Here is a 140,563-nt window from a genome sequence, read left to right as displayed (position 1 = left end):
GAAGATTCTTAACTCAATGTAGGATAGAGTCACAAAAAGATAAAATAAATAATTTTGATGATAGAAAATTGAAGAATTTTTCCACAAATAAAGTATTAGTCAAGTGATAGACTCTATGACTGTTATTGGAAGATCAGTACCATTAAGGTCAGAAATGGTCATCACCTAGTTTGTTGCAAGGTGAAAAGAGTACTCATATAAAAGAAGAATAAGAATATAACTAAAATCTAAATTACTTTAATACTTCAACAGTAACACTTCTACAAAGGAAACCACAAAACATACAAAAACAAATATGTCTAAACACCCTTTAACATTACTATACTAAAACAACTTCAATTGAAAGGAAATGGAATGTTGGGTAAAAACGGCTAAAGATGTTTCTGCCATCATATTGCCATAGGTTAAAATGATGAGCAGGTATGAAAGGAATAATTGATGATATCTTGTAAACTGAGATGTTGCCTGTAAGACTTCAGGATGATGGAGGTGCCAGGCTAGTGAACTGTGTTAAAAGGGACACAGAATTATATTGTTTGACTTGGTCTCTCAACTACTTTCTATCAGTAACAGTCCTAAAAACCAACATGGTATAGTGTATAGAAGGCAGAACTTAAAAGTCAGGAAAACCTGGGTTTGAATCTCACCTATAATATTTGTTAGTTCCCTGACCATTGTTATGTTTGTAATAACAGGGATGTTTGGGAAGCTGATGGACTGGCCTGAACTAGGAGCCTGCAAGACTCACTTCTCCCCCACAAACAAGCTTGAGTGAGTAGGGAGGGGGTAAGGTACTCCTTGCTCTCAAACCATATTACACCATGGATATGTCACAAGTCACAGACCTTCCAAGCTTTGGCTTCTTCATCTGTATAAAATAGAAGTGGTGATCATACCTGTAAAACATATCTCCCAAAATTATTGTTAAGGACCAGATAAGATAATATATATAAAGTGTCTAGTGTATTTTGAAGCAATATATTGATGCCAGTTATTATGATTTTTTTTTAATCTGGCACCCATTTAGGTCTAACTTGTTTTGTCCTAAACTACCTATAGTTCTATTTTTCTCTTGCGTTATTCTACTTAATTACTTACATTCTATATTATCAATTTATTATTTTATCCATTATTATTTATTATTCTAAATTCTATACAACCTAGCTCAGATTTTTTTCATTTATCTATGGTTGTGTCTTCCCCTTGTGTTTGATATCTTTGTTCTACTCTCTTCCTCAAACTTGCTTCCTGGTAACACTGCCAGCTAATATCTTTGGTTCCAGTTCAGGTTCTATACTTCAGCAGCCCATCTTATTTTCTCAGCTGATTCATATTATGAATTAAAGTAGACTCCAGACCAAACTCTGCAGTCTTTTCAATAGCTGCCTACTAATTTAATCCCTTGCCTGCCTTTTAACTCCAACAAACTTGGATAAAAATCATGGCAATGTCTTTTCAATCTCTCTTCTTTCAGATGCAATAAATGGAGTGTCTTTGTGAAAATTTGTCTGTGGGACATATCAATAGGCCAAGGGGAAAAAACTTTTAGGGGAAAAGCAATGGTTTAGAGGAGTTGGATCCATTTAATTCCTGTAAACATTGCATTCATTGGTCTACTTCTGTCAGTCCAAAGTGACAACCTGAAGATTGGACAAGGAATTTCAGGTATAAGTACTCAATTCTTTATAAAGAATTATAATTCTTTTTAAAACTATATACCTAAAAGCATCACAGTATAATGGCTAGAAAGCCAGCCTCAAATCCAGAAAGATCTGCATTGACTTGCTTGTTACTTGAATGTTGTAGAGAAGGTGCAATCTGTATTGGTAGAATGAATTTCCTCACCCAGGAATTCCCAATAATAATAAAATCAAAACCCCAAACCTATCTCCATCCTACAATATGCGATACATTATGCCAAGACATTTGGGGAAATAAACACATGATTAAATAAACAAAAGTATTTAGTAATAGAACATTAAAACAATACATGGGGAGGAAAGCAATTCAGAAGAAGACATAGGATAAATTATTATTTATCTTCATTTAATTAATAAATTAATAAAATAAAATATTATTAGAGCCTTGCTGATTTAGGATATACAATTAAAGAATAAACTTGCATATAATTGAAGTACTCACTTTAAATATATAAACCTTTTTATTCTTTTTAAATGGAAGTATACATAGTGATTATTGTTAAATTCATAATTTTAAAATATTTTTCTTTTGTTTTTTATTTATTAACTTAGTGAGTAGCAGAGCCAGGTCTAGAATCCTGGTCCTCAGATCAGCTGTCTCTAGCTGACTTTGTCCTCCATTAAGAATTTCATTAAGAAATTTCATTTCTCCTATTTTGGAACTTACAAAACATATCTAACCTGTCATTCAATTCATCACATAATTCTGTACAGCTATATATTATTTTATACTGATCTCATTGAGTGTATATTATTATGAATGACTTGTAATATCATAAGAACTAATTGACATAGGACATTTTAAAGTTTCTAAAGGGTTTTTCCAATAGTATCTCATTTTATCTTCATAATAACTTCATGAAGTAGGTGCTATTATTATCCCCATTTTACATCTAGAAGAACTGAAATTCAGGAAACTTGCTTAGGATAACATTACTAATAAGTGTTTAAGATTTTACTTGTAAACAGATATTCCTGAATCCAAGTCTATATATCTTATCCGCTATAATATTTTCTTGGCTATTAATTTAGAATTAACTTTAATTTGTACAAAGTACTTTACAGAGACCATTTCATTTTATCTTTATAACAGCCCTGTGAAATAAATGCTATTATTATTTCCATTTTACAGATGAGAAAACAGGGGGAAAACATACCCTACCTCTTAATTAATTTCCTTTTATAACATGACTCCACAAAGTTCCAAGTCCAAAATACTCCTGAGCTTGTGTTCCAATACCTTAGCTTCTCGGGACTTCCCTTTTGGGCTGGCAGCAATATTCAACCTGAAATTCTGCCTCCATGATTGCCCATGCCTCAAATTCCTGGGTCTGGAGACTGTGTTGCCCACATCTAGAACTGAGGATGAAAAAAAAAAAAAAAAAAAAAACAAAGCCCCAAGCCCATTTTATAGATCACAGGTCCTAAAAGAGAGAGGTAAGGTAGTCCTTCCCACCTACACATAGCTCAAGTCATAGTGTTTATGTTTAAAGTAAACAAGAACATCATCCCCTGGATACTGCCAGAAAGAAAGTGTGAAACTATCTCAGTTTGCTAATTTTAAAGACTCAGCCTGTTCCAGTTTTGCAGCCAATGGAAATAACCCACACCCACTTATGTGGCAAGAAAATTCAACATGCCTTCACCTAGAAGCAAACCCCCGCTTTCTTCCACACGGGTGCCTTTACCTTAAGTGGTCTAGGCATGACCAAAGTCAGGTTACACTAGTAAAAGTTTATGCCTAGATATTGCAGAGATACAGTCTGGAAGAACAAGGAAAAATACTTGTTCAACAGCCCAAATGCAAGAAAAACTTGAGATATAGAGGAAAAAAAGATGATTTATCAGTGTTAACTGATGTTGGTCCAGGAGCTATAAATCGACTTGTATTTTTGCTGAGAGAAAAGCTTCCAAGGAGAGGTCAAATCTATAACTAATTCTTTTCTCTCCAAATGAGTTTGTTTACTTATTCATTAAATGTCTCCTCTAACTCACAGCAGTAGACAAATGGCCTAGACAGAGAAAAGCTGTTGTCCATTCTTCAAGTTTATTTTCCAACCTAAGGTTAGGAATTCATTCTAATTCAAGAAAATTTTGAAATAGTCAGACTTTTAACATCCATTAAAAGGAAACTACTGCCCTTAGAGGATATGCAGGAGCCAATGCAGGCTCTAAATGATTCAGGAATGGGCTACTAAATTCATGCCCCTTCCTGTTTCCATCCCTCAAAATCTCTCAGATATCATATAAGGCAAGTTTATTGCCTACCACAGAGAAGATACTCAACAAATGAATGCTAAAGAAAGGTAAAACCAGGCCATGTCAAAGGCAAACTTGAAGGAGAAAAGGAAGAAGTCACCAAAAGGCAGCCTATATGAAGAGAATAAATGGGATTGGGGGAAGACAATTCCTTTCCTTTTGACTTGACCAAAGGAAAGGGCTGGTGAAAAGTTGGGGGAGGAGGCAGAGTGTGGTTACTGTTCTATGTCAATTCAAGGTTTTTGTTTGTTTTTTAGCACCAGCTTGTAGAACTATTTCCTCCAAAGAAAATCTCTCCAAATCATTGCCCAGGTATCATCAGTGCAGAATTCCCCCAAAGTTCTAGACCACAATATTCTTAAACTGTATCTTGCTCAGAAGGCAATACCTTCTTAGTTCAGGTTCAAGATGAGGAAGAAATAAAGCTCTCATGGGTCTATTGAATATTTGACAAAAGGAGGCTTAACACTACCATAGCAAGAATATTCAACAAGGTACAGTGGTACTAAACTTCAAGGGTTAAAGTCTATGACTTCACCATAGTGAATCATAGTGGTGATTCATCTCCCTATCAAAACACACCTGATCAACTGGGCAGGGTATGATTATTCTCTCAGTCTTCAGACACCTACCTAGTCAAAAAGTCATTGACCACACATGTGTGGGAATTTTTATGCCCATAGGTAACCAGGAAATCATTTCAACAGAGTCAGATGACACTGCCCTAGTCCAGGGTCAATCAAAGTCTAGGCTTTGTTTCCATTTATGGAAAATTTAGCGTAATCTATCTGTGAGAGGTGGTGATATCAATTCACTATTTAGACTTCACCTAAATGGAGGTGACACTTTCCTTTGACAGGATTTGGACTGCCCTACGTCCTATGAATCATCTGGAAACATGTAACCATGGAAAAATATTCTAAATTAAAAGAATAAAATAAAGAATACTACTTGAATGATCTGGAATCCTAAATTGTAGTTCTCCTTCACCCAATTATCAAAATAAAAAAATATTTTTCACACATCTAGTTTTACTAATCTACCCAACTTCCTTTCCCCCTCCCCATCCTTACCTCTGTCAAGAATATAAATCCTCAAGGGCAGGAACTGTTTTTGGATCTCCAACATCTAGTACCAGTTGTTAACTCTACATTATGGAAAAAGCATTTATAAGCTCAAGGACATCCAAAGTATGGAAAGCATCACATGAAAAAACAGTAATGCCTTCTTCTGATCAGCTCCAAAGGGAAAAATAGGAGTAATAAGTAGAAGTTGCAATGAGATAAAATTAGGTGACTTGCCTATAGTCACACAGCTAGCCTAGTAAATGTCAGAAGCAAGGTTTAAAGGCAATTAGGAGATGTAGGGGATAGTCACAAAGAAATGAGTTCAAATCCTGTCTCAGTCACTCACTGTGTGACCCTGGGTAGGTCATTTAACTTCTGTCCACCTCAGTATACTCACCTGTAAAATAAAGATCATTTTAGCAGCTATTTCCCAGGGTTGTTGTAAGGATAAAATGAAATAATATTTGAAAAGTGCTTAAAATCCTTTGTAAATGCTATTGTTGCTATTGAATTGAAATTTTATTGACACTAGGTCCAGCACTCAATCTTTTTTAATCATGATTTTTCTCAAATGGGAGGAGAAGGAAAAAGAAATCATTTCCATTCTTAATGTAAAATAGACCCTATCTTTACCTAGCTGATATACGACTCAGTTAAGAAAAGCACTCTGAGACTTTAAAACAAGACAGGAGTTTCTCTCCGGTATTTCATGCTGTTCACTAAGAACTCACAATGCCACTTTCTACTTCCACACAAATACCACAAAGTAGCTATTAGCTTAGACAAAGAATTTCCAGGGAACAAAAGTATTGTAAACACTTATGTGTCAATCACCATGCCAAGTCCTAGATAGAGACACAAAAGTAAATACAGTCCTTCTTTACATTTAGTCTCTTCGCTACCTTCTAGTTGATCTAATGTAACTCAGGTTCTTCAGTTACTTTAGAGTATTGACTAGCAGACATACATATAACTATAAAATATTAAGTGGTCAAAAATATAGGCCTCTGTTTCAAATAGAATCTTGGGATTATATTTTATAGTTGAGGTCAAGTTTTTCAATTTCTCCCTCTAATGTTCAATCCTATGCCAAACTCAATCTCCATTTACTATGTCTGTCCAAGATAAATATATTGATGGTCTAGCTCTATAGGTTTCCCATTTGATGATATATCTAAAGTTGAACAAGTACCATTCTTCATTAACTTAGTTTTCATCTGTGATCAGATTTGAATTGACCTTTTAATTTAACTCACCTCAATTATGAACATAGCAGCAACTGTAGCTATAGAACTAATAAAGAAACTTCTTATAATGAATGGCAAATTTTATGGGGGGGGGGAGAGTGCTGTTGCTTTTTTTCCCATTGAAATGGTTGATTCACCAAATTAACTAATTGTTCTCACAGAATATAAGTATAACTAAAATACATAAAGATTTTTCCACTGTTGCCACTGGTTTGGGCAAACTCTGTACGCAACAGTTTCCCCATCTGCCAAATGAGGATTGCTACTCATCTTTCTTATTTATGAGAAGAAAAACTCATAAATTCCCAAATTTTGGAATAACCCTACAGACTTCAAAGCAGCAAACAATCTATTTAAATAAACCCTTTGGATCTCTTTGTCATTTAAAAAACTTATCTGGAATGTTTCTCATTCATTTTGGAAACTCTTCAGGAACATTTCACTTTTTCTGCCACAACCAACTTATTTTTTTCTCCAAAAATTGGATAGGAGTGCCACAAAAGTAAATCTTTTTCCCTTTTCCTTTTTTTGCAGGAGGAAAAATGTTAGGCATAGAGACTTCACAAGTTTGTAGAAATGCTCTACTTCTGTGACTCACTGTGTGGCCAAAAAGCAGAGAGGAAGGCATAAATCAATGAGTACAATAATGGTCATTACTGGAATACCAAGGATTTACATTTGCTGAACATTTTTTTTAAGTAGTAAGGGGAAGTTAATAAATCCTTGGTACTCCTGTAATGGCCATTATTGTACTCATTTCCTAATGAAACACAGTCACTAAACTTTCCTAAACACTGTCACTTAGTCTCCACGAAATCTAAATTTTAATGAATTATTTTCATATGCCCATCTAAAATTTAAATTTGAAATTCAGATTCAGCAAACATTTAATAATCACCTAAAATAAAGAAAACATTGTATGTACTAAACCCTTAGTAGATACAAGATTTTATAATTCACTTCCCTTTCCTTCATGGAGCTTATAGTCTAGTAAGAAAGATAAAATTCAAAGATAACTAACAGAAAACAGTACTCCATAAATGCAGGAGAGGCAATGAAACGCTTTTTTGCAGTTTGAAAAAAAAATGTATTACATACAACATTGTCTTTCATTATATTTTCAATAAGAGCTATGGCAAAATTATTCTCATTTTACAGACATAGAAAACAAGAATCAAAAAGTAATTTGTCTAATGTGAGAGCTATTAATATATTTGAAATAGAATTTGAGCCTAGATAGTCTCATTTGCAAATCTGATAGATAACATTACCAACCTAAAATTTTGCTACATGAAGTTCATTGAGAGATACGTGTGGGAGAAATCATTATCAGTTGGGAGAGATTAGAAACAGTTTCATGGGAAAAGTACTATGTAAGTTTGGTTTGTTATTCATGAAAAGTGCCAAGAATAAGAGATAATATGATGAGCAGTTTAAGTGCTGCATAGCTACTCTTCAAATACTGAAAAATGGGTAGTTTGTTATTTTTGTGGGTTTTTTTTTTAGCTCAATTAGATTAGTTCCTTTTACCACTCATCCCAGCAGAACACTTATTGCCTGATTGGTCCAGTCTTTCGATCAGCTCAAAGCTGTCCCTCTCCTCAACCCCCAACCCACTATTGCCTCTCAGGGCCCAGTGGTCCACAACCCTTCTCAAGACTCACCTTTCTATCAAGGATAAATTGGCCTCAAATCCTAAATAAGATGTTGAAGATTAGTGAGGTAAAAAAGCAGGACTATCATCAGCAATGACTGTGTTGAAGCCTGAACAAATAGAAGACTCAGCTCCAGCCTTCTCATAGTATCTAGCTTACTCTACTCTTTATTTCCCACAGTACCCTCTGGAATTCCACTCTTTTATTAACCAACTCTCCTCTAGCCTGGTTCTCTTCCTTTCACATTCCTTCTGTCTCTAGGAGTTCATTGAAAATTAGTTTTCCCTTGAAGACACCAACCATCCTTTTCATGGCTAGCTTCTTCTCTCATATATACCTGACACTATATCAGGAGGAGGAACTAGCCTATTCTTTGCTCCTTATGATCATTTTCATGCTTTCCCTATGTCACCATTATTGATGAACAACTTCCCCTTCTTAGCTCCCTTCATTCTGAGCAGATTTTTGTTGATATTTTACAGACCTCAATGTCACTTGCCATCCTCTACAATAACTTCAGTATTTGGTTCAGTCTTCTTCAATCAAACTCCTGCACTGGATTCTGAATGCCCTAGCTTCCAAATCTTTTATCCTCAACTTCCATGATCTTTGTTCCCAGTCTATCTTTTAACCATGCATAGGAGTGGTCAAACCACCAGGGTCTTATCCCTCTCATCCATCAAATTAATTTTCCACAACTATTAGATTTCCTAGGCATATCTCTGGCAAGTAAAACAGAAACGATTTCCTCTATCATCTGTTATCTTTTCTATTCTAAATATAAAGACAATCCCTTCTTTCATTATAAGGATAGAAATTAGACCTACAGTTTCATTTGTAAAGAGAAATCACTCTGCCGTATTCAGTTTGGCAATTTCTACTGAAACTTATAGTTTTTTGGAGTTGCCCAGAACACTGAGGGGATAAGTGACCTACTGAGGGTCACATGGTTAATATGTCAGTGGATTGATTTTCATGGAAAGTAACAAGAATAAGAGATGTGATGTTTAAATTTAAATGCTATACTGCTACTATATGTTAGTCGATTGAGACAAGTCACTTACTCTCTCTGGTTCTTAATTTACTCATGAATAAATTGAGAGGTCTAGACAATATGATTTTGAAGATCTTTTCCAGTTCTAAATCTACGATCTCATAACTCTTTTGATCTTCTCTAGACTAGACAACTAGGTGATCCACTGGGGAGATCACTGGACTTGGAACTAGGAATATATGAATTTAGATCCCGTCTCACTCAAACACTAGCTAAATGAACCTAAGCAAGTAATTAACCTCTGTTTTCCTTTACTCGTATGTAAAATGAGCATATTAGAGGAACTACCTCCCAGGGTTATAGTAAGGATCAGTTGACATATTTGTAAAGCACTTTGCAATTATTAAATTTGCATATAAATGATAGATATTATTAAAATTCTTTGGGTCAGCTAACCCTTCCTTATATGTGGCATTGTTTCAAGTTCTCTCAGCATCCTGGCTGTCCTCTTCAGTATATGCCTAGAATATCAACAAATCTCTTGGTCTCAGAATTTAATACTATGTGTTAAGCACTATGATGGGCTCTATGGAGAACTGAAAAATGAATAAAAATAATCTCGCCTCAAGAAGTTTAAAATCAAGTAGGAAAGTTGGGACATGTAATTTATTATGCAAAACAGACCTTTGTTGTTGTTCAATTGTGTCTGACCTTCCATGACCACATTTGTAGTTTTCTTGGCAAAGATCCTGGAGTAGTGTGTCATTTACTTCTCCAGCTCATTTTACAAATGAGGAAACTGAGGCAAATAGGGTTGTGACTTTCCCAGAATCACATATCTTGTGAGTGTCTGATGCTAGATTTGAACTCAGGAAGTTGAGTTTCCTGACTCCAGGCCTGGCACTCTATCCATTGCACCACCTAACTGCCCAAAACAAATAACTACTGAAGAGAAGTACACAGTGTTGATTGTTTGGCAATAAGGTGACTACCTAGTATTAAAGAAAAAACAGGGTTTAAAGCTTGTTGGAAAGATGTAAAAGATATACTTCTTATTCACTACTGTACAGCTCTGTCAATAGCATTTATGCAGAGGACATTGATTGCTGCTGAGAAGAATTTGGCCAGTGTCATTTTGTGCTGACATTGAGGTCATGGTGATGGCTCTACCCCACCCAGCTGAGGTGCTCAGATAAAATTCAGGGAGGAGAAGGACTGAGATAATGGCAAAAAAAAAAATGCAAGTATAAAACTAGAATCTACTGTTATCTTTGGAGAGCAGCTGGCCTTGACTGGTTAAAATAGTTTCCAACTCATTAATATTACAAACTTTCAAAGGGTGCAAAGGTTTAGAGTATTTGGGGATCTTTCTGGAATAACACTGAACTGCTCATGTTGTTAGAAGGACCTTGCTTTATTGTTGCTGTTGATGTCCTGAGAGGCCACTTTTGCAGGCTTCAAGTGCTTTTTAGCTCTTCTACTGAAATTTTCGGTATGTCCAAAGAGCAGCAGGAAGTTTTCCTGCTAACTCTTATGAACAAATGAGCTATTGCTCCTCCCAATGGCTTTAGAGACAAATTATGCTAGAAGTGATAAAACTTCTGATATACTATCTAGATCTCTTCCACTTTAAGAAAAGGCAAGTATAATGGAACCTAAAACGGGCTTAAATTGATGTATATAATAGGAGGGACCCAATACATTTAAAGGGACACTTTTTTAAAGTAGAGTAGTTATGATTACATTTTTAAACTATCAAAGTGATGCCCTAGATCACAGATTGAACTGATTACAGAATAAAATCTAGTGGCACTGGTCCCCTTGCTATTCCTCAAAAATAACACTCCATCTTCTAATTCTGAGAATTCTCACTAGCTGTCCCTCATGGCTCCTGAAATTTTTTGCCTCCACAAACAATGCTTTTTTAAAAATCTTATTGCACCTGTTTACTCAACCTACTTTTCATATGTTGCATGAATTTTAGATATATATTATCATCTAAGAATAATGCTTAAGTGACAAAAAGGAAAAGATTTTGCCTTAGACTCACACATTAAACCTGGATATTGAAATGAAAAGCAGAATGCCAAAAGAAAGGAAAGAAAGAAGAGAGATGAGGGGAAAGGAGAGAGGGAAAAAGGAAGGAAGGAAGGAAGGAAGGAAGGAAGGAAGGAAGGAAGGAAGAAAAGAAGGAAAGAGGAAAATAAATCACATTCAATCAAGATGGAAAGCCTCATTGCCACCACCTATTATTGCCTTTATTCCTACATGTGTACTACTGGATAAAGGTGGAGCATCCAGTGCTGACTGAATTCACTATCAATTTTTGTTACATAGCATCAACTGGGTGCTCATTGCTACAAGGGAATTCTTTTATGGCTTCTTAATTAACTCATTATTTCACCACAGTGGCACTTCTAAACTCTTTTATTCCTCCTCAAATCTGCCATTTCTCACCTTCATCCCACCCTCTCAGCTGAGAACCTTGCCTCATATTTTGTTGAAAAGATTGATTCCATTAGCTGAGAGATTCCTGTTCTCCCCTTCTCATTTTACATCACCAAGATGATTTTTTTAACTTTCCTCCTTCTCCCCTGTCCCACATTATTAGGTGACCTATCTCCTTACCCTTTACATGCACAAGTGATCTCATTTATGTCTATCTTCACCAGCAGATTTTTCCTTCTTATATTCTCATACACTTGCTTTAATCTCCCCTTATCTGCTGACTGCTTCTCTTTTGCCTTCAACCCATATCTCCCCCTTTCTGAGAAAATCCTCACATGATCCATTCATTACTGCTAATGATCTCATATTTCTCTTCCCTTTTGTGGCTAAACTCCTTAAAAAGGCTATCTGCAATATATACTTCCATTTGCTTTCCTCTCTTTGTCTCTCTGTCTGCCTGTCTGTCTCTCTCTCTCTTTCTCTTCTCTACAGAAAATGGAAAAATTATTTTGAATCTTGTGGAAAAGTTAACTTAACTTGCCAATATACTTTCTAAGGAAGTCTTTATAGATAATGAGACTAATAAACTCATTGCCATAGCTTAGTATTTGAGAAGCTCTGAAGGAAAGTGTGGGAGAAAAGATGGCTGCCTACCAAACTGAAGGTCTACAAAGCCATTGTGTTGACCTCATCATTATATGTCTGTGAAATTTGGACAGTATGCCAGCACCATGCCAGGAAACTGACCATTTGAATTGTCTTAGGAAAATTCTCAATATCACCTGGCAAGATAATGTACCAGATACTGAAGTTCTTTCTTGAGCTGAACTGCACAGTTCACTGCAGAGAGGATGGCCATGTTTGTCAAGTGCCTAAAATATTATTTTAGAGAGAACTCACAGAAGGCAATCACTCCCACGAAGGTCAGAAGAAGTGATACAAGGACACTCTCAAGGTCTCTCTGAAGAACCTGGTATCACTTGTGAAACATGGGAGACACTAGTATAGAACTGTACTACATGGCATGCCAACATCAGAGAAGGAGCTGTGCTCTAAGAGCAAAACAGAATTGTAATAGCTCATAAGAGAGATATCTCCATCCCCAAAGTTCATATGAGCTATTTGTACTTAACCTAGGGAAGAATCTTCTGAACTCATTCTGGACACACTGTACATTAATCCCAACATCGTAATATCATTTTGGTCCTCTTCTAGTATGAATGACAATAACCAGTTCTCTATTTGGTTTTTTTACCTTATAATTCAATTGAAATTGCTAATGATATCTTAATTTTCAATCTCATGGACTTTTCTCAATCCTCATCCTTCTTGACCTTCCTGCAGCCTTTTACACTTGTTGTTCTCTTCTCTATAGGCTTTCCTGGCACAACTCTCTCTCCCTTGATTTTTCTCTTACCTATCTAACCACTTCTTTTCTGTTTCCCTTGCTGGTTTATCATCAAGGTCATATGCATTAACTGCGGGTTTCCTACAGGGCTCTAGCCTGGGCCATCTTCTCCTTCTTAAACTATCTCACTTCAGCTCCCTAAATTTCATTATAATCTCTATGCTGATGATTCTTGAATTTACCTATCCAGCTCTAGCCTCTCTTCTGACCTCTATCCTACATCTTCAACTGTAGGTAGGATATCCAAAACTAGATTTCCCAATGGCATCTTAAACTCAACATGTCCAAATTGGAAATCACTATCTTTTCCCCATAATCCTCCCCACTTACTTCCCTTTCGCTGTGGAGGATATTATAATCATTCCAGTCACCTAGGCTCACAACCTAAGTGTCACTCTCAACTCCTCCTTCTTTCTCACCTTCCACATTCTGCCAAAGCCTATTTATTTCCAAAGGTAAATTTTCTCTTAATAGCATCTCTCAAAGATACCTTCTTCTTTCCTTGGACACTGCCACATCTTGGTAGAGGTCCTCATTTCCTCATTCCAGAATACTGCAATAATATCCTGGGTGGTCTGCTTGCCACAAATTTCTCCTCACTCAAATCCATACCTTCATAGATGATGAGACTGAGGCATCCATTGCCAGAGATAACTCAAGTACTTGGGAGGCTCTGAAAGAAGTGTGGGTGAAAAGAGGTACTAGACTGCCTGCCAAACTGAAAACCTACAGAACCATTGTATTGATTCATTCCACACACTTGTGATCTAGTAACACTGGGGTTCTTGGTGTTCTTTAAAGAAAATATTACAACTGTAAACTCTGAAAATTTTAATTGATTGTACTCATACCTATAATTCTCTCCATGATTTGGCTTCTTTAAGTTCCAGCTAAAATTCCACCTTCTACAGGAAGCCTTTTCTGATCTCAATTTTATATCTTTCCTCTATTGATTATTTAAAATTTATCCACTATATAATAGCAATGAAAATGGCAGAGGTGAAGCAGATGGTGTTGAACATGCAGTTTTAGATTATTTTAACCCCTAAACTATCAATATTCTGAATAAGAGTGCTTAAGGATGATTATAAAGAATTTAAAAGTCTTTTTTATATGTTAGGTGAATGTGATAGTCTGTGGGGAAAATTGGGGTTTGGGGCCTAATCTTCCTTGTGACAGAATTTAGATAGAACACACACACACCCTTTCCTATCTGTCATTTTTGCCCTCTTCTGGAATCTGCCAGGAATCTTCGGTGCAAGAAATTTCCATCTCCCATTCAACATTCCTCCATATGACACCAGGGTTAAGAAATCTATCCAATGTGCATGGGGCCAAATCCCAAGCTCTCTCTAAAAAACACCTGGTCTTTTTTAGGACCCTTGATCTGACAAGTACATTCTAAATATAGGAAAAAGAAAGTTCAAAGGTGAGTAGCATATGAAGAACAGTAGGAACAGTAAGACAGTTTGACTTGACAAAGACTACATGAAGATGAATAGTATAAGAAGCACATATAGACTATGGAACTACTATCCACAGCCACACTAATATTAGCAGGTCATGTCCTCCCCACTTTAAAATTCTAAGATGTACCTTAACCCAATCTGTACTTCCAAAATCATTTGATCAACTAACAACCTTTACAATTTTGACCAGTTGATATCTCCTCAATTTCCCTGATAAACAATATAATTTAATTTTTGCAGGGGAATTATGGCAATAACCAAAATACAAAAACATCTTTGGAACCAGGAGAACACAATTCTCTTCTATCTGACATTGGCATTAAGTAAATATTTAATAAAGATTTCTTGAATTGAAGAAAATTAAATCTTTCATTTCCATTTCATACCACCTGGCTATATGAAAAGTCTTAGTGAATGAATAGGGTGCTTATGACTATAGAGTTGTGAGTCTGTTTCAATCCAAAGCAAGTAATTCAGTTAAAAGCTTTCCTGGGCAATCCTATATACAGCAAAACCAAAAGAACATTTTCAAGGACAAAAGAAGCATTATGGTGTTTTGTTTTGTTTTGTTTTAAATCAACATCAGAGTCAAACTTCTTATTGTGTGGGAGGATTTTTTTTGGCTCATATGATCAAGGAGGATGCAGTGACAAGAAGCCTGACCTTGATAAAGAAGGGAAGGGGGGAGTATTTGAAAGTAGAATAAGAGTGAAGTATCTGTAAGTCTTAAATGTGAAAGTGCAAATGATAGTGATGAACGAAAAATAAAGAATGTTCAAGATTAGTTTCTGATCATTTATATTGTTGTATATAAATATTTATATAAACTTTTCTCTTTGATTATGATACTCTACTTTGGAATTTTTGCAAGAAAGTGACTAAAAAAAATCAATACTGTGACCCAAGGGTCCTACTGCTAGTTGCATAATCCAAGGAAATCAAAGATAGAAAGAAATGTCTTCTATATACCAAAATGTTTATATCAATACTTTTTATAGTAGTAATAAAAAACTAAATGCAAATTAGATGCCTATTGATTTGAAAATGGCAAAAAAATAAATTTTACTATTTGAATATAATGGAATATTATGGTACTATAAGAAATGCTGAATATTAAAATATAGAGAAGCATGGGAAAATATTTACAATTACACTAAGCAGAAAAAGTGAAATGGTATAAATAATGACTTCCAAAGTGTAATTGAAAAGAGGAAAAAATACTAAATAATAATAATTACCAAGCTTGACCACAGAGATGTAGGAATATACTTTCTCTTTTTTAAAAATGTGAAAACAATGGGTGTACTCCTGCCATGTATAGCGTCAGATTCAGATGCTGTGTAAAATTTACTGAATGACTTTTTCCCTTTTGAAATTCTTAGTTCTTTGGATAGAAAATGGAAGGAGGGAAGGGTAGGAGATATAAAAAGAAAATAAGTCAACAAAATTATTAATATATGCATACATATGTACATATGCATACATGCATGTATGGACATGTGTATATATGTATACGCATTTATAGACAGATTTTCCATTTCATTCCATATTTATAACTGATTCTATTCTGTAATTTTATTTTCTGTTGTCTAAATACCTAAAACTTTTTTCTTTCTCTTAGTAAAGAAGTTCATGAGCTCAAAAACTGTCTTCTTTATATGTATATATGTGTGTGTGTGTGTGTGTGTGTGTGTGTGTGTGTGTGTGTGTGGCAACTGAGTGGCACAGTAGAGAAAGCAAGTTATTTAACCCTCTTTGTCTCAGTTTCCTCATTTGGAAAATGAGCTGAAAAAAGAAATGGCAAACCACTCCAGTGTCTTTGCCAAGAAAATCCCAATTGTCATCATGAAGAGTCATACATGACTGAAATGATTGACCAATATACATGCATGTATACGTGACTATTTATATTTGTATCTGTGTGTGAGAGAGAAAGAGAGAGAGAGATCTCATCCTAGAATGTACTCATGTGTGCTTTCAGCTCCTGAGTATACTCTAATGAGATCTTTGCTGGTTCCTATGAGAAAGGAGTATCATGGTAGAATATAGAGTTCCTGAGGTGTCTAGAGATGCAGAATGCAGTCACCTAGACCTGAGGAATGTCCTGCCTTCATGTTTTTGCAACTTCTGAATAATCACTGTTATGTATATGTGACATAAAGAAAATGTTATCAGGTGCTTCTATGTAGTGAGAAGATTGTGTTGTTTGGTCAATTTAGACTCCTTCATGACTCCATTTGGACTTTTTTTTGGCAAAAATACTGGAGCAATTTGCCATTTCTTTCTCCAGCTCATTTTACAGATGAGGCAAGCAAAGCTAAGTGACTTGCCCAGGATCACAAAGCTAATAAATGTCTGAGGCCAGATTTGAACTCAAGAACATGAGTTTTCCTGATTCTGGGCTAGTGCTCTACATACTGAGCCTAGCTTCCCTAGTGAGAAAAATTGTAATGAACTTAAATTCAGAAAAATGGTTCAAATCCTGGCTCTCATATTTACCAGCAGTAACTATGGATGTGTCCTGAATCCAGGGTCTTCATCTATAAAATAGGGTTAGTGACTTAAATGAGTTTTTGTTTGTTTGTTTTTTGTACAGAAAGTGTTATATTAATGTGAGCTTTCATTATTGAGTACCTAAAACTACAATGCTCAATTATAGGGGGTTGTTTAAAAGCTCCTGATATCTTTGAGATTTGATTTGTAGAATCTTGTGTTACATTAGTGACCTGCTATAGGAAAATCTTTCAACTACACATAGATCATGGCCCATGGATTTAAAATTTGGAGAATCTTAGAGGGCAGAGCTGACTGAGGTTCAGAGACATTAATTGGATTGCCCGTGGTCATACAGCTAGTCAGTGTTAGAGGAGGGGATTAAACCCCAATCATCAGAACTTCATCCCCTAGCACAGTGATGGGCAAACTATGGCCTGCAGGCCAGATGCAGCCCCCTGAAGTGTTCTATTTGGCCCAGGACATTATTCCTAATCTGACGAATACAATGAGTAGAATACAATACAATGAAACTTTGAAAGAATTGCCTTAGAAACAGACTGAAAGATGAGCATTTCCTTTCCTTTGGCTCCCTCTTTAAAAAGGTTGCCCATCACTGCCCTAGACCATGCTGCCTTTGACTCTCCTGTGACACACATTTAGGTTAATAACATAGATGTTTTGTATGAATGGATTTCTTCATTTTATTTATATTCTTGTTTTTGCTTTGTTTTTGTCACTGAGAAACCTAAAAATCATCGTGTGTATATGTGTGTGTGTGTGTGTGTACTTGCTTGTACATATAAATGTCTGATTCTGTCTCTAGTACTCAACTTTGTGCAAGGTAGGCACTAAATACATACATATATATGTATACATATATATATTAATTGAATTGAATTGAAACTTTCCATGAATAATAATAGACAACATTTATATAGTATTTATCACATGCCAGGCACTGTGCTAAGTACTTTACAAATATTATCTCATTTGACCTTCACAACAATATTGGGAGAAAGTAACTTGCCCAGAATTACACATATAGTAAGCATCTGAGGTTAGAGTTGAACTCAGGTCTTCCTGCCTCCCAGACTGAGAGTTCTCTCTTTTCACTGAGTCACCTGATAACCTCTGTTTTTTGTCATAAATAGTAGAAGTTGTCTGTCATAAGAAAACATCAATATCTGTTACAATATATGCTATATGTTTCTTATATTCTCACTGAATCCTTGGACTATTTTTTTCTAAATTTTATTTTTTTTCCAGATTACATGTCAATACAATTTCTTAATATTTGTTTTCTGACATTTTGAAATCCATGTTCTCTCTCTACTTCCTGCCCCTCCCCAAGAAGGTAGGTAATGTGATATATGTTATACACATACGTATTATCCTATAATACATATTTCATATTGTGAGAGAAGTCACATTTTGCTTATATAAGACAAAAATTCATGGAAGAAATAAAAGTAAACAATGATATATAGTTGTTCTTAATATCTCCTCATTTCCTTTCTCAATGGAATCCTTGGCAAATACAGCTATTTAGGATCCCTTCATGCCAGAACTTGTTTTGAAATGCCAATGTTGACTTTCTCACAAAACTCAGACCTCCTCCACACCATGAGAACAATTCCAGGATAGATCCAGGAATTGTAACGGTGGTATTGAATAGTTTGGCACCTTGTCCTACTTTTTGTATACTATCCATATTTGTCTAGACACTGTTAAGCTCTATAACCCCCCCTCTAAGCTGACGCTATAATTTTCAGATCATGAGTAATGGCTTGTGTAATCAAGGTTATTTTCTTTTCCACAAATCATAAAAATCATTAAGGAAAATCATTAGCATTTTATTTACGAAAGAATTCAGCCATACATTATACAGCAGAGCAGTTCCCCCCCATAAACCATCCTATGAACATGTGCTAGCATCTTTCATACACCCATGAAAAAGAATAATCTTTTTATCATCATTTGTCTTCTTTTGGGACATATTGCATAGACTGAACATCAGTGTTAGGAACAAGAATCAGATTACGAAGATGTGCTCCACCCTAGTGGGTGGGACACTTAAACTAGTCTTACTTATAATTTTTTTTCTTGCCATGTCATTGGGATGTCCTGAGCATGCAGACTAGTTCAACCCAAAGAGCTTTATCAAGCTCCTGCAGTCCTTGAGGCTCTTAGTATGCCACTGTCCTTTGAGACCAACATGAGATTCAAATTCCCATTCGTGGCCATAAGCTTGCAGCTTTCCATGATCATTTTATTTGGATTTTTTGTTGGCTATGAAAATGATTGGAAATATGTCCAGCAGATCAATGCCACCAGTCAGCCTGACAGATTCCTTGAACTATACCCTTGTGAGTATGCCATTCCTTATGAGCCATTGATTGCTTCATTTCTCTCTTATGGGACATTAGTGTTCTTCAATTCTCTCCTTTTGGTTGCTCTAGACTCTTAAGATTCTCTTCTGGGCTCTTTAAAGAATTTAAAGATAAAATTGGTTTTCCACATTTTCTTATGGTTTTTGCTCTCATCTATATGATCATGACATAGATAGACAGACTATCTATAAACTAATTACGTAGTTCCAAATCTCATCTTTGTTACTTTCTACCTATGTGACCTTGAGCAAGTTACTAAGCCTCTCTAGGCTTCACTTTCTTCGCCTATAGATTGAGGAGATTGAATTAAATGAACTCTAACTATCCTCCACTTATATATACTATGATCGCCACCACAATATACTATGCCAGTCATCATAAGATCACATATTCAGCACAAAAAGGCATCTAAAAAACTGTCTAGTCTATCTTTCCATTTTATAGATGAGGAAACTAAGGTCCAGAAAGGTCAAATGACTTGCCCAAGATCCCACAGGTAGAAAGTGGCAATGCTGGTATTTGAAGGCAGGTCCTCTGATTCCAGAGTTGGTACTTTTTCCAGGGATGAAATGTGGAAAAATAATCTCTTTTCTTGGTTTGGTTTGGTTTGGTTTATAATGAATTAAATAAATTGACTAGAGAGTTCAGAACTGTATAAACAAGTACAAAAACTTGGGGCCAGTCAGTCATTAAGCATTCATTAAGTATCGACTATGTGCTAGACATTGTACTAAGTGTTAAGGATTTAAAAAAAGCAGAAGGAAGACTTTTTCTCAAAGTGCTCATGATCTAATGGGGGTAGATGACTAGAGGGAAATAACAAGCAAACAAATCTACAAATATATCTAAAAATTATGAGAGAGGAAGAACATACTCAATAGTCTCAGGAGTGGAGAGTAAATGGTACTAAAGATCAGGAACTAAGGATTTCTATGAAATTGACGAAACTCTGAGAGAAAGGGTTATAAGAATGTTCTTTTGCCTTACTTAGAAAAGAAAAAAAAAGACACATAAACAATGCTCACTCTCTTGTTTTCTAACACTTTTCCTATGGCTCACTTGTAAAAAGAGTGAGAAAGAGTGAGGAAAAATTCACTGTGTACTAGAGAAACTTTCAAAGGGGCTTGGGAGGATACAGCCTTATATATCTTTATGTCCTTCACATGGTCTAACATAAAGCCTTGAGTACAATAGTTATTCAATAAGTATGAACTGGATGAATGAATACAAGTAATAGCTACATTTCAAAATGTAGGTCTGAATAAATCCAGGAGAAATTTAAGAGGGAGCAAAAATGAAGAGGCTTTGTAAAAGTAAACTTACTGTAATTATTAATGGAAATTTCTTTTTATATTCAAAAGATTATTGGGGTGGGAGTACACTACACTACTCAGTAACAACTCTATCTCTTGAATGTTAGTCAGTCAGATCTTTATTTTTCTGGCCAGAAGTCTCATGGAATGTCTTAAGGAAGTATCTTGTATTATTCCATAGTAAACCATCATGGTGATTTAAGAATGTTGTTGATAGACTTAAAAAGACATCTTAGATACTCAGCTAGATGAGCAACAGCTTCAATTCAGACCCATAAATTTAAAGTATAGAACTCTCATGGCTATCCATGGTGCTTCAGTTTCAGATCTGATCAGCCAATTTGTAAAATTATTAGCATGACTTCATACTTGTTTAGCATTGACCTTTAATATTCATCAAAGTATTTTCACATGTGTTATCTCACTTTCACAACAATTTCATGAGGTTGTATAATTATCCCCATTTTACAGATCAGAAAACCGATCCAATAAAGTGAAGTGACTAGCCCAAAGTCACATATGTCAAGTGAATAGTAGATTCAGTATTCTCCTAATTTCTTCCCAGTCTAAACTCTTTCCATTATATAGTGCCAAAAATATGTCCTTACTCAAACAAAACTGAGCGGCTCCAAGCCAGAGATCACTGTGTTACATGCTTCCAGCCTCAATCTATTTTCTAGTACATCCTCCATCTGCCAAGATATGGGAAGGAAATGATGTCTGGAATTCAAAACCTGTTTGCATTGTCAGTGATGAAATGTCCATATTCCCTTGCCAAACAACTTCAGTGTTGCAGAGCTGGGCAAACTTTATGTCCAGAGAATAACATTAAAACAGAAGGGTGATAGAGGGGAGGGATACCAAATGTGAATATTTATTTAATAGAATGACAATTATACCATTCTCAGATTCCCAATTCCAAGGAACTCAAATCATTACATTTTTAATGCTTTATTTTAAGGGTCTTTTCATAGCAGCTACTAAATATAGCTAAACAAGTTAACAATGAGGCTAATACTGAACATGAATCAACTTTAAAGCTATAGAAAACCCCCATTTTACTATCAATTTATATAGATAAGCAGCTCTTAACAACACCATTCCCAACAAAGGAAAGGAGGAACAGAGAAGGATATCAGTGATTGTGGGTTGAAGGAGAAGAAGTTAGGAGGAAGAGAGTATCATGAGATGAGAGTATCACCAGAGTATCATGAAAGCACAAAATAAAAAGAAAATGTCATAAAACAGGAACAGGTAGAAAGATTCCCCCATTTTGAAATTTCACATTATTTCGACTTTAACTTTAGGTTATTCTTGTGCCCAGAGAAATGGAAGTACACTTTTTTCCTCCTACTTATTTCTCCCTCCTCTGCATGACACCCTATTCCAGGTCCCAAAACCCATGTAAAATTAGTTCTGTTATTTTATGAGCCAAATAATGTTTTTTTGGTCTAGTCTAGGAACCTAAACATTTACCATATTTTTTCCATCAGAAAATGTCTTCCAAGGTGCAAACAATTGGTTTACAAATGTGTTTTTGTAATATATTATATTCTGAACAGATGAATGAATGAGTGAAATGAATGAATTGTTCAATAAAGTATATATTAAGAACTTACGATGTGTGAAACAGTAAGGGGTAACGACACAAACAGAAAAGCAAGGTAGCCCCTGTTCTCAAGAAACTAGCATTTTAATGGGAGAGACAACACACATAAATTTCTTCTACAAGTTAGAGGAAAAAGATCTGAGAAGAGATAGTTTGTCAAGACATTGGTAGTAGTGTGACTTGCCTAGAATATGCTGCCTCCCGTCTCTCTCTCAGAATGCCTTGTTCCTTCTGTTAGCCTGGCTTGCCTGTGTGTGTGGCAATTGGTTGGCATTTGGTAGGGATGGCTGGCCCCCTCTCTACTATGTCTGGAAGGGCTGGGAAGAAAGTAGGACAAGTGATCTGGGGGGACATTGCAGCCCCCAGGGCTCCTGTATCACTCTGCCTAGAGGTGGTAGTTGGTGAGGAGGTGTTGCTTGTAATGATGAGGCTCCTTCTCCACAATAATTTCTCCCCCCATTGATAAGTGTTAGGGCAGTGATGGAGGTAGGTATGGTGGTTGGAGTCTACCAGAATTCACTTTACAGAGACAGTGTTTTCTATATCCTCTGAAGCATAGTCAAACACAAATTAGGTGACATAAATATTTGATAAATAATTGTTCAGTTATGAATACATAGTTAGAAATTGATACCCCTAATTTATGGTAATTCATTCAGATTCAGCTTTGTCATCTTAATCTCAGTACTTTCAAAATATGAATTATATTTAAACATATATATATATATGTATATATATATATATATGCCTTTAATAAAATCCTATGCATGGAGGTGAACTGATATTCTCCAAGGCTGGGCTGGCTATGTATGAGCTCAGACAGATCCTACCAAGCTAGAAAACTTTCAAATAGAACCCAAAGAACATAATGTTAAGGGCCATCCAACCTACTGAGAGAGACCTAAGACCAGAACGTTGATCGAGTGATGATTTTTTAGCCAAAGAAATTCACAAAGAATATCTGTTTAGGCAAAGAGGGGTTATGATATACATTCTAAAGTGATGCAGCAAAAAGGGGTTTGGGGATACAATAACAAAATCAGGAATGTTTTGAGTATAAAATTGAGACAAATGTACATATAAATGCATATTTACCTATATAAAACGTTAATCTCTCTGAGAAAAGTTCATAAAATATATGTGGGGAAGGAAGAAGGGAATAAGTGTCTGTATAGCACCTACTATATATCAGGGGCTATGTTAATTGATTTCTATAAATAGTATCTCATTTGGGGCAACACGGTAGATTAATTAATAGGTTTTGAGTCAGAAGATCCTGAATTGAAACCCAGCCTCTGACATGTATCAGTTGTATGACCCTGGATAAGTCATTTAGCCTGTTTGCCTCCATTTTCTCATCTGTAAAAGGGGTAAAATAATAGCACCTACCTCCCAGAGTTGTTGTGAGGATGAAATGAGATATTTGTAAAGTACTTGGTGCCTGGTACATAGTAAGAGCTATAAATATTCATCATTATTAGATACTCACAACAACCCCTCTGTAAAAGGTATAAAGGAGTTTTGATTGGGTGAATATTAAAAGGTTTTGTCACCAAGGAATTGAATAATTATCAATCCCCAATTAAAGAATAACCTCAAGTCAAAATGACTTTTATAGAAGTTTATTTACAGATGTGGAGAGGAAGAGGAAATAAGGAAATGAGAGAGAGGATAAGATAAGTAATACAACACACTAGGTAATTTGCTCCAATCCCCTAGTTTGACCCAGGCAGATCTAATTAACTCTTGGCTGAGAGAGGTTCATCTTGAGCCCAAGGCTGGAAAGTCAGAGGGTCTGAGGCCTGGAGGGCCCGAAGGCGAATGAAGCAAAAGCTTCAGTCACAGAGTCTCTATTGAAAGGGAAGTTCCTAAAGAGAAGTTCAGGAAGATTCAGTCTTTACACTCATCATGGGGAATTCCAAAGGAAAGATTTGAGAACAGTCTCACCAAGGTCTCAGGGTCCCTGATCTAGTGCTCCTCCAGGTCCAAGTCAGGAACAAAAAAAAAAACACCTTCAGATCCAAGACACAAAACAGAAGAGATCCTTCTGAACTCATTGAACTCTCTTTTAAAGGGGCTTCTTTTGTGTCACTTCCTGTGCCTTCTTCTTATTTTACATGTCCAATCACAATAGACACTTTTCTTAGGACTGCCCGGGAGGCAGTCAATAAATTTTGATTCATCTTTCACTTTAGCACACTTGGGACACAGACTTCCCAACTTGTGAGTTAAGTGGAATTGTTTATACTTTTTGTAATTAGATTTGAGAATGGTCGAGGTAGATTTAATCTCATTATTGCAACACTAAGGAGGCATTATTATTATTATCTCCATTTTATGGTACAGGAAATTAAGGCAAACAGAAGCTAAACAGGGTCACATCATTTGTAAGTGTCTGAGGCTACATTTGAATTTGAGTCTCCCTGATTCTAAGTCCTGTGCTCTCTAGGAGCCCACTGAACTCCCGTTTTCTTTCTACCTGGGTCTCCAAATCTTGGGATTCCCTTTGGCTTGACTGAAACAGGAAGGAAAAAAAGGTTAGGGAAAGGAATATCTTTCTTTGATTATCTGGCCATGAGAATAGGAAGTATAAAGTCTAGAAATCTCAGAAGGAAATGGATATCTACCCAGACAGAAGCTATATTAATCATAAGAATGTTGGAATTTACATTTAGACCTGGAGGGAGTCTCAAAGGTCATCTAGTCCAACAATGTCAAACACAAAACTCACAACCCAAACAAGTGTTTTAATCCTAACTGGATTAAAATGAAATTGGGAAATATTTAACAAAATAAATAAAAATACAATAAAGCATCAATTATATCACCATATAGTTTTCTAAGTCCAGAGGTTCTTATATAAATCTTAGTAGTCCCCTTTTCTATTTCAGTTTGACACCACTGATCTAGTATAACCCCCTTATTTTATAAATGAGGAAATTAAGGCCCCGAAGTGTTGTGACTTGATCTCATCATATATTGTAATATAGAGGATGGTAGAATGGAATCCCTGCAAAATACAGGGTCAGCCTCACCCAGAATTCCAAGGGACCCCCCTGTATTTTGCAGGGATTCCATTCTGCCATCCTCTACATTACAATATCTAATATGTTTCAGACATGAAACACTCCTAAGAAGAGGGAGATGAAACTATAGGCTTTAAGCATAAAAGAAAGAAACTCAGAATGTTAGATCTGGAAGTGAATTTCATTTTCAACTGAAGGAATTGAAACCAAAAGGGGACAATTGACTCATCCAAGGTCATGTAGCTAAAAAGGGATGGACATGAGTTTTTAACTGAAGCGCTCTTACTCCAAGTCCAGTGCTATTTTCTACCAACCATACTCTCTCAATTTAAGTTGACAGTGACACTGCTGCTGGAGGATACAAAAAAGAAACTGGGAGATATTTAAGAGAGGGAGTGATGAATTGTCTTGGAGCAATATGGTGCAGGTGAAAAGCCACAATTGAAAGCAATGGATATGACTCTTCTTTCCACCAGTTCCTAACTCTGTGAACTCTGAAAGGTCATTTAACCATTCTGTGCCTCAGATATCACAATGGAAAAGCTGAGATAATTATAAATTACTTCTGTATGTGCTCCAGGGAGCTGGACCCTATGATCTCTTGCATGCCATTCCAGCTCTAAGATCTATTATCCATTAAAGTGGATTTATACTGCCATTTGCCTATGGTTGCATAAGTAAAATAATGAAAATGAGACCACTCATGATCATTCCTTCCCAGTGCCTGGGAGGGGCCATCAGGGATGCAGAGATAAAAAGGAACATTTGGCAAATAAAAAAGGGGGAGGGGGAGAAAGAGAGAAAGAATGTTATTACAATTTCTCTCAAAAGGTTAGCCCAATCAAATAAAATAATAAATATGATTCACATTATTCCGTACCTTAAAGTTTACAATGGGCTTTCCTAAAAGCAACCAAGGGAAATGGAGAGTATATTGCTATCTCCATTTTTCAGATAACAAAACTGAGTCTTGAAAAAAGATGAAGTAGTTCTCCTGAGGACAAATCCCAATTTATCTATACCTTTTTCTTCTGGATGATCCCTGTCTATGCAATTCCACACTTTCTCCATAAAGGATGAAACTGGTGTTCTGAAGGACTACATCTAGGAAAAGTGACTTAACCTCTATCTGCTTCAGTTTCTGTATCTGTAAAATGAGGACAATAAAAAATAAAGCGCATGCTTCCTAGGTAGTTATAAGAATCAAATGAGATAATATTTATAAAGCACTTTATAAACCTTAAAGCATTATGTAAATAATTTATTATGAGACTAAAACTTTTGAAATATTTTTATATCTATATTTCAGTGCCATCAATTTCCTTAAAAATTCTATTTGTTTTATTGTATTCATTTAAAAACATTATTCTGTCCATAGAAAGAACTATTGGAGTCATCTCTCACATCAGTATATTTTTTATTTTATTTGAGGCTTTTGATTATGTATGACTTTGCTCTTACAACAATGACCAATATGGAAGTATGCTTTGCCTGACAATAAAAAAATGAAAAAGATAAAATAAAAACATGATTCTGAGAAGTCCATAGACTTTAGCAGACTTCCAAAGGTTCCCAGGACACATAAGCAGTTAAGTACCCCTCCTTTAGGCTCTTTATATATTTCTAGAATACCTATGAAGCTCTCCTGCTATCTCTCACACATACCATGATTGGCCTGCTTCCTTTTCTAACCATACATTTCCTTAATTATATGCCTTACTTTACTTTTTAAGTATAGGTCAGCATCAGAAATATGCTGCAAAGGAAGCAGAGTGCAAGACCTGTAGATAGGAGATCCTGGGTTCATATATAGACCCAGATACTTCCTACACGTGTGACTTTAGTCAAGTCACTTAATCCCCAGTGCCTATCATTTCCTGCTATTCTATCTTAGATTCAGTACCCAGTATCAGTATCTAATGATTGCATGTCAGATTGTCAGATTGGAAGATAGTCAATACCTAGTACCAGTTCTAAGACAGAAGGTAAGGACTTTTTTTTAAGTGAAGGAATATACATCAGCCTACTTCAACTCCAAATATTACTCTACTTTCTTTTTGGTCATCTGTAACTTTAATTCCTCAGAGATTATTATATTTCACAATTCACAACCTTACAGTTTCATTGGGAGAATACTTATACTGAAAAGGGGTTTCACTGGGGAATATGTTAAGACAGTTAAAAGCATTGGAAAATTTCCCATATGAATTCCATCCCCCTACTCCTTTCCTCCTATTCAGTTTTAAGGCCAATTCATTGGCCATCTACAGTGCGTATCCCAAATCTAAATAGTAACATAATAACTTAATAAACTCGCAATGCAACTATATGCCATACAACAATAAACATTTCGTATACATTTCGGTTTCCCTCATATTAATTATAAGACTGATCTCTTTAGAATAATCATAGACCTGATAAAGGAAGTTTTGTAATATTCTGATGTTTGATGCAAGTAATGCAGTATTTGTGAACAGAAACATCTGGAAGATGTCACCATCTATAGAAGATCATTTTTACATTTGATATGAAAGATAACCTCCACGCTTATGACAAAGAATGTTATCTACCTCTAGATAAAGAATTGTTGGAGTCAGGATGAAGGTCAAAGCATACAATTTTTCACTTTATTTTATTGTGTTTTTATTTTGAGGTTTGGGTTTTATATGATTATTCTCATACAAAAATGAACAATATGGAAATATGTTTTGCATAATACATGTGTAACCCAGATCCAATTGCTTGCCAGCTCTTGGAAGGAGGAAGGAAGTTAAGTAGGGAGACAATTTGGATCACATCATTTTGTAAAATTTAAGTGGAAATTTGTTATTATGTGTAGTTGGTAAAACAAAATATCTTTATAATTTTAAGAATATTCTCTTGCGATAAAGATATTTGGTAAGCATGTGTTTCTGTTTCATGTCTCATATAACAACAACAATCAGCACATCATCAATAAAACTGCAAAGCTCATGTCAGAACTAGGTTCAAAGTTAGGTCTTCTGATTCAATATCTAATGATTATATATCACATTGTCAGGCTGGAATGTGATCATCAGTGGAGTACTCCATGGATTTAAACTTTAGTTTGGGGGATTTTCTTTTGGTCAGTTATCCAGTTAAGACCTGAATGACATGCATATTCAATCCCATTTAACTATGTGCAACAAACTAGCCTAAGCACTAGAGACAAATTTTTTAAATGTTAGTCTTTTCATTAAAAGAATTCATATTTTTCTAGTGAGAGAGGTGCAACATTGACACACATACATACATGATAATCTGCCCATAGAGCGGTCACTAATAGTTGCAGTTATTGTTGTTCAGTTGTTTCGGTAGTATTCAATTCTTCATGATCGCATTGGAAAGAGGGGTCAAAGATGCTGGAGTGGTTTACCATTTCCTTCTCCAGCTCATTTTACAGCTAAGGAAACTGAGGCAAAGAGAGTTAAGTGACTTTACAAGGGTTGGAGATAGTAAGTGTTTGAGGCCAGATTTGAGCTCACAAAGATGAGTCTCTGACTCTAGACCAGGCATTGTATCCACTGCACCCACTGGCTGCCCAATAGTTGGAGAGGATAAGGGAAAACTTCAAAGTGAAGATGACATCTGAGCTGTATCCCAAAAGAAGATAAGGATTATAAAATCAAAATGAGCAACAACCTATATAAAAGATGGGATTATGGAATATCAAGTTGGGGGAACAGCTAATACAGTTAGGTTGAAATGTGGAAAATGCAAAGAGAAATAATGTGAGATGAGACTGGAAAAGTAAATTAAATCCATATTTTTGAAAGCAATGAACACCAGGCCAAAGGGTTTCATTTTATCCAGGAACTAAGAGGGAGCTCTTGAAAAGTTGTGAATGGTGGAACAATATGGACAAACATCTGCTTCAAGAAAATTATTTTGGCAGCTGTGTAAAGAATGGACCAGATCAAACCTGGCCTCAGTCTCTTCCTATCTTTGTGATGCTAGACAAATCACTTAATCCAAATTGCCTAGTCCTTAGGACATTTCTGTCTTGGATCAGATACTTAGTATCAATTCTAAGAGAGAAGGTAAGGGTTTAAAACATTTAAAAAGGATGGACTAGAGAGGGTAAATATTGAAAGCAGGGGAATCACAAATCATAAATACAATGAAGAGATCACAGATGTATAGATAGAAGGGAATTTAGAGATCATCTAAAACTGCCCCTAAGGAAACTGATAACTAGAGAGATTAAGTGACTTTTTCCAAGCTTACAAAGTAAGAGGGAAAGTCAAAATTCAAACTCAGGTTGTACAACTACAAGGTTAATATCTATTGCAATAGTCCAGAAAACAAGTATTAAGGACCTAAATTAAGATAGCTCCACTGTGAATGTAAGATAGTACTAATGTAATTGGAAAAATGGTTGCAAGAAGAGATGTTGATAAGATGAAAGACTTGGCAACTGACCAGGTACTAGGGGTAGAGAGTATGGTGGCATTTGCCACAGCAATAGAAAGTTTGGAATAAGGAGAAACTAAGGGAAAAGATGGTGAGTTCTATTTTAGATGTGAGGAGAGAAGCAGAGAGGGAGGGAGGAAAAGAGAGAGGAAAAAAGAGACAGAGACAGAGAGATTTCGGTAGAATAGTACAAGCCTAATTAGTAGGGATTAAGTACAATAAGCAGGGAAGATAAAGAAGTAGAAAGCCTTGGCAGTGAAAGGGATAAGAAATGTAGGGTGTAACTTGAGGATTTCTCAGGGTCAAGTACGAGGTAGGTTTTGTTTGTTTTATAAGGACAAAATATCCCTGAAAATGTTTGTAGGCAGTAGGGAAGGATCTAATTGAAAAGGGAGGTATTGAAAATAATTAAAAGGAAAATAATAATTCCTGGGCCAAGTTATGGGAGGAGACCAGAGTGTTTGGGATCAGGGGCAAAAGTAAAGGAATTAGGGGGCAGCTGGGTAGCTCAGTGGATTGAGAGCCAGGCCTGGAGACAGGAGGTCCTAGGTTCAAATCCGGCCTCAGACACTTCCCAGCTGTGTGACCCTGGGCAAGTCACTTGACCCCCATTGCCCACCCTTACCAATCTTCCACCTATAAGTCAATACACAGAAGTTAAAGGGTTTAAAATTAAAAAAAAGTAAAAAAAAAAAAAGTAAAGGAATTAACCATGATAAGAAGGGCCAGATCATCCTGGAGTCTGGACTCAAGGAGAAGAAGATGGAATTTTAAGTTGTGGGGGAGGAAATGAGGAAGCTCAGAATAAATGTACTTGATTTTCTCAAGAAAGTAGGAGATGAGGTTTTCTGCTAAAATATAGGGGATAGTAAGAATGGTACAGGCTTGAAGCTGGAGGTAAAGGTTTGTAGCACCTCTTACTGGAAGTGAAAAAGATAATTATTCTAAGAAGAATAAAAACTTTGCCTGTGATTCCTGAGCACAGCAGCAATGTCAGTTCCCCTGCTTAGCATTCCAAATACTGAGAAGCTAGGGGTGGAAAAGACAGAATGTCTGGACAAGCACTTGAGTGGGTAAAATACCTGCTAATCAGGTCCCTGAAGATGATCTGAGCTCACACTCAGCTCCATTTTGTGAGCGTCATCCCAAGATGACATGAATCATTTGCATACTAATGATTCCATAACCAGTGGAAGTATAAATCTTAAGCCCAGGAATATGGCTTGGGAGAAGAATTATTGGCTTGGACCCTAGGCTTATTTTTACACTTGGACCTTTTCCCCTCACAGTTCCTGCATTTCTTTCAAAGTACTTGTGGTTTCCCACTGAGCATATCCGTCTTCCCCTTTAGGACTTAAATTTTGTGGGTTTGGGCTTCTTTCCATGTCCAGGTCAGTCTACAAATCTTTTTTCTTCTATTCTATTGAGGTCTTATTCTATTTCTGGCTTTCTCTTTTGGTATTTGTCTCTATCTTTCCTTCTTTCTGTGTGTCTTTCTCTATATATCTTGATTCAACTGTCTGTCTCTATCTCTGTCTGCCTTTCTGACTTTCTATGAGTCTCTCCTTCTCTCTGTTTCCCTTTCTGTCTGTGTCTCTCCTTCCCTCACACAATTCTTTCCTTTTCCCCTTTCCCTTCTGAAAAGTCTTTATCTCTCTGAATGGTATCTCCATCTGGCCTTAGCATATATATATGTTTCCCTTCAAAGACCATTATATATAGAAATAGGTATTGAGTCGAAATACATATATAACCCAGTGGAATTGCTTGTTGGCTCCAGGAATGGGGAGGGAAAAGGGGAGGGAAAGAGCATGAATCATGTAACCATGGGAAAATATTTAAAAATAAATAAATAAACAATAATTTTTTTAAAGAACATTATAAGCTAGTCTCAGATACTTCTTAGCTGTGTGACCCTGGACAAGTCACTTAACCCCCATTACCTAACCCTTACCACACTTCTGCCTTGGAACCAAAACATAGTAATAATTTTTAGACAGAAGGTAAGGAACTTTTTTTAAAGACCATTACCAGTGTCCCAAGATTCTTTCAAAGTCTACAAGAAGCTCCAATCCTGGCAAGGTATCTGCTTCTGTGTCTTGTCTTCTTATCATATTTGTAAATGAAACAAAGCTGGAAGGGATAAGCTAACACACTGAATGGCATTAAGGATAGAAAAAAAGATTCTGAAAGGCTCTAACAGTGAGATGAGTCTAATGGTATTGAATTTAGCCCAGAAAAACACATAATCTTATTATACAAAAAAAAATTCAAAAGTTTTCACTTGAGGTCTTTATGAAGGAAATTTGGCCATGTAGCAGTGTAACTTGAAGACAGAAAAAAGACCTAGGGATTTGATGAACTGGAAAATCAATGAGGCAGACAAAAATGCTAAGGTTATCTTTGAGTTCATTAAGATACTCATAGAAGTAGAAAAATGTTAGCTGTGCTCTCCTTTATTCTGATCAAAATTCATATAGAATGCTATATTTAGTTCTGGAAGTCTTATTTTAGTAAGAACATTGCTAAGCTTGAGAACATTCAGAGGAGAACAATCAAATGGTGAAGGTTTCAAAGTGATGTCATATATGAAATTACTGAAGGAACTGGGGAGATTTGAATAAAGAAGAGTGAACAGTAACATGAAGACAGGTTTCAAGTAAATCTTTCCCCTAGAAGAAAAATCAGACTTGTTCTACTTGGCCCTAATGAATAACACTACTGATAGAATTTACAAAAAAAGGAGATTTTGCCTTAACAGAAGAAAAATACTTTAAAAATTAAAGCCATTTAAAAATGAAATGGACTATGGGAAGGTAATGAGTCCTTCGTTTCTATTCAATTCAACTAGCATCTATTAAATTTCTAGGAAACAAAACAAAACAGAAGGCAACACAGCATAGTGGAAGGAATGCTGAACCTAAAAGACTTGGGTTCAAATTCTTTCTCTGCCACATAATATTAGAGGCAACGAGGCATTAGGCACCGAGTCTGAAGTTAAAGGGGCAGTTAGGTGGAGAAAGAGGAAAAAGAGAGAGAGAGAGAGAGAGAGAGAGAGAGAGAGAGAGAGAGAGAGAGAGAGAGAGAGAGAGAGAGAAACTTGTCCTGGAGTCAGGAAGACTCCCCTACCTGAGTTCAAATTGAGCTTCAGGCACTTACAAGCTGTGACCCTAGGCAAGGCACTTAACCCTATTTGTCTCCATTTTCTCATCCACAAAATGGACTGGAGAAGCAAATGATAAACTATCCTAGTATCTTTTCACCAAGAAAATCCTAAATGGGGTAAAAGGGTCAAACATGACTGGAAAATGACTGAACAATGACAAAGGGACATTTTTAGGAAGCCTATTTGATAGGAAACTACCTATTATTTCTCTTTATGAGAAATATGATGCCAAGATTGTTCCTTTAGGTGATAGTACTCATATAGAAAGCTTTATTTTTAAGTGATAGTATTCATATTGCAAATTTGATAGCAAGTTTTTCAATCTACCCCCCCCCCCGCCTTGTTCTAAGCATATGACCCTCTGGATCAGTGATTTAAACCTTTCAATAAGGCATTCAGAAATGGTAGAAGGTGAGGCTGTTGAGCCTCAAAGGAGACTAGTGTCCTGGGTTACTCTGAATAACTTGTTTGATGCACTCAGTTATTGTGGACCCTTGGGCTGTTCAGGAGACAAGCACAGTTCTAAATATCTCAACAATAAATAATAACTGTGCCAGCTTGATAGATTTTGGGGACTCTGTCCCCAGTGCAACTTTTAATGAACTGAGTCTTTATTCTTGCCTAGGAGCAACCTGCTGTCAACCACCCTTTGGGAAACTACTAGTGAAATCAAGAAGTATTCAACTCCAGGGAAAGGAAAAGTTCTTTATGAGATCAAAGAAAATGTTCTGCTCTTTAGAAATAGGAGCCATTAGTTAATACTGTTTTTGCTGGATACATTACCAAATTGCCCTGTGGGTAAAGATCGTGGACATACATATATTGACATGAATGGCCCGTCAGTGGCAAAATTGTTAACTTTTATGTTAACTTATGTGGCTGCCCTAGGCCTTGGAGGCATATTTATTTATTGGGTTTTAAACATTGTGCCCACTGCAAAAATGGCCTAGAGGCATAAGGTCAGTAAAAATAGAGCTGACCAAAACAAGAAAAATACATTTAAAAATGTTCAATTGTTAACATGTATTTGAATCATAAAGTGAAAGAAACTTTAGATATAACACCCAAAACTTACAGGGGAGGAAATTAAAGGCAAAAAAGAAAAAAAAGCACTCAAAGTCACAGAATGACTGGAGGCACAAGAAGGATTCAAACCCAGGTTTCTTGGCTCAATTCAGTGTTTTTGTTTTGTTTTCCATTGTATTACACCTTAGATCTCACATTCCAACTACCTATTGAACATATCAAAAGGGAAGCCCAGCAGATATCTTCAATTCACCCTATCCAAAAAAAAAAAAAAAGAATCATTATTTTTCCTTGAACCTTCCCCTACTGCTATCTTCCCTGTTACTATTACTGTTGAATCATCAGCATCATTCTTCCAGTCCAGGCTCAAAACCTAGATGTCATCCTCAACTCCTCACTATTTCTGATCCCCCATATTCAATCCTTTGCCAAGGACTGTCCATTTCACTTCTACAGCAATCCCCCAAAATACCCGCTTCTCCTTTCTGACAATGCCACTGCTCTGGTTCAGGACTCTTGCCTGGAGTATTGCAATAACCTTCTTGGGAACCTGCCTGCTTCAGGTCTCTACACGTGGATCAATTCTCCCTTCAGCCACCTAAGGCTGGTTTTCCTAAAGCACAGGTCCAACCATGTCACACCCCCTACTCAATAAACTCCAGTGACTTCCTATAGCCTTTAGGATTAAATACAAAATGCTCTGTTTGGAACTCAAAATCTTTTATAATCTAGTCCTACCTTTCTAGATCTTTCATACCTTATTCCCAAACATAGTTTTTAATTCAGTGATACTGGCATCTTGGCTGTTCCATGCACATGACATTCTATCTCCTGACCCTGGGAATTTCTCTGATGGTCTCCTCATTTAAAGAACTTCCTTAAAGTTCCAGTTAAAATCCCATCTTCTATAAGAAGCTTTTCCCAACTCCTCTTAATTCTAATGCCTTTCCTCTTTTCATTATTTTTCCCCTATATGTAGCTTATTTGAACATATTTGTTTTCTCATTGTCTTCCTATTTAGACTGTGAGCTCCTAGAGAGTAGGAATTGTCTATTACGTCCTTTTGTATCCCCAGTGTTTAGTACCATGTCTGATGGTGGGTGCTTAATAAATGTTTATTGATTGACTGACTGCACCTAACAAAAGAGATGTAGCAGAATATATTTAAGTAGAACTCTTCCCTGCAGGCAGAAATAGGATGAATTGACCTCAAGTAATGTTTATTACTTCAGAATACTGTCTTCAAAAAGAAATTTTAAAGCAAAGGGCATGGTGCTCTTTTGATATTGTTTGGACTAGTCAACTCCTGAGGTTCTTTCCAATTCTAAATTTCAGTAACTCTAAGATCTCTACTGCATATAAAATAAGAGGAATTGGAAAGGATTGTTTAAGAACTTCATAATGAAATGCAACATTTTAATAGCTCATAAAAAGAGTTGTAGAATCTCTCCAAGGTAGTTTGAGAGCAGCTCTGCTTGAAAGTGAGGGACCAACCTAACTAATCTTCCACCAAAGGAATAACTAGAATGAGTACAATTGGAGCATTGCCTTAGGACATTGAAATTTAAAATGTAATGATAAATAGCACTTCTACAGCTTCTGCAGAACTGGCCCAGCTGAATTTACCATCTACTTAGCAAGAAAAATCAGTTAAAATTGGAAACCTGGCACCCCAGGGGAGTTCTCCCTTGACCCCTTATTCAGTGGCCTCTTTTGATGTGTCTGGGTCTTCACCCAAGAGGCCAATGTCCTAGGTCTTTATGCTCCTAAAAGGCAATATTGATATGATTGCTCCCCTTGTACTCTCCCACCACTAAATAGAACTTCATTGCCTTGGGGCAACTAGGTGTCTCAGTGGATTGAGAGCCAGGCCTAGAGATTAGAGGTCCTTGGTTCAAATCTAGCCTTAACTTCTATTGCCTATAGGTGATGGCAAACCTATGACACACATGTCAGCACTTCACGTTTAGCCATTTTCGATGACACATGGCCGCATGCAGCCACACACAGAGAAGTATGGGGCCACGTGCTAAGGATGAAACATTTACTATAGGGTAGTGTAGACACTCTGTGCACTATAGATGACAATTCTACCTATATTAATTTACCTATTTTGTTTTATTAAATATAGTCATATATTACAATTATACATTTTTGTTATTTAAACTACAAATATCACTAAATTATGGTGTTTTTCTCAAAGTGACACACCACCCAAGTTATGCTCAGTTTTTTGGTGAATTTTGACACACCAACCTCAAAAGGTTGCCCAACACTGGCCTAGCCCTTACTGTTCTTCTCTCTTGGAACCAATACAGAATATTGATTCTAAGACAGAAGGTAAGGGTTTAGGGGGAAAAAAAAAGAATTTCATTGCATGCCAAAATTGCTAATTATGACTCCCTTCTAGATGTTCCATCAAGATTTAATTTTTCAGAATGAATAATGATTAACTTTTCATCAGAGTACAGAAGAGAAGATATCTAGTGGCAGGAGGAAGGAAGGAAATAAATAGTTATTAAGTGCCTATTAAATGCCAGGTGCTTTACAAAGAATATCCTACATACGTCTCATAACATCCTGGGAGGTGGGTGCTACTATCCCCATTTTACAGTTGAGGAAAGAGGCAGACAGAGATGAAGCAACTTGATGAAGCTCACACAGTTATTATCAGAAGATTGATCTGAACTCAGCTCTTCCTGATTCCAGGATCAGCACCCACTGTGCCAACTAGCTGCCTCTAACAGCTTGTTTTAGCTATGCCTGTATGTGTATATATTGGCATGCATATTATATGTAGTTTTATTGGGGGGTGTATGCACAAATATATTTACTCTGTGCACATATATGTATATGTATAAACATATATCTATATTTCACTCTGTACAAGTTTGGGTGTGTTTACACTGAGAAAATAGAAAGTAATCTAAGAGATAAAGGCACTAAACCCAAAGAAGGATGTGGGGAAGGAAGGTGGAAACCAGGAAAGGCCCCCTACAAAATGGAACATTGATGTAAGTTTTGAAGGAAGCTTGAGCAACTAAAAGGGAAAGATGGAAAGGGAGATAATTTGAGGGACAGGGGACCATTAATGCAAAGGCAGGAGACAAACAATGGTGTATTTTATTAGAGGAATCATAAATAAACCAATATTACTGGATTGAAGTACATGGAGAGAAGTAAAGAATAAAAAGACTAGAAAGGTATAAAGAGGTCAGTTATGAAGAATTATAAATGTTAAATAAAGGAGTCAATTTTAGTTTTGGAGATAATTAGGAGCTACTGGAGCTCACTGAGTAAGAGGCTAGAATGGCCAGTCTTACTCTTTAAAAAAAAAATCACACTGACTGCTGAGCAGACAATGCTTTGGAGTGAGGAAAGAGTTGAGGAAGGAACAACTGTTATAAGGCTATTACAACAGTCCAGGGGAGAGGGGAAAAGGGCCTGATCTAGGCTAAGATTATGGGAATGGAAAGAAGGGGATATATATGAAAGTTATAGCAAAAGTAGAAATAACACGATTTGACAATGGATTCAATATGTGGATTGAATGAGAATGGAAGGTCAAGAAGGATTCTAAGTTTTCCAGCCTAAATAGCTGGAAGATTGTAAACTTCAATGGCAACATAGAAGTTGGGGAAAAGGGGAGGATTTAGAGTCAAAAGAGAGTAAGTTCTTTTTTTGGAGATATTGAATTTGAGATGTTAGTCAAGTCCAAGATGCCCAAAAGACAGTTTGGTAACATGGTACCATATCTCAAAAGAGAGACTTTGTTGTTGGTGGTGGTGAGCCACATCCATCTCTTTGTGACCTTTTGGACTATAGAACATTATTACTGTCCATGGGGTTTTCTTGGCAAAGATTCTAGAGTGGTTTTCCATTTCCTTCTCCAATAGATTAAGGCAAAAAAAGATTAAGTGACTCTCCCAGGATCACACAGCTACTAAGTGCCTAAATTCAGATTTGAACTCCAGTCTTCCTGATTCTAGACCCAGCATATATCTATACACTGAATCACCTAGTTGCTAGGAAGAGATACTAGGATTTAATATATTGATCCGTGAATCATCTGAAATAATATCAGAACTGGTGGGAATTAATTAAATAACCAATTGTCATAAAATAGAACAAAAAGAGAAAAGAGCCTAGGATAGAGCCTTGCTGGATATCTATAGTTAATGAAGCAAAGCACTTGGAGCAAAAATAAAAACCTGATCAGAATGTCTTGTTTGTTTCCAAGCATCTGAAATATAGCGGAGCTAAAATAGTCTGATGAGGTCAAGCTTGTATAATATATTTTGTACTATCCTGAACTCCCAAATCACTAATTTCATTTTCTTTGTTTCTTTGTTTCCCAAACAACTTGGAGGTGGTTATGGCAACTTATTTTGTTAAATCTACCAGTCTGCTATTCTTTGGAAACAATCCTATTTCTTCAGGGTCAATCAGATGAAGACAAAGCAAGTGCAGTAGATGGAAAATAAACACCTGGTTTCTAATACTACTTTGGCTATTGTTTAGCTGTGTGACTTTAGGCAAGTCACAATTTCCCTGGGCTTCAGTTTGCTAATTCTCCCTTTCAGGATCTTATTGCTTCAACGAAACAGACCAAGCAAATACTCAATCTATTAAAAAAATTATTGGACCTGAAATTTCACTGTATAGGGAACTCCTAGTCAGAAATTTCTTCTACCAATACAGATTATCATCTTTTCTGCAATTTATAGTCTCAATCATTTGCCTAGGGTAAAAGAAGTTCAGAGACTTCTATAATTACACTGCTATTAGTATCAGAAGTAGAACTAAACTCAGCCTTTCCCTGACTCTGATATCAACTCACAGGATGTCATATTACTGCTTGATTTTATTTATTTATTTATTTTAACCCTTAACTTCTGTGTATTGGCTCCTAGGTGGAAGAGTGGTAAGGGTGGGCAATGGGGGTCAAGTGACTTGCCCAGGGTCACACAGCTGGGAAGTGTCTGAGGCCGGACTTGAACCTAGGACCTCCCGTCTCTAGGCCTGACTCTCAATCCACTAAGCTACCCAGCTGCCCCTACTGCTTGATTTTTAATATAATACACATACACACACACCATTTAAGACTATAAGCCTCTCTATAAATAGACTCTCTGACTCTGTCTGCATGTCTCTCTGTCTCTGCCTCTCCCTATCTCTCTGTCTCTTTCTGTTTCTCCATCTCTGTCTCTGTCTCTATCTCTCTGTGTTTCTATGTGTGTGTGTATATATAGATGGATAGACAGATTGACAGACAGACAGACAGATAGAGAGAGAGACAGACAGACAGACAGACAGACAGATAGATAGATAGATAGACTGATAGATAGATAGATAGATAGATAGATAGATAGATAGATAGATAGATAGACAGACAGATAGACAGATAGACAGACAGACAGACAGATAGATAGATAGAGATAGAGAGACAGACAGACAGATAGATAGATAGATAGATAGATAGATAGATAGATAGATAGACAGATAGACAGACAGATAGACAGACAGATAGACAGACAGATAGACAGACAGACAGACAGACAGACAGACAGACAGACAGATAGATAGATAGATAGATAGATAGATAGATAGATAGATAGATAGATAGACAGATACCCAGAGATAGAAAGATAGAAATACAGAGAGATGAGTGGATAGATAGATAGATAGATAGATAGATAGATAGATAGATAGATAGATAGCAAGCAAAGTGGCACCAATAGGTACAGTCGGCCTGGAGTTAGGAAAACCTGAGCTCAAATTCAGCCTCAGACACTTGTTAGCTACATGACCCTGGACAAATAACTTAATCCTGTTTGTCTCAGTTTCCTTATCTGTAAAATGTTCTGGAGAAGGAAATGATAAGCCACTTCAGTATTTCTGCCAAGGAAACCCCAAATAGGATCATGAAGAGTCATATAACATGGAAAAGACTGAACATATCTCTCTCTCTGAATATATGTATATACACATATATGTATATATGTCTATATTTATACATATGCATAATACTATTTGTATTATAAACATTATATACATTTTATGTTATAGACAACATAAACATTGTAAATATTATATACATGTATGATTACTTTATATTATCTATAGCATGTGTGTATATTTTAGATATATATAATATATGTGTGGATGAATATATGTATATGTATTTCTATATGTATATTTGCATCATAGGGTACATGGATATTGACCCCCTACTCTTTTCTCTCTCTGGCCTGACTTTCTCTCCCAAGTGGCACTTCTGCTGGCAATTTGGAAGCTCCTAGAAGGATTGGGCATGAAGCCTACAGCTTTATCTCTTAGGGTTTTAAGGGCAACCTGGTAGGGGGAATACCCTCCAACTATTTACACTACAGCTCCTGACCACTCCCTAAATGTGCTTCCCATTGAACAAACTGGCCAAAGTGAAACCATTTACTCTCAATCTTTAAACACTTACTTTACAGGTACACAGTAACAACAATATTGTATTGGTGACCAGCTGTGAATGCCTTAACTATTCTGACCAATACAATGATCTAGAATGTTTCTAAGGAACTTAGAATGAAAAATGCTATCCACCTCCAGAGAAAGACTTAAACATACTTTTAAAAACTTTTACTTTTAAAAATTTCTGTATTATCTTTTGTTTTAGCAGGGATGTTTTCTTTTGAAAAATGGCTAATATGTAACGGTTTTGCATGATTGTGCATTTATAATCTCTATCAAATTGTTTACCTTCTTAAGGCCCGGGCAGAGGTAAAAAGGGGAAAATTTAGAATTCAAAATTTAAAGAAAAACAAATATTAATTTTTGATATTTACATGTAAGTGAGAAAAAATAAATTAAAATTAAATGTAAAAATAGAAAAATATCCTTTAAACATTTCTATAATAGAAGACAAAATAAGAATAATTATAACCAAATAATCTACTCATAACCTGCCATTACTCTCCTAATACACATTGTGTTTATTTGGAAAAGTGGGCATAAATTTACAAGATCATAGCAAGGAGTTACACAAATAGGGAACACATGTGTCTGCAGCAACTTACAATTCTAGACTGATGGTCCTAAAGTTCTTGTCTCTTTAGGGAATCATATAGAAACTTTCTGGGCCTCTTTTTCTCTCATTTGGTGTTTTTTTTCTGATGGCTTCTGCTCTCGGGCCAATCATCTTCTAGGCCTCTCCTCTTTACTCCTGGTTAGAGCTACTTCTCTCCTGGATGTCTTTCTTTGGGGCTCCAGAAATTGTATTAAATTCAAGAAAATTAAAATCTTAAGCCTGAGACATGCAGATTTTTTCCAGGTCTGCTTCCTTGGTTTGTCTCTGAAGCAGCGTAAGAGTCTTTCAGCAAAAGCCAGAAACTCTAACCCTAGAATCTTCAGAATTTCTCCAAGTTGGCTCTCTGTTGTATTTTAAGGGATTTCTACTTCTTACACAATACAGAGGTGGCAATACAAAAGAAAAACCAAAGCTGTCTTCCTCCAGTCCGTTTTTCTAAGCAGCAACTAAGTGGCTGTACAAAGCTTTTATTCCATCAATTCGGTTTTCCAAATAGCACATGGAAGTGCAAACTATAAAGTCTGTTCCCAGACAAGACCAGATTAGAACAGAAGACTGTTTTGTCAGACCCTACATAGCACTCTCAGTCCTGGTTTTAACGTCTTCTCTGACCCATTCAGAGGACTGTTCTTGATCATTTAACACTGCTATAAAGCAGGGGCTCTTGTGCAAAATGGCTCTTCCATGAAGAGAATGAAAATTTCACATTTGGGCCACTAAGTCACACAGGAAATATATATTTCCTAGTCACGAAACAGTTATAGGAATTAAGATTTCTCAGCTATGACTCCAAAGACCTTATATCAGTCATATGCAAGCTAAATGCTGGCAAATAGGCCACTTTGGTCATCTTTTCTCAATTAGTTTCTTTCTCTGAGGTCTTCTTTTTCCATGCTTCTCACGCAACCATCAAAGGTTTTGAAGATTCATATTAGTAAAATCGATGGTGTTCTGGTAAATATTTTTAAACCCTTATCTTCTTGTCCAAAGTCACACAGCTTGGATGTGTCTACAGCCATACCACTACATATTCTCCATACAACTACAATGATTAAACTATCTGGAAATTCTTCTCAATTCATACACCTTCTCCCCTTTTCATTGAGTCAGAAAAAAAAAAGTAATAATTTTGCGGGATCTCCTGTCTCCAGGCCTGGTTTTCTATCCAATGAGCTATCTAGCTGCCCCTACTTTTAAACATTTAATGACTGGCTGTTTCACATACTTTTAAATTAAATTTGCATTATTTTAATTTTCTCCAGAACAGGATGAAGACCAAGTTTCCAAATTTTAACAATTTTGTCCAGGGTTAATCCATCTGTGTGGGGATGGTCTGCCCTTATCCTGCTTAACTCATAAATCAGCTTTCTAACTGAACTAATTCTTCCTCTCTTGGAACCCACTTTCCTCTTCTCAACCCACACATGAGTAGAGACTAACAGAGGACCATGAAGGTAGAAGTAACAAAGGGTAGTCTCAAGACCACCACAGAGGGGAATTTCCACCCTCTCTCCAGTCCCCTTATCTGGCCACTGCCCTGGGCAGCATGTCCTCTCTCAGATTGTGACTAGACTCTCTCGAATGCTTCCCTAACAGAAGGATTTCTCTGTGCTCTTCCCCAGTGTTCCAGGATGTCCATGTGATGATCTTCACTGGATTTGGCTTCCTCATGACCTTTCTGAAAAAATATGGCTTCAGCAGTGTGGGCATCAACCTGATGATTGCTGCTCTGGGTCTGCAGTGGGGCACCTTCATGCAGGGGATATTGCACCACCACAAGAAATTTGAAATTGGAATCAAAAGGTAAACATAACTCTTTATCATCTTCTGGTATTAGATGAGAGTGTATTTTGCATGGTTCACTGGAAAGAATACCAGAGCAGGAAGGAACTGAGTTGGGTTATAAACCTGGTTCTGACATTGGGGGTTCTTAGAAAAGGCATTTTTTTCTCTCTGGGTCTCAGTTTCTACACTGGTAAAATGTGAGGATATTATACGATTGTTCCAATTGTTAGTGCCTCCCTTCGAAGTTATTTTCAATTCCTTTTGCAATTATCTTATATATTTATCTGTGTGCTTATTGTATCACCTCAATAAACCATAAATTGTCTAGGATAGGGACCACTTTGTTTTGGTTTGGTTTTTAGCCTTAGTTGCCCTAGATCCTAGAACAATGCCTAGAGAGTAAAAGTGCTTAATTAATGCCTAATGAATTAAATTGAATTTTTTCTAAGGTCTCTTCCAGTTCTCAAATTTTATGTCTGTGATTCTAGATTCTGATTGGTTTGTATGTTGCTGGATATCTAGTTTGTATATTGTTTAGTGTTCTTCATCAAGCTGGAAAGGTCCCTGGAAATCACATCACCCAACTCCCACATTTTACAGCATGAATCTAGGGAGTTGAAAGGACTGGTCTGGTCACAGGACTAAGCCAAGACTGCAATCTCCTAATTCAACATTCTTTATGATGAAGGTCATTGCTGTCCAAGGATACAGAACATTGTTTTGTTATGATAGGCAGATATATATATATATATGTATACATATATATATAAAGAGAGACTTGTATGTTGTAAACAAATGCTTTCAGGGGTACAATTTGAGGGGTAACAAAAATATCCCAAAGGTTCTTCCACAGTATAAGAAATTCTCATATTAGATACTCCTTTGGGTTTAAACCCCAGTCTCCTGTCAAATGCAAATATGTTAACTTACTAGGTTTCTATATTAGATCATCATATACCATTAACATCTCAGTGGAAAATTCATTTATCAGATTAATAGTGACTAGAAAGAGACTCTGAGGGATGAGAACACAGAACAGAAACAGTGGGAGGTAGCAAAGTATACTAGATTGAGAATAAATTGGATTCTAGTCCTAGTTGTTGTTTTTATTTCTGCCACTATAATATTATATGACTTTTAAAAAGTAACTTTATTTCTCTTAGCTTCATAGGATCAAAGGTTTAGAACTGAAAGGAACCTTAGGGATCATTTACTCTAACACCTTCATTTTATAGATAAGGTAACTGAAGCCCAGAATGGTGAAATGATTTGCTAAAGCTTATATAGGAAATCAGTGACAGAGCCAAAAGATTCCTCTAACTACAAACCTAGTATTCTTTTTATTGTACTTTGCTGCAACTTCCTCTGCTATAAAATGAGATATTAGATTAGATATTCTCTTAGGTACCTTCTAATTCAAATATTTAATGGAATTAGACAGGGTGTTTTTGTTTTTTTGTTTTATTGCAGTATCAGGAAGTCCAAAACTTTGGAGAAGGGTTACTTTGAGTTCCTCATGAGAGATTAACAGAAGGAGAAGAATTCCATTATGTCCCTTCCCTTTTCCAATTTTCTTTCTCTCTTTCTTCTCTCTTTCTCTCCTTTTTTCTTTCTTTTTCTATTTGTTTACCTGCTTATTATTTCATTGTTCTCTCCAGCATGATAAACGCAGACTTCAGTACAGCCACAGTTTTGATTTCCTTTGGAGCTGTCCTAGGCAAAACAAGCCCAGTGCAGATGCTAATCATGGCGATTTTAGAAATCGCTGTCTTTGCAGCCAATGAATATCTTGTTGGTGAGATACTAGAGGTAAGTCTTGGGAGGTCTCAGATATAAAAATTCATACAATCTCTGTTGGGAGGACCCTCAGAGGCAATCTAGTACAACCCATGAATTGAAGAAAAATCCCCTCTACACCATTGCCGTTAAAGAGGTTATGTAGCCTCTCCTTAAAGACCTCACAGTGAGCAAGAGATTATTATTTCCCAAAGCAGTTATTTCCATTTTTAGATTGCTCTAATTATGAAGTTTTTCTTTACATTGCATGTTTATCACTTTCATCCATTGTTCCCAGCTCTGGCCTCTGAGGCTAATTGAACAAATGTTTCCAAATAGAGAAACTTGACTTTTTGCCAGTAGGTCATTAGAGGTTAGCATGTTTTTGTTTGTTTGTTTGTTTTATTTTGTTTTCATAAAGATTGTTTCCCCTCTTATAGGCCACTGATATTGGAGCATCAATGATCATTCATGCCTTTGGAGCTTATTTTGGCTTGGCAGTAGCAGGTGTCTTATATCGGCCAGGTCCCAGGAGAAGGCATGACAATGAAACGTCTGTATACTACTCTGACTTGTTTGCTATGATTGGTAAGGAGACATCAAATTTTCCCAGTTTTACCTTGCCTCAGGGAGAGAAGTCTATGATATCTAGAGTGATTAATGTGATAATATTATTCAAATAATTTCAGTTCATATTGTTTAAGTTCAGTAGCTCTTAACCTGAAAGTTGTGAATGTTTCAAATATTCAAATGTATCCATATACATGGATACCCTAAATATATATCCATACATATGGATAGATATTTTATTTCAATATAATTGATTTTCTTTGTAACACTTTGTATTTTATGAATTTAAAATATGATTCTTAAAATGGGTCCATAGGTTTCTCTAGACTGCCATAGGGATCTATGACATATAAAAAGACTAAGAAGAGGCAACACAGTGCAACAAAAAGCATATTTGCCTCAGAATCTCAAGATATGAGTTTAAATGTTAGCTCTGAAAGTAACCAGCTATATGACTATGAGGACTCCCAACCTCTGTGACCTTCAGCTCCACCATGTATAAAATTAAGAGTTTGATATAGATCATCCCCAAAACCTCTTTCAGCTCTAGTACCTGTAATGCTCAGATCCAACTTAAGAACAATGTGTTGAATTAGATATTAAGAAAGATACATTGATAGTTTTGTTTTATTTTGTTTTTTTTAATCTCAGATCCCAAGGATCTTTCAATAAGAGAGATATGACTTCATAAATAAACATTACACCATTTGGGATATGAGAATGCATAAAAAGAGGACAAGTGTCCCTCATATGGTAATGGCTCAAAAAATTGCCATTTAAAACAGAATCCTTATGACATTAAGCAATACAGTGTTATGGAAAAGAGCCTGCCACCAAGCTACTTTACCTTGCAGTGCCCCCAAGTAGGTAAGTCTCTGAGACTAAATTTCGAAGAAATTACTCATCTGCATTGGTTGACGGAGTTTCCTTAATGAAGTTTCCTACACTAGTGAAATCACAGGTCTAAGACCCACAACCCATACCCCCACCAAAAAAGAAGCCCACAGGAATCTAAGAATGTTAGATAATTGCTCAAGGCCAAGCCATCCTGCTCAGCTGTTTCACTTCCAGGATTTCACTCACCAAGTGGAAGTTTCTCCTCTCCACCTAGCAATCTTCATCCCCCTTCCCCCAAGCCAAGAATGCACTGGAGCCTACTTGAGTCCACTGGGCTTCCTCTATACCTTGGCCCCTGATAAGAATCTCTACTCCTGTCTACTCCTGACCACATTATTCTAGAACCACCTGCATAAAATATTGTTACTTCATATTAAGGTTGTTTTTTTCCAGTTGATAATATTTGTTGTGGTAAGCCTATACAAAATGTTATGAGGTAAGGTATGAGGTAATTTCCAGCTGGAAAGATTACAAGATCCTTTGCTTAAAACAGTAAGGATGTTTGGAGGCTAACTTCAAAGAAACAATCTCCACTTTTTACCTGAAGAGGCTATAACCTAAGAGAGTTAAAATGACTTACTTATAATGAGAGTCAGGACATGAACAGACAACCCCTAGTTTCATATTCAGTTCTCTGTCCCCAGAATCAGCGTGCCTCCCATTAAAGGAGGTTTTCTGGAGGACAGTCTCAGTGAAAGATGCACAGCAATCTGAAAGTAGCCTGGGGCAAGGCTGTTCAACCTTTTTTTTATCATTGATTCCTTTGGTAATTTGTTGAAGCCTATGGATTTCATCTCAGAATGTTTTTAAATAAAATAAAATATTTAGAATTATAAGGGAAAGCAATTATATTGAAATATGGTTGTAAAATATATTTTATATCTTACAAATAACATATAAACATATATTTAAATATAATGTATTTATATTTGAATGTCTACAGACTGCATGTGAAGAATCCATGGCCAAGAGGGACAGGAAGACTTGGATTCAATTCCCTTTTCTAAAAGAGTTTCATGCCATCACAGATTAGAGCTAAAAGGAATTTTATATGTCATCGAGTCCAAACTCTTAATTTTATAGATCAATAAACTCAGAATGATTGATGTTAAGTGACTTGCCTAGGCTCACACAACTTATAAATGTCTGAGGCAGAATATGAATTCAAACATGTTGACTATGTGCCCTTTGTCTAGTTAGTTAACTTCTCAGGTCACCCATACATCATTATAAAGTCATACATTGCAAAAGAGGTAATTATGTACATTGGTAGAGAGAGCCTTCCCCTGGAAATTCCCTAAAGCAATAAAATCACAATTCCAGGCTCTAAAAGGTGGGGGAGCAGGTAGAGGAGACATTGTTGTGCTCTAGGAAATGGGGAGATGCATAAAGAATTCTCTCATACTTGGATCTAAGATTTGAAATATCCTCTAAAAGGCAACATATTACATTGGAAAGAGGCAACCTATTATACTCTCTCTAAAGTCAGAGGACCTGGTTGAAGTTCTGGCTCTGATGTTTTTGACCTGTGTGCACTTGGATAAGTCATTTCTTCTCTCTTAGTTGGAGTGTACTTATCTATAAAATAAGGGGTTTGGACCAGAGGGCTTCTATGGTCCATCCTAACCCTAAATCCAATGATCTTTTCCATCAGAGCATGAAATTGACTGCAAGTTCTCAAAGGTCATACCAGCAAACTCCATAAGGACCCACAATGTTGAAAGGTTTCAAGTATATGTCTAGCAATGGATTGTCTTTGAGGATAGATCTAACTAAATTTGGTGAGGGTGGTGAGTTTGGAGCCATAGCTTTTTCAAAGGTGATATCCCAAGTTACAAAGGAATGGAGATCTTCTTTGGTAGAAAGAGCAACCATGGATCCCTGAAGTACTAAAATATTTTTAGATAATAATATTTACTTTCTTGGCTTGCAAACAGGCACACTTTTCCTTTGGATGTTCTGGCCCAGTTTTAACTCTGCAATTGCTGATGCCGGAGACCACCAGTACAGGGCAATTGTGAACACATATTTCTCCCTAGCTGCTTGTGTTCTCTTTGCCTTTGCATTCTCCAGCCTTGTTGAGCATCGTGGCAAACTTGATATGGTAAGCATGAGAATGGTCAAAAGGAGAGTGCAAACTGATACAAAACAGATTGTACTTGCCCCAGTGGGTAAATTCTCCTCTAGGAGACCCTGGAAAATGGTCTTTCGGCTTCTTTCTTCTCATGCCAGCCGGGTTGGAAGAAAGAAGGGAAGGTTTAGAGAGAGAGAATATATCTTGGGCAGTGGTACAGTACTTGGTGCTTCAGTGATATACAGCCTTTTCAAAAACAGCCTGCAATTCTTCAAGGCCTTAATTTCTCTAGCAGAATATTATAATATCCTAGACTATAGAATTTACAATACTCAGCTAGCTTTTTTGATCAACCAAGGTTGAAAAGGTGTTTCCACGCTGTGGGACGATCAAATATAATTGACTTTACTAGTGAAAGCAATGTAATGATCTAGGATAATCCCGAGGGACTTATGAGAAAGAATGCTATCCACATCTAAAGAAAGAACAGTTGGAGAAGAAATGCAGAAGAAAAAGTATGATTTACCACTTGTTTATATGGGTATATAATTTGGGGTTTTGAATTTAAAAGATTATTACAAAAATGAATAATATGGAAATGGGTTTTGAGTGATAATGCATGTATAACCCAGTGGAATTGCTTGTCAGCTCTGGCAGTGGGGGAGGAGAGATGGAAGGGAGAGAACATGAATCATTTAACCATGGGAAAATATTTTTAAAAAATAAAATAAGAATTATATTTTTTAAAAAGGGGGGAAAGAAAAGGTGTTTCTAGAGTAAAACAACTGAGAAAATTTGAGTCTTTTAGGACTTCTGTTCACCCTCCCCTACCCCATTCCACTGGATCTACTCAAGGTTTCCTTACTATCACTTCCTAGTCTAAGCCCTAGTGATTGATTGCCTTAGTCAGCCACCAACAAGAAGCATCATGGAAATCAGATGTCAATACAAGTGATGGATCCTTTGTAAGGAAATTACTTTATGAATAAATACAAAATCATAAAAACATATTGGAAATGGAGCACAACTAGATGATTCAGTGGATTGAGAATCAGGCCTACAGAAGGGAGGTCCTGGGTTCAAATATGACCTCAGATGTTTCCAACTGTGTGACCCCAGGCAAGTCACTTAATCCCCATTGCCTAATCCTTACTGCTCTTCTATCTTGGAACCAATACACAGGATTGATTCTAAGACAGAAGGTATGGGTTAAAAAAAACAACAACAACAACATATAGAGCAAAGCTCGCTCTACTGAACATAAAAATATATTGGGCAGATAGGTGACCTAGAGGCAGAGCACTGGACTTGGAGTCAAGAAAACCTGAGTTTAATGGCTGTGTGCCCCTGGAAAAGTCATTTAACCTCTCTCTGCCTCAGTTTTCTCATCAGCAAAATGAGAAGTTGGACTCCACATCCTCTATGGTCTCTTCCAGCTCTAAATCTATGATACTATGACCTTTGAGAGTAGGAACTATTTCATCCTTTTTTCTTATAACCCTCAGCACCTACTCTTATGTCTGGTACATAATAGGTGGTCATTAATGTAACAAGTGTGTCAGAAGAAAAAGTAATCTATTACATAACATACATTCCCAAAAGCACACTCTTTTTTCTTCAGAAGATTATCATCTCACTGCTCTTATACTTTCTTTATTCTACACAGGTTCACATTCAAAATGCAACCCTTGCAGGAGGAGTAGCTGTAGGTACATGTGCAGATATGGAAATCCAACCCTTTGGTGCTATGCTAATTGGTAGCATTGCTGGAATTGTCTCTGTCCTTGGGTTCAAATTTCTGACAGTAAGTATGAAATAAAGTGGGACTCAAGCTTTGATTCTTTCGTCAGCATTGGGGTTAGGAGATCATTGGCAACGTTAAAAAGCTTATTTTTTTTAATGGATCTGTAGCCTCCTCCTTATAGATTCCTTTCCCACTGGGTCATCCACCCCATTTCAGGTGCTTCATGGTTTCTAGTTCTCTCTTATTCTTCTTGATGTCAGTAAAGGATATTAGACATTTACACCTTAGGGCAAATACATTTTATTTAATTTGTTACTTGTCCTAAATGATTAACATTTTTAAAATTTTAAAGGCATTTTCTATGACGCAAGAAGTAGGAGAAATCAAAGTGGGAATCATGGACCAGAGAACCTTTATTAATATCTCTGAAGTTACCCCCGCCTTACCCACTACTAGTAATGCTAGATTTATATATCATTACACTCTGGTCCTCTGGATTCACTGAGTTTCATGCATGCATGGGAGAAATAAGTTGTATCCAAGGCTTTATTACTACAATTATTTATTGCTACAGAAGAGCTCACACCAGAATCATAACTGCTATAGGATAAATAGGACTTTACAGGGCATCAAAATTTAGAAGGCATATAAAGCATATAATCTCGCCAATTCAATTGAAACTATACTAATTATTTCTATTTTTTCACATGAATAATAAATCGAATTGAGGGCAATTTGAGGCTGCTTGCACCAGATGTTCTCCTCATCCTAGGTGCCCAAATTGCTAGTTATGACTGATTTGGACACTTTCCTTCTAGAGACATTCATTTTTCATACCTATAAAACTTCTGAACTATGTATTTTTTAACTTTAGCCAATTTTTGCTACCAAACTGCGGATTCATGATACCTGTGGTGTTCATAACTTACATGGCTTACCTGGAGTGATTGGGGGTATTGCAAGCATTGTAGCAGTAGCCTTGGGAGTCACTAATAAGTGAGTAAAAGAAATGATTGTTCTTTGTTTTCATGAAACCAACTTTTAATTGCCCTCAGGGTAGTGGTAAAGAAGCCTTGAAATAGCTCGTGATAGTGGGACCTTGCTGCTTAGTAATGGTGGGCATTGTTAGTACATATCATATCAAGTGAAGGCTTAAAAATCTACAACAATGTCTGAAGTTGTATTGTTTGGAATTTCAATCTCTGCACCTCTCAGCAGAGTCATAATTAGAATTCTTTGTAGCTTGGACATGCAGCACAAAATGTACCTGAGGCAGAAGTCAAACACTCTCAAGCCAACTTGTTTAAACAAATTTAATTGTGTTAATAGTGAGGTAGAATTTATGGTACCCTCAATACAATGACCCCTATATGGAAGAGAAAAACCTTAGGGTACCCTAAAAATGCTGCTTAGAAGAATACCACCAATGGGGGCTGAGGGAGAGGGCAGAGCAGGGCCAGGGAGTTCACCTGGGAAATGACCAATCAGAAGAAAAAATGAGTATAAACTGGTAGTTTCCTAACTTAAATAATTATTCTTGCTGACTAAGTGCTGAGCTCAATTTTGATTGTTTTTCTGTATTGCTGAAGGAGTAGAAGTATGGTCAATGACTTCTAACTTTTAGATCTTTGGGACAGAACATGGTCTCTCCACCCTAGTTGTGGCTCTGTCTTTTAAGTTTTTGTTTCCTCATTTGTAAAATGAGTAGGTTGTCCTTTTTGGTTCTAAATCTTATAACTCAATGATTCCATGCAGTTGCTACCATCTTAGTATTTTGATTTTATTCATATGTAACTTAGATAATCACTACCCAATACTGTCAAAGATTGACCTATTTTTGAAGTTACTATTGTAGTCATATCAAAAGAGAATTGACACTAGGACATTAAAAGGCTGTTGAAATATATTTTCATATTCCCTATCAGCAAAATGGAGGATTTATGACATGAATAAACTTGAAAACTATCTCCAAAATAATCCTGAATTAAAAATGGCTTGGCATAGAAATTTATAGGAAGAAAATGCACCAGAAAAAGGCGATTAAAAGCCAATAGATTCTATAAAATAAATGTATATAGATAATCTATTTTCTCCTCTGATAGTCTAAACAGTTTATATATATTTGGTATGTTTTTCCATTTTATTTACATTGTTAAATTTATGGGCATATAATTAAGTAAAATAGCTCCTAATAATTGTTTTGATTTCATCTTCATGGGTCATATATATTCACCCTCTTCATTTTCAATACTAGAGATTTGGTTTTCTTCTCTCTTCTTTTAATGATATTATCCAATATTTTATCTATTTTGTTGATTTGTTTCATAAAATCAATTCCTAGTTTTATTTATTAAATAGGTTGATAGTCTCTTAATACTTCCAAGTGTAGAAATTGGGTGTTTTCTTCCAGCCTGGTCATAAATTTCTCCGAAAAGAGAATATAAAATTAAAGAGAATTGGACAAAATTTTGCACTGAAATTTTAATATCAATATGCAATGTTGAACTCTGGACTGTAGATGGCAGCAATTCCCATGCTATAAAGAAAAGGGTTTTGGAGGGGCATGTAACTCAAGAAAACAAATGTTTTTTTGTCTTTGGCTTTCTAGGACCACTATGGCCAAGCAGGCAGCTGCTCTGGGTACTTCCCTAGGAACGGCAATTGTTGGAGGACTATTAACTGGTTAGTAATATACAAATAATTTCCTGAGTCCAAATGGCTTTAAAATATGCAATCAGCAGTCTCCTGTTGAACACTTTTGACTATATATTTAATTTAGAAATAAATTTTGAACCAATATTATATCCTAAGTAGTGAAGTATGCTGGTATTATGATATGAATACTAGTTTATTCATGGTTAAGAATAAGAGAATTGAAGATCAAGTCATTTATAAAATGTGTGTGAAAAAAAATTAAATAGAGCATCTCTTAAGTACTTACCATGTTCCAAGGCTATTCTAAATTCTTGAGATACTAATAAAATGAGACACAACAACTCCCGTCCTCAAAGAACTTATATTCTAATGGGGAAAAAACAAATGAAGGAGAGCTGAATCTGGAAAGGACAAGAGAATGGAACATTTGGAGGTATATCTGGAGATCTCAAGTACCATGGAAGCCTAGAACAGTATAAAATATGGCCAAAGTGGCTTCAAAACTAGGGAAATAGACTCAATAACAAGATTCTCCGTTCTCCACTAGGGTCAATCTAATTCAAACCTGTGAAATCGTCAAGGTTAGTCCATATAGGAGGAAGTATGGTCTTCATATAAGCTTTCCATATGTTTCTCTCTAGTACTCCAAATGGGACATTGGTCCAAAAGTTCCACTGGTGCAAATAGGCAGTCACAAATAGGATCACACAGAAGAAGCTACTGTTAACAAATGCTTTAAAAAATATTTCTACCTTCTGTTTTTATATTACATTCATTTCTGAATAAATCCCTCCCTTCAATATATACATCTATCTTGTAAAAAAAAAAAATTAGCACTCAGCAAAATGAACTAACATATCAACCATCTCGCAGCATCTATAGAAGTCCATATCCATATTTCCCCACCTCTTCAATGAAGAGAGGGAGGTGAATTCTCTCATCTCTTCTTCAGGGACCATTTTGAACATTATATTTCATAGCATTTCTTTTCATCATTCTATTCATTTGCATTGTTGTAGTTGTGTATATTATTTTCCTAGTTCTTACTTTACTCTGTATAAGTTCAGATAAATTTCCCTATGTTTCTCTGAATTCTTCATATTTGTCATGTTTCACTGCCCAACTTAATAGCCTTTTTTTTTCAGAAAGACCTCTTTAGAAATCAAAGTTTTGACATGAGGACAATCACAAAGTATAATTAGGTTTTTCATTCAAGAGAACTCACCATCAAGAAACAAACAAATTTGAGCAAAATTCAACTCAGTAAATTTTTATTAAGTACTTGATATGTGCAAGGCAGTAGAGGGTCACATAATTCTAAAGTAGCATAGAACTTCAAAGAACATTTAGTATATCCATTCATTTTAAAGATGAGGAATTGAAGTTCTGGGAAGTTAAATGATTTGGCCAAGAAGATCAAAGTAGTATGTGTGTCACAGCCAAGATTGGAACCTCTAGAGGTCCATTGATTCCAAGGGCAACTAGGTGGTGCAATGGAGAGAGTACTGGGTCTGCAGTCAAAAAGACTCATCTTCCTGAGTATAAATCTATCCTCAGACAGTTCTGTGACTCTGGACAAGCCACTTAATCCTATTTGTCTCAGTTTCCACAACCTTAAAATGAGCTGGAGAAGAAAATGCCAAAGAATTCCAGTATCCTTGACAAAAAAAAATGGGGTCACAAAGAGTCGGGCAAGACTGAAACAGTTAAACAAACCCCTGATTCCAAAGGCAATGAATGAATGCCCTCTTCACCATCCTTTTATGCTTCCTATTTAGCTGACTATAGGGAAAAATTATAATCTACACTTGCTTTAGACCAAACTCAAATACGTCCAAAATGAAATTGAACCTCCCTTCTTCCATAGCTCTCTCACCTGCTACCCAGTTTTAGTGATTTCTTCTCCTTTTAAGAATTTACAGTGACAAGAAGAGATACTTAAGTCAGTACTCAATACAACATATAAATCAAGTAATATTTTGCTATGCGTGCTGTCTTGAGTTTTAGTGTGTAATGTTTTATGTGTATACCTTATCTCGATTTTAAATTCTGTGAAGCCAGTGATCCTGTGTTTTGGATAGGTCACCGTGCAAAAATATTGACTGATAAATAAACTTAATAACCATAGAGTAAGATTATTAATAAGAAAATCAACCAGACTCTGAGTCTGACTTGGCATTCCAGGACTATGTAAATAATGGAGATGATTGTTATTATAGTATCTTAATTACTATAGTCAAGTATGCCTTTGTTTTCACCACTGGGTCACCTTTTTTCTGACAGGTTTAATTCTAAAGATACCCATATGGGGAGAACCACCTGACCAGAATTGCTATGATGACTCTGTTTATTGGGAGGTACAGTATGCTGTTTTATGATAATGTTAAATGACATATCTAAAGAGTGTTTTGTTCATCTCAAGTCTAGAATTATTTGAAGCCAGATAATTTCTCTCCATAGCCATAGGAAGATAGGTTGATTCTTGTCTTTATGAAAAGAGAAACTAAGACATGGAGACCAAGATTTAGACAGAATTCTAAATCAACATAACAAAATGTAATTTCTTCAGAAAATGCTGAGTTCAGGGCAGCTAGGTGGCTCAAAGGATAGAAAACCAAACCTAGAGACAGTAGTCTTGGTCTCAAATCTAACTTCAGACACTTCCTAGTTGTATGGCACTGGACAAGTTTTATAACCCAAATTGCTTAGCTCTTACTGAAATTACAGTACAAAATTACTGAAATTCTTCCTCGGAATCAATAGTTAATATCAATTCTAAGTCAGAAAGTAAGTGGTTTTTTTTTTTGGTTTGGTTTGGATTGGTTCTGTTCTGTTTTGTTTTTTTAATGCTGAGATTAAAAGGAGAATTCTAGAATAGATATAAAAGTTATATGCACAATATCTCCCTTCTCCCCATCAAAGGAAAAATTTTTTTCTGTAATTTTAGCCCTTGAGAGGGTTGCCACCAAGGGCATCAGGTAGGTGGGTCAAGCAAGGATAGGATGCCTTAGTGACTCTTCATCATGATTCCAATATTATATCTGTAAGGCAACAAATATAGATATTTTCCTCTATATGGTGCTCACCCTTAAAGGGGCTTTGGAGGTAGAAAGACAGGTAAGTAAGCAGCATTCTCTCTCTCAGGGATGCAAATTGGCTCCTTTCGCTCAGACTGCAATTTCCCACCAACCACCAGGTGGTGCTTTTATTGCAAACTTCAACTCTGATTTCAGTTCTTGAAAAATCCTGGAGCCAATCTGGATCATCCTGAGTTCCCTATTGAACTCTTCTGTAGGAAATAGCTCAACCAGTGTTCTCTGTACTCTGAGCTTCCAATGCCTGCCTGAGGTCTATCTCAGTTTGATCAAGGATTTGAAATGTCAAGATAATTATCACACAATATTTGATAAATTTCTCAAAATTGGCTCAATTGACCCTATTTTGCCTTATGATTCTTTTTACTAACATTGTATAATCCAAAGGGGGACTTTTATTATAGATTATGACTACTAAGTAGATATAGCATTAAGGCCCTCAAAGTAAACTCACCTATTCTCAAAGTTAATAATCCCATTATGGTCTTCTCTTTTGCCAAGTGAATAGATGCACCCTATTTGCCTCAATCTCCTCATCTGTAAAACAAGCTGGAGAAGGAAATATCAAACCATTCCAGTATCTTGGTCAGGAAAAAGCTAAACAGGCTTTACGAAGAATTAGACATTACTGAAATAAACAATCCACAACAACTGAAGAATTTTGTACAAAAGAGCAATCAGTCAGTAACCCTATCCCATCTTCAACATTACAGAAAAAAAAAAGGAAGTAAAGGGAGAAACCCAGAGTTAAATGAGTTAAGTTGATCCTACTCCCTCTCCAATAGAGACTGGAGCTACTTCTTGGTCACACTATAGTAGAAGATCATATCCTATCTAAACAATTTCTTTAATAAGGAATTCTTAACCTGTTTATTTTTTAAACATTTTGATCATAGCATTTCAATATTATTGGTTTCCTTTGCAATCATATATGTATTTATATATGCACTTATATACACATTTATAAATGCATTTATATATTTTAAAACATTTTTTCTGAGAACCGGTTCATAGACTTCCCCAGACATAACTCCTGGGTCTATTTCCAGTATCACCATCATCTTGCCTAGAGGCCCAATGCCTCATAAATTCCTACTCTAGTTTTTTTGTTTGTTTGTTTGTTTTATTTTCTGTCCACACTGCATCTCAAGCCAATTTGCAATATGATTTCTCCTGAACTTCTCCTATTGAGTTTATTATAAAGCAGCTTACTCTTTTTTTAAAATGTGGTATTGCAGGGCTACAATTAAAGTACATTTCTGATAATTCAATTTACTTTAATCCTCTGAGGTTGCACAAGCCACAGATATTGCCTTCTTCCTGGTGGGAAAATTACAGGGGTATGCTTAGAAAGGAACACCTGGGCAAGCAGGTGCTAAATATTAATTAATGGTCAAACAATCAGCCTTTTTCTTTCATTCTCTTTTCTTATCTTCCTCTCCTTTATTCTTCTTTCCCATTTCTGCAACAGGTCAGAGTAACAGGTAGTTCAGCTCTGGGTTATAGGTAAGAGTAGGTTTCTGGGTGGTGAAAAAGAAGGTAATGTACTCTTTCCACACAACCACCTTGAGCCCTACATTTACCCAGATCATTCCATTTATGTATAAACAGTTCAAGAATTACCTTTTTATCTCCAAGCTAACTTGACCAAGATTCACAGTTTTTTTAATGTATTTTTTGTTTGTTTTTGTTTTTAAAAAGAAGTAACCTCAATCTGAATTTTCTTTGTAGGTTCCTGAAGTAGAAGGATATAGCCATTATTTCCATGACAATGATGACCACAGCCAACTGCAGCCAGAGGTCTAAAAACAATTCTATCTTCTCTCATCATCTGATTTCCTCCCAGAATGCTCTTTTTTAAAGCACTACCCAAATATTTCAAATCTTAAACACAGACAGCAATGAACAGACTTTATATCCCAAATGTCCAGTGGAGGAAATTCATCGATGTTATAGATATCTATTGAATTTTGGCTTACTTATTTCCCTGAGATTACTCACAAGGATCATGGATCCCATACATCTTTTCCAGGACTACCAGACAACCGTTACTGCTAGACATAACCAAATCAGAATAAGTCTTCCTATTCATGGTATTGTCAGAATTAAGGATTCCCAACATTTTCAAGTATAAGGATACTTTTTTAACATAAAAAATTGTACTTACCTCCAAATAATATATAGTTGTGTTGTTAGTAACTCTTGATTTAGAAAATACAAAATTATAGAAAGCTACTATAAATTCAGTAGGATTTTAAATGAATTTATATTTTAATCATCACAAAGGCATTTGTATGCTTTTTAAAATAGTACTTATATATGTGGGTTACATGTAATTTATTCAGTCTTATGATTTAAACTTGAGGGCAGATCCTATATCCATAGTGTACTATGTAGGCTTACTATTGATTAAAGATGCATTAGGATAATAATTTTTATAGGTAAAAATACACAATCAATTTTTTAATGATTTTTTGTCTATAAAAGAGATATAGTTGATGCTTGTCAGATTGACAATTTCTTTAGATCAAATTTGGGGGAATTACTATACTTCTTTCATTTTTCTAGAAAATGGAAATATTTATTCTAAAGTATATTTTGTATATTCACTATTTGCAATAACCACTAAAAAGCAAATTGAAGCTAATTTTATGGTTTTTTAATATATTAAATGATGTGACAAAATACAAAATTTGTCTTTGTTTTTCATCTTGAAGCTTCTTAGTAGGTTTAGAGTCATTCATTTAACTGACACTTATTAAGTACTTACTATAAAGAAGCATGCATACACATATGACATGTACATACGAATCCTATTAATTTCATTTTAATCCATCATGATATAAAGATAGGCTAACTGGTCTTATTTCAGAATTAAATTACTAGTGTGGAAAATAATTTTATATTCTATGGAAAATGTCACAAAACTGTGCATACTCTTTCACTCAGCATTCCAATCCTGTAGTTGAGCTCAATAACAGAAATTTCCTATATATAGCAAAATATCAATGGTAGTATTCCTGGTGGTAAGGGAAAAAAGAGTGGGAGAAACAAAATTGATGCCCATTGGTTTTGCAGAATGATAGCTTATAAAATGGTAATAGAGATATAACAGGTGACAACAAAAAGTTGTCTTCTACTCATCCACAAGTCTGAAAATATGTCAGTCAAAATTATCAAACATGTGATACATAAATGCAAGATAATCTATGTATAGCTAATTTTTTAGATATTGTTATATGTCTTATTAAAATTTAAACTGTCATCTTGCATTAGGTATCACTCTAGATGACTTGAAATTTGCAAAAGCGACAAGTGGAGACATTTTTGGTGGAAGTGTGAACTGGTCCAACCATTTTGGAAAGCAATCTGGAATTATGCTCAAAGAGTTAGAATTTTTTTAAAAACTGTGTATACCTTTTGACCCAGAAATACCACTATTGGTTTTAGTTTCCTAAAATGATCAGAGGAAAAGAAAGAAGAAAAGGAAAGGAATATGTGTGTGTGTGTGTGTGTGTTTTTAAGTTACATTCTGTCTTAGAATCAATACCATGTATTGGTTTCAAGGCAGAAGGACAATAAAGGCTAGGCAGTAGAGGTTAAATGACTTGCCCAGGGTCACACAGCTGGGAATTATTTGTGGCCAAATTTGAACACAGGACCTTCAGATTTTAGGTCTGCCTCTCAATCCAGTGAGCCATCTAACTGCTCTCTTGAATCTCTATGTTTTTAAGTATTTGTAGCAACTCTCTTTGTGGTGGCAAAGAACTGGAAATTGAATGGATACTCATTAATTGGGAAATGGCTAAGGAAGTTATGGCATACAATTGTGATGGATAGTACTATAATGATGAACAGGTTAATTTTTGAGGAAAAAACATGGAAAGATGTATATGAAATCATGAAGGGTGAAATGAGCAAAACCAAGAGAACATTATATACAGACAGAGAAAGAGACTTTTTGAAGAATGATGTTTGAAGAAGAAATTTGAAGAATGACTTGTATATGTCCACCTCCAGATAAAGAACTTGTAAACAGAAATGACCAAGACATAGTTTTGTAACATACATATATATTTTTATCAAATGATACCTTCTCTAATGAGGAGAAGGATGGCAGGAAGGAAGTTAACTGGGTATTTTAAAGTAACAAACAAATTAATTTAATTTTTTTAAAGTGACTAGTAGAAAGCAATATCTTATCTGTTATCTTCCCTCTAAGATCATTGCTAAAGCTAAAGCTGAGGTTTCTTTTTCCTCTGCCTTTCCATTCCCACTTTGAAGACCCTTCCTCCTGAAGACTTTACTGGAACTTCATGTTTGCTCCAACCTGTCAATGATTCCAGCTTGATAATTTATTTAGGACCCATTGAGCATTAATAACTTTCATCCACCTTTCAGAAAAGGAATTCTGTGCAAGTACACTCCAGTTTCAAGGATTTTTCAAATTAAGACTAAAGCTTAGAATTGAGCTTAATTAATTGACTAAGCATTTCATTTCTTTAAGACAATGAGGGTTACTTATTTGATTTATTTGATCACCCCATTCTTATATCTTACCAAGGGATCAAGGAATAATACATTTTCTTAAGGAGAGAAACTCTCATTTGTTTTCCAAGTCAAAGCATCTATCACAATGTCTTGCATGTAATGGGCATTTTATAAATATTTGTTTTATCTAATTGTTGTTCTTTTCATAAAATATACTGTTTGAATATCAATTAGTCTAATATGGTATTTTAAAAATAAAAAAGTCTAATTAATTAATTAATTCAATGAACTCTTATTAAATACCCACAACTCGCTATGCACTACAGACATAAAGACAAAAATAAAATAATCCCTATTCTCAAGGGACTTGAATTCTACTGGGTGATGCCAATTTTTATAAAAAAAAAAAAGGTTATCAAATACAAAGTTTTTTCCTGTGGTAAGGAAGTATACTAACAACTGGGTCACAAACGATCTTCATGGGGCATCTAGGTGGCTCAGTGGATAAAGAGTCAGGCCTGGAGAGAGAAGGTCTTAGTTTCAAATTTGGGTTCAGACACTTCCTAGCTATGTGATCCTATTAAAATACTTAACCCCAATTGCCTAACTATTACTGCTCTTCTGCCTTAGAACTGATATTTAGTATTGATTCTAGAAGTAAGTGTTAGGAAAAAAAGTCTGAACCTGAGTCAAGCCTTCAAGGGCAATTAGGGGCAGCTAGATGATGCAGTTGATAGAATATGGTCCTTGTAGTCTTGAAGACCTGAATTTTAATCCTAACTAACAAGCTTTGCGACCCTAAGCAAGTCATTTCAAGTCATTATCTGTAAAACTGAGATAATAAATAGCAGCACCTTTCTCATATGGTTGTTGTGAGGATCAAAAATTACAACAAATGTATAGTATCTGCAAACCTTAAAATATAATATAAATTACTACTACTACTACAATAGAGGACTCCAAGAATCGAAGAGGTAAGGAGAAAGAGCATTCTAATCAAGGGAGGCAGATTAAGTGATGGCATGAAGGAAAGAGGTGGAATACTGTTTGGAGGTAAGAGCAAATAGACTGAAGCATGGAAGAGAGTAATATGAAATCAGTCTGCAAAAGATAGACAGGAGCAGATTATGAACACTTTCAATGCCAAACAGGGGGATTAGAAGTTTATCCAAGAGATCAGAGGAAGCTGCGGAATCTTCTTCAGCAGGGGAGTGCTATCCCATCTATGCCTTTAAAAGTATCAGCTGAAAGCTAAAAGAAAAGACAAAGTTCCAATCCCTCTTATTGAGCCAGAATGAGTTGTCTCCAGAGAAACATGTAAAAAGTGTATCCATGGAGGGGCGAGAGAGATGTTAACTATTCCAAAAAAGAACTGAAACAAAGAATACTATCTAGTAACACTCTCCTAGATATTAGAATCATAGAAACACATGCAAAAACTTGTCAGTAAAGGAATGAAGATGCATAAAATGCAGAAAGACAGCAAAGAAACTGCTTTTTGAAAAGTTAGTAAAAGAATGGTTGTGAGAACCAAAGAAAGAATGATCTCTTCAAATTCAACAGAAATTAAAGCTGAGAGGAATCAGAGTGGAGATAATAGTTACCTTCAGGTATATGAAGGATGCCTGTGACGAAAGGACTTGTCTTGTTTGACTTGGCTCAGGAGGACAGAGCTAGCAGCAATAGTAGAAAGGGACAGAGAGATAGATTTAGTTTCCATGTCCAGAAAAAAAATGTCCAAACAACTAGAACTATCTAAATAGAGACAGATTACCTTTTGACCCAGCCATACCACTAAGATCATAGGGAAAAAGACTTGTACAAAAATATTTATAGTCACACTCTTTGTGATGGCAAAAAAAAACTATAAAATGAGAGGGTGTCCATTGATTGGGGAATAGCTGAACAAATCACAGTGTCTGATGGTGATGGAATACTATTGTGCTCAAAGGAATAATGAACTGAAGGAATTCCATGTGAACTGGAATGACATCTAGGAATTGATGCAAAGTGAAAAGAGCAGAACCAGGGGAACATTATATACAGAGATGGATACATTGTGGTACAATTGAATGTAATGGACTTCCCTACTAGCAGCAATGCAGTGACCCAGATGACTCTGAGGGACTTGTAAGAAAGAACGCTATCCACATCCAGGAAGAATTTTGCGAGTGAAAACCCAGAAGGAAAACAACTGCTTGATCACATGGGTTGATAGGGAAATGATTGGGGATATTGACTCTAAACAATCACCCTAGTACAAATATCAATAATATGGAAATAGGTCTTAATCAATGACACATGTAAAACCTAGTGGAATTGCCCATTGGCTAGATGGAGGAAGAGAAGGGAAAGAACATGAATCTTGGAACCAGGGAAAAATATTCCTAATTAATTAATTAATTAAAATCCTCAATCAATCAATTGTTTGATTGATTGATTAGTTTTTGATTGATTAGTTAATTAATTAATGAATAAACACATAGAGACAGATTTTTCCAGGAAGTTTTGCATAACTGAAAATCATCAAATGGAGGCTGGGTGACCACAAATCAAGAAGTGCTTAATGTGGGCTGGATGACCTATAAAGCTTCCTTCCATTTCTGATATTTTCTGATTCTTAGATCCAACAACAAAAACAACATCTTTGATTCAAGACTTCCTTGTTGTTGAGTATTTTCAGTCAAATCCAACTCTTCATAATCCCATTTCCTTCTCCAGTTCATTTTACAAATGAGGAAACTGAGACAAACAGGGTGAAATGACTTATCCAGGGTTACATAGGTAGTGAGTGCCTAAGACTTAGAATGTGAACTAAAATTTTCTTGACTGCAGGTCCGCTGCTCTATCCACTGCATTGCTTAAGCATCAGAAATTTGGTTCTGTCTGTAATAAATCATGAGAATGGGTATATATGTTATTTCTATTTCTACAAGATGATTGGTTAATATGTTTAGTAAAGGACAATGGTATATCTAGTCAAATCCCCCAAAAAATTGAAAATGTGAGAGACAAGGAAACTTAGATAATTAAGTATATTTCATGTCATAGAAAAAATGTTAGCTGACCTTCAATGTAAAAGTTGAAGTGTGAACACTAGGTAGAATGTCATATTTTTTAATATATTGATTGTTTTTATTAGTTTTCTTTAAATCCTTTGTTATAATTAAATTTTGTTTACTCCTTTCTGGGAGTAAAGAGAGAGAGAAATATAGGGAAATTTAAGTGAAGCAAAAGCAAAAAAAAATCAATAAAAATATCTACAACTAGGAAGCAACTATCTGGTGCAGTGGATAGTCTCATATCCAGGCAACATTAGTTATATGGCTTTAGATAGCAAAGGACTCAATAGAGTTTTAGATCTAGAAGTGACCCAGATTTCTCATTTATGGATTGGGGGGGGGGGGGGGTAATCATATAAATGAAGTGATTATCTAATGTCAAAGAGTTGACACTGACCCAGCCCATATTCAAAATGAAGACTATTGTAATATTTAAAATTAATATCCAATAACTCTAAGTATTATATTTTATAAGATTTATTAATAATCACTTAAAGTAGAGGAAATAGAAAGAACAAGAGTAAAAGCCTGAGTAAAGACAAGTTTTCCTGATCCTGTCAGCAGGAACAAGAGTAAAAGCCTGAGTAAAGAGAAGTTTTCCTGATCCTGTTAGCAGGAAAAGAAGCAGAGAGGGCAGGGTTACAGAAACTTTATCTCCAAAACTTAAGGACTTCAGTGAAGATGAAAGTGGGATTCTGGGGAATGAAGTCCTAGGGTACAAAATTCTAATTACACACTATTGTGACATGCCCAAATTCACAAAGTTATTTAATGTCAAATCAAGAAATGGACTCCAGACTGTCTGACTTTTCACAGGAAGAAAAGTTACTGAAATTCAGTATGTCCTGAGTCAGTGGATAGATGCAGTGGATAGAGCCCTGGGCCTGGATTCAGCAAGTCCTGAGTTCAAATCCAGCCTCAGTTACTTATTAATTGTGTGACTAGGCAAGTTATTTAATCTCTCTTTGGTTCAGTTTCCTCAACTATAAAATGGAGATAATAATAGTACCTACCTCTCAGATTGTTATGAAAATCAAATGAGATAATATTTGTAAAATGAAAAAATACTTAGCACAGTGACTGTCACATAGGAGCAACTACATAAATGCTTTTCCCCTTCCTGTCCACATTGAGCTAGATGAGATCCTTTCACCTGAAATGGGACAAAAGGGACAATGTTAAACAACGTGTGTGTGAGGAAACTGAGGCTGGGTATGTCCGAAGTCACACAGGTAATACGAGACAGAGCCAGAATTTGAATCCACATTTCGTACTCTCAGCTCTCTTTCCACTGTACCTCCAGTAGCTGACTCTAGTATACACTTTGGCACAAAACATTTCACAAAGATTAAACGTGTTCAATCTCTCCCTGAAATTATTTTAAAGATTAATCCCGATTATGAGTGACATAATACTCTTAATCTATGGGTGAAAACAAGTAAATCTGAGGATTAAGAAAATGAGACAGAAAACAGAGACCATCCCAGGGGGCAAATATTTACTATGAGCACTAAAACTTTCTTCCTCGCTTATGTTGTAGGGAAATTGTAGGATTTTAACTTAGTTAGTTAAAAGCAGATTTTGCCAGGCAGGCTAGCAGGAGCTGAACATTCCAAACCTGGAATGCAGCAGAGGGGACTTTCTCAGTGACTCTCTTGGCTTTTGGAGAGTTGGAGTTTAGCAACTAAATGAAGAGCCTGTGGATTTTGGGTTATCTCTGTGCCTTGGAAAGTATCTACAAGATCATCTAGCAAGTCCAAGAAGTTCAGGTTGAGATTTGGAGGTTTATCTTGTATAGTGGACATACAGATATATTTCTTTCTGACTTCCCCAGTGGATTTTCTTTGCTGTTGACCTGTGTTCCTGGGACAAGCTGATACATTTGAGAAACAGCCAAAGGACGTCTTGTGAGAAACCCTTTTCCCTTTGACCAGCCAGCCAATGCCCCAGGCTGTCTGGTGTAGGTTTAGAAATATAGAGTAGCTACAGGCCTAGAGACAGGAGGTCCTAGGTTCAAACCCAGCCTCAGCCACTTCCCAGCTGTGTGACCCTGGGCAAGTCACTTGACCCCCATTGCCCACCCTTACCAATCTTCCACCTATGAGACAATACACCAAAGTACAAGGGTTTAAAAAAAATCATTAAAAAAAAAAAGAAATATAGAGTAGCTATATCCAACCCTCCCATCCTTGTTTTCCAATAGTCTTAGTGGCAGATATTTCCTCTTACCTCCACTCCCTGTCCCTGTTCTTTTATTAAACCCTGTTTATAATATCTTCCTTGGCTTTTTACTCCTTACCCAGAAACTTGGTGTACACATTGTACCCACTGTGTTATTTTCCTTGGTTATATATTATCCCCAACTAAGAAGTTTTACTTGTGGTTATTCTGTTACTCTGTCTGCTCCCTATAGTCAACTGAAAGATCTAACTGACTCCCTCTTTCCCCACTGTAGTGAGGGACTCATGTAACCCCATTTCCACACTTGGTTAACCATCCTTAACCATCATTTATTCCGTATACTTATATCACTTACTTGTTCCCTATAAATATGGGGGAGTTAGAAGAGAAGAGCTGGCAGTGATCAAGGCTCCTTTCTGCTTCCAGGCAACACTGGCTGCTGCTAACTCTTGCCCGTTGCCATCTTGCCATTTTCGTTGGTGACGCAACTTTAGCAACTTCTGATAGAAAATGAATGGGCTTGATCTGTTTTCCATACTTTCGGGACTGAGTCTGATTTTGATTTTCATTTTAAAAATAAAACTCACCCTAACTAAGAATTTCAAGAAGCAATCTCCTCCAGGACCAAGGCCTTTGCCAGTCATTGGAAACCTGCACATACTCAATCTGAAGAGGCCCTACCAAACCATGCAAGAGGTAAAAATAAATAAATTACAGAGGGAACGTTTCCTTTTGAAATTATGGCTCAGGAAATATGGAATGAGAGAGCCTTGAAATGAAACTAGGACTGGAATAAACTCAGAGCATTGTTACTTATTTGTCTCTGGTTGCTGGACATTGGTTATTACTTGGTGATTGGTAGTTATTTGGTGGCGGTTGAGACTGGTAGGTTATTGTTACTGGCATAGCACTGGAGGGCAGAGGGGGAAGAGTAAAAAGGGACAATGGGAGGAGCCGGATTCAGGAGAAGTAACCCCTCTCCTATGACCCTGGGCAAGTCATTAAATCTTTAGGAGCCTTAGTTTCCTACTCCAAAATGTGAGGATAATGATGCCTCTTATTTAGAACTCTGCTCAAGGTCCTCAACCTAATTTTTTTTTTAAGGAAAATGAAAGATTACACAGAAAGAGGTGAGAATATTTTGTTTTTGTTTTGCCCAAAACATGGTTAATTCCTGTTTAATTCACACAGGGGTAGTTCTCCCACATGTCTTAGGAGGAATGTAAGTCAAGGAGTTAATGAGAAGGCTATGACCATGAAAGTGTTCATGTCAGCACCATGGACCTAAATACTATTTGACTAATAGTAGGTCTACCAGTTTACAGATATTTAAATAGATAACTAGGTGGGAACTTAACCATATAGATCAGCTTTCTAATAATGTTGTTCATTAATTTTAAAATGTTCTGTATAACAAATGATTAGGCTTATTTCCACCATGATAAAGTGGTATTGCCACCCTGAGACATTCTGTTGATGTTTCTGTGGCTTCTGCTTCTATATGTAAGGCTTCGCCTCAGTTTTCTCCTCTGAACAATGAGAGAATTGGGTTGAAAGACCTCCAAAGTCCATGCCAAATCTCAGATTCTTATTCTATGTTTTCTTGACACCTATAAAACATATTGAATACCACCCCCCACTTTAAATTTAAAGAATATTTATCATTAATTACATTGTAATTAAGTTATAATGTCAGCAGAGTTGAATGCTAGAATCAAGGAGTTTTGTACTTAAAACTGATCCCCCCATGATCTAAAACTTAAATTTCACTCAGTGTCATGCATAAAATTGACATTTCTATAGTACTGGACTGACCTTGAAGATGAAATGGGATTCATTGCCATGGCTCTGTGGAATAGCAACAAATGACAATGAAGAAGTGGATAATTGTTGGAAGATCTTGCCTGCTACCAATAACAATCCTTAGTTTCAAACATTAATATTTTCTTCCTATGTAGCAAACATTATATTAGACATTTATTAAGTACCACCTAAAGATAGTATGATATAAGGGATAGAGTGCTTACATTCGAGTCTATTAGGCTCAGGGTTCAATTCAGTCCCTGACTCTGACTATGGGCTGTGACCCTAGTCATTAAATCTGTAGAAGCTTAGTTTCTTACTCCAAAAAGTGAGAATAATTATGCCTCTTATTTAGAACTCTGCTCAAGGCTCTCCACCTAATTTTTTAAGGAAAATGAAAGATTACACAGAAAGAGGTGAGAATACTTTTTTTTGCCCAAAACATTCCTATTTAATTCACCTCTGTTACTGACATGAACTACTGGTGGAATGACATCCCAGGAAAACAATCAATAGGGATTAGATAGACAACATATCAAGGGAGAGGTTGTGAATACACTTACTGAGATGTATCTTTACATATATTGTTATAGTATTACATTGTAATAGAAGACTATATTATGTTATATTATCATATAATAGGGGCAGCTAGGTGATGGAGTGGATAGAGTGCTGAGCCTGAAGTTAAGAAGATTCCTTCCTGGATTTAATTCCAACCTGAGAAACTTACTAGCTGTGTCATCCTGGGCAAGACACTTAATCCTATTTGCCTTTGTTTTCTCATCTATACATGAGCAAAGAAGGAAACAGCAAAGGACTCCAGTATCTTCTTCAAGAAAGGGGTCTCAAAGAGTCACATATAACTGAAAAATGACTCAACAACAAATTATATGTTATATAACATAGTACAGGTAACATTATAATACATACACAAGTACATATACATGCAAAATATCTGTACATGTTGTTTTGAGCATATAAACTTATTATTCAGGGACTAATTCATTGGAATTGGAACTGGAAGATCCAGTTAAAAGAAAAAATGGCTTCTTCACTCTATAAATACTAGTAAGTGGCCATTGCTCTCCTAAAGGCAAAGTGGAGAACCAAAACCACTTTTTCTTAGAGATTTGATCATATAATCTCAGTCCTTGAAGGAGGAAAAAGGATCATTTATATACCACTTCCTAATTTGGCAGAGCCAGGACCAGACCAGAGATCTTCCACTTCCACACCAGGTCTATTTCTATTAAGTAAACTATTCTGAATTGCTTTATCTTCTTCTCTATGTTAAAGCTCTCCAAAAAATATGGCCCCATCTTCAGCTTGAGGATGGGCCCCAAGACAGTGGTGGTGCTATCAGGATATGAGACGGTGAAGGATGCCCTCGTGAACTACTCAGAGCAGTTTGGAGAAAGGGCACATGTCCCTATTTTTGAAAGAGTTTTTGAAGGAAGAGGTAATAAGGAACTGTTTGAAATGTCTCTTAGAACATTACCTTTTCTACTTCATTGTAGGTCAAATGTGTTCTGCCTTTTCAAACACTTGTGGTTTTGTTTGTTTTTTCCCCCTCACCAATGAACAAGATAAACAATACTTTTCAATCACCCATAGACTCAATGCACAGTGGTGTTACTTACTTAAGAGAATGCTCATAGTGAAGAAAAAAAAAAAAACAAGGATCGTTAATGATTAGTATAGACTTAGCACAGGAATGCAAAAAAGAAAGAATACTGGATTTGGAATCAAAGGGCTTGAGTGGAATCCAAGCACTGCCTCTTACTCCTTACATAAGTGACTCCTTGAGCAGGTCACTTAATGCCTCTTACTGTTTATGTAAATGACTCCTGGAGCAAGTCACTTAATGTCTGTGTTCCTAAGTTTCCTTTTCTGAAAAATGAGAAGACTGAACTTGGTTCAGAGGATGATTGATGCTGAGCTAGAAGGAACCCTATAGACCATCAATACAAATCCTTCATTTTATACATGAAGAAATTAAGGCACAGAGGGTTGATTGACTAACTCAGAGATGTACACCTAATATCTAAAGCATTGTTTGAACTGAGGTCATCCTGACTCCAGATCCAATGCTCCACTACACCCAGCTTCCTCTAGATTACCTCAAAGTTTCTTTCACCTCTAAATTCTTTGGACAGGTTATATATTTAAATATACACACATTTAAATATATATAATATATATTTGTCCTAGACTTGAGATTTTTTCTGGCCAGTCATAAGAATAATTAATAAAATTATTATTCAATAATTAATGTTTTGTTTGTGATAAAATAAATAATTTATTATAATGAAGTAATTAAGAGGATGTAAGTTATATCTAGGAATGATCTGCAATGTATATTATGCTCTCCATTATTTCAAATAGGAAGTAAACTGACTAATTCTTAGTCATCTTTCAGATTGTAGATTTGGAGGAAGAAGGAATCTTATCATCCAGTCTATTCTCTTTATTTCATAAAGAAACTAAACTCCAAAGAGATTAAGTGATTGCATCACACAGCATATAAATGCCTGAGGCAAGAGTAATAATCAAGTCTTCTGATAGTGGTTCCAATACTTAAGCTATTAAATTATATTACCTCTGGAGTGTCAACAAATCTATTCACATAATGAGTAAGTGATTTGTCTCTTCTGGCTCAGCCTATCTGTCGGAATGAGTCAGGACCCAGAGCCAGGGGATGTACTCATTCTTCATCTCTGAAATGGATGAGGTGACTGAGGAAGCTGGTTCATGAAAAGCATATACACCTATGTTAAAAAAAAAAAAAGCTCAAAACTATCAAAGACAGTAATTCAATTGCCAGCCTCCACAGACTTATTCAAGAAAATGAATATGTCATACAAACTCAACATCAAAAAATTGCAAGGAATACTCTAGGTCACTCTAACATGAACAAAAGAAATGAGAAATAGAATAACACCTTTGGTCTGAGAAGTGCTGAACTACTTGGGATAATTAATACACTCATGATAAGAAATAATTCTTCTTTCTTCTTCTTCTCCTCCTTCTTCCTCCTTTCCTTCTTCCTCCTTCTCCTTCTCTTCCTCATTTTTAATGAACATTTTGCATTTGTATGCCATCCTTGCACAGATTAGTCATACAAATCTTCTCTGTATCATTCCAATTTTAGTATATGTTCAGCTGAAGCAAGCACTTCTTAAATACTTTATAACCAGGTGGAGCATGGCCCGGAGCTGAACTTCTATGAAATCTTGTACCTCTGAATTTTTGTGCTTTGGAACAATCTCTGATATATAGTCATTAAAGGGAAGGCACTGTTAATCTTATACTTTAGAGACATCCTGATATATAAAGAAGAGCAAACCCTGGAATCAGGGGAAATTGGGCTTCCATCCCACTTTGAACGTATTAGCTTTGTGACCCTGAGTAAGTCTTTAATCTCTAAACCTCAGTTTCCTCATCTGTAAGGCATCATGGGATAGTGAATAGAGATCCATTTTCAAAGCCAAGAAGACACAATTTAACAAGTTTCTTACATGTATTGAGTGGTATTGGGCAACTTACTTAACCTTTAAGTGTTCTAGACTTGCAAAGAAGGTGTCACATTGGTAGAGAAGATTCGTTTAGCTGGATGTTCCCAATAACAATAAAATCAAAGGTCTAGTCACAGGTCTAGTCCTAACATTAATGGCCTGAAAGGATTAGGAGGTTCAAATGAGATGATGTTGTGGTATTTTGATAAATACTTGAATTTAATCCAATAAATTGGTTAGTTGAATATTTGAAAAATGATTTTCCCTTTCCAGGAATTGTCTTTTCTCATGGTGAAAACTGGAAAACCATTAGAAGATTCAGCTTGGCAACACTGAGAAACTTTGGCATGGGCAAGAAAGTCATAGAGGAGAGGATTCTGGAAGAATGTCAGCATCTAATACAAGTCTTTGAGTCCCATCAAGGTGAATTGGTTTAGTTAATCAAGGAACCTAGAGTTTTAGAGCAGAATAAATTAATAAGCATGAACCTGCATGGAGTAAGATCCCAATGCCATTGTACCCTGGCAGAACATTCCCTTTGGACTATCCCTATCCTGTGAGGGGAAGAGCTATTGGAAATGCTCCCCAAGAGTGTGCCAATATACACACCCATGTTCTATGCATACTTATGCCACTAAGTATTATTTCTTCTTTATAAATAATGTACCATCATTTCACAATTATGTATATTAATAGATAATGAAAATATAGATAATCAAAAAAACTTCCTTTTAGTCTTAGTATGATAGAATTCTTGGCTTGTTAATTTCTACCTGAGTAAGTCATTTCACTCCCTGAAACTCATCTTCTTGTTCTGTAAAATGGACAAATTGAAATAGATGATGACCCCTAGGCCCACATCTTACTAAGCTATTTATTTTCCCAAAGGAAAAATCTGCATAGAGGCTAGATGACCTGAAGCATTAAATGCTGGACCTTGAATTAAGGAAGATATGAATTCAAATTCTGCCTCAATACATATGAGCTGTGTAACCTGGAGCAAGTCACTTAACTTCTATCAGCATCCTTCTCCTCATCTCTAAAATGGGGGTAATAATAGCACCTGCCTCTGAAATATTGTGGATTATTATTGATGTTGTTGAGGAGGATGCTATGGTAAAATACTTTGTTGGTGTTCACAAAAGTGTCTTTCAGCTCTCCCCTCAGAAAGAAAGCCAGGAATGACTTCCCTTTACCAATCCAGTATGTAACTTACTTGGAGATTATTTATTTAAAAATCTATTTATTTATATTTAACAGATACAAATATAAGAATTAGTAACAAGAAAAGCCTTAACACTAACAGGGAACTTTCTTTGTTTGCGTCACGGCAAACTCTTCTGTGTCTTCAAGCTACTCTGAAATTGCCTAGCACTTATTTAAAAAATCCAAAATGCTATCTGACTACAATCTAACTATGATCCTTATTGAAATTAACTTAATATTATTAAAGATGTCTCCAAGTAAACACCAAGTCAATCAGCCCAATATGGCAGAAGCTGGCTGACCAGAGAGTAACCCTGAGATGGCCCAGAGTCCAGGCAAACAGACCTTTGATCTTTCTTCTCACAAAATCGTTCTCCACCAAAGCAGATATGACAACTTCTTTCTCCAAGATAAATTCTCATGTTAAGAGGGTAGGAAAACCTCTTCAGATGGTTTAGATTTCTCTTTCCCCTATATACAGCAAAGAACAAGGTCTGAGTTGTCTACCTTCACCAGAAACCAAAGAGAGAATCCCCCAGAAGCCCTGACCAGCTAGCTGTCAGAACCTCTCCTGTTTCCCTCCTTCCAAGTTCTGATTTCAAGCACAGCACTCTGCCTTGCCTGCAACCTCAGAGACCCCTTTCTCAAAGTTCTTATCTTATCTGTACCTAATCAATATATTTCCTAATCCATTTCTGCAGCTCTCAGAGTTGTTCTGAGGATCAAATGGGATACTATGTATAAAATGTTTTGTAAGCCTCAAAACACTGTGTAAATGTGGTTAATCATTATAAATAAATGCAATTAATGTACTATATTAATTACATTATCATTATCTGCATATGATAGACCCTTTATAAATCTGCCTTGTCTTGAATTTCATTACAGAGTTCTTGAGATATATTAGGAAATTAATAAATGCTTGTTGGTGGATTGATTGATTGCATTGTATTATATTGTAAGAATACTCTAAGAAAATGCTATTTGTCCTTTAAGTTTAAGTTCAGAATTCTTTTACTGATCCCTCTCTTGCCTGAAATTCTGTTAACAGTGATATGTCATAGGATCTCTATACATATTTTGGCACACATTTTATTATATGAAAAATTATACATGTGGATTTGTACAACCCAAATAATTCTTTTCCAGGAAAGCCCTTTGAGATCAGCACAATATTGAACGCTTCTGTTGCCAACATCATTGTGTCAATATTGCTTGGGAAGCGATTTGACTACAAAGATCCTCAATTCCTGAGACTTTTACACTTGATTGGTGAAAATATAATACTTATAGGAAGTCCAAGCATTACGGTAATTGTCCCTTATTTCTTGTCTAATGTCAGGAGATACATTTATGTAATCAAGAGAAGGCAAGTACATGCTTTTAAAGGATCACAGATATAGATGGAACCTTAGAACTCAGTCCAATCCTTAAATCTTACAGATGAGGAACCTGAGGCTTAGAGGGGTGGTGATCTGCCCAAGGTTGCACAGAGTTCCCCTCACCCCAAATCCATTGTTCTTCCCTTTGCACTAAGTAACTCATTTTTTTTCCAAGTTGAATATTTCTGGTTCAGCCTTCCTATTTAACACAAATGGGTTCTTTGCAAGCCTTAAAGCATTTTCTATAAACTCCATATGTGGCTTTAGTCATTCCTGCAATCTTTTTTAACCCATCTTTTCTTCATCTACAAAAGGGGAATCTCAGTTCAGAAACAGATAGCTAGACCAAATGCTTTGGAGAAATAGAATGATTTGAAAAATGACATTTGTTAGCAAATATCAGTTGTTCAATAAAAGCTCAATAGCTGATGTGTTCTTAGCAAGGGAGATTGGGATGGGCAATAGGTGAACTGCCTTCATGTATCCTACAAGGATAAAAGAATAGGTCATGAAAACATTTCATAATTTGAAAGTCATGCTATTGATAGTATAAAATACTCCTTTCTTTAGGAAGTGTCAGCTTTAGCTTTATTAACTATAAATACAGATGGTTGAGAAGAATGAGATGTGCTCTATATCTTCAGTACTCTATATCTATAGTGTATAACTAATAACTATAAGGGCAATCCTGTAGTTCTGGTGCCTTTTGTCTACTTTTGTGATTTTTCTTCTTTGATGATTTTAGTACATACTGATGCCTGTTACGGATTTTTTTTGCTTTCTAGTTTATGAATATCCTAAGTTCATTGCCTAGCTCTAGCATTTACCAGCTGTGTGATCTTGCTAAATTGCTCAACCTTTATAAGCCTCAGTTTCCTCATCTGGAAGATGGGAATGAGAGTATTTTAACTATCAAACTCATTAGGGCAGTGATGGGCAAACTTTTTAAAGAGGGGGCCAAAGAAAAGGAAATGTTCATCTGTCAGTCTGTTTCTAAGGCAACTCTTTCCAAGTTTCATTGTATTGTATCCCACTCGTTGTATTCGTCAGATTAGGAATAATGTCACGCAGTGTGGGTAGAACATTTCAGGGGGGCGCATCTGGCCTGCGGGCCATACTTTGCCCATCACTGCATTAGGGTGTTGTAAGAAAAGTGTAGTTTGGGAAGCTGTCATTCACTAGGTAAATGTATTGTTATTATACATACATATTTATTATAATATATACTTATATATTGAATATGCATAGTTATTAAACTCATAATATACATTATTATCACTATATTTAAATGTGGCAATGAAATCAATGTAGCAAAGAGTCTCACGAGATTTATATGCTAGCATGAGCATAAAAAAAAAGCCAATAAGAATAGAAGATTCTAATTCAGAAATAGGTTGGACCAGATGACCTCTGAAGTTCTTTACAGCTTTAGGAGTCAAACATTTTATAATTGTAAGTTACAGGAAGACAAGTTCTCAATCAATATAGTTAGGAAGAACATCTCAAAAATTAGAATTGTCTAACAATGACATGATCCTAACATATTGGTAATAAATTCTCTGTCACTTGAAGTATTTAAGAAGGTTGGGTGATTATCATTTCTTCTTCCACAATCCCCCTCAAATCTGTTCCTGTCTCTCACATGGCTACCACCCTAGTTCAGGCCATCACCACCTATGGCCTAGACAATTTCAATAATGTCCTAATTGATCCTCTTGCCTAAAATCCTTCCCCTCTCTAATCTATCCTCCATATATCTCTTCCTAAAGTTCATCTCTGACACATAACTTTACTAATCAAACAACCTTGTGGCTCCCTATTGCCCCCAAATTAAAACTTAATAATAATAATAATAATTCTTTATAATGTTTCTCTAACCTACCCAGATTTATTACTTGGGTATACTCCTCTATTTGTAAACCAAACTTGCCTTTTCATAGACTGTTCCCTATGCCTTGAAAGTTCTCTCTTCTTCTCTTTGCCTCCTACTATTCTTACCTTCCTTCAAAGCTTAGCTCATATTTTACCACCTACACAAAGTCTTCCAGATCCTCTCATCCCAGCTACTGAAGTGCCACCACAAAAATTACTTTGCAGGTATTTCGCATATATTTTGTATTTATTAATATATGTATGCATGTTATTTTTTCCACAGTATGTGAGCTTTTTAAAGAGTTCTTTGCTTTTTTTATACCCAGCAACCAGTATTGCTCTTAAACATTCTATGAATAAAAGTTTACTGAGTGATTATTTTGGGGGGACATAGCAGGGGAAATTCATGCTAAAGGTGCCAGATTATATAATTCTAGTTCTATTGCAACTACAAGACTCTTATGCATATTTCATCTTGCCATTTTTATTCCTTTAGATCTTCAACATGTTTCCAGTCTTGGGGTTCCTTTTGCAAGATTTGAAAAGAGTACTCAGGAATAGAGATGAATTGTTCTCTTTTATAAGGATGACTTTCTTAAAGCACCTTCAGAAACTGGATAAAAATGACCAAAGAAGTTTCATCGATGCCTTTCTCATCAAACAGCAGGAGGTATGGCTTTGAGATTTGCCTTAATGAAAGGCATTTTTTCCTTTATTTTATTTTAATAGCAAATTTCAACATGTTGTCTTCCTCCCTTCTTCCCTCCCCCCTCCCAGAGTTCACAAGCAATTCAATCTGGGTTAGACTTGTATTATCAAGCAAAACATATGCTTTATCATTTGTTCATTTGAGTATATGATTTGGGGTTTTGATTTTATAGGATTATTTGCTTATAAAAGTGAATAATATGGAAATCTGTTTTATCTCTGAATTTCTATTCCTACAATGCTTTCTCTGGATGTTCTATCTACATTATTTTGAATATACTCTCTATTTCCATTGTGTTTAGGTTGTTCCCCCTCCCCCCAAGTAGAATGTAAGTGCCTTGAAGCAGACACTGTTTCCTTTTTATCTTATTTGTGTGTGTGTGTGTGTGTGTGTGTGTGTGTGTGTGTGTCCTGGCGTCCAAGCGCAGTGCCTCAAATATAGGAAATGCTTAATAAATGTTAGTGGAATTTAAACAGAAAGCCTCATCTAAGTAGGATGCCCTGGGTTCAATTCCAGCTTCAAATATTTTTCTAGCTGTATGACTGCTCATGTCACATAAAACCTCTTTGATTCTCAATTTCCTTATCTAGAAAATTAGGAGATTGGACTTAAAGCCTTTTGAGGTCCCTCTACCTCTGTTATGTATGAATTATCAAAATGAAGTATCCCTAATTCTTTCCAAATTGAGATTCTATGTATAGGAAACTTCTTTGAGAATCTTCAATCCCTAACTATGCAATATGATCAGATTGGTTTTACTCTCGGTTAAAACAAAAGTATAGAAGATATCTGACATTTATTACCATTTTCTTTGGAGAGTTTAAGATGTTCCTTCCTGAACAAATGCATCTTCAGCTGATAGTTTTTTAACTTCATCTATAAATATCAAGTAGTACTTTCTCTCATTCTACAAAAATTAGGCTTATATTCTTTCCTGAAACTTACCACTTAATTCTTATTGTCCCAAGTTCCACAAAAAAAGGTCAGGAATTAGTTTGAAATCCATATAAATGTACTTGACTGTCATCATACTATCTGAGACTGCACTTCAGGTTTTTGTTTTGGTTTTGATTTGGTTTTTATCCCTTATTATCCATTTTACTGTTTCAGGAGAAAGACAAATCTGATGACTACTTCAATAATGATAACTTGGTGGCCCTTGTTTTTAACCTGTTTGCTGCTGGAACAGAGACTACTGCCTCCACTCTACGTTGGGGAATTCTACTCATGATGAAATATCCTGAGATCCAGAGTATGAACCCATATTGTTCTTTAAAATTGCATTTTTATTCTTGTCTTTTTTTATATCTCCTAGATTTATCTGTTTTTCTACTTTTCTCACTTCTCTTCCATTTGCATAAGTCACTTAATAAGAAGGGGATGGGGAAAAGGCAAAGGCTGGAGAATTTTATATACTCTCTTAACCCTTGGATGTTAGCAGTGTGGAAAAAATAAGCATTCGAATGAAAGGAGCCCAAAGTTTGAGGGTACTTTTGGTGTCTTTGTCAAAACCTAAATTGGGCCATCTCAATAATGTTTTTACAACTATTCACTTACATATCTACTCATGTATATTCTAATTCCTCTTTTTCCTCATTCCCCATTTCATCCTATAAGAAAAGGTCCACAATGAGATCACTGAAGTTATAGGATCAGCCCAGCCTCGAATTGAGCACCGAACTCAAATGCCATATACAGATGCTGTCATCCATGAAATTCAGAGATTTTCTAATATCCTTCCAATGAACATATCCCGGGAAACTACCACAGATGTGGTCTTTAAAAACTATTACATCCCAAAGGTACAAGAATCAAAGATTGGAATATATGTGTGGAGAAAATGAAGGTCCTTCAGCCTATAGAAATTAGAGAATCAATATCATTATTAGAATAAATGTAGTCATAATTACAATACAAGAAAAGGGCAGTGGCTCATTTAGGGGAAACGTGATCAGATCATGAAAACATATAATTATACATCTGTATTTGGAAGCCTCAGAGGCCATCTAGTTGATTCTCCTCATTTTGGAAATGAGGTAACTAAGACTTAAAGAGATCAAGTGTCATGTACAAGGTTACAAGGTAATAGGTATCAGAGGTTGGATATTAATCCAGTCTTTTTCCTTTAGCTACCTTGAGTTCTCTGTGGTCATGTTCTCCCCTTGCTTCAATTTTATATTATTTTTATAAATAAATGATTGATGTTTGGGGTGGTACACCAGTTATACCTAAAATACCCCTTACTTCTTTGTAACAAAGGAAATCAATAAGCAAAAAATGATCACATTCAACATCATGTGCAGTATTCTCCATATGCAGGAAAGAAAGAAAAGAAAGAAAAGAAAGAAAGAAAGAAAGAAAGAAAGAAAGAAAGAAAGAAAGAAAGAAAGAAAGAAAGAAAGAAAGAAAGAAAGAAAGAAAGGGAGGGAGGAAGGGAGGAAGGGAGGAAGGAGAAAGGAAGGAAGGAAGAAAGAAAGAATTGATTTTTTTAAACTATCTTTAGTCCCATAAGTACACTCCATACCATAATTTAAATTTCTTTTCCTCTGGTACCATAAGCTGTTTCAGAGTCAGAAAACTGAATCCAGATAGGAAAATAATGCCAATTCTCTTAATGACCTTATTCAGCATGAACTTGTGATTATGAAGGCAGATTAGTATAATTGTCATGAGGCCTGGGGCAAGTTTCTTTCTTATGTAGGAGTCTTAGTTTATCTATAAAGTTCAGGTAGTAATTTGTGGTAAAATGACTCCTACAATTAAATTCAAGGTTCAAAATAGCAGTGGGGCCATGATGTGCCTAAAATTCAAATCCCCTTCCCTGACACCCAGCCTATGCTGTTACCTCTATCCACTTTGGACAGGAGTAATCACTTCTAGCAGTTCCCATATCACATGACTTTAGATGTTCGATAGGAAATATTTCTTTGGGGGTTTTCTCTGGCCATAGATATCCTTACCAGATTTATTCACATCTGTGCACCTGTCTCTAACACCTTGAAACTGCATGGCTTCTTTCTTCTGAGATCAAATTATTGCATCCATATCCTCTCATATATTTTCACAATAAAAAATTTAAATTCTGTCCATGGTGCAGGACTACAGAAGATAATAAGCTATATACAGCTCAAATACTAACATGAATTGATTCCTTCCATTGTTGCAGATTGCCCATTCATACCCAAAGAAATAACACTTTTTAAAGCAGTATGTCATAAGCACCATTCATCACTGCAGGGTGGAAGCAACAATAACAGCAAATATAGGAATGAATCTGATCAGGATACACTTTTCAGTCATCTCTAAATACTATAAGTAATAGACTGACATAATGAGACATAACTCACTATACAAAGTCTGGGAAGGAGACTTAAAGATAAGCCAGAGGTGACTATCTTAGTCATAAAACTCTGAAGAGCCTATAGTTGAGTATAAACCCTCCACAAAAGCAAATGCCATCTAGATCTTGTAATGAATTCCTGATTTCTGCAACTAACTTAATAATTGTTTCTGTTATCTTTATCAGGAACCAGGATTCAGTTTCGCTATGCATTCAACATTAAATAGTTGATAACAGAAGCTCTTAAGCCAATTCTCTCCTGATCTACCACTGTGCTTATACATAGTTAATTTATTAACTGGAACTAGCTATTATTAAAATCACAGTTGAAGTTGCCTAACATAAGGATTATATGTGATTCTTTGTTTTATAATCACTGATATGAAAGTAATAAAGGCAATTTCCTTTTCAAAGCTCACAGTACTTTATAAATGCTACCTATTGCTATTCCTAGTATAATATATAGTATTATGTTTGATTCAGATCCAGAAATTAAAATCTCAGCTCCACCACTTACCCGTGTGACCCTGGACAAATACAATAATTTAATTCAAAGTTCTTCACAAGCTCTTTCCCTCCTCTTATTTTCTAGTATTCTTACATCTTACTCTCCTCCAAGTACTTTACAATCTAGTGACTTTGCCTCCTTGCTGTTTTCAGTACATGATGCTCCATCTCTATGCTCTAGGAATTTTCACTGGTTGTTCCTACATCTGGAATACTCGTTCTCCTTATCTACACCTTCTGGCTTTGTTCAAGTCCCAGCCAATATCTCACCAATTACAGGACATTTTTCTCAATCTCCCCTACTAGTGTCCAGAGCCAGAGAGGTAGCAGAGTGGGGTCAAGAAGATCTGAAAACAAATTCAACCTTAGACACTTATTAGCTGTATAAATCCTAGCAAATCTCTGAACCACTGCCTGCCTCAGTTTCAATTATAAAATAGGGATAATAATAATGCCTATCTCCCAGGGTTGTTGTAAGGATTAAATAAGAAATAATTTGGAAATATTTAGCATATAATACACATAGTAGGTACTTAATAAATTCTTGTTTTCTTCCTTCTTTTCTGTATCTCCACAGTGCCTGACACATATTAGGCACTTAATGCTAACTGCTCTACTGTTTAGACTTCAGTTTTCTTACTTGTAAAATGAAAGATCACATTCTAGGAAAGAGTACTGAAGCCTTTTACTATTCCCTTATGATCATTACTAATTAATACTTTATTTCTAGGGGACTGAGGTCATTACCTTGTTATCCTCAGTACTTCAAGACCAAACTCAGTGGGAGAAACCTTGCACTTTCCATCCCCAGCATTTTCTCACCAAGGAAGGAAAATTTGTCAAGAAAGATGCATTCCTGCCCTTTTCAGCAGGTAACGTATGATCTTTCATCTCTGAGATTCATTGGAGAAAACAAAGGAACATTAAAGTTAGGATTTTTTTTTTTTTGCATAGGTGGAGAGAGGATACAGTGCTGAGTCAGGAAGATTAATCTCAAATTCAAATCCAATCCCAGACACTAGTTATGTGACTCTGAACAAGTCATTTAACCCTTAACACCTAACAGTTTAGGTTGGAGAAAGAAACGGCAAACCTCTCCAGTATCTTTGCCAAGAAAACCCCAAATGGAGTCCCAAAGAATTAGTAATGACTAAACAACATCTAGTATGGGGTTTGATAGCTCAATACACAGGTTGCTTCTAACAAGGTTACAAAAAAAGCAAAGTTTGTCATTATACTCTCTCTATCTTTTAATTCTTTTGTCTTGGTATGGACCCCTCAAGCTGCTCTGACTTGGTGTTTTCACACATTCAAAATTTTGTAGCTACTTTAATTCCTTTTGATTCCAATTTACACACTGGTCTTAGAAATTGAGCCAATTTAACAAATAATGATTATGTTCCTATTGTGCAAAAATGCTTTGCAAGGCACTGGGAACATGAAAATGGGAGTAGGAGGATGGGGAGGAAAGGTACCAACCTTGCTCTCCAGGAATTGGCAATCTACTAAGGAGATATGAGAAATACACACAAAAAATATAAAGTACAAAATGAGGCAGAAAATGATAGGGACAAAGGAGAGATGTATGATATTCCTAGCACTAATTCTCAAATAAGAGAATGTAAATTCAAATCCTGCCACATATATGTGTGACTATGTCAGTCATCTCTCAAGTCAGTTCATCTCTCTGGAGCTCAATTTTCTCACCTCTAAAACAAAGATAATGGACTAGATGTCTTCTAAGGTCCCTTCTTGTTCTAGATCTATGATCATGTGGTCTAAAAGAAAAAAAATTATATTGGAGAAATAAAATGTATATTGGAGAAAATGTATATTAGAGAAAATTATTGGAGAAATAAATTGGAGAAATAATCCTCAGAAGGATTTTAATAGACAGAGATAAGGAAGGAATGCATTCCAGACCAGAAGGATTTCCTACATGAATACAAAGGAGTGGAAGATAGCAAGACAAGGCCCAAAACAAATAAATTGAATAAGATTATAATGTTGAGCAAATAAAGATGAACAATTTGAAACAAGACCTAACAGCTATAGAATCATGGATTAGAATCATCTAGATCAAACTTCTACTCAAAATATGACTTTGATGGCATCCTATTAAATTACCAAAAATTTATTTTATTGAACTAGAAAAAAATAATAACAAATTTATTTGGAAGAAAGATCAATAATATCAAATTAATGAAAAAGATATAAAGGAAAAAGATTTAGCTGTTCCAGATTTTGAACTATATTATAAAGCAGTAATTATCAAAACTATCTGGTACTGGCTAAGAAATAGAAAGGTAGATCAGTGGAACAGAATAGACATATAACAAATTGTAGGAGTAGATTAGAGTGTAAGAATCAAAATTAATATCCAATATTCTAAGCATTACATTTTATAAGATTTTATTAATTATAACTAACATTAAAAGTAAGAGTAAAAAAGCCAGCTTTCCTAGCTGTGCACATGGGAAAGAGAGCGAGAGGCAGAGTTCCAGAACTTATCTATACACAGGTAAGGATGCGAATGTGGGGACAAAGGGAAAGGGATGCTGAGAGATGTAGTTCAGGGGTCCAAGATTTTCTAATTATACAAGAGTAAACTTGTATTTGAAAAATATATAGATCCAAATTTTGGGAATACAAATTCACTATTCGGTAAAAAATGCTGGGACAAATTAGAAAGTAGTTTGGCAGAAATTATGAATAAACTAATATCTTACACCACTCGCTGGAATAAGATCAAAATGAATATACAACCTAGACATAAAATGGCATATCATAAGTGAATTAGAAGTACAGGGAACATGTTACTTCTATCAGATTTATTGATGGGAGGAATTTATGAGTAAACAAGAGCTGAAAAATATTGTGAAATAAAAATAGGTCATTTTTATTACATTAAATTTAAAAGTGTCTGTACAAATAAAACTAATGTAGTCAAGATTAGAAGGAAAGCAGGAAATTGAGGGGAATTTTATAAACAGTTTCTCAGGTTAAGGTTCATAATCTAAAATATACAGGAAAATCACCAAATGTAGAAGAATAAGAGCCAATCTCCATTTGTTAAATGGGAAAAAGCTATGATGACAGTTTTTAGATGAAGAAATCAAAGCCATATATAGGTGTATAAAAAAATCACTATTGATTAGAGAAATGCAAATCAAAACAATTCTGAGATATCTCATGCCTATCAGACTGGCTAAAATGATAAAAGAGCAAAATGGCAAATGTTGGAGAAGACATGAAAAATGGGGACACTAATACACTATTGGTGGAACTGTTAACTGATGCAACCATTTTGAAGAGCAATTTGAAATTATGCCCAGAGTTATAAAACTGTGTTTACTCTTAAAGTTAGCAATACCATTGCTGGATCTGTTTCCCAAGGAGATTGGGGAAAAGGTAAGGAACTTACGTGTTCTAAGACTTTTAGAGTAGCTTTCTTTGTGGTGATAAAGAACTGGAAATTGGGGTAATGTCCATCAATGGGAGAATGGCTGGACAGATTGTAGTATATGATTGTGATTTTGAAGAGGGGAAGGTTTGCTGGAGAAAGAAAATTAGTTCAGTTTTAGATATGTGGAGATTGAGATATCTATGGGACATAGATCTGAGAAATCCAAAAGGCTATTGATGTTGTGCTTTAATTTTGGAAACTAAATTTGCATTATGCTGGGCATCATTGCATAGATCACCCAGCCCGTGGGAGATGAGATCACCATGCAATACTATTTTTCACTTTAGTTTATTTGGATTTTTATTTAGGGGTTTTGATTTTATGAGTATTCTATTACAATAATGATCAATATGGAAATAGATTTTGCATGATAATGCATATACGAGCCAGATCAAATTGCTTACCATCTCTGGGAAGGGGGAGATAATTTGGATCTTATAACTTCAGAAAACTTACGTGGAAAATTGTTATTACATGTAACTGATAAAATAAAATATCTCTAAAAATACAATCACTATACAAGAGAGTATAAAAAGAGACACTTGCAGGGGAGGGGAGATACCCATAATTGATAGATATGACATGAATAAAGAAAGAGCAAAAGGGACTAAGGAGTGATAAAAAAAAAAGTGGAGGAAAAAGAGGAAAGAAAAGTGTTATGAAAATCCAGGGGGAAGAGTATCCAGGAGATGGTCTATTGTGTCAAATGCTATAGAGGAATCAAGGAAGGATAAGCGCCAAGGAAAAGGTACAATGTTTGACAATTAAGAAGTCATGGGGCGTGGGGGGGGGGGGGGCAGCTGGGTAGCTCAGTGGAATGAGAGCCAGGCCTAGAGACCTGAGGTCCTAGGTTCAAATCTGGCCTAAGAAATTTCCCAGCTGTGTGACCCTGGGCAAGTCACATGACCCCCATTGCCTAGTCCTTACCACTCTTCTGCCTTGGAACCAATACACAGTATTGACTCCAAGATGGAAAATACGGGTTTAAAAAAAAAAGAAGTCATGAAGAGGCAAGTAGGTTGCTCAGTGGTTAGAGAATCAGGCCTTGGATTCAAATTCGGCCTCAGGATACTTCCTCACTGTGTGACCCTGGGCAAGTCACTTAACCTCAGCTGCCTGGCCCTTACCACCACTCTTTTGCCTTAGAACCAATACTTAGTGACTCTAAGACAGAACATAAAGGTTTAAAAAAAGTCATTGGTAACTTTGGAGAGCAGTTTCATTTGGATAATGAAGTAGAAAATCAGATTGCAGAAGGCTAGAATAGAGTGAGAAGAAAGGAAATCATTTACTCCCAGGCCACCCTGGCCTCTGTTCTAAATACTATTCTTAGGGACCAAGAGATATTTTGCCTCATATACTTCATAGAGATAGTACCATACATGGAAGGTAAATTTTAAAAAAATAGTCTTAGGAGAGTGTAGGATTAGTGATTAAAAATAAGTATGGCCAAATCCATTTATATAGTATTTTATACTACAAAACAATTTACATATTTTATTTCATTTGATCCTTCAAAATAAATGTATAAGATAACTAGAGTAGTTATTATCATTCTTGATTTCCAGATAAGGCAACTGGCCCTTAAGGTAAATGATTTGCCCCTAGGTCAAGCCCTGAATAAATGGCAGAACTAGGAATGAAACCCATGATTCTGGAACAAATCTTGTGTGGTTTCTACTCTTATTCAGAGTAGCAACTAGGGCAAGGCCATGCCCCCAAGGCAATGACTCTAAAATGATGCCAGCAGCATTTATACTCCTTCAGTTACATAAAAACAATTGTTCTCAGTTCCTTATTGAAAAATAAGTGAAAACAGAAAGATATTAAAAGATCCCTTCTTCTTCCCAAGCCCCAGCTCTGTCAATGAAGCACCAAAATCACAGGCATTCCACATACTTAAATCTAAAAAAGTCAATAATTTGTGTATATTTTTTTCTAAAATTTAGGTAATAAAAAATCCATTTAGTTACATTTTTGTTTCTTTAATAAATTTAAATGTCCTTTATGTTTCACTAATTAATAAATGTTCCATTTAAAAATCATTTCTCAGGGACAGCTGGGTGGCTCAGTGGATTGTGAGCCAGATGTAGAGCCAAGAGGTCCTGGTTCAAATATGACCTCCTACACTTCCCAGCTGTGTGACCCTGGGCAAGTCACTTAACCCCTATTGCCTATCCCTTGCCACTCTTCTGCCTTGGAATCAATAACACAGTATTGATTCTAAGACGGAAGTGAAGGATTTTTTTAAAATTCCCCGGGGGAGCACCTTACATCTTAATGAAATGAACTACACTTGCTTATGACTCCAGGTGACTTCCATCACCCCATCCTCCCACAATTGGGTAGCTCTGCTGTATTCTAGGATCTCCCCTCAATTGAAATTATCTTAAAAAGCTGATCTGAGGTAGCATGCTTTGCAAAGTTAATCCCAGATTGAAAAATGCTAGGACAAGAAAAGTGGTAGTTAAATCTATTCTCAGCAAATAGCTCTATCACAGTACAAATAAAACAGACATGAAGTTTCTCTAAAGAACAATTTTTCCAAGCTAACTTCAGACCTCATCTGTTGGACCTGGAAACTCTCCATATTCTCAGCTTTCTTTCTGATCTCTTTAGTTCTCTCTTTCTGAATACACAGTCCTATTTAGCTTATCACACACTGAATGAAGATAAATATTATTTTCTAAGGCGGAGTAAGGGAAGTAGGGAAAGGGTTGTTCAGTCTTAATAACATGCCCTTTTAACTGGACCAGCCAGACTTCTGATTTTTCCATATAGCATTTCTTTATCTGTGAGATTAGTCTCTTCTACTACTGATAAATTCATTGATAGAGGAGATTGCCTCTCCTCTGTGACAACCTGAGCTAAGAGGTGAGTGCGAAATTGAAATGAGAACTAGAAGAGGCTGGGTTATGGGTAGATATCTTAAAAACTAAAACTCCTTTAATGCCACTGGAGTCAGATGACCCCAGAGAGAGCAATCATGCCTCAGGATCCAGAATTGGAGGGAGGAAGGGAGTGGGAAATAAGCATTTATTAAGTGGTACTACTAGTTAGGAACTGTGCTCAGTGCTTGAAATCCTTGAAAATCCTGCTAAACAGCTATCATCAAGAGAATTTGTATACTCTAATTTGTGAAGATAACCAGATGTTATAAATCCATACATACTGGGTGAGGCTGAGGGGAGTAGTTTTCTATTCAGTGCTAAAAGACTCAGTTTTAATTTTTTTGTTGTTGATTCTTTTTGTTTTTTCATCATATTCATTTCAAAATAGACCCTCCCCTCTCTTTTACCCAATTAGCCTTTTCTTTTAAAAACAATTTTTTAAGGGAGACCATTCTTTTTTTTTTTTTACAAAACCAGTACATCAATTGTTATTGTCACTGAAAAACATCCATAGTTGTTCCCCACACCTATCTCAGTAACAAAGGGAATGTGACCACTTTCGATGGGGAAAAAAAAATGAAAAAAATATATAAATATATACATATATATTCCCTGCTTCAAAGTTTCAGAGAAAGTGATCATTCGAAATCTTTTCATTCTCTCCTTGTCTCTTAGTAGTATTAGCCAAGTATCTCCTGTCACCCCTACATATACACACCTCCAACTCTATGTTAGAGAATGTTATAAGTCAATCTTTAACTGAAACAAACATCTAAATAGGCACAAATGTATAAGGAGATTGAGAAACTACCAGCCAAGAAGGTGGGCAATGATCCAAAAAACTCTCCTCAGATGTTTCCATGAATTTCAAGGAAGCTAAAAGCATGGGAATTCCTTTTAGAAGAGTTAAATGTGCTAGCCCACAAGAAGGGTATTGGTACAACAATTAGCTGTTATTTGATCACATAAAAGTGTTGTATTACACAGTGAATTATTTCATGTGGTAAAGGTCTGGTTAGAGTTAATGGAATGAGTAGACACAGAGGCCATTGGGCGAGTATAGACACTTGTAGTCACTGTGGTGTTCACAGGTGGCTATGTAGATCTTGGTCAGGCTGGTTATTAAATCCACACATAGCAGGTACCAGAAGTAAATTATGACTTGTGAAATCAGGCTCAGACTAGTACAGCATGATGAATGGTAGCAGCTGAATTTGCTCCTTATTCCCATATCCCTGTAGAAGAGTGCTGGCTGAAGTAATGAGTGCCACATGTAGATAAGGTTAGGATTTACAAAATATGGAAGCAGGAATGAAGAGGTATTGTTTGTTTTTCCACCTCCCATGGTGATTTCTGGATGGCCTGAAAAAAAAAAAGATATTAAATTATTTCAATAAGAGTAATAATGGCAAGAGAAAACTGGTTTTCATGCATTAAAAAAAAAACCTTTTTTTTTTTAAAGAAAGGATTCTTAGCTGAAAAAAATCACTTAGAGATTTACAAAAGGCTTTGTTTCCCAGAGTTTTCACTATAGTGCAGGATTTTGCGGATGAATACTGTACTGTACACAATGGAAACGCAGTAAGCCACTACCACTTCCACAAGTTTGCCAATGTGAGATTGTACATGGCACACAGTATCCTGGGCACCGATTGGCTCAGTGGCTGTAGCATCAGTCTATTTGTTCTCCCACACTGTAAGGTCTGATTGCTGTGATGTTGTTCTGCAATGTTGATGTTTTTGTAAAGTTTTCGTAAAAGTTTGAATTCATTACAAGCCCTAAGCCACCCAAATGTTCTGTGCCTTCTAAGGCAGTAAATGCTGCTACTTCACAGATTTTCAACTATCACGGGGGTCTCTGTAATGTAACTCCCGCCAATAGGTGAGGAATCAGGGTACTCTTCTCTTTTAGCCTCAGAAAGACAAAACATTTAAAAATTTTTAACTTAGAACCATCCACAAAAATGTATTGGAAAAGTGGTAGGAGAGGGTCCCAACTGTGGGACATGGCTAATTATCAAAGTTGATAAGAGTACTAGCCTGGAGTTAGGAAGACCTGAATTCAAATCTAGAGTCAGACACTTACTAGCTTATGTAACTCTGGACAAGTCATTTAACCTCTGTTTGCTTCAATTTCCTCATTTGTAAAATGGGCTGGATATCCAATATCTTTGCCAAGAAAAACACAAATGAGATCACAAGGAGTCAGACATGAGTAAAAAACAGCTGAACAACAAAATAACACCTATCTCCCAGGGTGGTTGTGAGGTTCAAATCAGATAATAATTGTAAAGTGCTATGTAAATGTTAACTATCATTATTATTATTGTTGTTATTATTATTATTATCATTAATGGAACTCATCTAGCTGACTCTCTATGGGCCATAAAGATAAGGCCAACCAGTTTATTCACTCACCAGAATGCTGGATCATCCAACCAGACTTAACAAATAGAGCCAGCAGAAAAAAAAAACTAGCTCATTGATTTTCTATGTAAAGGAAACAAACCTAACTAGTTTTTCATTCACTTGGAATTCTATGCCATCCAAATAGATTTAAGTTATCTCTATTCCTAAATTGGGAAGCAGCAGTAATCAATGTTTGTCTGAATTGGGAAGTTAGCACAAAAAGTCATAGAATTCCAGGGAATTATAAGCAATAAAAATATTTTGCATTTTACCATTTAATTTTTCATACTGCATTTATGGGTTACCGTTATGAAAAGTGTATATTATCAGAATTAATATATTATTACAAAAGATAATATGTAGAAATGAGTATTCTAGTGAAAAATCAGTTTTTGATGGTTGCAGAAACCTAACCTCCTATTTCTCATAAGTTCAATATATCAATATTCACATTTTTTATTTTTGCACTGTTTTCTAGGAACATTACACCCACATAAGCTGAGGATTTGAATGTGTCTGTGTATATATTTTAGTACTGTGTATATATTATTTAGATATTTTATATACCTACATATTATACAATATCTCTTAGATATCAAGCCCTTATCAAAGAAATTTGATGTAATTTTTTTCAAATTTGGCTTTCTTCTTATCTGAAATGTATTAATGTTGTCTACACAGAAGCTTTTCAAATTTCAGTTCCTTCTTCTGCTATAGAGTATTATGCTCCTTTAATGAGTATCTTCCTTTCACTCCTCATCTCTTCTCATTTGATATTCCCCTTTCAATTAGTCCCAGTCTTAAATGTTTTGTGTTTTTTTTTGAGGGGGGTCAGGGTTGGTGCCCCTTTCCAAAAAGGAGTTATTTTATTTTCTTCACTATTGATCTTTATTTTCTGTTTGACTTATATTTTCAGATTCATGTCTCTTTATAATTATCTGTTCTCTAGTTTCTCTGTATTCTCTATACTATCAGTTTTCAAATTATCCATTAGAGGGTTTATGCCACTTCCTTATAGGTCTTGTTCCATGGATTCACCTCTTCCATTGTGTCTCATTTCCAGAACAATGTCAATTACTATTATTCATTATTATAATAGCAGCTAACACGTATATAAAACACAGTTCCAGACACTGTTAAGCACTTTAAAATGATTATCTTATTTGATATTCACAACAACCCTGAGAGGAAATGAGGAAACTGAGGCAAACAAAGGTTAGGTGCTTTGCCCAGGATCACACAGCTAGTAATTATCCGAGGCCAGATTTAAACTAGATTCTTCCTGGCTCCAAGCCTGGCACCTGTTCCACTGTGTCACTTAACCTAGTCCCATGGTGGGACCCTTCCTTCACCATGCCTCAGACTACACAGTCCACCAATGATCTATACCTTCTCTTGTTAACCTTTTCTCTATTGCTATCGCTGCCTTACCTACTGGATTTATTAATATCTCCTTCATTTCTATTGTTTGTAGTATTCAAAAGGCAAAGAATCTCTTTAGATTCATTTTAAACATGTTTCAAATTCCTTTTTATTATTGAAAGTCCATCTGTGATTCTATATGTTTAAGGTCAAATTTGCAGTATTGGTCACCCTGGACTGCACGCATACTGAACTCTATTACTCTTCATACTACATTTTCCCATTCTCTCTTCTCTTCATTTCCCTTCCCTTCCCTTCCCTTCCCTTCCCTTCCCTTCCCTTCTCTCCTCTTCTCTGATAAGTACATTGTGAATGCAATGTTTTTCTCTTCTATTTATTCTTTTACCTATACAGGGCATATTCTGCTTTCATAATTTGCTTTTCTTTTAAACTATTCAGGAAAAGTGTGCTGCGGTTCCATGTTCTCAAATTCTGCAAGGTCCTCTGGCTCATTCATTATTTGAATGCCCTTTCCTTTGTAATTGGTAGTCTTTCTCCCAAAGGTTTGAAGGACTTGTTTCTGAACTGAATTGTTAAATTTAACCACTATGTTTAGAAGTTTGAAACCTTAAGTTGTTTTTTGTTTGTTTATTTGTTTTTCTAGAGGTGATCTATGTATTCTTTTAATTGGAATTTCATTTTTTATGTTTAAAAGTTTAAAGTAGTTCTCTTCTTTTTATGATTCTTAGGTTGTCTCTACACATCTTTTTTTTTTTAATGTAATATGTTTTGCTTGCACAGTGAACATATTTTCTTTTCAACTGTCTTTAGTTTCTTTTCTTATAGGCTGGTCCTAACTTCTGCATATTTGCATCCCCAATATATTGTCCTCTCTTTCATTTCTTTGGTGAGACTTGCTATTGCAAATGCAATGTTTTTCTCTTCTAGTTATCCTTTTACCTATGCAGGGCATATTCTGCTTTCATAATTTGCTTTTCTTTTAAACTATTCAGGGAAAGTGTTCTGTGGCTCCATGTTCTCAAATTCTGCAAGGTCCTCTGGCTCATCAAATGTTGGCTAATTTTCCTCCATTTTGAAATATTTATTTATAGATGCCTGAAATTGTTTACTAGATTTGAAGGCCATTTCTTTCTCCTAATGTCTTTCCTGTTGATTTTTCTGTTTCATTTCAAGGTTTTTCAGTTTTCTTCTTTCTGAAATCTTTGGAACTTTCTAGTCTTCTCTCACCCACCTCCACTTATTTTCCTTAGCACTTTCTTCTTGATTCCTCCCCTCTAATTGTGGTTTCCTTTTAGAGTTAGATCTCAAAGTGTCTCAGCCTCCTCCCATGAGGAACATTTCATGATTTACCAGCCTAGGTCTCTGCTCCAAGAGACTTCTGAATGATCAAAACTGGCCCCAGCTGGATGCTGTGTTGCTCCCTTAGGTTTGTGGAGTAATACATTGCTTCCCACGGTGTCCTGTACAGGTGACTTGTTCCATTACCTTTCTTCCTCACTTCTCTGGATGGCACCAGCAGTTCAGAGCCTGATTTCCCCAGTACTAATGTTTCCTGGGTTGCAACTGATCTGGCTTTTGCCAGACTTTAGGCAAGCTGGCTTTTGAAAAGACCAGATCTTGAAGCTGGGGTCTCCGGAAAGAGGGAAGGTAAACGAGGTTGGTTTTTATGTAAGCCTGTATTGTACGCTTGGGTCTGCTAATGTGGCCTCACTACCATTATTATAAAAGGTGGGAGAGGGGCACTGAGTGAGCTCAGAGTCAGTGACTATTGGTTCCTGAGTTTTGGGGAATTTCTTAAAACCTTTTGGGTGTCATAGATTTTAAGATTCTGGGTATTGTAGATCAGAGAGACAGATAAAATTGTTTCATCTTTGATGCATAATTTCTGTTTTGAAGAGGTTTGAGAGTTCATGGGGATCAGAGAAAATGTCTAGTCCTCCATCTTGCTATCACATGACCAAATAACCTAACTACTCATTTTTCAGTTATTTAAATCAGAGCCTCCCAGTACTCAGTAACTAATCTTTCACTTAGGAAATAAAAACTCACTAAATCTCTCATGTGGAAAAAAAAGTCTTTATTCTAACATTCCTTAATTTCCAAATACTTATAATTATTCTTTTTTAAAAATTTTATCCTAAGGACCAGAGCCCTGAAGTTCTAGTCATTAATCAGCTCTATAAATGGTCTTACATCAATTTGTGTCCTTAAAAACTTTGTCACATCTCATCATTTTTTAAAAATATTTTTTTCAAGTTGATCACCTACAATGAGGGATCACCCTATATTCTTTAAAGAGTGAGTTAAAACTTTACAGTTTAGCTATAGTTCATTTTCTATTCCTAAACCACTCACATACCATCAGACATTTGTTATCTTTATATACAATTTTGGCAGTTTTTGTGAAAACCAAGTTGTTTTTCTATACCTTCCAATTACCAAGCTGTCCAAACTTGACATATCCAAAATTAAATTCATTATGTTTTTCTCAAGACCCTCCCCTCTTCCTAACTTTCCTATTATCATCCTGGGAATGATCATCTTCCCAGAATATTTCCCTACTCACAAGCAAGGGTATCATCCTTGATTTCTTACCTTCAGGCCATATATCCAATCCATTGCTACCTTATTCATTTTACCTTTGAAATAGTACTCATACATACTCCCTTCTTTATTCTTTCCACTGTTATCACCCTAATGCAGGCCCTCATCACCTTATTCCTGTACTCTTGCAATAGCCTAATGGTTGATCTCTCTGCCTCAAGTCTCTCTATATTCCAATCTATCTCTATTCTACTGTTAAAGTGATCACAGGTCTGATCATGTCACACATCACCACCCTTTACCCATCACCACTCTTAAATTCCAGTGGCTGCCTCTCCAGGATCAAATATAAAATCCTCTGCTTAGCATTCAAAGTCCATTATAACATGGCCCCTCCCTATCTTTTGAGTCTTCTTACACTTTACATTACCTACCATATTTGAGATTATGATCCATTGACACCAGTATATCCTCCTTTACTGTTCCTTGAACAAGAGACTCCATCTCTCATCTCTGGACATTTTCACTGGCTATCCTGTGCTTGAAATTCTCTCCTCATTTCTGCCTTCTTGCTTCCCTGACTTTCTTCAAGTCAGCTAAATCCCACCTCCAGTGAGAAGGTTTTCCCAATACACATTCATTAGAGTGCTAGTCTTCTGTTAATCATCATAATTTTATCCTTATATAGCACGTTTGTACATATTTGTTTACATGCTATCTCTCACCCATTTGTCTGTGAATTCCTTGGCAGCAGGAACTTCAGTATTTTGTCCTTTTTTTTATGCTCAGTAATTAATACTGTGCCTGGAACAGAAGGCACATACTAAATAAATGCCTGTTGAATGAATAATGACTAGTACAGAAGCAATACCTTACATCCTTTACCAATTAATTTAATGATTTAATTATTTTTCTTTATGAAAAAAGTACTTCTTATACCTTCAGTTCCAAACTCTTACATATAAATGACAGTCCCTTCCAAGGATAGGACCTTATATAAGAATCCCCTCAACAAAAGATTCTATACGTGGTACAATTGTTCACTATTCTTTCTTTTCTTCTGTCACATTTTTGGTTAGTTGAGTTTTCTTTCTCCTTTATACCATGAACTATCTTCATTGCTTCAGCCTCTACTTGAATCCTAAATGTTCCATGTTTTAGGCCCTCAATTTCTATAACATCTATAGCATTTAAGACAATCAACATTTCAGTTATTTTATCAATTTAATTTTAAAAACATGGTGGAGTAGACGGAGAGTAGGCCCTGGAGTCAAGTAGACTTCAATTGAAATTTTCTGCCTCCTATGCCTACTATGTGACCCTGAATAACTCATTCAGTGCCTCAGAACCCTCAAAGAATCTAAATTACATAGGAGTAGCTGCCCCACATTGAGGAGGGAGCTTTCACTTTGGAAGTTCCCTCAAATTAGTGAAATCACATTTCTTCCCAAAAGAAAAAAAAATTTAGACTAGATTGAGGATACTCAGACAAAAAAAAAAAATTGAAGTACTGTGTAATCCCTACCCTCACCTCGGGTGGTACAAATAAAATGCCAGGACCGTCATCTTTCTAAATTCAAATCTTGCCTCAGATACGGTTGGGTGCCTTGGGTAAGCCATTTAACCCTATTTGTCTCAGTTTCCATATCTATAAAATGAACTGAAAAAGAAAATAGAAAAACCACTCCTGTTATCTTTGCCAAGAAAACCCCAAATGGAGAAAACAGAGTCAGATAAGACTAAAATGACTCAATAACAACAACGAAAGCAAAGTGACCTTCAAGGTGGATGTGCGATGTAGGTGGGGGTTTAAGGTTGGGGAAGATTCAGCATGGGCAAAAGTAAGAAAATATAACACATATTTTAAAAAGCAATACAAGCAATTTCAAGAGAGAAAGTGTGCTGCTAAGCAGAAAGGCAGAAAAAGGCCTCCTGTAGGTGATGACACCTGAACTGTATATTCACACAGAAATAGGCAGATATTTACATAAAGACTTACATGTAGGAAAGTGAGGCTCAGCATAAATGCATAAATAAAGGTCTTGCTCAAGGCCATATAGTAAGTATAAGAAACCTTATTTGCTATTTTATTGTTTCGATTGTAAAACTTTGTGCTACTATTGCTTTCAGTCTGTTCCTCACATTTGTCCTTGCAGGTCGGAGGATGTGTGCAGGGGAGTCTCTAGCCAAAATGGAGCTGTTTCTGTTTTTCACCAGCCTTCTTCAGAAATTCACCTTCTACCCATCTCCTGGAGTCTCTAACAATGACCTGGATCTCACTCCAGACATTGGATTCACAACACGGCCACTGCCCTTCAAGATTTGTGCTCTGCCATATTCCTAGGGGCTCTCTTGGGCTCCTTCACCTGGCTCCTGGATATCTATCAATCAATCAGTCAGTCAATCTATCTATCTATCTATCTATCTATCTATCTATCTATCTATCTATCTATCTATCTATCTATCTATCTATTCTTTCTCTATCTTCCTTCCTTCTCTACCATCTATTTCCCTTCTCCTCAGGATTTGCCACCCACCCAGATGACTGCCCTGACTCTTAATTTCATCTGCCTGAGGGATCATTCTGTTCTAAACACAGGGATTCTTTTGGCCCACCAAACTATCTCAACTAGTCATTCATTTCTAATTGCTGTAGGCAAGCATGTTGCTATTGCCCGTCTAGAGGATTAAAGTAAAGCAACTAAAGCACTAGTAGCATTTTACTCCGCTGATCAAGTAACTACTTATTGCTTAATATTTTTCTGTTTCAAAGGTGAAGGTTTCAAGTTACTTCCAAATATCAGAAAAGCTTACAGGAATCAGTTTCTTAAATGATCAGCAAAAAGAAAATCGTATCACATTCTGATCAGGTTGATCACATACATCTCCATATGTAAACTACTGAAGAAAATCAGCTTTGAGAAGTGATTTTCACCATTAGATCCAGCTCATTAGCCTCAGTCTTGTAAAGCAAAGTATTGAAGGATAAAGGACTAGCTAGCCCAGTCTTCTTGCTTGCAGGTATTGTCTTAAACTGCAAATTTTAAATAATTGCATAAATATCAGCAATTATTATTACTACTCACAAGAGGTGTATTTTAATCATTTATGATGTCACAAATTTCCATCTACCATCTAAGTATTTCTTTCCCTTTTCTCATAAAAGGTAATCAAAGTCCAGCACAACCCAAGACAAATTCCTAAATAATGTCAAATAAGCAAAAATATTTTTCTTGACTTCTCAATTTAAGTAAAACTGGATGAAGGAAAGAAAGAGACAGAGAATTAAAGACATAGAGAGAAGAGAAAGAAAGAGAACAGAAAGAGGTAGAAGGAGAGGAGAGAGAGGGAGAGAGAGAGAGAGAGAGAGAGAGAGAGAGAGAGAGAGAGAGAGAGAGAGAATATGCTAATCTCTTTTCCAAAATTCTTTGGAGAGCAAGGACCAGATCTCTGGGATTTTCTATAGTTCATGTAATCAGAACTTCTTACCATTTTACCAGTTGTTCAATTACTTCAGTGGTTCCCAAACTTTTTTGGCCTACTGCCCCCTTTCCAGAAAAAATATTACTTAGCCCCCTGGAAATTAATTTTTTTTAATTTTAATAGCAATTAATAGGAAAGATAAATGCACCTGTGGCCATCGCCGCTCCCTTGGATCACTGAAGCACCCACCAAGGGTGTAGCGTCCACTTTGGGAATCACTGAATTACTTCTTTTTTGACATTTTAAAAATCCATTTCTTTTATTTTTCTCTCTCCATACATGCAAAACTTAAGGTGTCTCCACACGTTATGCTATTATGGAGTTATTAAGTTATTTAAAGTATTATCATCTTCCATTTGACCCCTAAAAGTGTGTGGAATTAGAAGGATAAAAAAACCAGAAGCTATCACCTCCTTAAAATGCTTCTGCTCTTCTACCCCGCAATTACTGATTACTTATCTGGTAGAGTTTTGACTTTAAATTTTTTTTAAGGGATATAAGCTGGTGATCACAACAATAATAACTACAGGCATTTATATGCTGCTAAAGCACTTTATGTGTATATTCTCATTTGCTCCTCACCACCAGCCTAGGAAGTAGATGTTAGAGGATTATTATCTGTGGATAGATAGGAAACTGAGATTCAAAGAGTTTAAATAACTTGCTGGTGGCTGAATGTGACTAAGGAACAATCTGATAAAGCCCCAGACTGGATTTTCCAGTTTATAACTCAGCCTTTGCCTTTGTACAAAATACCAATAATGAATTCTCTGGAAAATAGTGCAAATGCCTCAAAATACAGCTTAGGTGATGGAATTAGGTAGCCTAGTTTTCACATTTCTTTCTCAAGAATTAGGAATTGAGAATGTCAGAATTCATTAGTCATTTTGGCTGTATCTTAAACTTTTCTGATCCAAACTTAGACTCCCTTAAGTTTTTCATCTTCTCAAAGTCCTCCAAGTGGTCTAACTGCTTTTTTCTTAATCTGCAAAATTAATTTACCTGAGTAGATCTTGGTTCCTTTTTACATTGTCCATTGTACTTTGTTCACTGAAGTGTAATTACAAAGATTCCAAGGTGTTAAACAGTTACAGCTTTTTTTTTTCTTAACTGAAAATTCAAATTCCCCACCTACTTTCCTTTCCCCAAACTCCTCATAAGGGGTTCTGACAAGAAGGGAGTGATTCTGCCTGCAGGAGAGAGTGTTTGGAAATTCTCTTTCTTCAATAAACTCAGCTTTTTCCCTGACTGGATATTCCAAGGCCACACTGTCCTTATCAGTCAATAGGTATTTATTAAGCACCTAAGGTGTGCCAGACAATATTAAGGTCTAGGGCATTATGCTTCCCTATCTGTAAGCTCTGGGGCACTATGCTTTAGTTAATATAAACTAATAATATTCCTAAGATGTTCCCCTCTAGTCTAGCAGACATTACATTACATTACCTTACATTAGTAACTTTATCTTGGAATTTTTATAGACTACTTGCTTTAGGAAATAGTCAATATTTAAAACTGGCTTCTTTACTATGACAAATTAAATATTCTCCAATCTTCCTTAGTCTTTCCTTATCTCTTAAGAGCAGCAGATTGACTTGAGAGTCAGGGAGACCTTGGCTCAAATCCAATGCCTCAATTTCCTCATCTATAAAATAAGAACACCTCTCCTCACAGAGTTGTTGTGAGAAACAAAGGAAATCAGAAAGGAAAAGTGCTTTGCATATCATAAGGGATTTTGTATATGTCAGCTATTATTGATAAGAAATCATAGGAATATAGATTTAGAGGTAGAAGGGAATTTACAGGTCATCTAGTTAACTCACCTCTCTTTACACATAAGAAAACTAGAGACCGGGGAGGTAAAGTGATGTAGGAAACATCACACAGAATCTGTGGCAGAGACAAAATCAGGCCTAAGGTATTTCTACCTTATCATCAGGCCTCTTCTAATCTCTTATTTCTTATTTCTATTAACCTTTAATACATACTTATAGTCAGTATGGTAATTGTTTGAAAAAAGAAATATTATCATTATTTTATAGATAGTAGCTGTTGGTCAATAAATAAGTAAAAGATAAGAAAAGGAATGAGATTCAAAATACAATCACATTCCAAATCTCTACTGCACAAAAAAGTCTAAATGATTTGAATTCAAGGCCCAGGGGGTCTGAAAATTCCCAGTCTGGCCAGATCTAGGTTAAAATTTAATTGTGAATTGTTTACCAAAATAAATAAAAATATAAGACAACATAGATAATATTAATTTATAGTTTCCTAAGTCAATAAGCTGTTCACTTTTTTTTTAAACCCTTTAAGTTCTGTGTATTGGCTCCTGGGAACTCCTGGGAGTTTACCCCAATTCCAAAAAACTTCTCTAGGAAGTGGGTAAGTTTAAAGGAAAGAATAATAACCCTAGCAAAATGTTTTATATAAAACACTATACACTAGGGTTTTTGTTGTTGTCCTTGATCAGTTGTGTCTGCCACTTCGTGACTCTGGAGTTTTCTTGGCAAAGATACTAGAGTTTTTTACCATTTCCTTCTCCAGCTCATTTTACAGATAAGGAAAATGAAGCAAACAGATTTAAATAGTTATCCAGGTTCACACATCTAGAAAGTTCCTGAGGCCAAATCTGAATTCAGGTCTTCCTGAATCTGGGCCTGGTTCTCTATCAGCTGCACCATCCAATCGTCCCATAAACTAGGAATTCACATTTTATAGAGGTTTACAGAGGTTGGTTGTATTGCCTCAGTCATAAAGGCCAAGAGTGTCACAAGTAGTCCCTAAACCTAGGACTTCCTTACTCCAACTATAGCTAGATGATCAATAAACATTTTGCCTCTAGGGCAAGACAACTTAGGCCACCTATCCACTCTCCCAATTCCTGAGCTACTGGTAGGGGATGGAGGAAAAAGGGAGAGGGATGTCTTTAAGTTTCCTTACCCTGGCTAAGGTTAAATCCTATCTAATTCAAAAGGACTTTACCAGAATGAAGCTGGTTTTGAGAATGTAGCAAGTCCTCCCAAATTATTTGGCTCCCTTGAAACTCATTTGTATAACACAGGAAGGACTTTTAAAGTGTACACATGAGGGAAATATTTAAGCCTATAAGAAGGCCTAGTTAGATCTAGTAAAGAGGACCCAGATGGATTAGTCAGATGGATGCTAAATCCTGCTGGCTGAAAAGAGGCAGAATGAAATAAGTAATTTTCTTTTTTTCTCATTTAGAAGAAGCCTGAACAATAGAGCTGAATTCCTGAGAAGTAGAGACACAGATACAGCTAATCAGAGGCTTCTGTAAAGGATTACTTGAAGAATGAGGAAAAGTTGAGAATGAGACTTTAAAAGGCCTTACTAAGGGATTTCTTTTCTCATAGTTTGGAAAAGCAGTTGTCAAACTTTTTGGTTTTACACTATCAAAATTTATTGAAGAGCGCGTCCACCCTAAGAATTTTGATCACTGTAGATTATGTCTATCAACATTTACCATAGAAGTTAAAACATATTATTATTATTTATAAACCTTACCTTCTCCCTATACTAAATGTTAATCCCAAGGTAAAAAGATCAGCAAGGGCTTGGCAATTGGGCTTAAGTAACTTGCCCAGGGTCACACAGCTAGGAAGTGTCAGAGGCTAGATTTGAACCTAGGACTTCCCATCTTATCTCCACACCTGGCTCTCCATCCACTGAGCCATATAGCTGCCCCATCTTAGTATTATTATTAAAATAATTTTAACTTCATATATCCCCTAAAAGGGTTTTGGAGATGCTCTGGGAGAACCATTAGCTTAGAATCACCTAAGTGCAAAATCCTTTCATCAAGGAACAAGAATAAAGTCTCACTTAAGGCTTTTTGTTTCTAGAGGATTTGGGGGGGGGGGGAGATTTCTCTGACGAATGAATGAATGAATGAATGAATGGGTGAGTGAAAAAGCATGTATTAATCACTTACATTGTACAAGGAACAGGGTTATGGGCTTGGCATGCAAAACTAAGCAAGCAAGACTATCCCTGCCCTCCAGGACTTTAAACTCTAATAGGGCAGTAGATGAAGTGCTGGGCCTAAAGTCAGGAAACTCATGTTCCCAAGTTCACTGATGGGCTCAAACACTTTCTAGCTCTGGGCAAGTTTACCTTGTTTGCTTTAATTCCTCATCTGTAAAATGAGTTGAAGAAGGAAATGGCAAACCACTCTAATATCTCTGCCAAGAAAACCTCAAAGGAGGTCACAGATAATAGAACAGGACTGAAAAACAAGGCATTAAAGGAAGCTGAGGGTGAGAAGAGAGACAAAGAGGAATATGAGCTCTGGTGGAAGGGATGGCTGGGAAGTGCATTTCAGGTAAAGTGGTAAGAGAAAAAGACCAGAGTGCACTATTAACAGGAAGAAAGGCCTGAATGTCAGCATCTCTGACTCCTGTTCCAGAGATTGCTGACTCATTAAGTTTTCTTAGCCTGCCTCTACTAGATTTTCCTTATCTGGGAACTGCAGGCAGTTTTCTAATTCACTGTGCTAGTTTGAGATAACAACCTAACAATAATTAAAAAAGAAACACAAGAAAGACAGACCAGGCATTTGGATGACATTTCCATTTTGGGTCACTGAAAAAATGAGATTTCCCAGTGTTGAATGTTTCCTTGGTTAAAATCTCAGCCCACCAAAGGCAAGCCATGACTTTTGAATAAATACTTAAGTATATAAGGAAAACTCAGCTTTGGAATTCTGCCACTTAATGAACTTTTATCCAAAACTTGGAAGCATATTATACTTCCAGCAATCATAGAGCATGATTTTAAACTTAGCTAAGAGGCCACACACATCTTCTGTCCTCCATACCACAAAGTAAACAGAAATAAGTACTTCGTTTTCAAAATAGTGAGGTACAACTGCTAAATTTTTCTCTGAAATGAGTAAAAAGTCTCTGAGTATAGGAGGAGTGCCAAATGGAAACACGAGTATCCCTTTCACTTTGCAGGGGTTAGGAGTTCACTGCCCTGGAAATCTGGAAAATCTGAGGAAAAATTTTTGGCTCTGCCTTTGTACCACAGAAGAAATCTGATTTTTTTCATTTATAGGGTGAAAGAAATTATGTATATTTATGGTATTCAGAGATAAAATATGTTGATATTTTACAATACTCTTCATATATTTTATGCATTTATGAGTTTATAAACTTTTCCTGTTGATCTTCATGTGTCATCTGTGGCCTCCACAAAACTTCCAATTTCTTATGCCAACCTGTGATATATCAAAACCTCCATAGGGAAAGTCTTGATGTGGAAGAGATACTTGCACTAGAGTTGTGTGAGTGACTGAACTTATTAATCCAGGTAGAGGTAGAGAGATTGCTGCCAGAACCATAGTCTAAAGGAAGTTCTGTCTAATTCCAGACACTCTGTGGTATGCTTCTTTTGCAGTAAAGGAATTTTCACCCCTTTAAAAAGGTGGCTTAGACTACCTAATGTGTGTTAAATTTTAGACTGACATAGCACATTATCTTAGAATCACAAATTTCAAGCTGGAAAGAATCTTATAGATCACCTAGTCCAATTCCCTTATTTTACAGATGAGGAAACAGGCCTAGAGAAAAAAAGCACCTAAGAGGATGGTATCAGGACTGGAGTCAGGAAGATTGAGTTCAAATACTCACTAGTTCTGAAACCCTGGACAAGTCATATAACTCAGCCTCAAAACTGGGAAAGGAAATGGCAAACCATTCCAGTATCTTTGCCAAGATAACTCCAAATGGAGTCACAAAGAGTCAGATACAAATAAATAACAATAAAACAGAACTAGAGAAATTAAAAGATTTTCCCAAAATAATACAAAGATACTAAATGGCAATTACAGGTAAAAGCAGATACTCTACTTTAAAATTAAGCACTTTGTGCATTAAACCTCAATGCTTTCACATCAAACCCCATTGTCCTCAAAGTGTGTTTGCCTTTAGGTTCTGGCTACAGAGTCGAGATCTATTATGTTTTTCATAAATAGCCAAATACTAGCTAAGTAACTTTAAGAAATTTACTATCTCTGGGCCTCTTACCTCTTCTTTAACATTCATTCTTTACCTGATTGAAGAGGCCTACATTAGAAGATTTTTAAGAGGCTCCTTTCAGTTCTACTGCTAGGTGACTAACTAGGCAGCACAGTGGATAAAGTACTCTGACCTGGAATGGGGAAGACTCATTTTCCAGAGTTCATATCCAGACTCAGGCACTTACTTAGATGTATGACTGTGGATAAGTCACTTAAATTTATTTGCCTCAGTTTCCTGTTCTGTAAAATAAGCTGGAGAAGAAAATGGCAAACCAATGCAGTATCTGTACCAATGAAGAGTCAGGCACAACTGAACAAAACCAGTTCTACACTCAAGTTCTTTGGACTCAGGGATACAAAAAGTGTGTAAAACATTTAGAATAAACATTTCTCAATTACTTATTTAGGATTTTGTAGTTTATAACTAGAAGGGACCACAAAGAACATCTAGTCTGAATCATTTATTTTACAAATGGAGAAAAATTTATTTTACAAATAGGCCTAAAGAAGTCAATTGCCCCAAAGTAGTAAGGTATAAATGGATAGTGTTCAATTTGGAGTCAAGAAGATAAGGATTCATATCCGGTACCTGATACTTCCAGCAGTATAATCATTTGGTAAATGACAATCTCTGTGAACCTCACCTTCTTCATGTAAAATAGAAATAATAGTTCCTTTCTCAAAGGGACTTTGTAAAAGACTTTGAAGCAGTATGTAATTATGAGTTATTATTTTTTAAAATTAGGGTTCCATTTGGTTTACTTAATTTTTTAAGGCATAAAATTTTATGTTTGACATATCTAGTTTAATCACTTGGGTTAAAAATGAAAAAATTTGAATATCAGGAGAGTTAATGGCCAGGAGGACAAAGACTTGTCTATATTCTTTACCTCCTCCAGCACCTAACAAAATATTCTACACAGAGTAATGCACTTAATAAATGTTGATTGAATTGAGATCAATTTTAGTTAGACAATATTTTGTTATTCTTACTTATTAAGAAAAACCAAATCTAATTGTTATTCATTACAATAAATAGGGCAATTAATGACCCATTATAATAGACACAATATACAAAAACAAAAGCTGTTAGTTGAAACTAAGTTATTTCAACACTAAGCAAAGGAGATAAGTGGACACACCATCAGTTCAGTTTTGGTTATTAACTGTATTTTTTTGTATTTACAGAAAAAGCATGGGCCACTCATGTATTTTATGAAATCACACATTCCAATATATTTCCTTGACAAGTATACTTGCACTGTGTGTTAATATCAGCAAAATAATCCTTTGAGTGGAAGGGAGTGTACTGAAAAGGCCACCTTTAGCCTCCAGTGATGACTGGCCTAAGTAGTATACCTCAGCTGTTAGTAGTACACCATCCCGCCCAAAAAAATTACCTTATATTTATTTCGTTTGTATTCATGTCTCCCCTGATAGAATGTAAGCTCCTTGAAGGAAAGGGTTGTTTCATTTTTGGTTTTGAATCTCTAGGATCTATTATAGTGCCTGGCATATAATGTGTATTTAAAAAAAAAAATTGCTGACAACTCTAGTAGGAAGTTCTCATGGAAGGGATTGCTCTACTCTTGAGTCTCTCCCACATTTCTTTCTTCCTTCTTCTTAACCCTCAAAAGTGACTAAGGTACAGAAAACATGTATCAGGAAATGATACTTTACTTACTACCCTATCTTGTCCTCCCTACTCCACTCCTTTCTTTTACACTTTCCCAAGCAAGTCTTCAATTTTTGTATGAAGCTGCATTAGCTACGAGCTGTCCAAACCCTCTCTATTTCTTTGTTAAGTTCTCAGAAAGAGAAACACAGATAAGTCGGAAGGAAGCTTTTAACTAAATAGAATTTTTGTTCTAAGTTTACTGTTTAAAAATTATTTAGAAAAGTTTCTTTCTTTTCTTTTTTTTCCCCCAAAACAAACTTCCACTTACCGCTAAGCACAAGAAGGAAGTTATTTCCTCCAATTCCTCAGTAGTACTTTGCTGCCCCAAACTGTCACAGTATCGAATATCAGTCACAAGAGAGAACATTTTGGTTACAATTGCATAAAGATTTCTATACTTTCTTCCGCCTCCCCTCCCGGTTGTATTGCCTCAGAGTTTTAAAACTGACTTTTTGGTCAGTTAATTGGGAGCTGAAATGCTTTAGAGTTTCAAATACAAGAAGCATCCTTTTTCTTGGAAATTCTCGTCGTTGCCACCAGACCACAGCCTTCACTGGTCTGTTTTCTTTCTCCTCCAGGAATAAAGGAGTCCGATCAAATCCTTCTTTTGGGGTTTAGGCACAACGTGGCTTCCTTTGCGACATCTGTATTGTAGATTCCAAGTCCAGTTCCCCACTTCCCCTTGCCAATTTCCAGGTAGTTTCAGAGACTTCACTCTATCCTTTGTAGGTCCAGAAACTAATAGAACTCATGGAGCGCTCCTCGGTTTTCAGAGTCATCTTTCCTTTCACCCACGCGGTTTGCTGAATCTCCTGCTTCACTTGGTAATCCACGACCCGCACTAGCACAGACCTGGGAGGTTTAGGCGGCAAGTTCTTGGGTTCAGTTCCCAGCGGGCCTTCTAGACTGCTCTCTCGAGTCAGCTCTTTTTCGGAGTCGGGAGGAGGGCAGTATAGCTCCGGTTCAGTTTCTCCTCCATTCTCCAGGTCCCCACTACTCACATTCCCTCTTGTCCTGGTATGCCTATAAACCCCGAGCCACCGCTCCGGATCGAGCAGAAAGAGCACCTTGTCTCTAACCTTCGAATGGTGGTCCATGCTTTAGCTTCTTTATAATGTCGTTGCTGAGGCTGCATCTCTCCCACCTTGGGACCGAACTTCAGGTCGAGTTTCCGTTGGCTGCTGCTGCAGTTGGTGGACTCTGAAGGGTGAACTGATTTGGAAGGAGGCAAAGGAAGAAACAAGTCTCAACTGGTTCTGAAATTCAAGTGGATTCCGCACGCCAGGCTTCCACCTCATCATCACAAGTCTTACGTTAGGTGAATCATCCTGGCTCCCAGCTCCGAAATGACTTTTAGTCCCCACGTGGGGGAGGAGGATTTTAGTTCCTTCAACAAATACTTACGCAGCTTTACGGGGCTAATAGAGGTGAAAATACTAGAGGTAGAGGTAGTATTCTAGAGAATACTAGAGAGGTAGGCTAAGCAAGGCAGCCTTGGGCAAAATGTTTAAGTTGGCAGAATTTACCTTTGCCTCTCCCAGTCTCCTCCCTGCCCCGCCCCCAGTCACATCTCTCTCATCATCTTTCCCCTCCCCCAGCTCTTTTCAAGAAAAAAAAAATCCTCTAATAAAACTTTATGTTGTATTTATTATTCTTATTAACTTAACAGACCATGTGGTGCGGTATCCACCATAATTAATTCTCACTCCCTGATGTTCTATTTCAATGCCTTTTTTTATATATATGTATCCTATATCTTCTCTGTCCTCTGATTCTCTAACCTGCCTTTCATTCTCTCCTTCCTACTTTCTCCATCCTCATCTCTCTTTCCCCAACTCTTACCTCTCCTTTCTCCTGTCCCTTTCCTCTCTCACTTCCTTTTCCTCATTTCTTTATTCTTCAATTTCTTCTCCAGACCTAGGTAGTGAATTTTTACCTCTTTCATCACCTTACACAATACCAGAAGCATATTAGGTCTTAAATATTTATCTTGGGACCTCAGAAGTAGTAAGAAACAATAGGGTCTGAATTTCCCCAAGCCAAAACATTCCTTTGCTGGCCCACCTTACAAACAAAAGAGCAAAGTAAACTATAAAAATGGCAAGGTTGTGTTTGCTTGGGTTTTTTGTTTTGTTTTGTTTTGTTTTTGTTTTTGTTTTTGTTTTTTTTTTGGCTGCATTTTCTAACTCACACTTCTAAATGTCCCTCCACCTCCACACTTAAAGGACCAAGCTAGAATGTTAAAAGCCTTTGAGCATACAAGATTTTCTGTCAGTGTGTTTCTGTTTGTCCTGTCTTTAGATTTCCAGGATATCAGCAAAGTCTATCTTCATTTTCCTTAAAATTCTATGCTCATTTTACTTGGTGATGTTTTTTATTATAAAATGCAACCTGAATATTCTGCTCCGGGGTGGCATGTGTGGACTAGATTTTTATGTTGATTCCAGTGGCACTCCTTTTTCTTTTCTTATTTTTGAATTCTGATGATAGGAGAGGCTTTAAAGAGAGGGAAATCATAGAATCATCCATTTAGGCTGGGAAGGGACCTTACTGGCCATGTTGTCCAACCTCATTTTACACAGAAAGAAGTTGAAGCCCAGAGAACCAAATAACTTGACCACAGTCACCCAAGAAAGTTATAGAATTCTGACAAGGAAGAATTTCAAGTGAAGGGTGGAGAAAGGGGGGAGTCCTGATCCACTATCTGGCCAAGTATTGTCCCATTCAAAATAATGAAATATCATTCTATTGCAATGCTGAGTTTATTTCATAAGCCTGCACATTCCTAAATTCAGGGAACTGCCTTGCCACTTGGTCTGATAGGCCTCTTTTGAGTGAAACTCATGTGCTCTACTTAGAATTTATTTTTACTGCTATTCTCAGATAAGTCTTTATAGATTACCAGGGACCTCCATTCCCTCCCTCTTCCTGTAGTTTAAAGGTAACCTTCTGGAGACTATGCCCTGGCCTAACTCAAAGCAATAAATGTAAAATGGTTGGAATTTCAAGCCTGATATGGACAAAAGACAAGGTAAAAGGAGGGGAAGATATTGGGAGGGAGGCAAATGCCCTTTAATTGCATTGTACAGAAAATATCTTACATCAAAGACACTGTCTAGAAGTAGGAGACAATAAATAGTATAAATTTGGAATAAATTAGGCTAAAGTAGAGTCACTGCTCATGACTCAGTCTGTGATGTGAGATTATATTTTCTTATCTGTAAAGTGTTGTTTAGACTCTTCCCTCACCTCCACCCCTAGGAATGTGGTGAGGATTCCTGAGATAACTAGGGTGGGATTTGATTGAGGGATCTGGTAAATATAAGTGGTTTGTCACTCTTGTATTCTTTCGCTGGTCACAGTGGCAACTACAATAAAGTGAATATATGAGTGGGAAGAGACCTTTCCTCTCATTCAAAAACTTAAGCAAACAGATTCTCTAAATGCCAAGGGGTTGATTATGTTGATTAATTCTATTTTCCTATTAATACCATAAATAACTTGTTGGTGCATATTTGCTTGCATTTTGTCTCCCCATTAGACTGTGAGCTTCTTTGAAAGATTTTTTTTTTGTATTCCCAGTTCTTAGCATAGTGCCACATATGTAGTGGCATTTAATAAATGTTTGCTAATTGACTCACATAGAATAAAAGTAGTGTTGGGGCAGCTGGGTAGCTCAGTGGAGTGAGAGCCAGGCCTAGAGACGGGAGGTCCTAGGTTCAAACCCGGCCTCAGCCACTTCCCAGCTGTGTGATCCTGGGCAAGTCACTTGACCCCCATTGCCCACCCTTACCAATCTTCCACCTATGAGACAATACACCGAAATTAAGGGTTTAAAAAAAAAAAAAAAAAAAAAGAATAAAAGTAGTGTCAAACTCAAATAGAAAAAGAGGTCACTAAACTATACATGAGGATCTCTGTGTACTGCATAGTGACTTTGAAAAATCATGTACTATTACTTATATATTATTGTATTTATATTTATTTTGTTAAATTATTCTGAACTACATTTTAATCTGACATTCATGAGTATTGCAGGCCATGTGTTTGACAGCTCTAAAGAAGACAAATAATAAGATGGCTTTCCAAAAAAAAAATGTTATGAAAATAATAATACTGAGGTTGAAATTCAACCTCAGACAAGGGTAATATGACCCTAGGAAAACCATTTAAATCTCTGCAAACCTCAGCAATCCCCTAAGACAGTGATGGAGAACCTTTCAATGGGGCCAGTGATGTCCTCAGGCATGCATGGAGAGGGGGAGGGAAACAGCCCAACCCCACTGGCTTTCTAGTAATGAACTCTGGTGAACTCTGTGCTAGGACAAAGATGGGCATGCCCACAGAGAGGGCTCTGAGTGCCCCCTCTGGCACACATTCCATAGCTTTACCATCACTGCCCTGTGACTTATCTGCTAAATTATAAAGAATTTTTAAAAGATTGAGGAAGGAAAAGGACAGTAGTATTTTTACTATGGAGGAAACCCGAAATTAGAATCAGATTATCTAGGAATTATTTAGCACCAAATTCCCAATGAACTACTAATAGGCTTAGAGATTGGCACAGGCACCCCCTGCCCCATTATTCCACTCTCTGCCCCTTTTACAATGGTCTCTGACCTCCCTCATCTCCCAAATTGAGAGACAGTGGGGCAGAATAGACAGAAAATGGGTCTCAAAGCCAAGAAGACCTGGATTGTAGTCCTACCTGGGATGCATACTAGCTATGTTATCATGGGCAAGTTACTTACCCTGCCAGTGCTCTAGGCAACTCTAAAATTTATAAATTGCAGAGAAATTGCCAACTTGCACTGGTAAAGGGAATCTTCCCATCTGGGGATTTTCTATACAAACAAAATCTGAGCTATAATACTTCTCTTTATCCCTATCCCAAACAAGAGTTGTAGTATAATAGAGGGAGGTTTCATGCCAACAAAAATCATAGAAAATTGACTTATGGCAAGAAGTCAAAGTAAATCAAATCCAGAAGAATGAAGTCTGAAGGCAGATTCAGCTGGAAAGCAGGCAGCAGATCTCTCTTGAGAGAAAAAGGTGGGGTAGCTCGGGGAAGGATGTAGTAGCTTTAAAGATTCAGGGCTGGAACACTTAACAGAATGATTTAAAAGGGTGGATTGAGAGCTAGTCCTAGAGACAGGAGGTGCTAGGTTCAAATTTGACCTCAGACACTTCCTAGCTGTGTGACCCTGGGCAAGTCACTTCACCCCCATTGCCTAGACCTTACCACTCTTCTGCCTTGGAGCCAATATACTGTATTGATTCTAAGACAAAAGTTAAGGGTTGTAAATAAATAAAATTTGCAGATAAGTAGTGCTGAGGTAGACTTCCCCCTCTCCCCACCTCTCTCTCTCTTTCTCTCTTGCTTACTTGAACTGGAAATTCAGGGTAGCTGTGGCAAAGAAGCAGATATATCAGATTCCTGAGATGCTGAAGAAAATAGAAAAGACTTCAGTTCAACCGGTCTTGTGGTGACTGTAATCTTCCCTCTCAGATCCATAAGAAACCTGTGCATTCCCTCTATTATCCTCAATATTTTGCCTGGGTAAGCAGCTTTGGGTTGCTTATCTGCTCTAGAATTAATTAACAGTCATTCCATAGTACAAGTCCTTTATGGACCACCCAGACAGACAGGGCACTACCTAGATCTCCTGACTAGCTAGAATTTCTCACTTTAAAGTAATTTCCATGGGTTAGAGAATAAATTGACTTCTGTGTTGGAGCAAGTAGTTGTCACAGTAGTTGTGCCCAAGAACCTAGTCATGAGGGTATGTTCAAGTATGCTTTTCAAATGTGGTAGATGGGGAAAAGATAGAAAATTTTAGGTGTTTGAGGCATCTTTAGCTAAATGTTGAAAATGGGATCATAATGAAGCATTCAAGAGGATTTTTCTCTCTTAAATATGCCAAGGAAGATGTGCATGCTTGGAAAGTTGTTTCTCCAAAGACTCTCATTACCTTTATAAGCAATGGGAGCTGCCGGAGCCAGTTTGAAGTAACTAGATGATTGTTAATTTTTTTGGGTATGAACACTTACACCTCAGATATTGGTAAATGCTACCGTTCAGAACTTTCATTTATTGTTTAGGTTTCTAGACTTTAAAAAGTGATGGAGAAAGTGCTAAGAATTCAGATTAAACTTAAAAGTGTATCCTGTAAACTTTATTATTATTATTATTATTATTATTATTATTATTATTATAGAGCTGGTTGTTAAACATTTACTAGCACTACCCCTAAATGGACATTTTTGCCAAAGACAGAGTTTGGCAGCTGGGGCTCCTGAGGCCTAGGCACACTATATTGTAGCTTGACATGGGTAGTATCATGATGCTTTGTTTGCTCTTCAGAGTTGTGTGGGTTAAGCTGACAGACCACAGTGAAACTATTTGTTGACTCTGGCAAAAGGATGGGTCATTCAAACAACAGTCATTCATCCAGAATAGGCTTCTTGGTCCACCTACTCTTACCCTTTAGCTAAATGGCTTGCTAGTCTATTCATATTTTCCATTAGTGAAGCCAAATGGGCCTGAGCTCTTTAAACAGATGGTGTTTGTTTACCTAGATTCTTTCTTTTCAGAAGGCTTGCTCAGTTAGTCAGTATTATAATCATAACTAAGCATTTTAAATGTACAGAGCAATAAGGAAAGAGAATAGATATAAGACATAATCTCTGATTTCAAATAAAGAGTTTACCATTAAAAAAAAGTTTATTATCTATTTGCACAGAGAAAACTAATAATGAAACAATTATCTATTACCTTATTTAAAAGGCAGGGAATTAGATTCATTCATTCAAAATATATATACATATATTTAAGTACCTACTATATATTAAGCACTGTGCTAAGTCCTGGAAATACAAAAAGAGGGAAAAAACAATCCTTGCCCTCAAGGAGGTTATAGTCCATTCGGGGAAACAACCTGCAAACAAATATATACATAGCAAGCTGACGCAGGATAAATAAGAAATAATTAACAGGGAAAGCAGTCAAATCAAGAAGGTTAGGGAAGGCTTCTGGCAGGAGATGGGATTTTAGCTGGAACTTAAAGGAAGTCAGGGATATCAGTAGTTGGAGTGGTAGAGGGAGAGCATTCCAGGTATAGATAACAGCTAGTGAGAATGCCTGGAGTCAAAACATGGAGTGCTTTGTTCTAGGAACAGCCAGGAGGCCAGTGTCAAAGGATCAAAGAGTACCTGTTGGAAAGTAAGGTGTAAAAAGACTGGAAAAGTAGGAGGGATCTAGGTTGTCAACTTGAAATCTAAAACCCCAAGTTTGCCTTACTATCTCTTGTGAATTTGCCTTTAGAGAAAGTCCCAAATTGACCTTGTCTTAGACTGAACAATTGATCACCAAGCATCCATTAAATGTCCTGAAAAGGAGTGATAGAAATGCTCAAATCCTCAATCACCCTTTTTGTCTTAGAAGTTTCCCTCACTGGGTCAGAGATCCATTCCCAAGAAGACTAACACCTGTGCAGGAACCATCCTTTTTATATCCATTGTAGAAGAACACTCTCTGATACCCCAGCCTCTGGCCTCTTTCCCTAGCCTGCTTACAACCTGTCAGTGTATGTTTGCTGTACATAATTCCCCCAAAAGTATATAAGATCCTTATCTTCTATTCTTCTTTGGAAAATCATCTTTGGTGGTGATTCTATCAGAGAAGCTATCCTCAGAGCCCCAGAGTTTTGACTCTGTGTAGTATCTAGCACTTGGCTCTGTGTGTGGTGGTCGAATATTAAAGACCTGTCTCTTTCCTGATTAAAGATTTGGTTTTCTGACTCCTTTAGTGGTTCTGTGTTTTTCCAAGTTAACAAGGTTATGGAGGGCTTTAAATAAATGCCAACGTGAGCATTTTTATATTTGCACCTAAAGGCAAAGCAACTGGAATTTATTGAGTAGAAAAGTAACATGATCAGATTTACATTTTAGGACCATCACTTTAGTAACTAAATGGAGAATATATTGGAGTGGGGAGACGCTTGCGCCTGACAGACTTACCTGTGATATACCCAAAGAATTATCCCAGTAATTGAGTCTGAACCACCAATGCAAGATGCAAAGGGACTTTATTGTCTAAGTTTAAACCAAGGGTCTCACATGGAAATGTGTGACCAAGAGCTGTGCCTGAGCTGGGTATTTATAGAGTGGAAGGCAGCTGAGGGTGGGATGGGGGATGTTTCAGGGGAGAGGTCTGGAAGGTGGGTGGTCCAGGAGAGGTCTGGGAGGTGGGTGGTCCCTTCAGATAAGCTTTTAACAATTTAATTTTAATATATAGTATAAGAAAGAAATAAGGAGGGAAGGAAATAAAAAAATATTTCTTCCTAGTCTACCACCCTAATCTTACCAGCCCACAAGAGTGTCTTCCGCCCCAGCCACCAACAGCGAATCGCAGAAAGACCCCGAGCCAAAAATTTCCAGAGAAAGACCCCTTTCTCCACATCACTTCCTTTCCCTCCATGCTGGTCTATCACATCTCAGGAACCAATCAAAGTCTCTCTGTTTGGAGCATTCCAGCAGAAAGTTCACAATCCTGGGAGGAAAGAGGTTCCTTTTACAAAAGGCAAAAGGCAAGCCCTGTGGTCCTGGAGTTTACACTCTAATGGGGAAGTCAATAAACAAACAACTTAATGCAAACAAGATAAGGTATATTCAGGATAAATTGGAGATAATCAACAAAGGGAAGGAATTTGAATTAAGGAATATGGAAAAAGACTTCTCTACAAGAAGTGAAATTTTAGCTGGGATCTAAAGGGAGCCAGGGAAGCCAGGAGTTGAGATGAGGAGGGAGAAAATTCTAGGCATGGAAGACAGTCAGAAAATAAAATCAAAAGATAGAATGTTTTGAGAGAGGACTAGCAAGGAAGCCAAGGTCAATGACTTCACACAAATCATCCATGGATGATATAGTTAGCTGGCTAAAGATCTTCTTTTAGAGGAGCAGTATATTATGTAGGTTGTCTTTATGATTCAAGGTAAAGGTAAGAGGAAAGAGAACTAGCATGTTACAGTGGAAAGTTAGACTTGAAGCTGAAGGATCCAAGTTTGAAACTCAGCTCCTTATGAACTTGGGCAAGCCAATTAATTTCCCATAACCTCAGTTTCCTCATCTACAAAATGAGGATAAGAATACTTATATTACCTACTCTCAGAATAATAGGAGATCAAATGAAATTAGAGAATCATTTAGAACTGAAAGGACTGTCAGAAGCCTTCTAGTCTAGCCCAGTCGTTTTAACAAAAGAAAGTAAATGAGGTACAAAGTGGCTAAATGATTCGCCCAAGTTCATTTAGTTAACCAGCATCAGAGGAGTCTTTTGAACCTAGGACATCTGCCTCCAGATCCTTTGTACAGACTATTAAGTTGACAAAGCTGGTGTGGGTAAACTGGAGAAGGAAAAAGACATGGAGTTTAACAGTGGTTGACTCCCCTCTCTCTCTCTTTCTCTCTTTCAGTATTTACCAAGGGTAGAACCAATCTTGTAAGTCACAAAACTCACCCTCAGTTTTCTTTTCTTTCTTTTTTTTTTTTAAACTATAGTATGGAGTTATTCTCCCTTAATGTTATTGCCAAGGCTTATTGAGATTTAAAAATCTCAGACTCTCCTGTCTCCAATACATGCACTAAACAATTGCCAAAATATTACTCATAAGGCATTGGTCTGTCAATGTCTCACATGTGTCTGCTCAAAACTTTCATTAGATCTCTGTTGCCTTAAGCTGAAATATTATCTCCTCAACTTATGGCATCTAAAGCCTATAGTTCTATTCCAATCTTCCCCTCTGGTCTTATTTCACATTCCTTCTCAGAAACTCTACATTCAGGCCAAACTGGATGCTGCTCCCCAAACTTAGCATTACATTTGGTGCTTTCATGTGTTCCTCCCCAGTTTCCCCTCCCATCCCATTCCTGGAATGTACTCTTTTCATCTTCACCTGTTATAATCCTTACTTACCTTCAAGGCTCACTTCAGAAGTTAGCCCTTTTGCGACACCTTCCTTGATGACTTCAGCTGTAATGTACTCTTTCCCTTCTTGAATAATTCTAGAGCTTTATCTAATTCTCTTCTTTGCCCTTCCCCTTTATCTCCTAACCATATTTTATTTCTTTGTGTGCAAACATGGAATCACACCCTAGTAATTGTACTCCCATGTTTCATATATGCAAGTCTTTGCCAGTATTTTTGATTCTCCATCTTTATCTCTTGAAATTGTGTCCTTTTTTCAGTGGTGTTCTGGAGCTAACCTGGTTCTAGAGTTCCAATTGTTCAAATTTCAGAGTGAAAATTTACATTTTGGAAATCTATAAACACTACAAATCAGGGTTTGACTGGTTATTTTATATATTGTCTAGGCTTAGGAAAGTGATGAAAAGTTAATACAGATTAAGTTGAAAAGTGTGCCCTTATAGAATATTATTTTTTTCTTTTTATTTATTAATTTATAACATTTCTCCATGGTTTTAGGATCCATGTTCTATCTCTCCCCTCCTCCTACCCCCTCCCATAGCTCACACACACAATTCCACTGGGTTTTACATATGTCATTGACCAAGACCAATTTCCATATTATTGATATTTGCATTAGGGTGTTCACCTTGAGTCAATATCCCTAATTATATCCCCATCCACATGATCAGGCAGTTTTTCTTCTGTGTTTTTACTTCCACAATTTTTCCTCTGAATGTGAGTAGCATTCTTTCTCATAATTCCCTCAGAGTTGTCCTGGATCATTGCATTGTTGCTAGTAGAGAAGTCCATTACATTTGATTATACAACAGTGTATCAGTCTCTGTGTACAATGTTCTCCTGGTTCTGCTCCTTTTACTCTGCATCGATTCCTAGAGGTCATTCCAGTTCACATGGAATGTCTCCAGTTCATTATTCCTTTGAGCACAATAGTATTCCATCACCAACAGATACCACAATTTGTTCAGCCATTCCCCAATTGAAGGGCATACCCTTGTTTTCCAGTTTTTTGTCTCCACAAAGAGCATGGCTATAAATATTTTTGTACAAGTCTTTTTCCTTATGATCTCTTTAGGGTATAAACCCAGCAATGGTATAGATGGATCAAAGGGCAGGCAATCTTTTAGCACTCTTTGGGAGAATATTCTTTTTCCAGAGAAACAGTTATTAAACATTTACCAGCACTCCCTACCTTTTCTCTACTTCTACTGCTATCGCCTTACATCAAGCCCTCCTACCTTTCACTCTGAACCATAATTATAGCCTCCTAATTGGTCTTTCTTCCTGAAGTCTTTTCCCTTTTCCAGCATCTCCACTATTGCCAAAACTGTTATCCTAAAGCAAATCTCTGACTATGTTTCTTCTTGCCCAATAAATTCTAGAATATTACCCTTAAGACAAAATAATTTTTTCTGATTAATACTGAAATTCCTTTACAAACTGGTATCTTTCCAGTTTTATTGTATATAATATCCATTTATTCTTATTAGAATGTGAATTATTTGAAACCAAAGCCTCTTCTTTTTAAACATTTTTTACCCCCAATGCTTTTTGCAATAAGTACCCATAGTAAGTATTTAATAAGCATTTCATTCATTCATTCATTCGTTCGTTCGTTCGTTCGTTCGTTCATTCATTCATTCATTCATTCATTCCATCAGTCAGTCAGTCAGTCAGTTTTTAGTGTAGTCAAACTGGTCTTCTTGCTATTTGTTATCACTCAAGATCTCCCATCTCCATACTTTTACAAAGGTTGCCATCCATTCCTGGAAAACACTTCCTTCTAAGGTATTAAAATGCCTAGTTTCCTTCAAAGGTTAACTCAATCACCACCACTCATATGAAGTCATTTACTATTCCTATGTCCTCTCCCTGCTAATGTTCTGTCTCATATCTTGCACTTATTTTGTCCATGTGCATATTTTGACTCCCCTGTGGGATATAAGCTTCTTGACCAAAAGGATTGTTTCTTTTATGCCTTTGTATTCTTAATGCCTATTCCAGTGCCTGACACGTAGTAGATAATTAATATACATGTGAGTAATTGATTCTGTGCACATTTTACCCTACTTCCCTAGTAGAATAATTAAGATTTGAACTGTTTCATTTCCATGTTTGTATAACTTACAGTGTCTGAGATATATAACTTTTTTTTTTCAATTGAACCAAAGAATAAATTTGCCTCCTAGGTTCCTGAATCTGACTCTTTGGACTTTTTCTATTCCTTAATGACAGCACTTCCTTAAATAGAAGGATTTCAGATTTTACTTTAGAATCAAATACTTCCATTATTAGTGGTTATTTTCATGTTCTCACCCATCACACAATCCATGTTTCATCCTAGCTTGGGGCAGAATTTCAGGTGAGGCTCTATGATTTCTATTAGTCAGCAACATGTGCAACAGGAAGTTGCATCACAATGTAATGATGATAATGAGAGAACCAGATTCCCCTCTTCCCTCACCCTGCAGCCCCATTGCACCTCTGTGCTTCTCTGCCCTTACTCATCCTGAACACAGACAGAGGTCTGATTCAGGAGAAAACATTACTTCTTTTGTGTGACCCTGGGCAAGTCACTTGACCCCCATTGCCCACCCTTACCAATCTTCCACCTATGAGATAATACACCGAAGTACAAGGGTAAAAAACAAAACAAAACAAAACAAAAAAACAAAACATTACTTCTTTGAAAGCAGAATTCAATGATTTAGGGACTATTCAACAGTGAAATTATAGAACTGGTTAGGACTTATTAAGAGAAATTTTCAAGTAAAATCATCTCTATAATTAGTCTTATATTGCATGTGGCTAAAATCAATGCTTATTCAGCCATTTTAAAAAATTATTGGATACTCTGTAAGTGAAGAAGGTTGGATGGTTATTTTTTCTTGTTACTTTATTTGCTATGCAGTTTGGTTTGTTATGGCTTTAATTAATTCAGAATATTTTTTCATGGTTTCATGAATCATGTTCTTTCCCTCTCCTCCCATCCCCTCTCCTGTAGCCAATGAGCAATTCCACAGATTTTACATGTGTCATTCATTGATCAAGACCTATTTCCATATTATTAATACTTGCATGGGGCTGATTGTTTAGAGTCTACATCCCCAATCATATCCCCAAAGAACCATGTGATTGAGCAGTTGTTTTTCCTTTTGTGTTTCTGCTCCCATAGTTCTTTCTCTGCATGTGGACAGCGTTCTTTCTTATAAGTCCCTCAGAATTGTCCTAGATCTTTGCATTGCTGCTAGTAGAGAAATTTATTATATTTTATTGTGCCACATAAATTGTGATTTTATTTAAAAAACTAATAAAACAAGTAGAGCACTGGTTAATTTGATTAGAAAATGGGATGAAGAAAATCAAGTATGAGAAATGAAAAGGGTGAACTCACCCCCAGTGAAGAGAAAATTAAAGAAATCATTAGAAGCTATTTTGCCCAATTATATGCCAATAAGTCTGACTAAGTGAAATGGATGAATATTTGCAAAAATATTAAATGCCCAGATTAATAAAAATAAAATTTAAAAAATAGAACACTTAATCCCATCTCAGAAAAAAAAAATTGAAGCCATCGATGAACTTCCTAAGAAAAAAATCCCCAGGACCAGATAGATTCACATGTGAATTCTGTCAAACTTTTAAAGAATAATTAATCCAATACTATATAAAATACTTGGCAAAATAAGCAAAAGAGTCCTATCAAATTCCTTTTGTGTGGGGGCAGCTGGGTAGCACAGTGGATTGAGAGTCAGGCCTAGAGATGGGAGGTTCAAATCTGGCCTCAGATACTTCCCAGCTGTGTGACCCTGGGCAAGTCACTTGACCCCCATTGCCCACCCTTACCACTCTTCCACCTAGGAGCCAATACACAGAAGTTAAGGATTTTAAAAAATTCCTTTTGTGATAAAAAAAAAAATATGGTGCTGATACCTATGCCAGGAGGAAGAAGGAGGAGGAGGAGGAGGACGATGAGGAGGAGGAGGAGGAGAAGGAGAAGGAGAAGAAGGAGAAGGAGGAGAAGAAAAAGAAGAAGGAGAAGAAGAAGAAGAAGGAGAAGGAGAAGGAGAAGAAGGAGGAGAAGGAGAAGAAGAAGAAGAAGAAGAAGAAGAAGAAGAAGAAGAAGAAGAAGAAGAAGAAGAAGAAGAAGAAGAAGAAGAAGAAGAAGAAGAAGAAGAAGGAGAAGGAGGAGAAGAAGGAGAAGAAGGAGAAGAAGGAGAAGAAGGAGAAGAAGGAGAAGGAGAAGAAGGAGAAGAAGGAGAAGAAGGAGAAGAAGGAGAAGAAGGAGAAGAAGGAGAAGGAGAAGAAGGAGAAGAAGGAGAAGAAGGAGAAGAAGGAGAAGAAGGAGAAGAAGGAGAAGGAGAAGAAGGAGAAGAAGGAGAAGAAGGAGAAGAAGGAGAAGAAGGAGAAGAAGGAGAAGGAGAAGAAGGAGAAGAAGGAGAAGAAGGAGAAGAAGGAGAAGAAGGAGAAGAAGGAGAAGGAGAAGAAGGAGAAGAAGGAGAAGAAGGAGAAGAAGGAGAAGAAGGAGAAGAAGGAGAAGGAGAAGAAGGAGAAGAAGGAGAAGAAGGAGAAGAAGGAGAAGAAGAAGAAGAGAGAAATAAAATTTTAGGCCAATTTCTTTCATGAATATAGGAGTAAAATTTTTAAATAAAATATTACTGAAGAGACTATAGCAATACACTACAAAGGCTATTCACTATGACCAGGCGGGATTTATACCAGGATTGAACGTCTGGTTTAATATTAGGAAAACTATCAGCATAATTGACCATATCAATAATCAAAACATGATTATCTCACTAGATACAGAAAAAAACCTTTGACAAAATATACCAATTCCTATTTTTAAAAAAAACACCAGAAAGCAAAGAAATAAATGGGCCTTCCCTTAAAAAGATAAATAGTATCTATTTTAAATCATCAACAAGTATCATCTTCAATGGGGATACGTCAGAGGCCATCTCAATAAGATCAGGATATCCATTATCATTACTATTATTTAATATTGTAATAGAAATGCTAGCTTTAGCAATAAGAGAAGAAAAAGTAATTAAAGGAATCAAAGTAGGCAATGAGGAAACTAAATTATCAATCTTTGAAAATGATATGATGCCATATTTAAAGAATACTAGAGATTCAACTAAAAACTAGTTTAAATAATAACTTTAGCAAAATCTCATGATACAGTATAAACTCACATAGATTATGAATATTTCTGTTTTTACCAACATAGCCTACCAGCAAGAGATATAGAGAAAATCTATTTAAAATAACTAGACAATATAAAATATCTGGGAATCTGCTTACAAAGACAAACACAGGAATTATAAGCAAAAACTGCTGAGAAAACAGTATGTCACACCCTATATAACCAAGATAAGGTCAAAATGAATATGTGATTTAGATATAAAGGATGATATCAGGAGTAAAATTAGGGTAATAGAATAGTTTACTTGTCAGATCTATGGAGAAGCAAGGAATTTATGATCCAAATAAGAGATAGGGAACTTTATAAGATATAAAATGAATAATTTTGATTATATGAAATTAAAAAGATTTTGTGCAAACAAAATAAATACAACCAAGATTAGAAGGGAAACAATAAACTGCAAAGTGTTTTACAGCAAAATTCTCTGATAAAGATCTCATTCTCAAATAAATGGAGATCTGAGTCAAATTTATAAGAACACAAATCAGTCCTCAATTGACAAGTGGTTAAAGGATATAAACAGGTTTTAGATGAAGAAATCAAAGTTATCAGTAATAATATGAAACAATGTTTTAAATCACTCTTGATTAGAGAAATGCACATTAAAACAACTCAGAGATACTACTCCATTTCTATCAGATTGACCAATATGACAGAAAAGGAAAGTGATAAATGTTGGAGGGGTTGTGGCACAATTGGGCCACTGGGACATTGTTGGTTGTGAACTGATCCAACCACCCTGAAAGGCAATATGGAACTATGCTCAAAGGGCTATAAAACTGTGCATACTCTTTGATTCTGTAATACCACTACTGGGCATGTTTCCCAAAGAGATTAAAAAAAAAAAAGGTAGGAGGGGGAGGACCTACTTATACAAAAATATTTATAACAGCTCTTTTTATGTAACAAAGAATTGGAAATTTAGAGAATGTCCCTCAACTGGAGAAGGGATGAACAAATTGTATTATATGATGGTGATGGAATACTATTGAAAGTCAGGATATTTCAGAAGAAGCTGAAAAGATATACATGGACTGAGGCAGAGTGAAAAGAACCAGGAGAACATTGTACAGAGTAACAGCAATATTGTACAATGGTTAACTGTGAAAAATTTAGCTACTCTTAGCAATACAACGATCTAGGACAATTCTGAAGGACTTATGACAAAGAATGCAATCTATCTCCAGAGAAAGAACTGTTGGAGCTGCAATGCAGATCAAAGTATACATTTTTCACTTTATTTGTGTTTTTATTTGGTGATTTTGTTTTTTTATATAAGTATTCTCTTATAAAAATGACCAATATGGAAGCATATTTTGCATGATAATGTAATCAATGTATAGCCCTGATCAAATTGCTTACCATTTACAGGAGGTGGGGGAAGTGGAAAAAGGGAAGATGACATTTTAGATCTTATAATTTTGGAAAATGTAGGTTGAAAATTGTTTTTACATGTAATTGGGAAAATAAAATATCTTTAAAAATAAAAAAGAAACTTAAAAAAAGAAAGACACACATTGGACACAAACTCTAGAATTCCTGGATGAGATGAACCAAGAGGTGTTTGTTTGTTTGTTTGTTTGTTTGTTTGTTTGTTTGTTTGTTTGTTTGTTTGTTTGTTTGTTTTTAAAGAGTTTCTTTTTTATATATAAATGGAATGAGAGTTCTGAAGGGAAAAAGTGGAAGAGAAGAAATTGCTGTGGAAACAAGAATTTGAAAGGGAATTAAAATCTTGGCCCAAGAGGTACAATATAATACAACTCCTGAAAAACTGGAGTGATGGATCAAATCAAAGCTAAAGACTTTATAAGGCAATGAGAAATATTAAAAAATCAAAGTCAAAAGACTGAAAAATAAAAGAGAAGAAAATGTAAAGATATCTCATAACAAAAATGACTGACCTGGGAAAAAGACTGAGAAGGGAAAAAAAAGGATCATTGAACTATCTGAAATCCATTACCAGAAAAAATCCTGAATATCATATTTCAAGAAATCTTAAAAGAAAATTGCCCAAATCTCTTAGAATTAGAAGGTAAAGAGGAAATGGAAAGAAAATACTAGTCATCTTCTGAGGAAAAAATAATAATATTCTCAGCAACATCACTGCCAAAATCCATAGCTTTCAGATCAGACATAAAATATTTAAAGAATTCAAGTACAAAGAAGTCACAGTCAAGATTATATACATGATTTAGTAACCATCACTATAAAAGAGTTGTAATGATATTTCAGAAGGCAAAATATATGAGTTTTCAACCAAGAACAACTTACCCACCAAAACTGAGTCTAATTGCCACAGGAGGGAATATTTAATTCCAGCCATCTTGATGAAAAGAGCAGAGATGCTAATAAATATTGAAGTTCAAAAGAGTGAAGGAAAACATAAAAATGGTAAACATGAATAAATAATGGTAAAAAAAATTATCAAAAAAAATTAACCCAAAACAAACTGCTTACATTCTGATATGGGGAGATGATGTGTGAGTCACCTCAAGGCCTAGGAATGGTTCTATTATGTATTGATGATGTTAAGAAAAAAACGGAAAGAAAAGGAAGAAGAATATACTGGTAAGAAGGAAAAGTAAGGTTTGGGGAAATAATCTCCCATTATCAGGATGCACTAGTAGACATCTACATAGACTAAGAAAGAGAAGGAGATGGAGGAAGCAGTTGGTATTTGAACCTCACTTTCATCTGAACTGTTTAATAGAAGGATGAATACTCACACTCAAAGATCAGTGTGAATGAAACTCCTTTCATTCAACAGAAAAATAGGAAGGGAAAAAGGGAAGGAGGAATTAAAGAGAGTGTAGCTTAAAGGTCAGTATCTGTCCTACGCAAAACAAATTCTTTAAAATGTACAAAAATATTTATAGTTCTTCAAGTGGCAAAGAATGGGAATCTGAGGGAATGTTCATAAATTTAGAATGGACAAACAAGAAATGCTATATAAATATAATTGAATACTACTGTGCTGAACTTTTATTAGAGTAATGATCAACCAGGATTCCAGGGGACTCATGATGAAACATACTACCCACTTCCTGACAGAAAGACAAAGAATGTAGAATTCAAAATGAAGCACATTTTCCTTTTAGATTACAGCCAACGTAGAAATTTGCTTTCATATATGGTCTTTTTTTTCCTTGTGTTCTCAATTGGGAGAGGAGGATTAGGTTGGGAAGGTGAATCTTTGCTTACTAAACAAATAAAAAAATATATTTCTTTAACTTTTTTTTTAACCAATTACATATAATAACAAATTACACATAAGTTTTCTGAAGTTATATGATCCAAATTGTCTCTCTCCCTACTTCCTTCTCCCCTCCCAGAGCTGGCAAGCAATTCAATATGGTTCATAGATATTTATATATTTATTTTTAAAAGCTTTGGAATCCTCAGTAATTTTGGAAGGTAAAGGAGTTATGAGTCCAAAAGATTGAGAACTACTATCTTCTAGGCATAGTAGAATCTTCAATTTTCTCTTGACTTTTTTTCATCTTTCTTTTCTCTTTCCATTTGTCTCTTTCTTTACTACTCTGCTTCACTTTATTCTCCTTTTTCTTTTTCTTCTGAATCTATCTGCATATCTACTTCAGAAGTGGAGGCAAGACCTTGACTTTAATTGAGCATTCACAAATGTTACTTCTGACAACAAATATGAATAACCCACATGCCCTAATTCCTTTCTAAGTCAAAATTTTATTCACCTCTTCTAAAATAACTCATTTCAATTCCAAAACCATGAAATAAAACTCAGAAATATATAGGAACTAAGGAAAAGATATTAACACCCTCTTTCTTACCTACTAGGTTCAAAGCATCTGACCTTGGAAAAGTCAAAGTAACCTTCCTGGGTTTCAGTTTCCTCATCTTTAAAATGAAGATATTGGACTAGGTTGCCTCCAAAGCCCTTCCAATTTTAAATCTGTCATCCTGTAATAACAGTTAGCATTTACATGGTACTTTAAGTTTTGCAAAGAGCTCTAAAAATATCTCATTTGATCCTCACAATCACTTTGTGAGGGAGGTATTATTATTTTTATTATTATTCCATTTTTACAGATAAAGAAACTGAGGTTGAGAGGGGCTATGACTTTCTCAGGGTAACACAACTAGGAATTACTGTACATGTAGCAGAATTTCAACTCGTCTTCCTGATTGTAAATTTGATCCACAATGCCATGTATTTTTTAGTGACCGCCATTTTTCTACTTTCAGGGCCCTAATTGTGGAAGAAAAACTCTTTGCATTTTAGCCAAATTCTGACAGAGACAATTTACTGATACAGACGTTTCTGTCTGATGGAAGAATCAATCTCCCAAGTTAAGTGGAATTGCCATAAACTGTGGCAATTTCCTACATTTTTTAGTAATCATGAAACAAAAAAATAAAATTCCTCAGAAATATTGCTACAAGGGTACAAAGTTTGTTTGTTTTTTTACACAGTCTTGATAATGGTTTTTGATTTACCAAACAAAACTATAAAAACGTTCAAATTGGGCACACCCTTGGAAAAATATCTTCCACTAGTCAATTACCTCTTTACCCACTTCCTCTAAACTTTCCCAAAGTTCAAAGGTGAACTCACAAAATCGCTTCTCTTAATTGGTTTAAACAAAAACTTTCACTCTTTTCTTTGGTTAAGGATGAGCAAGAGATTACTTTCTTAATTTGGTTCTTGTTAAATTGAGCAATATGTAAAAAAGGGACATTCACTCTCTAATCCAAATTTCAAGGAGTCAACCAAAATTTCTCTTTGAATTTAAGTAGGTTTTTTATTACAAAAAATTTTGATTCCAGTGAAATCAAGAACTTTAAACATGGTCATTGTTATAAAATTATTTCTCAATATTTTAAATATTATTTAATATATGAGAGACTATGTTCCAAAGTGATAAGAGAGCTGATCTGAAAACTGGGAAGATTCGCTTTCAAATCCTATCTTTCACACATATTACTTGTATATTCCTGGGCAAGTGGGCAACTCTTAAGACCAAGAGTTTCATATGCCAACCTGCATAAATAGAGGGATTTTCCTCACCCAAGAGTTTCCTATACAAAATGAATTATAGGTCCAGTACCTCTCTTTAATATTTTTACAGCACAAAAGAGGCCTTCAATAGATAATAAATAGCTAACACTTCAGAGCACATTAAGCTTTACAAAATATTTCACATATAGTAGCTTGTTTGATACTGACAACAGCCTTCACTGTTCAGTGTGTTATTTTTTTTTAAACCCTTACCTTCCATCTTGGAGTCAATACTGTGTATTAGCTCCAAGACAGAAGAGTGGTAAGGGTTAGGCAATGGGGGTCAAGTGACTTACCCAGGATCACACAGCTAGGAAGTGTCTGAGGCCAGACTTGAACCTAGGACCTCCCATCTCTAGGCCAAACTCTCAATTCACTGAGCTACCCAGCTGCCCCTCTGTTCAGTGTGTTATTATTGCCATTTTACAGATGTGGAAACTAAGACTGAGAGAGATAAGTTGGCTTGTTTAGGATCACACAGCTAATGAGTGAAAGAGGTATAATTTTTTCAGAATTTCTTTACTCCATGCCTAACTTTTCAGTCTGTCTCCCAGGACTCCCCCATGAACACCCTCAGGTGAAGCTAAAGAAGTCCACAGTACCTTGAATAGAAGTTTCACTTGTATATACAATTCCTTTCTCCTGGAATACAGTTTTTTTTTCCCTTTCCCAGTTGTTCAAATCCTATATATCCTTCAAAACACAATTCAAATTCCGCTTCCCAGAGGAAGACTTTTCTGAACAAACCTGCTCAGGTAACAGTTTCTTTAGCCTCTCTCTAATTCCCCTGAAGTACTGAAGTACCGCCTGATTTAATTAACTATCTTTTCATCTGTATATATTTTATATGACCATTTCCATTGTAAGATAGCAAAGTGGATAGAGCACTGGGTTTGGAATGAGGAACACTCATCTTTTTTAATTCAGATCTGGCCTAGGCAGTTACTAGCTATGTGAACCTGGGTCAGTCACTTAATCCTGTTTGCCTCAGTTTCCTTACCTGTAGAATGAGCCAGAGGAGGGAATGCCAAACCACCCCAGTATCTTTGCCAAGAAAACCCTAAATGGGGCCAGGCAGGTAGACACAACTGAAAATAACTGAACACCACCCCAAACAACAAATTATATCTCCATTCAAGATATGAACCTCAAAAGCCAACATTGCACTGCTTAGAACCCCCACAGTGTTTTAAACACAACCCCTTGCAAATAGCAGGTGCTCAATAGATCATTAGAAGGGTGTGGGATGTTCCTTAGTCTAGATATCTGGAGCACGTTGAACTAAATGTTACTTGAGTAAAGTAAATAGAGAAATGGGCTGGGTTAAAGGGTTTAAGTAAACAAACAGTCATACAGCATTGGAATTAGAAGAAACATTATAATCTATCCCTTTCATTACCTTTATATTTGAAAAGTTTTATTGATGATTTTTTTTAACCCTTGTACTTCAGTGTATTGTCTCATAGGTGGAAGATTGGTAAGGGTAGGCAATGGGGGTCAAGTGACTTGCCCAGGGTCACACAGGATTTTTAAAAATATTGTGGTCATTAAGCCCTAATGACCAATCTCCCCCACCTGCATTCCCTCAGTTTTTTAAAAGGAAAAAAAATCTTATAAAGGAAAATTGTTAAGCAAAAATGATTATGAATATTCAACTTTCTACGATTTAAATCACAAGACCATTAGTATAGGTAGGTAGGTAATGCAATACAGTTGTTCTTCTTTCTTTTTGAAGAGGACCAATGACACCAAGAGGTAATATTTCAACTTGTATATGAACTGGATTTAAGTGAAGCAGAGTTTCACGAAGCCCTGAGCCTCGCTCTCTCTTCCAGAGTCATCAAATTCTAGTGGCAAGATAAAAATCAAGATGACTGACAATGCCCCAAAATACAGGTCATCTTTCACGTCTGATTAAGTACTAAGTACTCCCAAGTACCTGCTTTAGTTGCCTTCATGGCTATTAGAACAAATTGTTCTCATCTGCACATTCCTCTAGTAGAAATCTTCATATGCTCAGAGTAGACATCCCCTTAAGTCACCAACCAGTTTGAGGCTTATCAGTTACTCTCAATCTAGTTTAGCCAGTCTGCTGAGACAGTGCTACCAGGGTGTGGCTGCTGTGCATGCTATGGCTTCTTGGAGCCATAGGTAAAAGTCAGGTGATGAAATGTAATAAAGTATTGAAGCTGGAGTTGGGAAGACCTGGTTTCAAATATGTCTCAGATGCTAACTAGTTTTTAAATTATAGGTAGGTCATTTAATTTCTGACTCAGTTTCTCCATTTGTAAAATAAGGGTAATAATAGCACCTCTCATCTGCTGAAAGGATAAAATGAGATAATATTTGAAAACCACTTTGAAATTATTAAAACACTACATAAATTTTGGTAGTTACTTTATAGGTCAGTTCAGCCAACCCCCTCATTTTACAGATGAGGAAATTAAGATCAAGAAAGATTAAAGCACTTGCCAAGGGTAACACAGCTGGTAAATGTCTGAGGAAAGAGTCAAATCTAGATTTCAAGTCCAACATTTCATTCTTAACCTTTCTTCTCTAACTTTTTACCTGGACTAGGAAGGTGTATTTGGTTATCCATCTTCCAGTATCAACACTGGTTATTACAATTACTCAGAGTTTGTTTTCATAACCCTATCTTCTACAGATGATGAAACAGAGGTCTGGGAAATTGTGACCAGGTCTCTCAGTTAGTTTCATAGTTAGTGAAAGAATCAGGACTAGAATCCAGGAATTCTCCATTGTTCTTTGTAGACAATCTCTCTACCAATCAATGCCTCTGGAATACATAAATATAAATGATTAATTAAAGCCACTGGGGACAGTTTTGTCTAAAGGCCTCTATTGTTCAAGAAATCTCAAAGCTTTATTTGCTTTACAAATTGTTGTTCTTAAAGACCATCCCAGCAGGGAAGATCTCAGGGCTCTACTCCTCCTTAAACATCCCGAGTTCAGCACTGTTTGGAGGGATGGCACTGTAAGATAATGTCCTGTTTTTAGAATGATATCACAGAACCACTGAACCTCTATTTGGGGATAACACCAAGCAGTTATCTAGTCATGACTGTCCCTTTGCAATCTCTCCAAAGTAGGATCTTACAAAAGGTTTTATATAAATTATTTCATCTGACCTTTCGTAAGATAGGTATTGTTCAGTTAAGTTTTTCCCTTGGTGACCCCATTTGGGATTTTCCAAAGTGGTTGCCATTTCCTTCTCCAGTTCATTTGACAGATGAGGAAACTGAGGCAAACAGGGTTGAGTAATTTGTCCAGAATCACACACAAGTAAGAATCTGAGCCTACATTTGAACTCAGGTCTTCCTAACTCAAGGCCAAGAGTTTTATCTCCTGTGCCACCTAAGGTAAATATCACAGATATTCCCCCCACCCCGTTTTAAGTATGAGGAAATTTAAAGTTAGGGAGATGAAGTAATATGTCCATGAGTACATAGCTAATAAGTGTAGGAAATAAGATTCCAGGCCAGGTCCCACAGAACTCCAGCCTAAATAGAAATTTCTCCAACGCTTTTGACAATAGTCTAGCCTCTGATGGAAGATTTCTGGTGATGGAGAGCTCAATACCATTTAATGCAAACCTTTACACATTGGGACAGCTCTAATTGTTGGGAAGGTTTTTCCTTTATATTCAACTTAAACCGGCCTCTTTCTACAACCTCAAGCTAGGGCCAGAAGACTAATACAATTATTATCTTGTTTGATCCCCATGACAACCTAGGGAGATAGGTAAATGCTTTTATTATCTCCATTTTACAGATGAGAAAACTGAGCTTAAATGATTTGCACAGTTTCACATAGTTAATGTCAAGGTCCTGTCTGACAACAGTTTGGGGTTCGAAGGGGTAAGGAGAATGAAAGTGGAATCAGGAGAATCATCGATGCAGATGGCAATCAAAGGCAACTTTATTAAGAGTAATCATGATTTTTGTAAGGAGATGAAAGACAAGCTGCAGTTTCTACTCAAGTTTTCCATACACATGGTAACAGGCAATGTTTACAAGGTAACAGGCAATGATTAATAGGAAGATCTTAAGCTATTATAATATACTTTGCCATATATCAGTAATTTATTGGATACATTTTGAGTTGGGGTTCAAGAGATGGGGGAGGGAGGAGCTTCCATGGGTTCTTTGATACATACACAAAATATCCTTGTGTTACATGATACATATACAAGAGTTTGCCTGGGTTACCTATGCCTTCAGGGGTTTCAAGGGATATGGGATACAAACATGCCCTAGATGGATAAGAAGAGAAGGGAGAGAGAATATGGCTGAGGACTTTCTGTTCTATGGACCTGAACTTTGCCTCTCTGGACCTGGGGGTCGCAGCCTGCTACAAAGTTAATCAGTGTCTCAGGTTTGATTTGAATTCACGTTTTCCTGACTCTAGACCCAGTGCTCTATTCATTGCACCATCCAGCTGGCCTATTATATTATTTATTATTAAATTTTTAAAAATGGTAATGGTCGTTTATTTATGGGAAACTATTTTACACCTCTTTCCTTTTCTAAGTAACAACCCCAGCAAACCTCCCCTTGATAATGTAATAGTGTTGAGAAAGACTTTGAGTAGGTAGAATTAAGTTATTTGCAAGAAACATGTGATTTGAGAGAAACTATCACCCAGTCTACAAATTTCATTTTCATTAGCCTGTCAGTATGTCTGAACTCTATGTACAGAGATTTTTTAACTCATTAGTGAGTTTGGAATCAGTCTTTTAGTTTTAGGATTTTCATTCTTCATTCCCTAGCTGCGTGGCCTTGAGTAAGTCTCTTAACCTCTATAAGTCTTTGCATCCTCAAATACATTTGTATTACTTCCCTGACAAGATTGGTATGAAGAAGGCCCTTTAAAGATGTTAATGATATTTAAAATACAAACACTTCTGAGAAAGCAGAAAAACATCTTAAATCAGTATAAACTAAAACCTCAGTCAGCTTTCTTTATCAGATCATTTCACACAGTAGTAAGTTACTTAGAGGTTACTGAGAGCAAGGTCAACAGAAAGAGGACATTGGACAGTTCATAGATATTGAAAGAAGAACAACTTGAAAAAGAGAAGCAAGTGGAAAAGGAGGAGAGGGTGCTTAAAAGTAATTTCACTTTCTTTAAGTCTCTTAGATCTAATTTGATGATAATATGACAATCAAGTAACATAATAATTGTTTGTCATTTGTTATTCCTCAACACTAACCCTAGTTGTTAAGATGTTACACTGTCTCTCTTAATGTCCAAAATTCTGTTTCTTTTCACAGTGGAATTTCATTTAGGTTTCAGGTCTGCCATCTAGTGCACATTATAATAACTGAATAGCAAAATCTGGTTCTATGCAAATCAGCAAACATTTATATTAAGCACTTATATTATTCAGAATACTGTGCTTGGGGAGACAAAGATCAGATCAAACTAATTCCCTTTCTATTAGTTTTTATGGACTAATAGAAATTGTAAGGTATTATTTTATTATTTTTTGAACTTGTAGGGAGAGGTAAACTGGTGAATTCATTCATACTAGGAATTCTTGGAATGGAAATTCCCTTCACAAGTCAAATTGAAGATACCCAATTCTTTTGCACTTTAGTTTTAGAGTTGTCTGAGGCACTGAACAACCTGTGATCATAGAGTGAATGTGCATCTGAAGGACATGAACTCGGTTTTTCTTGATTTCAAATTTGCCCCTCTGTTTACTGTGTCCCCTAACTCTCCACAAATAATTATAAAAGAAAATAATGTAAGTGCCTAGGAGAGGTGGAAAACAGGGACTTGTGAAAAAAAGTTAATTAATGACAGGTTATAAGAGGAAAAGTTTCATAGAATAGCTAGCTTTTGAGTTGGGTTTTGAATGAGATTTCAGTGTGTGGGTTGGGGATTGGGGTGTGGATTGCACCCATCCTATAACTTCCAAATTCTTTTGGTTCAGATGAGCTCTTACCTTGCTAATAGGACATGATGTTTTTGCCCCTGGTTCCATGTATTTCTGTTCTGGATCAAGCAGGTCATTCCTCAGGGTTAACTCTTTATGGGACTAGGCTACTGAAAAAATGACTATTTTTCTCCCCAAATTTTAACTCTTTCAAGGTCATTTGATCTCCAATACTCCACTTATATTGTTGTTCATTCCTGTCTTACTCTTCATGATCCTATTTGTATTCTCTTTTCAAAGATCCTGGAGTGGTTTGTCATTTCCTACTCCGGCTCATTTTATAGATGGGGAAACTGAATCAAACAGGGTAAAGGACTTGCCAAGGGTTACATTGCTATTAAATTGTCAAAAACTAGATTTGAACTCAGGAAGACGAATCTTCCTGACTCCCAGCTCAATTCTTTGCACCACCTAGTAGGTCTCCATTTCATAGAGGAAAGAAGAAACAACCAAGAGAAAAGAAAGTATAGGACCAGGTGTTCATAAATCACATGGAAAGCTAGGGGAGATCAAGAGCAAAGACTTTTCTCCCTACCCAGTAGCTTATAGTATTGGTGTCAAATTGAAATAGAAACAGATCCCAGTGAGCTGAGCAGTGATTTGAAAAAAACATTAACATTATCTATACTGTATTGTGTAATGGGGATAATTTGAGGAAGGGTGTGTGGTACAAGGGAATTTTGAAAGGAGGTTATCAGGGATTTGTTAGATAGTAAATCTAGGTTACAGGTAGGCTGGAACAGGGAGATTCAGAATATAATATAGCTGAAGATAGGGAGTACAGCACTGAAGGGAAAAGATCTTCAGGGAGAGGGAGAATTAATCTAACAGGCAAATACAGCAGGGCTTATAGACCAGGACTCAGACTTAAACACAGGCTGAGGGAAATAGACTAAACTGAAATTAACAACAGGCTTAGTTAATTTCACAGGAAGGGACTTGTTTTAAAGTTACACCTTCCTCCAAGATGGATACCCCGGCTTCCCTTCAAGCCCAGAGTATGTTGATTCTTTCCCTCTTCTTCCTTCTCTTAATAACTGACAAATTATACTAATAGGTCTGTTAAAACACAAAAGGTTTATTATCTTTAAAGGTTGATGTGTCAGGAAAGTGGATCAAGGAAGCCCTAACAGTTGACTCAGAAACCTCAGGTGGGGGAAGAGAGGCAGAGATGGAGTCTGAGTAAGGACCTGCCTTTAACTCAAGCTTACAAAGTGCTCTTGATATCTAAAGGGAATAAATGATGACTGACTAGTTTCTTTATATCTAATGTTGTCAATTATAGTTAACCCTTCACAGATTTGAACGCCTCTCTAATTACTCTCCTTATTAACTCCACAGACATATAAGGTAAGGGAGGGAAGGTAGAAAATAATATTGGTAAGGAAGATATAAAGGGTTTATCCAAAATAACAATTTCTTAACTAAATATTTCAAAGCTAGGCTAAATTTCAATTCTACGGATAGGTAAGGAGGCAACTTGGCTGGTCAGACAACCTCCCTCCACGGGAGACCCAAACCAACTGAACTTTTCCCTCAAGATTCCAAACCCCTAACTGCTTTCAGAACTCAGCCAAAGCTTGAAAAAACTATATGACCCCCTCTCTCTATACTACAATTGTAATTTTATTTTATTAAATATTTCTCAATTATATTTTAATCTGATTATTCTCTGCTCTTAGAAGTGAGCTGGAAGTTTCACAGCTTTGGTTTATATTTTTTGTTTGTTTGTTTTGTTTTCCCCTTTGATAGCCACTGAGAAAGAAAAAGAGAGAAAGATCAAATTTCTACACTGGAGATTTTTGTCTATTCTCTCAGTTCTGGACAGACAATTAGGCTTTTCTTCACCTTTCAGTAAGCAGATAACTAATGGTTTATCAGAGAGAGAGAGAGAGAGAGAGAGAGAGAGAGAGAGAGAGAGAGAGAGAGTATGTATATATATGTGTGTGTGTGTGTGTGTGTGTGTGTGTGTGTGTGTGTGTGTGTGTGTGTATATACTCTGAATCAGGGAGTATACTTCCAGCTCTCCCAGATGAATTTGCTGTAGGCAGAACCTATCAAGAGTACAGTCCCAATACCAACTTTTTGACACCATCATCTGGTCAGTACTTGTTAAATAAGGAGGTAATTCATGACTTATGTATGTTTATTTTATGTCTTGTTCAGCTAATTTTAGTTTAATCTCAAGAGTTCTCTAAGTAAAACATATATTATGTGCAAAAAAGTGATATTTGTCTTGGGGTTCTGATTTGTTTTTTTTTAAATTTATTTTTAGATTTGTATTCTCTCTTTCCCATATCCCCCCAACAATTGAGAAGGCAAGAAAAAAATAAAATCTCAGTTAAAAATATCTCTGATTTGTTGTTGCATTTTACCATAAAATGTGTCATATTCATGAAATACATTTCAAAGGAAATAACAAAGCAAAAGTAGCTTGTAAACCTTTGACTTTGAGTAATAAAAAAGAGAGATGTTAGAGCTAGAAGGAAAACTAAAGATCATGAAGTCCAATCTATTTAGAGCTAGGAAAGCAAATTTAACTTATCCAAACTCAGTTAATTAGGTGTAAAGCCAGAACTAAAACTGAAGTCTTTTCCCTCTAATTCTTCTTGAGAGCTGGGGCTGTTTTTTGTTTATTAACTTGTTTATTTTGGTTTGTTTGTTTGTTTGGGAGGCTCATTGCTTAGTACAATGTCTGGAACAAAGCAAATACTTATCAAATTCTCATTAATTAACTGGGAAATTGTTGAATTTTTCAGAGCTAACTCAACTCACCTTTATAACCCACTCCATGTTGCAAGTACACTATTTAGGTTAGGACTGATACAAAATTTGTTCCTTCTAAAATCTTCCCCCAAACAGTAGATATGGGTCTAGATTTCAAAAGACTTTTCAGTTCAGTAAGTAAATATAATTGAGACCTTATCCAAGGATAATTATTCAGGATATAATTACTAAGGATAGGTACTAGTTGTTAATAATGAACATCTGAGAGGTCAATAAAATAAAGTGCTTAAGTGGAGTAGATGATATAAATAAAATGTAAGATGAAAATAACAGATTCATCATGTTTAATACAATTGATTATATTAACATTCAAATAGTTATTATTTTTCCCCTAATGCTTTTAAAATGGATGGTTTCAATTTATATTAATAACTGAATCAATAATTTCTTTTCTAAATTTAATTCATTTCTGAAAAAAATTAAATGTGCAAAATAGAAAGAAATCTTTTCAGATTAATTCAAAGTTGGTCTATCACCAGGTCTCCCAGAACAAACCCGGGAAATTTTCATGCTGAAAAGATCCACAGTAAATATTCTGTGAAAAGTATCCAACAAAAGTTCCATCCTGATCAAGAAAATTCAGAGGGAACACTGGATAACTATTATGGATATTGCCAAATGTAATAATTGTGGGTAATGACAGTTTGTTTCCATTAACTAAATTATACCCTAATTCTAGTATCTGCTGCATTGCTTTACCAGCAATGGTCTATGTGTCCTCTGGAATGCATTGCATATTCTAACACTGAGGTTGGTTGGTTGATTGGCTGGCTATTGTCTTTCATACTTGAAGAGTACCAAAATGTCATCACAATGTCAGACTCATTTTACAGTGTGTCCAATTGTATTTTTTGATTAAATGGAAGTATAAAAAAGGAATTTTTATTTATTTTTTTAATTTAACAGGGAATCTGGAGGTCCTTTTACCATAGAGATGTGTAGGGATTAACCAGCCCACAGTGACAGGAAGGAGAAACCATAAAGACAGGAAGGAAGAACCACAGAGACAGGAAGTGGGGTAGAAGAAGGTTATAAAAAGAGACCAGCATGACTTGGTCAGTCTCTCTGTTGCTGATAGTTAGGGCTGACAATTGCAGAGAAGTTGGCTGCTGGGAGTGTGTTGGGTTGGTGGTTGGCATTTAGTTGCTAGAATATAAAGGTGGGCCTGAGCTTACTGAGAGGGCTTTTTGGCTTTAGCCTTTAGAGAGCTTTTTAACATTTTCAGATTTGGGAGGTAGCTGGTATTCATTGACAGAACTAATTTGATTGGATTAAACACTGATTGGGTTGGTTTTTATTGAGCTGGATTGAGTTGGAACTTTGTGAGGTTGATGTTATTATAGGTAGATATAGGCAGTTTTAGATAGTAATTATAGGTAGTTATAAGATAACATTAGGAAATTTTCTTTCTCTACCTCTTTCCTATATTTCTCTCCTTTACTATATTCAATTTACTATATTATTTTATTGTCTCTATTTTAATTAAACTAAATTGTTAATTGTTAAAAGCTACTAGAAGTTTTCTTTTCTCTGGCTTAAAGGGATAATATTAATTTACCACCCTACTATATTCTCATTAAAACTTAAATTATTAAAAGCTGCTCTCTTATTTTGTCAAAACTCCTAATTTAATCCTTACAGAGGAAAAGAAGCTCCAAATTAAAAAAAAACCACAAACCATTTACAGATAATCAAGTTGTTGTTGTTGTTGTTTGTTGTTGTTTTTTATATCATTAGAGAAGGATCAGATTAGAATAAAAGTTAAAAAACTAAATATGTCTCCTATAGTAGAAACCAAGGGTTATTTTAGGGAAAGTCAGTTGTGAAAATGCTTGAGACTTAAGCTATATTGAAGCACAATAGACCTGGGACTTGAGTGAGAGGAGACTTTTTAAACTTTCCCTGTCCTCTTCTCCTTGCCCTTCATGCCCCAACTTACATGAAGATTTTAAAACAGACACCCCCCCACAGTTGCATCTGACAGACAATCTTGATAATATATTTTTTATTGATGCCTTTTGTCTTTACATCAGTTAGCTCTAAAAAAAAAAATAAAAGATCCCACTAAACTAGAATCTTCTCTTCTGACATAGAAAATCACTTAAGCAAAACCACATCAAGCCGACTAGATAGATAGATAGATAAACAGACAGACAGACAGACAGACACATAAATAGATAGATAGATACATAGATAGATACATAGATAGATAGATAGATGAAAGAGAGAAAAAGAGAGAGAGAATGCATCCTGCTGTGATAGCCATGACCCCTTGCTCTTTCAGCATGAGAAGTAACCTGTGCTTCTTCATTTGCTCTGTGAGCATTAGTCTGTTAGTTCATCCTTCTTTGGGTCATTTTCTTCATTTACATTGTTATAATCACTTTGTTCTTTTGTTTCTGACCAATTCTTCATCAGTTTGTATATATCTTCCCGTATTTCTAAATTTCTCCTAACCATCCTTTCTTAACAATGTCAGGGAGTATTTTAGATTCCTTAATTTTTTATGTCATGTAAAGGAGTTTGGAATTTTTTTTGGGAATACAGGACAAAAAATTTTCTTTTCTTTATTCTTCCAAATGTGGGAGTGGAGATGGGAGGGAGAGAAAATAAATGATTGCTAATTGAAAAAATAAAACAGAAAACAAACAAACAAATAAAAAAAGAAACACCAAGGAAGATGCTATACAATTACTCTGGATGAGCATGAAAGTAATTTAATCTATAAAATGACTGGATTGAACTAAATTATCTCTAATATTTCTTCTGATTCTAACTTCTATTATTTTCTTTCTGCTGGGCTCTCATATATTGTTCCCAAGATAGACTCCCTTTCTAGAAAGATTTTTTTTAACTTTTCCCTATGCTCCCTAGGTGGTCTCACCTTTACTATCTTCCTGTTGGTTGAGTTGAAATGATCAATGAACACTGGCTACTTTCCCATTTTCCTCTTCTTTGACTTTATTAATCCTAATTATTTCATAGTTTTTGTGTGAATCTTATGTTTTATAACAGTTAAAAATATTTAGAGGGTACATCATGAAATAATTAAATTAAGCCTTTAATTACAGGTCTACCAAGTACAAGATTCCGAACTACACACTAGGGATAATGAAAAATGGCTCCCACCCTCAAGGAATTTATATTATTTTGGAACAAAAGCCCCTAATGAGCTTACATTCAGCCAAACAGAGAGGATCATATTAATCATAGAGTCCTATGATTTCTAGACATTTCTCTTTTAGAACTGATAACTCATATTCCTAATTAAAATTGAATTGTCTATCTTTTCCAAACTTACTTTCTGTGTTCTTCAAAGGTTCCTCCTGGTACTGGGCTATATTTCCCACTTGAGATACTCAGGTTATCATAACTTTCAAATGCCAGGGAAATTTGGCACCTCTACAAGCTAATATGAGACCCCATGTATTAATCTTTATAGCTGAGTCAATCTTTTTATATATTGATAATAATTTTATCTATAGCTGCTTTAAATCAGAAATGAATACTCAGACAGCATGTGAATTTGTACCTTTATTGTTAAATTTAAGAAATATTTATCAAGAATTTATTTTGTGTAAGGCATTCTTATAGGTGCATCTCTTTTGAGGTAAACATAGATAAACATTCAGAAACCCAGTAAGGCAAAAATAGCAAGAAGGAGGAAAAGTTAAAGAATGTTATCCTGATAGTGAGGAGGGCTAGTTCAAGTGCCTTTTATGCCATAAATATGTTATTTGATTTTGAGAAATTCATTCAAACTTTCTGGGTCCATTTACCATTGGTCATTTAAGAGGGTTAATTTTTAAGGTCACTTCACAGTATAATTGTTTTTAATTTAATGACTTCTAAAATTATATGTGGGGCCAGCTAGGTGATGCTATAAATAGAGTGTTGGGCCTGGAGTCAGAAAATATCTCTTCCAGAGTTCAAATCTGACCTCAGACACTAATTTCTGTTTTACTCTAAACAAGTTACTTAACCCCATTTGCCTCAGTTCATCATCTGAAAAATGAGCTGGAGAAAGAAATGGCAAACTGCTCTAGTATCTCTGCCAAATAATCCCCAAATAGGACCATGTAGAGTTGTTCGCAATTGAAATGACTAAACAACAACAGCAAATTATATGAAAGGCAGAATAATGCAGTGAATAGGGTGGTGACATTAGAACTAGGAAAACTTGGGTTCAAGTTCAACCTCTGAAACATACTGACTATGAACATCTTTTCCTGAATGCATTATGTGATATGGGGTAAATTATGGCACCTTTCAGGGCTCCAGGGATATTTAAGACTTATATTTAAAGAAGGTGTTGGCTTGCATAAGCAGAAGGAGCTTCTTTATCCAAGAATTTTTATATCAATATAGTCATAACTATTTCCTATCCATTATATTATATAAATTGCCTTTATGAATATGTTCTTTTAATAAACAGGGACCATACTCCAGATATACATAGTACATATTTCTTAATAGGATGTACTTCATATACAACCTCTCAAATATTTGTCTGTAAGGAAAGCAGTATTGCTCAGTGTAAGAGCACCAGATTGGGAGTCATAAAGTCTGGGTTCTTCAGTTTATTAATCCAGAGTAGGAAGGGTGCCCAAAAATCATCTAGTACAACACCTTGATTTTACCAATGAGAAAATTGAGGTCCAAAAAGTTTAAGTGACTTGACACAGGTCCAAAAGCAGTAAACATCAGAGGATAAACTTTACCTGAAGCTCTCTGACTTCAAAGTCAAAGCTCTTTTCAATTTCCACTCTGTTACTTTACTACCTATGTGAATCTTAGGCAAGTCACCTAATTTTTCTGGACCTTAGTTTTTTCATTTGAATCCACATCCCATTTTATTTAAATACAACTTTGATTTAAACTAGGATGTGGGCTAAAAAACTTAGAATGTCACAGATACCAGCAGAACTACTGCTATTAAATCATAGTGGCTTTCAATAAAGTCTCCCAATCAAACTCATCATATATATTTTTAGTTTTGTTTCTCCTTCTTAAAATAATCAAATTCATTCCTTGATCCCTACTCATGGGTAAAATACACAAAGTCACAGTTCTTACTCAGTAGGATACTATGTATTGGTTCTAAGACAGAAGAGTGGTAAGGACTAGGTGATGGGAGTTAAGTGACTTGCCCAGGGTCACCCAGCTAGGAAGTGTCTGAGTCTAGATTTGAACCTAGGACCTCCTATCTCTAGGCTTGGCTCTCAATCCACTGAGTCACCCAGCTGCCCCTTGAGAAATATATTTTTAAAAAAAATAAAGATTCAGAGAGATTTAGAAGCAGTGGTTCTCAGATGTCTGATTCTGCCACATTTCCCATTATAATCTATGGCTTTCAATTCCTTGTATCTAGGACCAAGGACAGCTACAAACATTGCCTTAAATCAGATAGCTTTCTTCCTTTGGATTTGCCCAGTGGAGAGTGGGGGGAGCTAGGTGGAAGGAGGGAGAGAAGTCATAAGATGCATACCGATTGGTTTATAAACCATAACAGCAACATCCACTGCCTAGTATTTAAATAGTTCACACCATTCTCTTGTTACCCAAAGGGTGTAGATTATGTAAGGGATGGGGAATATCTAAGAGAAGGGAGAGAAGGGGAATAGCACTTATTAAGTGCCTTCTACATGGTAGGCTCTTTGCTAAGTGATTAACAAATATCTCATTTGATCCTCACAAAAATCCTATGAGGCAGGTATTATTATCCCCATTTTATAGTTGAGGAAATTGAGACAGGCAGAAGTTAAGTGACTTGCCCACTACTATATCTGAGGCTATATCTCAGGCTAAATCTTATCTTAGATCTCCTCATTTCCATATCTAGCATTCTATTTAGTGAGGTCACCTAGCTTCTGGAAACAGAAGAGTGAGTCTTAATGAAGGTAAAGGGAAAAGGAAAGTAAAGGGCTAATACATAGAGATCCTGAGTCAAAAGTAATGGGAACAGAAAATAATGGAAGTTAACATAGGAGCTTGGGGTTTTTAGAGAGGAGTCAGTAGCCTGGACTATAGCAGTTGAGCTATAGTGAAATAGTTCTGTGCCAAGTCTTATATCTTGAGACATAAACTTCTGTCATATATGCTGAGTAAGGGCTGCTGGCTTTCATGTTAGTCCATCCATGAAACTGTGGAACATGGAATCATCTGAGATGAGTATCAAAGTATGGCAGACAGAGTCATTTTCTGGTAATCCCTGACCCTGTAGTAATTTCCTTTTTTTTTTTTTTTATTAAACCTTTACCTTCTTTCTTAGAATCAATACTAAATATCAGTTCCAAGGCAGAAGAATGGTGAAGGCCAGGTATTGGAGATTAAGTGACTTGCCCAGGGTCATATAGATTTAAATCAAGAACTCCCCATCTCCAGACCTGGTACTCCATCCACCTCACTGCCTCTGTAGTAACTTTCAAAGGAGCCTTTGGAGAATAAAATCATGGTCTCCCCAATCTGACTCATCATATCTCTTCCAGATAATATTGGAATTCTCAAAGCTCCCTTTCAATTCCTTATTCCCTGGCACATAAGGAAGTATCGGATTGACAGAGAAAGTAAAAAAAAAAAAAAAGAGTGTCAATCCTGAAATTACAGGGTTATAGTAAACTATGGATATGCCTACACAGAGTAATTTCTAGGAGTGAGGATAAGTCTATGAAAGCGACAGGGCAAAAATGAAGCATTAAGGCTTTTGAGAAGAGTTATTGATGCTGTGTTATCATCTAGGACATTGCCTTGACTCGGGAATCCCCGGCTTTGGAGTTTCCTAGCCAATGTCACAGCTACCAGTCGACTATAGCCTTTCCTTCGGTGCTCAGGCAAGGTGTAACCATGAATCATTGTAGCAAACTGGTCTGTGATACCCCAAGAAACTGGTTTACCATTTTCATCTCGGACACACACACTAGGAAAGCAGTAAATGAGGTTGGCAAGGTACCGGTGACACTGTTCATTTCCTCCCCTGGACCAAGTCCTATTTAGGAGATCAGCCTCAGCAACACTCAGGTAAGACAGTTGAGGAGAAGACATCACACTAAAGGAAAATGTGGAATGTTAGATGGAATTCAATCAGAGAATTAGAATTCATTCTGTCCATTTCCTTGATATGACCATTTTAGGCAAGAGTAATGAAAGGCTAGCAAATTGTTTAGTTGATTTACAAGTTAATTTAATTCCACAATTCTCTGTGATATCCCTTTGGAGTACTTCAAAAATTCTGATTATCAGTAAATTTCTTCTTACAACTAATCTAAATCCTTTCTGCTTTAACATAAATCCATTTATTCTTATACTTGTTTCATGAAAATTAATTAGTACTTACCATATCATAGATAATAACCTATTTTTAGAATTTGAAGTCTTATCAGGTTCTGTCTTTGCCATTCACTATGTAAACTTTTGGTAGGATTTATATTAATGGAGAGAGTTCACATGCCAAAAATTCCCCACATTGATGAAACCACAGATCTTTTGCATAGTCACATATAATATTTTCTAATTCTCTATATCCCAATCTACATATTCCATTGCATTAAAATAGAGAAGAAGTAGAAAGAACAAGACTTAAACCAAACTATTATAATAATTAGAATTAGATGACCTATATGTAAATCTTGGGCAGGAAGTTTGTCATTATAGAAGAACTTACAGAGAGGATAACATCAATGAAGTCGTTATCTACCATACTGTAGATATTTATATTTATATTGGGATATATTTTCTAATTCAAATATCCCTAGCTGTGCTGTGATCTTTTGTTTTGGTTCCAGTTTGGTAACTACAAAACTATCTCAGAAAAGATGAATGGCAATTGACTTACACATAAGGAAATTCCATAGCTCTTTGAGGGACCCCTTTTGTGCACCTTAACTTCTGATTATCATTAAATTCTGGTACTTCATTGCTAGCTTCCTCTCTAGTATTTAAGGTAACTCTATGAGTCAGTCAGCTAACTACTAAACAAGAAAACAATCAAGCCTTTGGCCTAAGTTGTATCTTTAATTTCTTCCTCAGAATTGTAACCAAAAGGGGCCAGAAGACATGAATTCAAAGACTGAAAGGTTATTACCAAAGAGGACACCATCAAATACAGAAATGTTTTTCAGTTAATCATTTGGGTAACAGTAGTCAGGTAGTATGTCTTGTCTCAGCTTTCATTTCTTTTGTCCAGTGAGCAGGACATTGAACAAATAATGAATTGGGTCAGTGGACTGGACTTTAGAG

General features: G+C 36.1%; 4 protein-coding genes and 1 non-coding gene across 6 annotated transcripts in view; 2 read left to right on the top strand and 3 right to left on the bottom strand.

Annotated features, from left to right (window-relative positions):
- Positions 1 to 18,934: 18,934 nt before the first annotated feature.
- RHAG (Rh associated glycoprotein) lies at positions 18,935 to 57,261 on the top strand. The gene is made up of 10 exons (XM_044673303.1): positions 18,935 to 19,109; positions 42,411 to 42,591; positions 44,232 to 44,382; positions 44,790 to 44,937; positions 47,754 to 47,920; positions 49,557 to 49,694; positions 50,509 to 50,630; positions 52,243 to 52,316; positions 54,573 to 54,646; positions 57,116 to 57,261. Exons 1-10 carry the CDS (start codon positions 18,935 to 18,937, stop codon positions 57,188 to 57,190), a joined length of 1,305 nt encoding a protein of 434 aa, XP_044529238.1. The 3' UTR covers positions 57,191 to 57,261.
- An 8,272-nt stretch (positions 57,262 to 65,533) lies between these two features.
- On the top strand, positions 65,534 to 95,230 carry LOC123246997 (cytochrome P450 2K6-like). Of its 2 annotated transcripts, none has more exons than XM_044675782.1 (9): positions 65,534 to 65,814; positions 68,218 to 68,380; positions 70,710 to 70,859; positions 72,792 to 72,952; positions 75,393 to 75,566; positions 76,716 to 76,857; positions 77,223 to 77,407; positions 80,183 to 80,324; positions 94,302 to 95,230. In XM_044675782.1, exons 1-9 carry the CDS (start codon positions 65,629 to 65,631, stop codon positions 94,487 to 94,489), a joined length of 1,491 nt encoding a protein of 496 aa, XP_044531717.1. In that variant the 5' UTR covers positions 65,534 to 65,628; the 3' UTR covers positions 94,490 to 95,230. The 2 variants fall into 2 exon arrangements, with proteins under 2 accessions (XP_044531717.1, XP_044531718.1); XM_044675783.1 differs by lacking the exon at positions 94,302 to 95,230 and adding an exon at positions 80,407 to 80,526.
- On the bottom strand, positions 69,988 to 70,094 carry LOC123248171. The gene has a single exon (XR_006506250.1). It is a non-coding gene; the product is annotated as a U6 spliceosomal RNA (small nuclear RNA).
- An 8,265-nt stretch (positions 95,231 to 103,495) lies between the features above and the next one.
- On the bottom strand, positions 103,496 to 105,549 carry C4H6orf141 (chromosome 4 C6orf141 homolog). Its single transcript, XM_044674122.1, has one exon. It carries the CDS (start codon positions 104,444 to 104,446, stop codon positions 104,066 to 104,068), a length of 381 nt encoding a protein of 126 aa, XP_044530057.1. The 5' UTR covers positions 104,447 to 105,549; the 3' UTR covers positions 103,496 to 104,065.
- A 33,287-nt stretch (positions 105,550 to 138,836) lies between these two features.
- GLYATL3 (glycine-N-acyltransferase like 3) overlaps positions 138,837 to 140,563 on the bottom strand; it is a 20,025-nt gene continuing 18,298 nt past the window's right edge. Inside the window, exon 5 of the mRNA XM_044674752.1 lies at positions 138,837 to 139,373. Coding sequence (XP_044530687.1) covers positions 138,959 to 139,373 — 415 coding nt within the window. The 3' untranslated portion in view covers positions 138,837 to 138,958. The remainder of the gene's footprint in view (positions 139,374 to 140,563) is intronic.

This window comes from Gracilinanus agilis, chromosome 4 (genome assembly GCF_016433145.1).
Source record: "Gracilinanus agilis isolate LMUSP501 chromosome 4, AgileGrace, whole genome shotgun sequence".
Lineage (NCBI taxonomy): Eukaryota > Metazoa > Chordata > Mammalia > Didelphimorphia > Didelphidae > Gracilinanus > Gracilinanus agilis.
The sequence above is the reverse complement of the archived record's forward strand: the minus strand, read 5'-3'. Positions and strand labels throughout refer to the sequence as shown.

Coding starts and splice junctions, on each gene's coding strand:
- RHAG (XM_044673303.1), top strand. CDS start 18,935: ATGCCACTGTCCTTTGAGACCAACATGAGATTCAAATTCCCATTCGTG. Junction 19,110..42,410: donor ATTCCTTGAACTATACCCTT/GTGAGTATGCCA, acceptor GCTCTTCCCCAG/TGTTCCAGGATGTCCATGTG. Junction 49,695..50,508: donor TTGGGTTCAAATTTCTGACA/GTAAGTATGAAA, acceptor TTTTAACTTTAG/CCAATTTTTGCTACCAAACT.
- LOC123246997 (XM_044675782.1), top strand. CDS start 65,629: ATGAATGGGCTTGATCTGTTTTCCATACTTTCGGGACTGAGTCTGATT. Junction 76,858..77,222: donor GAAATATCCTGAGATCCAGA/GTATGAACCCAT, acceptor TCATCCTATAAG/AAAAGGTCCACAATGAGATC. Junction 77,408..80,182: donor AAAACTATTACATCCCAAAG/GTACAAGAATCA, acceptor CTTTATTTCTAG/GGGACTGAGGTCATTACCTT.
- C4H6orf141 (XM_044674122.1), bottom strand. CDS start 104,446: ATGGACCACCATTCGAAGGTTAGAGACAAGGTGCTCTTTCTGCTCGAT.